Source organism: Pyrgilauda ruficollis, unplaced genomic scaffold (genome assembly GCF_017590135.1).
Source record: "Pyrgilauda ruficollis isolate IOZ18807 unplaced genomic scaffold, ASM1759013v1 scaffold106, whole genome shotgun sequence".
NCBI lineage: Eukaryota > Metazoa > Chordata > Aves > Passeriformes > Passeridae > Pyrgilauda > Pyrgilauda ruficollis.
Genome location: NW_024508766.1, coordinates 1,368,356 through 1,510,824, shown reverse-complemented (window position 1 = coordinate 1,510,824; position 142,469 = coordinate 1,368,356). Strand labels below are relative to the sequence as shown.

The following is a 142,469-nucleotide window of genomic DNA, read 5'->3' as shown; positions in this document are numbered from 1 at the left end:
GCGGAATCAAAGAAATAAGAAGGGAACCATATGGAGAATTAATAGACAATATTGCTTTTTTGGTTCATCCTTAAGTCGTGGAGGAAATTACCCAGTGAAGGCTGAGACCTCTGCATCCCTGGAGATCTCTTAGTGCTGCAGCTAATGGAAACTGGCTCATCTTCCACTTCTTGGTATTGACCACAGTCTACAGCTCTTGCAGGACATTGCTGCTATTTCTGTGAACAAATTAATATCCTCATCAATAATGAACAAGGATCAGAGAGCTGATTTTCCATTGCCTTTCTGTGGAAATCTCCAGGTTCTTGGAGCCACTTTGTTATGACCTCCCTGTCTGAAAGTCCAGAAAAGGAGAGAAAAATTATTCTAGAGTTCAACATGATGAAAATGGAGAGGATTCTCCCTGCTTTTGTAACCAAATACTTTACAATAACATCAGTAGTCTCCAGGTCTTTCTGATGAAAGACAAATTTCCCTTTTTTTTTTTTTTTTTTTTTTTTTTTTTTTTTTGCAAGGACAGTGTACAGATATTAGGTATTGTATTCCAATTACTTGAAAAAGCCAAGTCTTCACTGAGAATTAAATTAGGCCACCTGTACTCATTTGTATGCTAGTACCCACACCACCTAGGGTCCATGGGGTCTTCCATGGGGTCTGTGCCAGCCAAAACCAGCTTGGGCTGCTTCTCAGAGGGAAGGAAAGCTGCTGCACTAAAGGGAAGTGGCTCCTTCATTCTAGACTACTCTCAGATGGGCTGTGCAGGATGGTGAGTGAAGTGAGAGTCAAGTACTCTCCAGAAGTACTGGATTTGAGGTTGCTAGCCTCAAAGGGATGGGTTCCTGGGTCTCACCTGTGTCTGGAGGAGCAGTGCTTGTGGGGATAATTACCTCCCAGCCATGCCTGTCGGGCACCCTCTCTGCAGCTGAGCAGCCTCATAGCAGGTTCTGCCTGCTGTGCTGTGCATGCAGCTGTTGAGGCACATGTGGGGGTGAGGAAAGAGGCTGCTGCTTATGAATGGGAACAGAACTCTGCTGTTTTGTTATAGGAATGGATTGACCACAAGCTGTCCTGGAATCCAGATGAATACGGTGGGATCACTGCTATCCGGGTCCCCTCTGAGTCTCTGTGGCTTCCCGACATAGTTTTGTTTGAAAAGTGAGTAGCGTGGCTCCTTGCTCTGGGCTTGGGCAGAGCTTGGGCAAGGCACGTCAGCTACTGTGAGGCTTGTATGTGCTGTCAGAAGGCTGCTTCTTTAAGCAGTGTGAATGTTGTGCACCTTGTGCTCCAGGTGAGGGATAGAAAGCAGAGCTCAAATGGGGTACGACTGGGGCAAACATAATCCTGAACTTGGTACTGTTTCTTCCTGTCCAACTCCCAGTGCTGATGGACGTTTTGAGGGATCCCTGATGACCAAAGCTATAGTGAAGTACAATGGAGTGGTGAGCTGGACACCACCGGCCAGTTATAAGAGCTCCTGCACAATGGATGTGACCTTCTTCCCCTTCGACAGGCAGAACTGCTCCATGAAGTTTGGGTCGTGGACATATGATGGCAATATGGTGGACTTGATTTTAGTGGATGAAAATGTAGACAGGAAAGACTTCTTTGATAATGGGGAGTGGGAGATCTTAAACGCCAAAGGTATGAAAGGCAACAGGAAGGATGGGCTGTACTCTTACCCATTCGTTACTTACTCCTTTGTATTGAGGCGCCTCCCATTGTTTTACACTCTTTTCTTAATAATCCCTTGCCTGGGATTGTCTTTTCTAACTGTCCTGGTGTTTTACCTGCCTTCAGATGAAGGTGAAAAGCTTTCATTGTCAACTTCAGTTCTAGTCTCCCTCACTGTTTTCCTTTTAGTGATTGAGGAAATAATCCCTTCTTCTTCCAAAGTCATCCCTCTGATCGGTGAGTATCTGCTCTTCATCATGATTTTTGTGACCCTCTCTATCATCGTGACTGTGTTTGTTATCAATGTCCACCACCGATCCTCAGCAACTTACCATCCCATGGCACCCTGGGTTAAAAGGCTCTTTCTCCAGAAGTTGCCTCGTCTGCTCTGCATGAAGGCCCATGTAGATCGCTACTCGTTCTCAGACACTGAAGAAAAGGGAGCCACCTCGAAATCAAAGTTTCTGGGGAAGCAGAGATACAAGCAAGCGAAAGATGGAGAAAAAATTATTATTGCCTTTCTGGAAAAGGCAGCTGACTCCATTCGGTACATTTCCAGGCATGTTAAAAAGGAGCATTTCATCAGACAGGTAGGTGAAGGGAGGGCAAGGAGGGAATCACACTTTCCTTGACAGCAGTGGCTTCCAAGCTCTTTCCTTTTCTGCATGCTTTTCCCTTTGCCTCTTCCTCCTGCTCTCCTGTGAGACATATTCGTCCTCAGACCTTGATAAATAATATGTTTATTGAGACAACACATAGCTTCAAGGAGAAGCGTATTGTTCTGTGAGAGTCCCTGCTCTTTACAGAAGCAAGAGACTCTAGTAGCTTCTCCTGGAGGAATTCCTGGTTTGGGTTTATTTGAATAACCTTGTCCTGTGTAAGTTTGGAATACACACAAATCTGGAAGCCTCTAAACTCATATGCTCAAAAATGTAACTTTTGCACTTACAGGCAATCTCTATGGCATTTGCCAGGTGTCAGTCCTGGCCTCCCAGCACATACTGTGCACTGCATAGTTGCTCTATTTTGAGTGAAGGTATTCTAGATTTTCAGTAACACCTGTTTAGATTAGCTCCCTACTGCTATCCTTCCCCTCTCAATGAACCTCCTGGCTTTTAAAATAGCAAGTTACATGTTTGCAAACAATGAATCTCATGCAAGGGTAGGACAGTAGAGCAATGCAGCTGGCAGCATTTGGAAAGACTTCTGTTAGCATCCTGCTAGCAAGAGCTAGGGCTTTGTTTAAACTGTGCAGAGAGGACTACAGTGGAAAGAAGAGCAGTAACATGTAGTATGTGAGCACATACTGTCCATGACTAATACCTGTTTGAAGCTGAAATAATTTTTAAAAAAAGGTCCCTTGAATCACCTTAATAAATTGCACTTTTCTGTATGCATAGTTGTGCCAGCACTCACCATTCAAAATTCCCCTCCTGAGTGTACCCAATCTGAGTCAACAAATCACTTCAGCAAACACAAATAAATGGAACTGCTTGTACTGGAATCAATGCTTGTGTCCAAGTGCTGTGTCAGAGCCTCATCCTGGCATTTACAGGGAGATGCAGGTCTGTAAAAAGAAGTCCAGTTCACTGGAAAGCCATCCTCAAAGCTAAGTCTGTAAATTTTCATATATGCACTTAACTAAAAGCTTTTGTGCAGGCTGAGGAAGTCTCATCACCATGTGCATAGAACTATGGAATTGCTTTGCGGGTTTGAGTGATTTGCAGCTATGAGTGCTGAAAAGGGGATCTCTATTAGTTTTAGGCTACCACATACTACAAACATCTAATTTTAAAACCAGATTTGGGGAGCTGAAATGTATGTAGCAGTATCAACACAGTACCAAGCTTGTTACTATTTATGTTCCCTCTATCCTTCGCAGGTTGTACAAGACTGGAAGTTTGTAGCTCAAGTCCTGGATCGGATCTTCCTGTGGTTATTTCTGGTGGTGTCAGTGACGGGTTCAGTTCTCATCTTTACCCCTGCATTACGGATGTGGTTGAACAACACTTTGTAGAAAACACTCCCTCAATAACATACAAGTACGGTGCCAAGGGACAGTGGTGCCTTGTAGCTTGGTCTCTGCTGTACAACAGGGGAAGCAGCAGCAAGAATGAGGGAAAGTGATGATGACAGTGGGCATTTATTAGTGTTTTCAATCTTAATAATAACTCTACCAGTTACAGATTTTGCTGAAATCAGAGAAGAGCTTGGTACACAGCCAAGGTCTAAAGTGAACTGGGGTTGCACAACTGAGTTATCATTATTTTATTGTTAGTTTGGTTATATTACTATAAAAGCCAAGATTATTAGTTAAAATTGGAAATAGAAGGTGTTGCAGAATCATTATATTTAAAAGGCAGATCTGCCAGTTAAAATGCTACATTGTAAAAGAAGTTACAGTAGGAACACAAATCTCTACTTGGTTTATCTCTGTTTCCAATTAAAAAGCAGTGTAAGTGTCTACAGACTGCTTTATGCATGTGTCAGAACTGGCAATTGCATAGCATGTGTCTCAGAAAAAATATAAATACTTCTTAGATGGGATGTTCAAAACCTTGACTGTTTAGCCTCACCTTGCTGTAGGATCAGCTCCACAGCAGCGGAGCCTACCACTGCCCACCCACTACTAGCCTTTATGGCATGCACACTTCATCTCTCACCTCAGCCATCAGGAAGCTACAAGGTATTGCCCACTTTGCAGTATTATTTGCAACTTTGTTTGCTGCTCTGTAGCATACCAGAAGGCTGACAAAATGAGGATTTTTCTCCATGCTCCACATTTAACTATTATTCCTTCACTTGCTTGTTCACAAGTGGAAGATCACCTAAGTGAAGGTGGCTGTGCTATTCCATAAGGCAACAGTGATACTTCTGAAATATTCAGCTGGAGGGAAGCTGCAGACATCTCTTTTGGCAGATGAAATTTTGGTTGTTGCCGGAGTAGGGTTTCTCTTGAGAGCTATGTGGTGGGCTGGTCACCAGGAAGATACATTTTTAGATGTTGGCTTGTCCATGTTTCCTAGGCGATTCAGAATTTCATTCCTTTGATTAATTTATCCTTTTGCATGATTAGAAACAGCTCTTAAAAGTGTTAAATAAGTGAGATGTGACAGAAAACACCCAGGTGAAACTCTTCAACACAGGAATGAAGCTGTCACTACTTTTGCTGGGGCAGTGTTTTCCAACATGGGGTGCTTTAGAAAATCCCATTCAGACCTTGCAAATATTTTCAGGGTTAGCAAAGGATTTGGAGATCCAATTTTTGACAATCTAAATATGTGTTAAAGTTTTAGCTAGCCTTGATCCTGTCTCTCTACAGATGGACGTTAGAAACTGTTAAAAATACATAGAAGTGTTGTGCTTGGATTGTGCATGCACACCAGACCTCCATGAGTTAATGTAATCCTGTCATGTTGTGTTAATGCAGAAACTTCTGTTCAATTGTAGAAATTATTATTAATATTATTAATAATAATATTATTAATAAAGATGTATTTAGTAAATGATTCCTGGGGTGTCCATACACTGGGGTTTGCTGTTCGTTTGTTGTCAACAAATCTAGACTGTAGCCCATTTTAAAAGTTTTGTCCCAAATGTATTCAAACAGAGGGGTTTTCAGGTTCTTGGAAAGTCCTTATTACTTTTTAGCTTTCTCAGTGAGTTTGAGCAAGAAGCATTCAGACATGGTTATTATATTGCTGGAATAAACTCATTTAGTTTGGCATATAGAGAGAGATCTCTTAGCATAAGATACTGCCATAAAACTTGACCATTAAACCATAAAACTCATACACATTGACCATTCTATCAGTTGCTCCTTTCCTCTTGCATAAAGTGCATTTGTGCCCCTAGACAGTACTGTGAAATAGCTGTAGAGCCAGGAAGCTTTTCTTTCCAGCGTTTCCAGTCTTTTGAGGTCCACTATTGATAGGTATTCCCTATGAGCACTGCATCCAGGAGGCTGCCCGTTAGCCATGACAGATGACAACCTCCTCTCCTCAGGTGTCCATCTGACAGATGGTCCTGTCTCCACCATGCAACACTTCCGGTTGCCCACCCGCAGGCAGCACATGGCTCTGTCTCACACGTCTGTGTCTGATGCCAAGATGCTTTTTCTGGCTTATGCTGGTGAACATAGCAGAGCTCATGTGTTGGAGATGTATGAAAATTGCAAAGGTATGGCTTCTGGCCTTGAGTCTTCCTAGCATTGCATCTGGTACTGCTACATCTGTAGTTTCACTACTCATTCCCTTGTGCTCCCTGATCCTGAGCTTCTCTAAATCTCTTTGCTGCTGGCCCACAAAAGCATTCACCATGTTCCCCACAAAGGTCTGCCACTAAAAACACAACTAGGGAGCACATTTGGGCTGACAGTCCTGCAGTGGGGCCTTCCCTCTGCTCTACCTACTTGGCCTGTGGATGACAATATTGCAAATCACAAGTCTTAACAAAAAACCAGTAACCTTCTGCCTTAATATTGCCTCAACCTGTGCGGCCTCACTTTCTGGGAACTGGTTTGCTGAGACATTGGCACTGCTTTTGGCACTCACATATATGACCCACTCACCAAAAGATAAATATGAAAAACTCTTCTGGGCCTTTTAGCGGAGGTAAACTGGAAGAATGGTCTCCCTTGGGAAGAGAATGTAAAGAGATGTTGAGCTGTTTAATTGCTTCTGTGCTTTTAAAGTTAATTCATAGATGCCGTCACTCCCAAGGAGAGGAGAATTCTTGCTGCCAGTGGTACACTCATCACTGAGGCATATTAATAAGGGATGTTGCTGATGTGACTTTGGAGCTGATGGGGTGAGAATAGACCTTTTCTGTGGCTGTGCACAATGTGTGACCCAAGTCAACATCTGGGATGGCACCAGCTCTAGTTGTAACTTTTCTTGTTATTTAATTTAGAAGGTCCCCAACCTTCAACAAGAGTTGGGCAAGCAAAATTGTCATTTTTGTGTGGGCTCTTCCATGTCTTCTTGCAGGGACACACCTACTGCAGCCTTCTTCAAGGTGACAAGCTGAGATGCCTCTTGTATTCCCCATCTCCCCTCTCAAGTACTTTCACAAAGCTGGCAACAGTACATTGGGTTCCCAGTAGTGAATGTGTCAAACATGGCTGAGAATTGCAAAATATTGCTCCAAAAGTTACTGAGTTGGAGAAAGGAAGGGTAAATAGTGCACTAAGAAGAGACAGAAGATGACTTTGTAAATCAGGGATTTTGCTGAAGTCAGATTATTCACTGTGGGGTTGTAGCTGTCATGTGTAAGAGACCAATGCAATGCACCTTCAGCCACAATATTTTCATGGTTTGGATAGTCATAGAGTGTAACAGGGAATGCTGGCAGTCAGATGTTTTTTCTGTAGAAATGAAGTTTTTAGGTTCAGAATTCAGCTCTCCTCTTCAAATTTCCTTTATTTTCCCTCACCTTCTTTCTGATTAAAGACCCAGTAGTAGCATCTATAAACACATTTACAACAGGAAAATCTAAAAAAAACCCCCAATTCTTCAAGAAGGTGTATCTCAGGAGTGACATTTAATTGACAGACTGACAAAATAAACCATGCTTTTTCATACATCTGTCTGTCAGTTGCTACATCATTGAACAACATTCAGAGGATTACAGAAAATAATAGTTTTCTTCTACTTGTTGTTCTACAATAATGACTGGGTGAATTAAGACAGTTATATTCTTGTCATTCTGCCTTTATCTCTAATATACACACACTAATTCATTCCTATTCTCTTTATTATGAAACATCACAAAAGAGTAAAAGGCCAGTCAGTGACTTCAGAAACAGGGAGTCTTACTTTCCAAGGATTGGTGATGTTCAGAGCAGAGACTGATGCATGGCAGACACTGAAAGCACTGCACTGACACTGTACAGTTAAATTTAGAGGCTCTTATAAGAGAGAAGGGCTTTGTATTCTTGGAGCCACTTGGTTTAATTGTAGTGGTGCCTTTTAAAGAAAAACCATTCACCACAAAACTTACAGGAATCTAAACAAATGAGGGACTTAAGGGTAAACCACCCACATTTTATAGAAACCACATCAAGAACACATCTACTAAGTGTTTCAGGAGGAAGCACACTAGGATTGAGACCTGGTTACAGAGCAGCAGCCTCAGCCCCACAGGACATGGCCCTAAATTTCAGGTTTGCACACACAGCACAGACCCATGAGCAGTCAGGAAACAGAACACCGCTGCACAGCTGTTTGAAACAGGGTGCTCAGCTTTGCAGAGGATTCATGGTATCCATCCTTCTCCTGCTGGGATATGCATAATTTAGGTTGGCCATGGGTTTTAAAAACACAAAACCTCAGATCAATACAGTGCTGTCAAACCAATTCTGTCTATGACAAGTAGCTAAGCAGGGACAAACTCTTCTCTGTTGGGTTTATGTCTGAGCCTGAGCAAGCAAGAGTTTTCAGAGCAGAACCTGTGGACTAGGACCACTGTTCACCTGATGACATATGTGGCTTGGAAATCCTACTGAAGCTCATCAAGGTCTTGGTACTCACTATCAGGAAGTAAAGGGAACTTTGGTCACATGGAAAAGTAAGTGGCAGATCAAACTAATTTTAAAAGATTTTAGAAGCACAAAGTTTTCAAATGTGTATGACTCACACGGTAACCACATTCTAACATTAAGTCCATTTGTCATCAAATATGATTAAATGCTTAAGATCTGTCTGATTTCAAACATAAATGTAAACACATACTTTATTGTTCTGGGAACCTCGTGGCTGGGTGCTGATGAGGTGGTGAGCAGAGGCATTATGTTAGAGGAGAGAAATAGAAGGTAAATTTCTGAACTGAAAATGAAACAAGAGCAAAAGTGGATAAAAAGCAGTGGATTGTTATGTTTCGGCTATTAGTGGCTGGATAAAGAGCCCTACAGTCCCAAACACACAAAGGATTATAAATACCCAGAGAAATACTCTGTCTATCACCATAGCTATGTATTTCCAATCATCTTCCACCTGCAAGAGAATAAAAAAAGAGAATGATAAACTACATGTAATGTTATATACAATCGTGAGTTGACATTATGCAATAGAAATGCCCTTTGTGCCTTTGAATGTAAGGAAGAGAACACATGCAAGTCAGGAATGTTACTTGTCATGCTTATAGTAGCTGCAGTTTTCACTTCTCTTCAGAGGGGGCTGATTTTCTAATGGTATTTTACCACTTTTGAGAACATACAACACTGTTCTAATCTGCTGAATTGTTCTAAATATTCGAGTCTGAGGGCAGCCCATCCATGGTTGTGATGCTGATATTAACAAATAGGACCTGACCATGTGGTGGGTGCAGAGTGGGATGGTTTAACAGCAGGCACAGCCACCATAGCTGCACATCACTGAACCCTGTTGAAGGATTTATCCTGACAGCCCACACAAGACACACTTTGCTATTCTGCTCTGATTTGAAACACTGTTTTGCCAATCAAGCCCTACTGATTTCAGCAAACTGGACACATGGATACATGGACTATGGCAAAGCAAGGGTTCCAGCTGAGCAAACTGCAGTGTCATGTGCTAAGCAGGACAGAGTGGATTTTGCACGGCTGAGAGACAGACCTTAGAATCACATTCAATGGAGTTGCTGTCCTTTAAACTGTACCTTCAAACTTATACTGCACAAGAAACACTGCATCAGAACATTCTCACATACAAACTAGTGACTAGTTAAGAGCTCTCTGCTGAGGGATCTTCCACTTGATTTCCTAATTTTATTATATTTGCCTCCAAGAAAATACTGGCTTTAGGATTTTGATCATGTTGAGGGTGAGGAATACAGCAGCAGGTATTGGGGAGTATAAGTAAAATTTAAGTAGGGTAAGTTTGAAGTTGTAGACTCTCATAATGGCAATTCAGCTCAGGTGAGAAAGAGATAAATAAGGTACGACTTTTCAGGTTTGTATTTAGTTTAATCCTATCCAACCTCCCAAGGCTACTGAGAGGATAGCTATGATAGTCATTAGTGTTGGGTTAAGTGATAGAGATATTATGAAAAAGAGGGTGGCCATGATAGTAACATAACCATGGATAGAAACAGGCTGGTAGTCAGGGAAGAACCTTGGAGGACTTCTGAAAATCAGACATGGAAGCTGTCCTTTGCATGAAAGAACACTCAGGAAGAACTCCCACCGCTATAAATGTTTCTGCAATTTTTAAAAGGCTTTTATTTATATAGGACTAACACATAACGCCACCCATATTGCTTTGTATATCTGGCTGAAGCAGAAGCAGTCTCCAGAATCACTTTTTCTCAGGGCTTGCCTGAGAACAAATCCTGATTTTTCTCTGAAAAGGGAATTTTTTGTAAATTAAAAATTATGCTTCCCATCTCTTGTATGGTCTGAAAGGTAAGATACAAAGCTGCTCATGAACACACTGGACTAAGAATAAAATTTTATGTGGCAGGAGAGATTTGCAAAATGGAAATCAGTGAAACTAGAGAAGGAGGATTTCTTCTGAGCTGTATAATCAAGACAGTAAGTTATTTGGATGACTTAATGGAAAACTTCTTTTTGGGAGACCATCAGAGAAAGCAGCTGAATCAGTACATGAATATGTTTTATGCAGCTGGTGTGATAATGAAAGTAGGGCTGAAATGTGTGGGTTAAGCAAAGCACTAAGGCCATTGGTACTAAGCAGGGCTCAATCCCCATCCTCCTCTACGGTCAAAGATTCCTGTCTTTTGCTTCAGGCTGGCATGTGCTGCATTCTCACTATGAATTCAGTCACTGGTTTAACTCTACTCCTTTATTCAAAACTTTATAGGTTTTGCTTTCAGATGAAACTTCTTCTGCAGGGCATAAAGAATGGGGGAAATAAAGCTGATCTTTAGGTTTCATTGAAGTTGTATGATTTTCAACAAAATATTCTGATAGAAATAATGCATATCAACATTTTCCTTGTAAAGGTGTTGGAATTTTCAATATAAATACAGCAGTATTTAGCTTTGAAATGGATTTTACCATCATAGAGCATCTAAAAAACTTCAAAACCAAAAGAAAAAATTCCATGACAGATCAAAGATATATGTTTCATTAGGTTCTAAACACTTTTATAAATATCTTGAAGTGTCAGAGAATTTCTGCTCCTTATGCGTTCTTGGTGTCAGAAAATCCTTTTGCAGCTTTAGTTTGTGTTTACACAGGATGATATGGCCCCAGAATCCTTTAAATTCCAATGTGCACCATTTTCTATGATAGTAATCCCAAATAAGAAAAACATTTATGACCTCACACAAACAACTCATTTAGATGGTCTTCTTCCCAGGAACTTGTCTTACTGCTTCTGTACCTTTAGGATTTCCTTTTTAGACCACGTCCAGCCCTTTGACCTTCAGGACTCACTCCAAAGGGACTCTGGCAATCAACTTCCTAAACAGGCCAAAGTCTAGCTGCTGAAGGTCCAGTTCTGCTGTCTCCCCTCATAACTTAACCCCAAATTGAAAACTCTTATCATTCTGTGGTCGCTGTGCCCATGGCCTCCAACCGTCACATCTCCCTTCACTAGTCCTAGTGAAGTGTCACTAGTGTCACTAGTGTCACTAATGTCACTAGTGTCACTAGTCCTTCTCTGTTCACAAATGATGAGTCCAGTGGGGCACCTTCCCTATGTTGGCTTGCTTCCTGTGTCAGGAAATTATCTGCCACACAATTCAGGAACCTCCTAGACTGATTCTTCTCTGCTGCATTACACTTCCAGCAGCTTCCTGGCAAGCTCAAGTCCCTCATAAAAACAAGGCCTGGTGATCATGATACTTCTTCCAGCCTCCTGTAGAATTCATCATCTGCCTGTTCATCCTGCCTAGGTGGTCTGTAACAGACTCCTACGAGGACATGAGCCCTGCTGACCTAGCCCCGGATCTTTACACACAGGCACTCCACCCTGTCATCACCACTGATTTCAATACAATCAAAACAAGGCCTAAAGGGGTGGTTACCTCCCTTACCTCTTTGGTTTCGTTTTGAGATCTCATGTTCTCTGCGATGAACTGGACGTTGCTAATGACATCCTTCACCTCTGGAGAGTACTCCATGTGCTCCGCCATCCATCTCAGTGACTGATGGCTCAGCTGTCTTTTGGTGGTAGGGAGTTCAGTTGCCTGATCACAGTGACTGCACCGCTGCTCCTTGTGCAATTTGGTATCTTTGTGTTTGCTGTGCTTTGACTTGCCCAACTTACTGTCTGATACTTTCTTGTTTTTTCTGGAGGTGTTTTTTTTCTGCTGTTCTAGTGGCCTCTGCATCAACAGGACTCTAGGGAGCAGGCTAAGAAAGACAGTTTTTACCCATTTGGGCATTGTGTGTGTCATCGGAGTCCTGTAATGTATATTGAGGACAAACACTGTGATGACAATTGACAGAGTCACAAATATCATTGTGAAGAGTAAATATTCACCAACTAGGGGAATTACTAAAGAGGTGGATGGGATTGTTTCTGTGATCACCAGTAAAAATACAGTCAAAGAAAGAAGCACTGAGATGCAAAGATTAACTTTCTCACCACAATCAGATGGCAGGTAAAAAACCAGCACAGTCAGGAATGAGATGAAAAGACAGGGAATGATCAGATTTATGGTGTAGAACATTGGCAACCTTCGAATATAAAAAGAATATGTTATGTCTGTGTAGATCTCTTCACAGCAGTTATATTTGATATCATGTTTGTAGCCAGAAGCATCAACTATTTCCCACTCACTATTTTCCCAAAAGTCATTCATATCTACTTTGGATCCAATGATCAGAAGATCAATTTTGGCTTTGTCATAGGTCCATGAGCCAAATTTGAGTGAACAGTTCTGGTGATCAAATGGGAAAAAAGTAATATCCATAGGACAGGAGCTTTTAAATATAGCTGGTGGGGTCCAGGTGATCATTCCATCATAGCGAAGGAGGGCTTTGGTCTTGCTTTCAACTTGAAAATCTCCCACAGCACTGGAAAGACAAATGAGGCAAAACCAAAAAAATTACCATGAAAGTAAAATGTAGTGGATGTTTTTATAGGTGCTGCAAGGGGATATTTTTGAGAGAAAGATTCCAATGAATCAATGGATAAAATGAGTCATCATACTTATTATACAAGACAATATCTGGTTTCCAAATTTTATCTGCTGGTACCCGAACAAATTCAATGCCATCATATTGTCTGGGATCCCATCGCAGTTTGTAGTCATTCCAAATCTGAAAGAAGAATGGACAAGGATTATAAAACTTTAAATTATCAACAAATATCTGTTTCTCAGATCTTCCTGTAAAACAGACTATAATAAAGTGTAGCATGTGGAGAAAGGGACAATGGTCCATAAGACAGGAAGGCCATGACCTGGAGAAACACTGGACATGTGTGAATACTGCTCCCATTGATTGCTACTGTCTTCACTGTGATGGGATGGGGTGCCGTCCCATCACAGAGAAGTTGTCATGAACTGCTGGCATGCTGAGATCTCTCCTCTATCGTGTGACATCAGTAGAGAGCCTTGTCTGTGAAAGGTTACCTCCCCACTGCCAAGAGAAAATAGGGACCTTGCTGCAGCACCCCACAGGTGGGAGGAGGACAGCACCAGAGGAGACCAGCACCCCCATGTTTGGCCCACCTGCACAGGAACAGGCAGCTGCTGCCAGAAGACAGTATTGGTTCCACAGGAGCACTGACATACCAGGTCAGGGCAGCAAGGGATGCACAGCAGCTCTCTTGCATTGCTGTCTATTGCCCTATCATGGGGCCATGCTCCATGGTCTCTCACCTATCCTAAGTATGGTATCTTTTACAGAAAACTTTATATGGTGCACAATCAGTGCCTGAAAAAAAATGGTGCAAGTTAGCTATATTTTCTCAGCAGTTTAGGTCCCCTAAGGATCCTTACCTATATAAAAACTATCAGGAACAGTGGAGGTGTGTTCCTTTTTCTAATAAATATTTTGGTGGGGATGACCTAGGACTGCAGAGTGGCATATTTAATCACTCTTTAAGGAATACATCCAGCTCAATTTTCCAGATGAAAACAAACCATCATGAAGTTGGAGAAGAATATATCCCACAGGAAAGAAAGAAGATGTAACTTCTAGGTAAAAAGAATGAAGAAATTACTTTTTCAACTGTGGACCTTCTCCTTATTAATTTTTAAACATTCTTGTTACAAAACAAAAACTTACTCTATAGATGTGACTTACAAATAACAAACATTTAATCATTTCAATGCAAAATACATGAGAAATGCAAGATAGCCACTTACGTGTCTCAGCCACAAATTTGTTTCCATAATCTGATTGACTTCATCCTATAAAGAAACACGGGCATAAATGGTTTTAGTATCCTGAGGTGGCCAAAAACTTAGCCCATGAAACTGGAAAATAGAATTTCACATTTACTGATAGCAGATTTTTTCTAGCATCTTTCAAGAGGTTTACACATTGTACATTGTTGTGTGCAATAAATAATAATAATAAATTAAATAAAACTTTACTGAAAAAATCATGCTCCATAAATATCAGATATACAGAAAGCTGCACTGTTTTGCCAGGCATTTGACTATCTGGAGAGCACACAACCTAGAATTGCTCTGACCTGTACCAAAAGAAAAAGGTTCTTCTTGTGGCTGTGTATTTTGTTGGATTCAGTATTTTAAAAACTCTGATTACACAGTACAGAATTGGTCAAGATTCAAGGAAAAAGACATCTGTATCACAGTATTTTGAATTTTTATGCAAACTCTAGAGAAGATGCACTTGACCAGCACTAAATTAGGTAACTGTTATACAGAGACCTTTTTTTTTACAGTCACTTACTGCAATTGCCAATCAGTCATGAATCAGAAAGGTGATGCTTTGCTTCTTCCACATTGCCTCTGTCCTGCCCAGCATGTTTGCCCCACATCCATTTGCATTCCAAAACATGCAACATTCATCCCCACCTCCATGCTTTAAAACACCAATCTTCCACTTGCCACACTTTTCCCTTACATCATTTTGAAATAAATAGATTGAAAAAAAAGAATGCAAAAAAAGGAGAAGATTTTTCCCCTTAGGGCTACTGGGAAATGGCAGCAGCCCCAGAGGAGAACTGGTCATGTGCTACGCATAACGTGGACACACTAGGTGTCTCTGGAGTGGGCTAGCCCTGTGAACAGTGGGCTTGAACATTTGGTGCTCTGCCCTGGGCTCCACCTGAAGCAGAGGGGTTTGATGCTACAGAGTAAGGAAATGAATCTGTGTCATTCAAACCACTTCTTCAAGCAACTGGAAGAACTCATCAGACTGAAAGAACAGCAAAGGTTTCAGCACGTGCACGTGGACACACATGAAATGAAAGCTAGGAGAGTTGTGTGCAGCCATCACAGTTACATCTCCTGCTTCAGTGATTTGCATGTGTTTACAACCATCCCCAAAGCTCAGCAGTATTGTGTAGTGAGTCTTACCACATTTGTAAGCTGGGTAATGGCCAGTTCAAAATACACTGTGACAGGATCAGATACATTTTCCACCGGCCTAATGAACTGGTTGTACTGGGAGAAGAGTTTGTGAAATAACCGTTCCTCTGATTCGCAGGCTGTGGTATCTGTATTGGTAAAGATAAAGAACAGCTAAGCCAGAGAAAAGAAAAAGGGGGAAAAAGGTGCTGGATAACGTACTAGTCTGTGCTATATTTCTGGACCTTGTGCTTGTGACCATGTTTAAAGCCACCAGAGCACAGAGAGGAGAGGTTGCCAGTACGGTGTCAGTTTATAGCATCCTCCTGCAGAATGCTGGCTACTCCTTGTTTCCTCAAATAGTAAGGTAATGGCTTCAGTGCTTTTGTCTCCTAAGCTGGATTTAGCCTATGACCCTCCATTTGGCCCACCCTGGTATCACACCAAAGTAAGGTGGTGTGAAATACAAGTAGAAATGTGGTTAGTAGTGGTTTAATCTTTGTGCGTCTTCCTGGTAAAACAGGGTGTTTATGAAAAGCATAGCTACTTAGAAATTAAAAGCTTGAGGCTGCAACTATTGTATCAAAATCTCTATCAGGTGATTAGGTGACTACAACGATGCCTCCTAATCTTAAACATTATGACTGCATTTTATCTTAGAAATTGATATTTCGACTCTTTAGATAGCACTATTTTTCTTTGCAGAAAGTTCATTTATTAAGTTTTATGAACAAGAAAAAAATGGAAATATTAATATTTCTTATAGTATAGCATGCATCTATGTAATACAGAACTGTTCTTTGGGAACAAGCAGATCACATCTGTAACCCCTCATTAATGAAGAAAAGACCAGATGGCTTAGAAGAAACAAGGTATGTGACAGGCACTAAGAGGACTCACTGCAGAGTTACGACAAATCCTCCTAACCTGTTACACATAGTCCAAACCTGAAACAGTTATTTTCACAGTGTTAAAGGCTATACACTTTGATTTCAAAAGGAAAATATTAAATTTTATTGGCGCTGGTAACAACAGCTCAGAAGAACAATTTTCTTTAATAACTTTGCTATTGCAATACATTACTGTAATTCAGCACCTAAAATAAAAACACTTTATAAGCTCAAGATTTAGAATTTCTGTCTCATGCTGTGCACAACTGTGTTATCAAAGCTATATGATGATCCCAAAGATATTACTGATACAACTGAGGAAAAATTTGTTTTCAGACTCATTGTAACAAGTTTTTTGCATTAGTCCCAGATTGCACTAGAACACACCAGACAAGTAACCATGATAAGCCTTTATGATTGCAAATATTAAACACAGAAGGGGTTTGTGCCAGGCAGCATGATCTCTGGCACATAAATTTGCAATTTACAAAATTTGCAAAATATCCTCCAGTGAACACAAGGGCCTGTGGATGTGCAGATGTCCTGCAGGGAGACATCTGGTCTCAGTACGCTGCACTTTCATGATTAGATGGTCCTTCCACTGTTCTTGAAAAAGAGATTTCACCTCTAAGGTGATACAAAGCATCCTGAAATTGCAGGGGATTATTGTGACTGCAAGATGAAATGCTGGCTACTGGTCACTTATATGTATGGAAAGAAAATTCTAGTAAAAATTAAAAAAACTTGATGTTTTATTTCGTCCTTTCCACATCATTCAGAGAAGACACATGAATATGTCATGAAGTTTGGATTCTTCTAGATCATGTATTGTTTCCTTCAAAAAAGAACTAAAATTTTTCTTTTCAGATTTCATCATCATCACCCATAGCACTGTGATTAGAAGTACATTACTGTGGGAACATGAAGTCTCATGACTAAAGCAAATGTGTCTAAAATCATGTTTCATTTGAAATTTTCCCACTAGGTTCTTAATAGACACTTGCTTTAAAATAAAGTAAGAAAACCAAACAACTATTTAGGTTTTATCCCATGGTGCTGCTTTAAAAGAGTTTCTTATGCCTTGCTAAGACAAGCAGTATATTTAATGCACACCTTGGTCATCTGCAGAAGTGAAACTTTCAAAATAAATGTGTCCTAAAAGCAAAAAATCCTGCTAAACTCTGTGAGAGTTGTGAACAGAAATGACTGCAACATATCTAAAACACAGATCACAAACAATAGTGAAGAACAATAGATATAGTTCTCACTTTTGAAAGTGTGAGCACTGACCATGCACATCCATACTGTGCATTTTTTTAAGCACTTACAAATTCAAGCACCAAATGAAACTACTAAGAGCCCTAATCCATTTCCATTGTTTTCTAGAAACAGTTTTTCCATTAGTTATGAAACAAAAATTGAGGAGTTTTATATCGGAAAATTAGTATTGTTTTAGCTCTTTTCAAATACTGTTGAAATGTTACAGATTTCAGGTTAGAAATAGCTGGTGGAATCTTTACATTTAATTAATTCAAAAAAACAGAAGCAGAGACAGTAACTAGAAAACATTCTAGAAACTGGTATCAAAGAGAGCCTACCTTTAATCAAGGATGTGAACACGAATGCCCACACACAGAAAGCTGGGCAACACCAACACAGCCGCGTCTCAGGATGCATTGCTAGCAGCAGAACAGAGCTTCCTTTTGAGAACAGAGGTTTGGGGGAAGGAGCGAGAGCCAAGAAGACATATAACCCTCCTGATGGTAGGTAGGCAGTAGAAGGATGGATTTCTGTTTTGCATCTGCAGCAAACTCTGCAGCCTGCTGAGCAGAGCAAAGCCTTGCAGAGTTGCTTTCAGTACCACTAGGCAAGGAGAGCTTATGCCGTGCAGAGCGAAGGGAGTCAGGCAGCATCCGATCAGGTGACTTCACATTCCCAGTCACCCGCACCTCTGCCCCGGGGAGTGTGTAAGAGTGCAGGAGAGAGGAAAGGCAAGACACAGGACAGCCATTATGGAGCAGGGGGAGCATTCACTCAGCCCCTCACCCAAGGGTTAAGAATTCTCATCGTGCTGAAGCAGCTGCTTTAGCTATTGCCCGATAATCACCTGAGTGAGTCTGTCACAATATGCAGAGGTGAAACAGCTTCAGTTTCTTAGCTGAGGACTGATTCTTCAGGTGATAGAAATGGATGTTACATGGTTTTAACATGTCTACCAGAAGCCATACGAACCTTGAAATAAGCACAGCATCAAGTGGTAGAATTGCTTGACAGTATTCTCAGCAAAAAAATCCAAGGCAAGTAGACTTATTATTGCCATCTGACAGGAGCAACTAAGCATACTAAGTTCTTTCCTGACAGTCCAGTCAGCTTGCAACATCAATTCTTCTAACTTTTCTTTTCCCTCGTGCACGCAGTCTCCTGTGCCAGTAATCACAGTGTGAAAATGGAGGAGCAGAATTAAGAATAAAAACCCTACCAGCTGCTGTTACAGGCCAAGTTCTCTGCAACATAGTGTTATTCTTAATCACAGAAGTTAAAAAAACCTGATCTCATTATCCTTTAGAGGTTGATGCATGTTCCCTCCTCAGGTGTTCAGTACAACATGTCCTTGCAACAGGAATGCCTGAAAAGAATCTGTAGGAAAAGGATTTGAGAAACTGAGGGTCCTGTTTAGCTGCAGTGAGGTGGAAGGCACCACAGGTTACTTGGTGCCATCCAGCCTCCCAGAAAGCAGCTCGGACAGGGAATCTCCTTTATGTGTGCTCAACCCAGCATGAACAGATCTGAGTGACTGGATGAATTATTTGATCAAAACAGAAATGCTGCTGCAGTTTCAGCCACTTACATTGTTGTATGAGTGTAGAGAGAAAAAAAAAAAAACACAGAAAATGAAAAAAGGATGCCCTTCATACTACAAAATACAGAGGTCAAGCTGCAGTGCAGAATAAGAAAGTAGTTTGTCATTTATACAAATTGTTGAAGTATGGATAGAAAGGAAGAGGACTGTCTGGAATAAAAAGACTTAGGAATTAGTTGATTGCATATAGAAGATCCCTGAAGTGGACCCATGACAAGGTTTGAGGGATGAAAAGTAAATCTTTAAAGATTACAGTCACCAGCCTTACTCCAGAGCTCATTAGGGAGAGGGAGCCTCCTGCAGAGAGATGAGAAAGCAAAAGAAACAAACCTATGGGTGTTTGGAAGTCTGGGAGTAATTTTCCCTCTCAAAAGCAACAATGTAAGGGTAGACAACAATGCACGGCTATGAGGCATCTCTAAGCTGACGTTAGATATAAATTCTCCTTGCAAATAATTTAAAGATGAAAAAGTGGGTTTCAGCATGGTGATTTGCGTTTTAAGTTTCCATTTTGCAAACATTTTCCTAGGAAAAAAGTAAAAACCACAAAAAAATTCTGCTTTATGCCAAATTTTCCCAAGTTGCAAAGTTTATTAGAATGATGTTAACAGTCCTGGTCCATAAACTTGCAGTTTCCTCACCTTACCAAATGAAGATCACAGTTTCTTCTTGAATTGATATGCCTGTGGTGCACTGTGGCTAACAGAATTACACAGCCATGTGGCATCACAGGATGCCTGTGTCTGGCTGTGGTCATGGCATATGCACTCCTGTTAAAGTCCAGTGCTTCTAAAAGGATGACATATAGTAAGATAGATACAATTTGAAAACAAATTCATTCCAACTTAAAATGTTTTGACATTTTCAAACTTTTTGCTCTTTCCAAAAATGTAACAGGCCAGGAAAACAGGTGGGAGAAGTTAACAGATCAGCACACGCATGTGTGCAGACTGAAAGGTCTTCAGAGGTGAGGGTAATGAGTGCTTCCCCTCCAGAGAGAAGGACAGCAGTGCAAGGCCAGCTGGCAAAGATGATCCTTGCTGCCACACTTGAGGGAAAGAATTGCTTTGTTATGGGGAGCAAGGGACTGGGGAAGCAGGCTGAATTTGGAGGCAATGCCAGTTATCCAGGGAGCAGATGCCAGGAGGGATTGTGCTGCTGAGACCCTGCTGGAGTGGGTGCAGCCTTTAGGAAAAACTGAAGAGGAAGGCAAAGTTCAAACCAAGCCATGACAAGCAGCCGATGAGGCATCCAGATGGAGAATGCAGAGAGACCAGCTGACGTACTGCCTCAGCACAAGGATGCCAGCTGGAAGCAGAGCAAAAAGTTGTGAACCATTGCTGCTTGGGAAGGTACCTAATTTAATCTAACACGAACTGGCCAAAAGAAGCATCAAAATGACAGGCTCAAACAGAAAGCATATATTGACAGGCTTCCATTTTTCTTTTGCCCTCTAGGTGTGGAAGAAGAGGCTGATTTAGTCCTTTCACATGTACTTTTACCCCCAAGCATACATTCACTCAGAAAAAAATCTCTGGTTTCTTTTCTTCAGGTAAGGTGGCTCAGGAAAAAGAGGGTAAGCAGCATGCAGGGATGTACAAAATCTGCACACCAAAAAGGTATCTAGGACATAGATGCACTTCTTAACTGGAACTTGATGTTGTAAAAGCTGCATGGTATTGATAGTGAAAAAAACCAACAATGAGAGGACCCATTTGGAGGGTTGCCTATGCTCCCTGGTGCTATTTGCAATCCTAATGACAGATCCATTTGGAGTCAGGCTCAGGTTTGAATGGCTGATTTCCTCCTCTAGAGCCAAGCAGTCCTTTGTTGGAGAGATGTATCTGTTTGTGAGGATTTGACAATGCAATGGATTAACCAGCAATGGGACAGTTACTAACAGCTCTGTCACAAACACCTTTTGCATCATGAGATACTCATGTTCTGATAATCTGCTGAGAAGCCCCTGTATCCAGTGGAGAAGTTCACAGTCTGTCAACTCTTTGCTAACTACCACCGGCCAAGTGAGTTTGCACTAGGGGCACTTTTCAACCTTTGCTGCTCTGGAAGCACTGTGGGGATCTGAGCCACTTCTCACTGGCTTCTTGCTCAGGTCTACCTATTCATTTGCTTGTGATAACTGCCCTGAAACAGCTGAGTGGGATCTCAGCAGCATTTAATTTTATGTCTACTCTGGTACTTACTGCTTTTGCAAGCAGACAGCTATTAGGGAATCAACCAACTCATCTAGAGCTTGGTCCTCTTTGCATATTCACACAGTGCTTCCTCGGGCTGGGGACACCTACTGCTAGTAAAAAGGGATGCCAGCAGAAGAAAACTGTAATGGATAGTGAAAGAATCAGTCAAGTCCTGCCATCTGACTGACAGTTCTGTAATCAGCCTTGGATATCTTGTGCATTAGCTAAATTAAGGTAAACAGGAAACTTGCTAAAGCTCACAGAAGGGAGATTTCTGAGACAGGAAGGTACTTAAATTGAGCAGGCAATTGAAGGACAATCTCTAAAGGCTGGAACATGAAGCTTCTTAGGTTCTGAGTGATGAAGGAATTGTTTAGCTTGAAAAGTTTATATGGCTTTTTCCATGTCTGTGTTGCATGGGCAATTCATCAGCATGTGAACACTGATATTTCACCTTAAAATGCTCTGTTCTGTTTCATGATATTTGGATACCATCACTTTCCAGACCTTTCAAGACAGTTGACTGTAGAAATAAAGCAGACTTTTCAACCATTCAAGGCTTTGCAGACATTAGGCAGGGAGGCAGAGGCCACCTGTGACAAACCTCTGCGCGAAGTATTTGATCTCAGCAAGCACTGGGCTCAAAGTAGAACTCCCCATGAAACATTTTTCACGCAAGTAGTTGGGCAAAAAGGGTCACAAAGATTTACACCGGCTGGAGGCAAAGCCAGAATTCTATTATTTTGTGTTGTCAGAGTTATCCTTCACCAACAAGTGTGCATCTATTACTAAGGCAGAGAAAATTGTTGCTCTCTATGTTCTCCCATCTGATATCACCCAGATGCTTTCTCAGTTGTTTCTCTTTGGTTACTCCTGCTCTGTTTCTGAAATGCATTCTCCCAGCCCTATCCCTTCTCCCCCACTTCAATAGACAATTGATTGACTGATGGTCTCTCGGTCTGTGTTCTGCCTCTCACCTCCCTCACACTGTATAATTTCCTACAGCTTCACAGAAGCAATACTGACAGCAGTTGTACCTGCCTTATATGTGACAACTCTAGTCTCACAGAGCTAAAAGATTACTATTAACCTGTGTAAGCCTTGAGTGCTGTTGGGATCCACTGTTTTGTTTCAGCTCCTGGTATTACTACAATAAATCAGACTAATAAAGCATTTATCAGAAGAATATTAGGAATCCAACTTTCACTGCCTTGTTGGAAGTCATTCAACTGTCACAGAAGCCCTTCCAGGACACTAATCTCTGCTAAAGTGTTAGTACAGTCCAGTTTGCCAAGTGTCACACCCTGAGCGATATGTTCACACTCCCTGCAGCAAAGCCTGCATCTCACCCATGTGTAATTCCTGGCCTTTGGCCTCTCTCATGCTCTGGAACCTCATATTCCAACAATGTTTGCTCTCTGATCCACCAGACACTGACTAGTGGCTTCCAGTGTGCAGGAGATGTGAAGCATGAGTGGAGATGGAGCTTCAACAACTACTGTACACAGAATACTGTGCTCATGCTGCAGGCATGATCTTTTATACTATACTTTTTTTTTTTTTTTTTTTGGTTAGTCAAATTTTAAGTGATATGTGGGAAGAGGTCTTGAAGCTTGTGTTGATTAGGGTATTTCCACAAACTGAGCACAGAATTTCTTCAGTTCAGTAGCTTGCTTTGTGATAAAGTCCTTCCTTAATTTTTCTTTTGTATTGAAGAGAATTGATTGAACCACAGCACCTCTATGATTGAACCACAGCACCTCTATGAGTCTGCCCCTGCTGCCCCCGCTATGAACTGGGCAGTCAGTAAGTCAGGCAGTCAATATACCCTGAGTAGCCAAGCACATGAATGGGGATGCCTATTCCCATGATCCTGTCTGCTAAGGAGATGCAGTAACCAGAGTACAGCACAAAGATCCAAGCTGAAGTGTCACTGATGGCAACATCCCCAAAGCACCTTCCACTCTACTAACAGCATCACTTCTTTTTTACCTTCATTGACCTTCAGCTTGGACCAACTCTTCTTGTAACTTGATGGAGATTATATATAGGCTGATAAAATCTAATCCATTTCAAGGAACTAAACTTCAAACCAATCACCTCTGTTCAGTTTTTTAAAAATTCTCTACTAAAGCAACAGTTCATGGGAGTAGGTTTTGAACATGTAATATATATGTTTCTACACTTCCCTAATGTAAATACCTTTCTTTGCCACAAGCATACTTTGACACTTACAGGGAGGGTGCATTGGATATTTCTGCACCCTCTTTTGAGCTCCTCACCATGGATGCCATTTCTCCTTAATCTCAAAATGGAAATCACAAAATGTTTTGAAACAACTCTAAAGAGCCATAACAGAGAGAGGCCAGCAGAAATCTCTAGCTTTATGCACACAGTTGTGATAGAGAAATAACATGAAGACCACACACGTTTGAATAGGATCTTGTGGAAGCAACCAAATTGTATACTGACATATGCATTGCCTCCAGGGATGCCAGTATAGCCAACATGTTATTTCTAAGAAATTTAGCATTTCTTAAGTAGGGAAAAAACCAAATCAAGCAGAAGTGTAAATGGGAATGCTCAAAGGGATGCTATGATGTAACATCCTGAAAATGTTGGATTCAGTGACTGTAGGGGGCGGGTCTCCTTATGTTTTTTCCCTGTAGTGAAGTTAATGGATATAGTAGCAATATTGTTAGAGAAAATACAATAGCAGTGAGTGTGATGAGTGGAAAGGGTAGGGGTCTTTAACAAAAGGGCAGATTGAGCTAGTGAATGATGGGAATATGACTGCAGTAAAGAGTTCCTGACTGAACGTCTGAAATTATCTAGCCTAAAAGGGATTAAGATACAAATGCCCAGTTTTAGCCCTTACAAATTCATGGAATAATAGACCACTGGAAAGAGCAATAACTCAAGCACCATGTGAACAGAGTACACCTAACAGTGCTCTTGTTGATCCAGCAATTCATGGTTGTGGTCATACGCTGGCTGAATAACTACTCTGAGGCTGTGTTATAGTGCATGGAGACTTGTGGGTGTATTCCAAAGAAAAATAAAATTAATGGAGAACTTGGTGGTTGGGGAAAGAAAAAAAAGGGGTGGGGGTGGGGGATGGAAAGAGTCTTTAAACTAATCAGTGTGGAAAAAAATCCCCAAACAATTAAAAAAGAAGAACCAAGTTGTCATTAGGGAAATGGGCTAGTCAGTGAGCTGGAGGAGTGATGGAACATTATTTTTTGTGTATGCATCTTTTCCCTCCAAACTTCCAGTATCTCAACAGCCGTAACCATTCCTCTTCCTCACTTTTAGATCCCTAAGGGGTACAAAGGAGCACGTGTAGAAGCTAGGTAGGAGCTATGTATATGTATGGTGATTAGTGAACTAACATATACATGCTGACTAACCATGTGACTTCCAAATGAGATATATAGTCTGTCTGTTGTTTCTTCAGATGGGAAAAATCTCATATGAGTTGTTCCCTTAATGCAGTTTTGGATTCACAAAAAAAATTGCAAAATCTTACTTTTCTTTAAAATTCATTAAAAATTTACTTTTGGAAGGGTCAGTGAGTAGACAGAAAAATGTGTGATGAAAAAATACTGTTTGAACAGGGAGTGAGGTGAAATAAAGTTTTTTTTCTTGCTTCAACCATTAGCAACATATATAGAAAACAAAATCATAAAACCATAAGATGGGAAATAAATTAAGTACCTGTCCTATTTTTCATCCAAAATCTGGAGTAGAAAGAACACCAGCTTGAGGACAAAGGACAAATCTTCCCATATAAGGTTTATCTCCTGGAATATTTGGGCCCCAACATATCCAAGTGCAGCAGAAATAACAGATGTTTTACTGCATGGTGATGAACACTGCATCCATTTATATAATTAAATGCCAGATTCTACCTGTGAAAAAACCTCAGAAACACACTATGTCTATACCAGGCAACTTGACATTCCTCTGTCACTAACCTTCTGTCAGAGGACAGAAGTTAGGAAAAGCTAAGTAAGGGGAAAGGTTTTGTCAGGTTGAATAATGAAGTAAACCCCTTTACCTTGCTGATGCTGGAGGAAAACCTTAGCAAAAAGTTGAGCTCAGAGCAGGCACCCCATCCAATTAAAAAAAAAAAAAAAAAAAGAAAAAAAAAAAGGTGTAATTTGAGAGACCCTGTAAATATATGCAAATATATGTAAATAATCCATGTCTGTAGGAACTCTTCCATTCACTTTTCAGATTTCCCCTGTAATGATACTAATGAATGTCCTTTTGAAAATATCTATGGTACCTTGGCCTGAAATATGAAACACTTTCCCAGGTCACAAAAAAGTTGAAGGACACAGCTTCAAGACTTCAGTCCTCACTCCTTATTTTGGAACATTGAAATGATATATTAGTGTTTCTCTTAAAAATGCTTCCTGTCCAACTCTCCAACATTTCCCAGGATACAACAACATTTTATGGACATTTGCACATGGCAAAAAGGGCTCAATATGTTCAAGACATACTCAACATTTTGTGGGGGAACTTGCCTTATTAAATGCAAATGAATGGAAAAAAAATCTGAACTGGGGCTGGAAGTTTAAGCAATCCTGGTAATTTCAGAGTCTGTGAGATGCTTTTATCTGTAGTGTCCTGTAGATTTTGAAGAAACAGTCTTGTTTGGCATTATCTGTGCTTGGTTTTGTGAGCAATGTTGATCCCTTGTGATTGGTGAGAATGTTATTCTTACTAACTTAGCTTATTCCATTTTTGCTCCTAAAGACCATATCACCACTCTGGAACAACAAAAGTAGTAGTGAAAAAGTTTCTGTCTGAGAGAATCCAGTATTTCCCTCTCTGCCTGTTTTCCCAACCCATCACTAAAAGTATCTGGAGTTCCTTAATGCTGGTGGGAAATGAGGATGCAGTCATGTAATCCATGGGCAGCCAAATTTCAGTGTCAAAAATGTTCAAATGTCAAAAAGATTTACTTTGCAAGAGCTCTGCACAAACACACTGACAGGCAGACCATCTTCAGAGGTGTCAATTTCTAAACTGGCACAGGAGGCAAGGCAAGGAGGAAAAGGAGGAACTCAGTGGTCCCATGAACAACTGCAACAGCCAAAGCACTGAGCAATCAAGACAGTCAACAAAAATTGAACACGAAAATGTGGGCTTCAATGCACTAACCACTAAGAGATACTTTCTGGAAAATGAGACATACTCACAACCATCATTTCATCTGCAAATAAGCCTCTTTTTTTCTTTTTCATCAGACTTCAGTGGAAATTTTTCAGGAGGAGCCCTTCTGGCAAAAATTATAGATACAAATTCATGAAAAATTTTACAGGAAAATCAACAACAGAAACAGGCAGGAACTTAGTCAGATCTTAATAGTCCTGTAAAGATTCCATGCAGAACTGAGAAACTCTGTAACTGTTTTGATGAAAACCAGTCAAAACACAAAGATTAGAGTAGCACTGATGTCCTTAACAAGCAATAAAGCACATTAAGTGTGCTTGGATTTCCCACCAGGTGAGACTTTCATTAGTATTCTTCACAGAGGACATTTTTCCCTCCAGAAGGAACTGGTGCAAGTGTCTGAAGAATTCTGATTTTTTGAAAGAGAAACTTATCTCAGTGCTAAAACTAAGTCTGCACTGTGCTATAGAACTTGCACTCAGGTTGTGCTGACATGCCTTAGTAGTGCTGTCCTAAATAGCCCAAAACTATTAACCTGAACCATTTAGGTTTATCAGAAAATCACACAGATTCTCACAGGAAATTTTAATTTCCTTTAAGGCAAATTGCAAAAAATGAACTAAAGAAGTATTTGGCCAAACCTAAACTTCCCTAACAGAGCTCCTGGTGAGGGGAAGCATGCTATGACTGCAGTGACATACAACACTCTCAGAAGAGCAAGCAGCCAAGTGACATCTCCCCTGAAATCTCATAATGACATATCTCCTCTGCAAAATATTTCAACTGCCAGTTGATCTATATGAGGGACAGAGAGAGGACTCTTTTATCCTTAGAAAATGCTGCCATCCTTCTATAAGCAGAACCACTCAGACAAAAATCCATTTTCTTAGCAGAAAATATTTTTAATCCTTTTAAAAATCAATTTCTGAAGTCCTTAATTCTTACTTAATTGATGGCTCTCAAATGAAGTGTGCTGAGAAAAAGACGGCTGTGGGACTGACAGAATTTAAATCAGCAGCAGCATAAATAACGAAGACACTGCAGTGTAAGTGACCAAAGCTACAGAGGTCCTGAGAGTTTTTAACCTTTTCGGCACTGGATTAAGTTTGTGTCTGAAAGGAGAGCACTTCAAGTCTGCCAAAGGAGACTAGCAGCCCATTCCAGTTAAATGGATAATGAATTAATGAATCTTCTGGTAATTCAGAAAGAAAAAAGTAACACCTATTCCTTGTTATATGAAGAGCAATCCTGCTAAGAAAACAGTCATTTTGTAACTGAAGGCACAAATGGAAGCATTTAGGTGAGCAAGAACAGAGTGGCAAGATCCTGTTTCTGGTAGGTCAGTAGACTTGTCCATCTCTCCTTATGGATAACTTTGTATTAGTAGAGGAGGCAGGAGGCCATCAGCAAAGTTGATTGACTCTTCTTCATATAGCAAAGCTTTATTTTTGTTAAATTACTGTCTGACAGCTACAGAGTCCTGCACACTTCATTTAATGCATGGCTTTGTGAACCTCATGTGTTCTGACATTTCTAGGACAGGCTGAGCCATCAATACCTCTTGTGCCTCTGGGCAAAAAGTCTAAGAGAAAGCCTGATGTCATTATGGTCAGAAACCATCTTTTCTTTTGTGCTCTGTTTGAAAAAGCTTTGGAAAGGAATATCAGCAACCTCATAATGGGCATTGTGACTGAGAGAGGGAGGAAGTGGAAAAATTAATTTAAAACATCATCTGCTTTAGTTACAAAAATATTGCCAATGGCTATTATCCCAGAAGGCAGTGTCTAAAGGGGAAAGGCTTCAAGTTTTATACACAGCCTTAGGATTTGACCAGGAGTGTTTGGTGATCTGTTGCCAGTGCCACAGTCTTTGTGATGAAATTTTAGGTTTAGGCAGAGCTGAGATATTCCTGTCTTTGCTTTAGGCAGAAGTAGATAATCTGATTAACGGGGATTCATTCCATCTAGCTCTAGCTATACAGAAATACGGCATCCCTTTCAGGGCTTTCTCTGCTATCAGTAGAAGATTTGCTGCTGCAGAGACTTTAGACAGAGACATCTCAGAGCCCTGTTCTGCAGGGACAAGCTAACACTGCCTTCTGGGTGGTTTAGGTTGGTCTACCTAGATCACATCCTTTTACCTCCCATTGTTTCAATTGGCACAATAAGATAACAAAGCTTTGCATCTCAGATCTTCTCTAGGCTCTGAGACTGGCACAGAATCCATTCGCTGTATGCTTATACCACTGATCATCCTCTAAAATTTGAAATGGAGGCAGTAACAAGGAAGACATTCAGACGGATAATAATCAGGGTAGACTTACATGAATAATGAGAATAATTTGCTGGTTTTTGTGGACAAAATTGACTGACAGAAGAGGGGGAAAAAAATGACAATTCCTTTGCATGCTTCCAGAGGCTGTTCAGCAAGTCCTGTGCCAACTTTATATGACAGACACTTTAAGGCATTGTAAAAGTAATATTGTACATCTATGGTATTTGAGGTCAGGACTCAGCTATACTAGTATCTAATCAAGTAAAAATTGGTGCAAAATATATGAAAACAATCACTAATAGAGTTGGGCAGCTGAGTGCTGATAAAGTATTGTGCTTTGTTTTTTGTCAGAGCATCCAGTAACACATTATTAAAAGCTTCTTAAATCATCCTGCATTACCTGCTTAAGGAGGCATGTAAATATAAAGATATAATCAAAGTCAGAGCATGTGTTGAGATGGAATGTGCATAAAAGGGCAAATTTCAACTCTCATTCATTTATACTACAGAAGATGCAGCAGTTTTGAATCAAAGGTGAAGAAGATAAATATAAATTGACAGAACACCCCCTGGATTCAGGGTGCAAATTCAGTTAAAGTGTTCCAGGACCACAAATGCAAACAATAGGGGGAAGACATGATGAAGAGGAAAAACTGACACACAGGGCATCACAGTGCCATGTCAAACAGCAGCACCAAGACAAGCAAGAATGTGTCAGTGATTGTCTGACATATTTTATCTTGTCAGTGAGCTACAGCTTGACAAGGAAGAGCAAAAGGTGAAATTCCCTGAGCAGACCCATGAGGACAGCTAACATCTGCTGGAACTAAAGTGTTGCTGGCTCAGCCAACAGGATCCCCTTGTTTAGAGATGGCTAGAAGCCTTGTAATTCAGAAAAGGTCAAAGTTTGCAAGAAGGCAAAAAATTAAATTAACCACATTTTTTGCAAAGAGCACCTCATTTTTCTTGGTCACCTCTCTGGCCAGCAGAAATTTTTTAGGTAAAATAATTTGTGTTTAAATTCTAATTTGTGGGGTTTTTTTGAAGATAGATCTCTTGAAAAGAAAATTGTTAGTTTTAGGAAAGGTAAATTATTAAAATTCAAAGCCAGTCTCATAAACACCTCTAGATTTTACTCCCTTGCTACCCTGCACCCACAGAATACTTTGTAACTTCTTACATAAGTAGTTATCAAAGATATTTCTCAGTTCTATTTTGTTTCTCTTATACTATAGTTCGTTTCATCCTTCCACCTTCAACCAAAAAAGTCCAACAACTGTGAAGAAATTTTTATCAGTATGGTTGAAGTTTGCAAAATACAAGCCAAAGAAGAGGATCTAGTTTGGAAAATACAAGGTTTAGTCAGATGGAAATCTGGGAGCAGCAAAATATGCCCCATGAAGAAAAAGGAAGCCACTGTGTAGAAAAAGGATAATTTTGGATGTCATCATTCTAAGGAGACCCATTTACAGACAGTAACCACTGGCTGACAAGAAATTGAGAGTTGACTCTCTTGGTAAGAGGAGTATCTATCCGTGTGTTTGTGTCTGTGCATGCATATACATTTTTACTAAATCATGTCGATAGATAGGGAAGGATGAGTGCAAGGACTACTTGAAACGGATGCACTGTGTTAACCTCATCCCTCCAATAGTGCTGCTCTGCCCAGATTAGGCTGCACCTCAGAATGTAATGGTACAGATGCACATTTCCATAAAATCCCAAATGAGTGTGCAATGCTCATATCTGCTGAGCTGCTAAATGTGTTTTGGGATCTAGAGGAAAGCAGTTATGCTTCAGTTCAATGAGTTTACTAGTCCATTTTCAGAAGGAGGTAAAGCTGGGAATTCTAACTTGTGCAGAAATATTCATATGTTCTGTGTGGGAAGCAGAATTGTTGCAATTGTTCAGAGGTTGCAAACCTCTGAAGCTGAATGACCTTGTGCTCTCTTTTAATATGTTGTGTGATCTTTAAAACCAGCCCATTTTCACATGCATTTTAAGTGTTCTTTTCCCTGAAAAAGAGTACTCAGTTAAACTTGAGCACACCCACTTCTCCACAGTGCAAATGAGAAAACCTTACATCAGAAGATTTCCCATTCATTTCTACCCACAATTGTAACCTACACCTTCTCCTTGAAAGGAAACCTGTGGGCAAGCACAGCAACTATCTTTCAAGCCATGCAAAAAGTCCATCTTACTTTAGCTTGGGTACCACTGTGCCCACATAATTTCAGGATTACCTGTTTTCTCACTGTGCATCAGGCTGAGCATGGTCATAAGGTTGAGGTGCAAACCCTGGCATTTTCACTTGACAGTGCTGTGTGGTTTAGCAGATACCTGCCATTACAAAAAGCCTGCAGAGAGCACTGTATAAAATGGTGAAGTGGCTGGCAGGAGGCTGTTGCCCTGAGACTGGTCATTACTCCTGTAGAAGAATGGGCTTCATGGAGAAGCTGCATGAAATGTTATCCATGAATATTCTGCACTATCATTTGGAATCGCAATGAAATGGGAATGTTATCACAAACTATCAACATTTATTAATGGCTCGTGTACAACTGTGACCACAGGTAAATCTATCAAGATACAAGGTCTTTTATGAGTCTAAGACAGGTAGTGCAGGGGACGATATATGCCAAGGACTTATATGCAAGTACCTAAAGAAGATGCACAGCCATACCACAGACAGTTTGAGATTGCCCAACTCTGGAGGGCTTAGGGCATAGATTTGTTCTGGTCCTGCAAGGCAATGCACCTGCAGAGTTGCCCAACAGCTGAAGTTGTTGACATCTCTTTCTTCCTCCCTTCTTATCAAATGATGCTGAAACACTGGGAAAGCACGGAAAGGCTTCTACCAGCCTTTCACAGTGCACTGCCAAGGCCATGCTAAGACAGCAGAGGTATCTGTCATCCCCTCTACAGCTTCAGAGAACTGACAGTTAGTGTGACTTCTTGATGGAGACAACTGTGTAAACCCATGAAACAAAAATATTGCAAGTCCTGCACTACTGAGAAGATATCTCTGAAGCATAGCTCCTCTTCTAATGTCCTTGGAAAACAACTAAAACAACTTAATAAATTATTAGGCAAAGTATTTCCAGTGGCTTTTCTGAACTTTGTTCCTTCAGTTTCTAAGTATCACTTAGTGGCCTGTTACTCTGCTCTGTTCTGCAGTTCATGACTAAAATAGAAAGGCTGCAAAGCTACGGGGAAGATACTGATGGACAGCTTTGCAAATTGTTCCAGCTGAACCATAAAACTGTCAAACAAATGATACATGTTAGTTGTGATGGCCCTGTACTGCCTAGAAATAAAGCGAATCCTTAATGGAAGACTTTAGTAAGGAATTAAACATTAATTAGGACTTACATGAGATAGACATAAAAGCTATTAGATACAAACCACAGGTTTGCTATAACAATGGTAGAATGAAAGAGCATTTCTTTTTGAACTTTGGTTGACTGGTTAAAAGCAATAAAGCTGAGAAGGCAGAGGAAAACATCTTTATTCCTTATTTTGAAAGGGGTAGTGGCCCAATGTCTTTAGTTTTCTTTACTTGCTTCACAAGCACAGTGCTGTGAGAGTACTTATGTTCTCAGCTATTGACATGGTTAATAACTGGAAGAGCTGCTAATAGGTTGACTCACAAGCTCATGTGATAGCCTAAGGAAATCTAACACAGAAATTATGGCTACACTTGGTGTCAAAGCAGTAAATAGCTTTGTAAAGGAGATATATTTTTAACTGAGTACATCTGGGTTGATTTGTTTAGGCAAAAGTACCAATGTAAGCTTTCCAGAGGACTCACAGAGTGGCTATCCTGATTTTTCTAGAGGACTCTTTGATTTGTTATTATTTTTGCCTCTGCCTCTCTACAGCCCACACAAAACATCAGTTACAATCCATGTCCTGTGGAACAAACAAGTGAGGATGTGTACATCCTTGCCTTTCCATTTTGGGGGCAGACTTCCAAATGTGTATTTATTAATTGTTTAACTGGCATCTAACATGAACCTAAAGTTCCATACATGAGTCATCCTTTGTACTAGCACAACCAGCATCACAGATTTCCAAAACTTGCTTTCAGACCAAATAAAGAGGATTTTAATTCTAATCACAAAAAAGAAAAACAAGTCTCTTGGATTCTCTTTACAGAAGAACTCTGCTTTACAGAGCATTATGGCAAATGGTAAGTTAACTGATCAATTAAACCCAGATATATAAATAATAAATATTCCCATCTGGATCAGCTGCAAAATAAAAGCTGCATGGCTTGCATGACTTGTAGCATTTGGGAGTACCTGGAAACTGTTACCACAGATGTGGAGCTATCACTTGTTTATTACTGTGAAGTGTAATCCAGTGCTGAGAAAGGTCCACTTGCTAATAATGTTCTTTGCATGGTAGCACACAGCACTGCTGCTGCTGAACTACAGAATTAGAAACTTTCTCTTCTGGTCTTCAGCTATTCCAAATCATGCAGAAGAAAGGTGCTGACAGTGGATGAAATAGATTCACCTCCCCTTCTCATTCAGACCCAGTGCACACAAGGTATCAGAGAGTTGCATCATGATCCTCTCCTACAACTATACTCTAGGTCTTTGAAAAGTCATGGTGGTCAGGAGAGGTGCCTAAGGACTGGAAGACAGAAAATCTCACCCCAGTCTTCAAAAAGAGCAAGAATAAGGACCCAGGGAACTACTAGCCAGTCAGCCTTACTTCAGTCCCTGGAAAGGGGATGGAGCACCTCATTCTGAAATGAGGCTATCCACATGGACGACAAGAAGGTAGTCAGAAGTAGTCAGCGTGGACTCACTAAAGGGAAACCATGCTTGACAAACCTGACTGCCTTCAACAATGAAACAAAGACCTGAATGAACAAAGGAAAAGCAGTTGATGTTGTCTACCCTGACTTCTTTTCAAATGAGCTTGGCGGAGCAAGCTGTGGAAATCAATTCCCCATGCTCTGTCCACCCTGTGTACTGATGGCAGCTCTAGGAGCAAAGACAGTACCAAAGACTGTTGGGGTTTGAGAGATAAATCTGTTCTTTCCTCCACACTCAGCCTCTCTATCTCAAAGCAAGTGGTGGAACATGCTCTGGCCATACATAAATATATGCAAATCCTCATTTCACCAAGGGACCTAAAGGAGTTGTATAAGAAATTACTGTGTGGGGTGTCACACAAATACATGGTAATTTTTACCCTGAGGAGCTAATGCAGCCAAAGAGTGAACTAAGGAGAAAAGGTGGCTTGTTAGAAGGATGCAAGGCAGTGTATCATCCTCAGCTAACCAGCACAGTGCTGCCTCTCTTCTACCTGACTCCAGTTATAACAGATGTGACTGCCATTAACATCAATGCCATTCTCTCTGGTAGCTCTACAACACTCTTCCTACATTCTAAAATAAATTTTGCTATGGGCAAAAGGGAATACAGATAATATGTGGAGCTGAGAATTTATTGTTAGTCTAATTAGTTAGTCTAACTAAAATACAGGAGGTCACTATCTTTGGTTCAGTTATGGTAAAATCAACACTCTGAAAATAAGAGTGAGACTGATACTTATTAAATTCCTACTATCTATCCCTTTTCTCTGTCCTTAAGTTTAGCCTGCCATTGTCCTTCTGAGTCCTAAGGCTCAGGGAGAACACAAGCTCTCCCCAGGCAGGAAGTGGGTATCACACAGAGTCCTTGGTATGCCAGTTTCTTCATCAAATGTAGGCTCTTGGTCATTGTAGTGTGGTTGCCTGAGACCCATTTTATAACTGGCAGTAAAATATTTCAGATTTATTTCCCCACCAAGTTAAGTGCAGATGGAATACCTACTAGCCTCAGGCCCAACACCCCAGGCCTCCTGACGTGGAGGAACTGGTACTTAACCCAGTATAGGAAGAACACTGCATCTTTACAGTAGTCCTTTCTCTCTATGAGAACTCAATATTGTCATTGTTTGCAACACAACTTTCCCCTTTCAGCCCAGGAGCCCCATTTCAGAGGGGCTTCAATTTATGCAAGCTATTGTGCATTGAGCGTTGATCTCAGCACTGCCTACACCTGGCCACAGACCTTTGATCTAGATCTGATCCATAGACTGACTTGCCAGTTTGGCCCCAAAGCTGTCCTGTCATGATACTTGCCTGGTACAATTTAATGACCTGGACTCTGGGCTGACCACATTTGTCACTCAGCACCTGCCTTGCTCCTCAGTTCAGAAGCAGTGAACAGGGCGAGTGATGAGGATGCCAGTTTCTGCAGGGATAAGCTGGCCCTTGTTGAGGCCTGTCACATTTTACCTGCTATTTACAGAGCTAAGCTGAAAAAATTTGGAAAGCAGTGATACAACTATCAAACAGTGCCCACCACAGCTAAAATGATCTCAGGCCAAGACAAGCCCTGAGACAACACTGTTAGGCTGATGTGAAGCCCTCAGTTCAAGAGTCATAATGACAGAATTAGATATACCAGGTTACATCTGATGACAAAAATAGTTGTACACTAATGAACTACAGAAAAACAGCCCCCTTGAGTCATATTCAATCATGGTGGAATGGAAGGTGACATCTGGGTGATAAGGTCCATGTCCCTGGAACAATGAGAGAGCATTTAAGAAATAACCCTAGGCTACATGCACTGGATGAAATATACTGAGGTATAACAAAGGCAGGGAGATGTCAAATCCTGGCCTTGAATGCAGTCAGCTTTGGGATATTAGAGATATGCACACGGATGGTGTCTAGAATTTCAAGCATTCACATAATACTTGTTAAATTTGTTGTATTCAGCAGAGGTGATATCAAGACTTCCTACTCACCTCTTAGGTAAATTAAGTAATGATGAGGAAAGCACTTGTAAAGGGCTGAGAAGTATTTTCATCACTCTGAATCTGTTTGCATCAACCCAGACTGTGTTGTATACCAGCAGCTGGTCTCCTCAGGGCACAGAACACCTCCACCTTAGCTATGAAGTCCAGAAAGTCCACTGGAAAAGCCACAAAACACTTCTGAACTTGTCAGAATTGTATCTAGACCAAAAGTGGGAGATGGAAAAAAAATTATGGCATCACACCAGGAAAGAAGCAGATACTAAAAATCTTAAGCCCTTGGGAGGAAACAGCACATCCCACCCTACAGCAGAATAACGCACCCTGTTCTCTCCTATACAAATCACCAACCCTCAAAATTCCATACAACTCTAGCATGATATGTCCCAGGCACCTTCAAGCTTTCAAGCTCCCTCAGGAGTGCACCCATGTTCCTTCATCATGCGCAACTTCTGTCTGGGGCTGATCACTGCAAGAAAAGCAAGTCCAGCATAGGCAATCACCACCAGGGAGCAGTTATTACATCTGTCTGCAACCTGCACAGCCTGTGGCAGAAACTTAGTGCTAGAGGTACTGCATGTCTGGAGGCAGTGTAGCACTGTCCCACTGAGGGCAAAGGCAACAGATAGCTGCAGGCCACATCCACTTCAACTATTCATCCCAAAGGCTGGAAATAAACTGAGGAAGAAGGAAATCTTGGGCTTACAAAGCCCACCAGCTCATGGGTAAAAGCTGCGACATCATCAAAGCCGAACTTTGTAAACAAGCTGTCCATAAGAAAAGTGGAACAAAGATCCATGCTGTGCTGCTGATAAGACTCCCAATGTGAGATATGGATGTCTGATACCTTTAGTATGTTGCAGTGGCAGTTTGGTGATTGACATGGGTATATAGAACTGCCAAACTCCTGCAAGAAACAGCATCAGTTCAGAGTTAGATTTTACAAGGCTGACCATGCTATGGAAGCCATCAAGATGCATGAGTTGTAGCACAATTTCAAACTATGCCTTCTCCAGCCTACCAGCAGGCACTTCAGTCAGGGCCGATCTCATTCTCCCCTACCTCCCTGTCCCTGTGCTTCTTCTGTTGTGTACTACCAGGCTACACAGTGTCCTGTCTCTGCAGCTTACCTGTGCACAAGAAAACAAACTGAAACAAAAAAGGAGATGCTTCCCAGGCAGTCAGCTGGACGAATCATCCTCCTTTCACCTTCTGTGGTGTTGGACCTCATACATGGCAAACAGCAGCAACAGGAAAGCAGTGGCAGGGAAGAAGAGCAGTATAGAAGTCCTTGTTAGACTGGATTAGATATAACATGAATCTTGAGACTATTCAGCCAAGTCTATCTGTTCAAAGATCAGCTGCCACCATGTGGCAATGTGAAGTCATCCAAGAAGCAAAGACTGTCATAAACCCTGGAAGGCCTAACCAATAATTAGTTAATTGCAATAATAGTTAGTTATTACAAAAATATCCAGATAACTCCAGATGATTTTCTAGGCTTCAAGTTCCATATGCTACAGCAAAAGTCTTGTTCCTGCCATGTGGTATGAGATGGCTGTGTGACAAAGCCATCTTGGCATTTCCAAGATGGGAATGCTCTTTATAATTCAATTTTATAATTCAATTAAGTACTAAATTAGCTGGAGGCATCTGAACAGAACACATACATACATTCACAACACACGCAGACACACACACATGCCCTCAACACATAAAACCAAATTTCCTGTACATTGTGCAGGTACCTCTTCAAAAAGAAAGAAAATGCAGCAGGAAGTTATCAGCTCCCTGATGAGTCTGAAGCAGCCCGGAATGTCTGTGTTTTCAGAACATCTGCAGATGCTGCCAGGAGAGCTGTTGGGACTAAATGCCTTAAACACTCTTTCTCAGAGGAATGATTCCGTTTAGGAGTAACAGGTTTTACATCTCTTATCTCCCCAGTCTGAGACTTCAGTTCCTGAAGTGAACACTGGAGGATTTTAAGCTGGCCAGACAGCTGGGAAGGCTCAGCTTCAATATTCTGGAAAGGGCACAGTGAACATTGCTGCTCTCCAGTGAACAGTGCTGCTCCCCATTCCCCATGCCTGTGTGCCTGCTCAGGAATGCCTCAGTACAGGCAGAGCTCTCACAGTCTTTGCAGGGAGATGGGAGAAGGCTGTGGTAAAACCCCCAGTGTACTTTGGATGGGAGTGCCAGCTGTGGGAAACATCACTGGTAAAATGCTACATAGAAAAACTGCTGTTGGACACTTCCCAGCCCTTGGAGGAACAGAAAGTCAAAGTGCCTTTTTCACTTGGTCACTTTGACCAAGGTTTTTATCATAGCTCTACCTGATCATCTCTAGAACCATGCTCACAGAAACCTAAGCATATGGGTTTAGCTATGAATCAGATTTTTAAACCTGGCAAACTGTGTTGGAGGTAATCTGAGGTAATCTTGGCATCTGCGCTGCTCCTGGAAGAAGAGGACTGGGAGGATTGCAGACCAGACAACAGAGTCTCACCAGTGTAGCCTGGCATCTGACCTGCAAATGGTGCCAGAACATGTTGATTCAGTCGACTGCTGTGATTAGGAAAATGCAAGCCATATGCTCCCAGCTGCTCCCCCTGCAGCAGCCCTCAGATGTTTTAGGAACAGAGGTGTATTGGGCTCCTTCACAGGGTGCAGATAATTCTGATGGATTTTCTTTCTCTGGCAGGAGGCACCAGAGCATTTGTGGTGAGCAGAAAAGATTTCCTGTGGGCAACTGCAGTTCTTCAGAAGTACCTTAAAAAATCTTGCTAGCTGCTTTGTTAGACATGGAAGAGAAACCTGTGCGTGATGGAGCCTTTAGCAGTGGTTTTACTTCGCTTCTGTCACCCAAGCTCAGGCCTGGTGTGGCCCGTGTGCTACATGTAGCACTTGCCCATGCCTTAAGTTGTAGAAAACAAGGGGGGGTTCTCTTTAGCCCCTACCACAATCTCTGAGAAGGACCTTCCTGGAAATGCTCTGGAGATCATGTTCTTGTCAGACTCCCAGGGAAGAGACTTTCCTGAAGCGCTGAGAGAAACTTCTCTAAAATGTCAACACGGCACCATTTTACATCCATGGTGTTTCAGGAGTTTCTACAACATGCCTGAGGACAGCCAAAGTTTCCTGGCCAAAAAGAGCATAGCATTGGTTTGACATCTTGTCTTCCAGATTGGACTTTGAAATCAGCCAAACTGAACGCAACAGTTCTGTTTTAACAGTCTCTGAGGAAAAGTCAGCTTGGTCTCCAAGCGTCAAGCCTTCCTGATGCCAAAGGAAAGGTCCGTGGTAGAACCTATGGGCTTCAGGGGATTTCTCCCTTGAAAACAACTTTTTGCTTAAATTTTTGTCCAAGTCTGATTGGGAGGGAGCTGTTGGTTCCTCTGCAAGGGATTGTTTCCATGTCTATCACAGATAGGTGCTCAAACCGCTGGCATCTTGTGCTGGCCTCACAATGAACCTTCCCCACTTACAGACAGAGAGGTGCAGGGTTGGTGTTAATAAGCAAAAAATCAGAGTACGGTGTTTGGTTGTCAGGTGTTAATCTCTTCCAGTCTATCCCTCTCAAGGGAAAGCTGACAAAAAAGCCAGCTTAAGTGAGTGCAAGGACCTCCCCTCATGGATCACCCTTTCCAACTGGCAAAATGCCATCAGCCCTCACTGAAGCCCAGATAGCAGCACTCACCCAAAGGCAGCTGTTGTCCCAGCTCAAGGTGCAGCTGGTGGCATAGAACTGGAAGGCTTAACAAGATTCCTGAAGGCACAACAGGTAAAAAAGAATGGTCCTGAAGACAAGAGTCAGGAAAAATGGTATACACCTCAGGTATACATGGTAGCAAATAAGCATTTAGAGAATCAAGCTGCAGGCTGTGTGTGATAAAGCAGAACACTTAAAACTCTTCATAGAATCATGGAATCCTAGAATGTTAAGGGTTGGAAGGGACCTTCAGGATCATCTAGTCCAAACATCCCCCTGCCATGGGTGGGGACGCATCCCACTGGACCGGGTTGCTCAAGACCTTGTCCAGCCTGGCTTTGAACAGTGCCAGGGGGCATACACAATCTCCCTGGGCAACTTGTTCCAGCATCCCAGCACCTCCACAGTAAATAATTTCTTCCCAATAACTAAGCTACATTTCTCCTCTCAGTTTGTATTTGTTATTCTCTACAACTGAACAGCCACGACTTTCTTAGCCTTTGTGAGGGAAGTTCTTCAGTCGCCTTGTAAACTTCACGGCCCTTTTCTGGACTCGCTCCAACAAGTCCACGTCCTTCCTGTAGTGGATGCCAGAGCCGGATGCAGCACGGATCCAGGTGGAGTCTGACCAGAGGGGAGCAAAGGGGCTCAAAATCCCCCCTCTCACTCTGCTGCCCACGCTGATTTGGAGGCAGCCAAGGATGCGGCTGGCTTTCTGGGCTGAGAACGCACACTCCTCTTTGACATACTGAGATCAATAAATTGGTTTACACGTAGCCAGCGGACACAGCTCCCACCCTGTCCCTACGCTTTTCCGGGGAAGGAGGGCGGTTCCGCTCCCGTCACCGCGGCCTTCCCGGGCCTGGCACAGGGAGCGCGGGCGTGGCGGCGCGCACCGCCCCCGTGTGGGGCGCGGGTGAGCCGCAGCCGCCGCCGCCCGTCCCGCGGCACCGCCGGCGGGAGAGTCCCGGGCACCGGCGGCGCCGGGACAGCGGCCACAGCGCTGCGGCTCGGGAGCAGCGCGGAGGGCAGGAGGCCCCCCCGGGCCGCGGGGCTCCGCGGGACGGGGGCCTCGGGGCCCCTGGGCGTGCCCTGGCGCGTCGGCAGCGGGCGGCGGCGGGGCCCCGCTCCCCGGCCCCGCGGCCCTCGCGGCGCCATGGGGCCGCTGCTGTGGCTGCTGCTGGTGCCGCTGGGCGCGGGCTCCGCGGCGTACGAGGTGTACGTGGATGCCCGGCGAGCCGAGCGGCCCCTGCAGCACTTTTGGAGGAGCACTGGCTTCTGGTAAGCGCGCGCCGCCCGGCTCCGGGCCCCGAGCCGCGGGGCAGAGGCTCTTCGGCCCTCGCCTCGGCCGCATCCCGCCCTCTCGAACCCCAGGGCGTGAGGACGCTGGCTTTCCCGAGGCTTGCTGCTGTGGGATCAGAGGGCTGTTGCTGCCCCTTGTTGCTTAGCCTGGTGCTGGACCAGGTCCGCAGTGTAGGGCGGGATGTTGGATGTGGCCAGTTAATGAGAACTGGACAAAAAATAGGCCTCATCTCCCCTTCTCTGACTTGCTTTCTTGCCCCTTCGAACATGTAAAGTCCATCTTCTTCCCCACCGCAGTACATATGTTGATACTCAGAAGTCATTTCCCTTTACTTTTCAGTGTTTCCATTGCCAAAACCCCTAAAGGGCCCCAGGAAAAACTTCTGAGAGTTCTAGTACTACCAAACAAAAGACTGATAGTTCTAGGAGTTTGTTCTTCTTGACAGACGTTTTCCAGATGCACCACCAGATGCAGCCAGTGGGTCAAGTTGACCCAAGCTAGGGGGAAGGCGGTGACCATGCAGAAATTCCTGTATTCTGGTCGTGCTTTGCTTCTGGGAGAAAGCATCGTCTTGCTCAGCTAACTGGGATTGGAACGGCCTTTAAGTTTTGTAAGACTACTAAAAGTTTTTGCAGGCAGGAAAGCAAGAGATGGTATATTCCACTGCTATGCTTGTGTCTTATTCTAAAGTGATTATGATCTACTTCATTTAGGCATACAGTGGGTTAAGTAACACTTACGTGGAAAAGAGTTGCAATAGGGATGGAATGAGCATGTGCTTTGGAAAAAGGACTTCATGCACATTTTTTGTATAATGCATAAAGGTTCCCTAGGAAAAACTTAGAAGATTTTTCTTTAGGTTTCCAAGGGGGGAGGAACAGAACAGGACCTAAAATACGTTCTGGTGAAGAGAAACATTGGGGCTTTCAGGATTTTTTCTTCTTTCTTTTTTTTTTTTTTTTTTTTTTTTGTTTGGTTTTTTGTTTTAAATTTTTCTTGCAATGTTAGGAAACATTAATGAAAATTGCCTTAAAAATAGTATGTTTAGCCAATTTAAACTGTGGCCTATGAAACACTCATGGTTTTAATTGTGTGAAAAACTTTGGAAAGCTGCAAACATGAAAGACGTGTGAAGGACAGACAGAGTAGCAGAGGCAGAGGCTATCCATGGGTCAGCAGTTACTCTTTTATAACACTTGGCCAGCACTAGTATTTCTGAAAATCCCTTAAAAGCTCTTGCAGTGGCACAAGTGAGTTCCAGCTGCTAAAGCTTCTTTTTTGGGCAAGTGTCCAGCTGTGGATCAGCAGCTGAGAAAACCTGGGAGCAAGGCTTGAAGTTCTTTTGGATGTTCACTTTTGGATGTTCACTCAGAACAGGAAAGGACAAATACTGATAGCACCACTAACAAACACGCACTCTGTCAGCTTTCTTTTGTGTCCCATCACAGTTTCTGCAAGATTTCTCTAACAGGGTGTGAATTTCAGAATGTTTATTCAACATGGACTAAGCAAAAAGAATTGTCTTCGCCACTACTGAATGGAAGCCAGTTTGAATTTCAGAGTAGTAGTTAAAGCATTCCATCAGAATCTGATCGTTGACACTGTCCTTATTTACTGGAACAATTAAAAAGACCCAAATGGCTGATACATTGTTAGTAAGAATGGAACTGGTAATTTCTCAGTATTAGAAAGTCTCACTTGTGTGACTTGAAGCTTAGGGAGATGGTTTTCAAGTGCCTTGTGTGCTGGTGAAACTGCAGAGGGGCTCACAGTGTACTGGTTGATTTGTAATAAGCATTATAAATGGATGTGGTTTGTGTAAAGACTTGAACTTTCAGGTAAAGATGCAGGAGATGGGGTAATAGGTCAGCAGTATCTCTGTTGTGTGAAGTTCTTTTCCAGGTGGGATCAGGCGTTTCTTCCTTTGTACACAGACGGTTATACAGTAAGAGATTCATTCATTAGTGCCCTTGGTAGTGGGATGATTATATGGATGGGTACAGACTAGGCAAGGATGACATAAATGACTCTTCCCAGCAGAGTTACAGTTAGCACAAGTCTGGTCGATATCACAGGAGACAGACTACAACAAGCAAGGCATAGGCTACAACAGTTTTTGACTTAAACAGTTTGTGTATAGCGTGTAGTTAGAGCACAGGTCATCTCTTGCTGCAGTGTGAAAATACATGGATGTATTTTACCAAGACTGAGGGACAGTGTTGTTTTATCCTTTTTCTCATAAAAAAAATGCTTTATCATTCAGAATGTGCACAATATGAGGAGGCTTAATTAAAGTCCCTAAGGATGCCCAGACCTAGTGAACCATGCAGCATTCTAAGTTGCTGACTTGTGAAGGGTGGGGTTGAGACCTCCATCTTGCCGTATTTATCTGTGGAGACTGGAATAACAGAAATTTGCCAGTGTAATTTTGATTTCAGTGGAATAAGTGGATATCAAAGTCAAGTTGATATGATTGTTGCTGTATAGCCCTGAGCCTGTTAAACTGCTTGCAGAATCAAACATAGAAACCTCAGATTGCACACTCCTGTGCTTTCTAATGCTTAAGGGTTAGCTGAACATGGCTGAAGAATACGAAGGCTCTGAGCATCTAATTCCACTTCAAAAAAGTGTAATAGCATCCACAGCAGAGAAAGAATTGATGTCATTGCATCAATTTCGTCAAGAAGGTCAAGCCCATATTTTTCTTATGTCAGATGTCAGCATGTCTGACTTCCACTGTAAAGCCTTAAAGACAGTGAGCTCCTTTATGGTTAGTTACTCAGAGACAAGGCAACTATCAATGTATGTTTTCCTCTGGCCATTGTTGCCTGAGATCGCTGGCTGTGCAGCAGTGACTGCAGGCAAGGTTTTCCTTTGGGCAAAGGTGCTCAAAGGTGCTGAGATGCACCCAGGTTGTATTCTACTTTGCCAAACAATGTGTATAGCCAGTTGGTCCCAAATAACCTGCAACTCCGTTTTGCTTTTGTCTCATGTTAGGCAGTGCTTCTCGTGCCATGTAAGGTGGTATAGGTATGTAGCATAGGAATCTTTGCATGCCCAGTGAAGCTGTTATTTAATATTTCAATGTGTTTCTTTTCTGTCCATCTTTTCCTGAAGCCCTCCTTTACCTCACAGCCGTGCTGACCTGTTTGACCTGAGCAAAGACCAAGAGCTGAACCTTGCCTACATTTCTTCTGTTCCACATGGCGGCATTGAACAAGTTCGGATTCACTGGTTACTGGAATTAGTTGCTCTTAGGTAAGCAAATACCTCAAGTCAAAGTCTAGGAAAATGTGACACACTAAAGGGTCCAACAGGTGCTCACTTTGATGTTTATCTTAGCCGAATTGCAAGCTGTGCGTATCTTTGCTTCTGTGGAAGTCAGCTAAGTTCCAACAGATGTGAATAATTCAGGACTTTTAAGAGATGAGGAAAGACAGTTTCTACTGAGAAGCTGAGGGATTAGAAAGATGGCTTACTTTTTAGTCCTTTAATGTAGGAGATGTGATACAGCAAAAAAGTCCAACAGAGGTTGGTATGAGCCTAACTTACTGAGAGGTCCAAATGAAAGCTGCCACTAATCCTTCTGCCTATTTTAGAAGTTACTTTTTGCCTCCTGAAGCCACGTGTGCACTGCATTAATTGACAGGTAGTGAGAATTAAAACAGGCTAGATTCGGGTAATACCAGTAAATACCCTGTTCCAAAAGGTTTTATATACAAAATGGCATTTTTAGTTTTAGGGAAATATATGTCAGACTTTAGGAGAACACTTGGAATTCATTGCCTTTCAAGTCCCTTTTAACTCAGCTTGAACAAACTCCTATCAAGATGCCTAGTAGGAACAGCCAAATAGCCAGATGCCTAGAGCAGGAGCAATTTGGTCTGTGAAGACAGACAAACCATAAAAACCCTATGAAAAATTGTAATAGCTCTTAAAAGTTCTGCCTGGCTCAGACTCTTGCTGTGCTGAGCACATTTACAGTCCACATTGTAGCATCTACTGTCCTAGACAGAGAAGAATGGGAATTTACCACTATGGGGAAGCAACAGGGAAGGAGAGCTCAGACTCTGAAAATGGCATGTGAGCAGAGCAGTAGGGAGTTTCAGAGTGTGCATTAGGAGCAGAATTTTTCTTCCTCGATATTAAGGTGTGCTTATGTATGTTACTTTTTTTAGGAAGGTGGTCATAAGTCCTGCACACAGGTAAGTATTGCATCAGTATCCCAGGGTAGTCTCTGTTTGTTAGTTCATCCGTGAGCGTAGTAGGTAACAGAGCTGCTCGCTCTATTATTTTCCTCTGGAAGTTTCCACTAAACACCCTTTCCTGTGTGTTTCTCCGTCTCTTACTGGACTGTGGAATATGTTCTCTTGGAGTGAACCAGTGTCAAGGACAACCATCACTGCTCACCACTTCTGGAGTCCCTGTCTTAGAGGTTTCTCCTGGGAGGTGGATTGGGTCTTTCAGGTTTCTGTAATCAATTCACTTAAGAAAAATCAATGAGTACCTTTGGAAAGAAAGTAGCCACGTCTACACTTGGAGCCCAGAATCCCTTCTGGCAGCCTCTCTTAGCTATGCCATTGTGTTGAATTGAGCTTTCCACATGACTGAGGGAGAGGAATGCATCTGTTATGGATTCTGCTCAACCTTTGTGGGGATTGAGCCACCAAGCCTTTTAAAAATAGCAGGATACAATCCTTGACACAATTACAATTCTAGGACCATGGAAATGTAGCAATCAGTCAAGAAGTTCTCAAGAAAGCTGTAGTGTCTCAAAGGTAAGAAGATTCTACCTTACCAGCCTCAGTCTTTTGCCCACTTTTGACATGTAGAAATTAGAAACTGCTACGGTTTAGAACCAAGCTAAAACTTCTCATTTTGCAAAAAAATGCGCATTTGTCAGGGACAAGAAGATGTGTAAGTTGTGAGAAGACAACCAGTGGACTAAGTGTCAGCACTTTTAGAAGGGGAAGGAGCATGGAGACTGCAGACAAACATTGGGACTGAAAAAATCAACAGGACCAGGAATGCAATTCTGAGCAGAGAAGTTCAGTGCTGATGTGTAATTTTGTGTATGTGTAAATCTCTTCCTGAACCAGTGATTTCCAGAAGGATGTAAAGAGGCTCTGAGTGCCACCATCTGAGTGTAGAACTGTGTTATGTCATGGGGATCATAAGTAGAGAACACTCCTTGGAATGTAGAGATGGGCACTTGACTGAAGAAGAGCACTTAGAAAAAACTGAGGACCTCTGTGGAAGTCCAGCAGATAGAGGCTTTGGTGGCTTTTCACAGCTGCCACCGTCTGTAAAAAAGGTTCCATAAATGTTTCTGCCAAGAAATACATGTGCTCAAATAAAAGACTGCCACCTTCCCCTTCTCACTTCTGTATGGTCTTTCTCATTATGTTTTTTACTCCCCCGATACCAACTGCATCCCTTTATTTTAACTTTTTTTAGTACAGCAAGCTCCCCTCTTGGTCTTTGTTTGGAGTCAGCCCATTATTTTGCCACTTGTGAAAGGATACCACAAGGCAAACTGTTTTCAAAGAGCTCCTAGTTTTATTTTCCAACCAGTAAAATACATTTGTCTCTTGGTCTTGTGACACAGGAATATTCATGATTGTGGGGAAATCCAGGATGTCTTTCATGGACTGGACAGTTCCCAGGTTGTTGGTTACCAGTGCCAGTAAACAGAGCTCTTTTGACACCTAGCCCACACATTCTGGCCATGCTTCACTAGTCAACAAGACAGGACACTTTGAGCTGAAAACTCCGGCTCTTTGCCCAGTTCCAAGGGACACAGTCCACAATAAGAATCCTTTTCCATTTTTATGTAGCAGTACTAAGATCTGTTGGATACATGATACATGGTAAACCACAAGGCAACACAGTGAACAAAAATACAGTCAACCTATATGAAGCATATAACATTTCTTAAAAGGCATATAATGGTTTTTATTTCAATATTAGTATTAACCTAGTTGGAATTACCAGCCTATCCCCTGCTCCTCTCCAAGACATGATAGCTAATTTCTGGTAAACTAGGAGAGAAGAGAATCAGTAGTTTTTGTTAATTTTCAGTCTTCATATTTTTAATCTTAGTATAACTCAGTATAGCAAACATAGATGTACCAGAAAAAGGCTTGCTTTTTTAGTTTCCTTTTACATACTTCTTAGAAATAATTCACAGTCTGCCAGCATCCCTACATCATAGCACTGAAGCTGTTTCCATGCTGTGTTTGACAATGTCCAGCAGCACAGTTGATTGTGAGCCAGCTCTGCCAGTAAAACCAAAACAGGAAATTGTTCTTACAGTTTCTTGGGACCAATAGTTTCTTTCTTCATATGTAAATTCTAAAGTTTACCTTCTCTTTTATGTGTAGTCAAGTTGCTTTACTTAGGTATCCTTTGGTACCAATGTAAAATAAATATAGTGGAAAAGAGACTTCCCACTCTTACTTTCTTATCCTCTTTATTATTCTCCAGAGACTCTTGCAAGGATGCACCTTCCACTGGAATTTCTCTTTCTGTTTTTTTTTTGTTTGTTTGTTTGTTTTTTTTTTTTTTTTTTTTTTGTTGCGTTTTTTTTTTTTTTTTTTTTTTTTTTTTTTTTTTTTTTTTTTTTTTTTTTTTTTTTTTTTTTTTTTTTTTTTTTTTTTTTTTTGGTTTTTTTTGTCTTTTAAAATGAGGTTAATCTAGAGCTAAGGGTATCTTTGCATTTTTTTTTCTGTGTGTTCTATGTTGATAGCTGGATCCATAAAGCTAAAAAAAGTGTAGATTGGTAGGATGTTTTATTTGACTTCCAATGACAGCTTGTTTTAGCACAGTGTCCTAAGAGTGTCTGTATTGATACTGTCTAGTAGTAACTCTTATAATTTGCCTTGTTAGGCCCAAACAGGACCTTAAAAAGAGGTATTCCCTGATCAAATAATGGTTACAAACAAAATCAGGTACTAAACAGAATTGTCCTTGGGCCTTGCTTACTTTCTTTTAGAACAGAAAGAAGCTAATCATACCAAGTCAGCAATTTAAATAATAATGTGGATTGTTTTATGACAGGAAAATACTGCTAATGATCAATCCTTTAATCTCGTGTCAGATGCTTCTGTCAGGTTTTGCTGCTTTACCAGTACTGTCAGCATGCAGCTGATAGGCTGCCTTCGTAATGAGTGCCTGAAAATGCCAGCATTGAATAACCTGATACTGTGCAAATCATAGTCCTGGTGAAGATAATTTTTGGTCTTTTGGAAGTGCACTGCTTTTCCTCTAAGGAAATACTTGTTTCTGAGAGCCAGACAGGCTCTGGGGCACCTAGAGAGCTTCAGTTTGACTGTTTTTTCATTCAGTGACCTAAAAAGTTGAAATGAGTAAGTCATATGATGTGTTGAATTGACTTTTTTTTTTTTTAATGGGATGGTAAAGAAATGGCTTCTGTATATATGGAACCTATTTCTAGAGTCTGTTAGTTTGGAGAGGCACAGCTGTGATAGAATTTCCTACCATGCTTTGTGGCGTGTGAACCTGACATGAAAAAGGAGAGAGACTGCAGGTAATTATAAACTTGAGTATGAAACAGAATATTCTGCCCATGCCATGGGCCGGAGCACTGCATACTGTGTTACAATCAAAATCCAAGTCTATTCTTATTTGTGAGGAGAGAACGTACATATACAACAATACAACTGATGACATAAAAGCATAATGAACAGCAGTTAATGCAAATTATTATAGAAAGTAACCAGCCCCAGAAAACATGGTCTAGTAGGCCTCAAATCTCAAAGATTAGTATGATAGGAAGAAAACACCAAGGAAACAAAACCCCCACAACATCTATAGTATGTACAAACAGTGGGGACAGTTTTTCAGCATAGCGGGATGCACAAGTTACAAAGCATTGCTCCGTTTACTTGACCCATGTATATTGTAATACTTCATTAGCGTTGCATCAGAGAAGACCAGCCAGGCAGTTCTGACTGATCCATCAATCCCCTTCAAGAAAACTTGCAGAGTTACCTTCCCACCCTACCCTTATTTTCTTTGAACCCAGGCAGGCATTTGTAGGAAGATAGTGATGTGCTGCATCACGGCTCTGAGGTTTTATGTTTGATGGTCCTTATGTATCCCTGAATTATAGTTGCTTCTGTCTACCAAAGGCAACTTATTTTACAGGATGCAAACTAGCTGGGTAGCTGCCAATTAAAGCCATTCATTTTTTTTTAATCCTGTTTATCCTTTTACTAGTTACAAATTTGCACATCAGAGTCATATTTCTTCCAGCATGATTAGGGGTATCACAGCCTTCAGTAACTAATTATGACAGATTTAATCCAATAGAATGGATGAATCCTGTAACTCCAAAGCCAGCAACTTTTGCAAATGGTCATTTTGAGAGTAACCTGTGATGGATTATAATTTCTTCTCCTGTGGCAGATTGTGCTATTAAGCTTGTGTGATCAAGGAGGAGAGATATTCTACATTCCACAATATTTTATACATTTTATTTTTGTGCAAACAGTGGGGACTTGTCTAGGAGTACATGTAGAATGACTGGAAGGAATAGGGCCTTGCAAGCCACAGTTTAAACAATTATGTATCCAGAATGCTCTATTGATTGCACTTTCGTGGAAGTGGCTTAGCCTTGACACAAACCAGCCATTAAATCACTGGGTGAGCAACACTGGGTAGGCCTTCCACCACAGCTGTCCCCTAACATCCATGTTGGGTCATAAATGATCATGGTATGATGGACAAGTCAATCTGAAACTGCCATTGCCTGCATTTTAAAGTGAAGGTGGTGGTCTGACCTTTCCATGCTTGTCCTGGACTGCCTCCCCAGTGGCTGCCCTGTGTAGCATATGACATAATGTGGAACTCTCTGGGGGGAATGGCTTTACACGGCCAACAGTGTGTCTGATAATTTACTTGTTGCAAACTACCCCTGTCTAGCTGTCACTTTGTACTGAATCATCAGGGAAGACACGGGCTTAAACTGAGCAGTCTGCTGGAAGCTTTTGGTCTTTTGCAAACAGCACAGCATTATGTATACTGTAGAATAGCATTTCCTGCATACATCCAAAATCCTTTCCAAAGTAACCCCCTCTTTTCAGAGAGTCTATCACTGAGGGATTGCAGCAAGCCAGGAGAACAGAAATGTTTAAATTCTTGTAGTCTTTCAGGATTTCCTTCAAAGTATTAACTCCAGTTGTGTCCAAAAATGAGATGGAAGAGCAATCGATAACAAGGGCTTGGAAATCAATTTGCTTAGGAACTAGTTGCAAAGTGGTTTCTCCGATGCCCAGTCCATTAGCGGTTCTGTGATTTCCCTTTTTCAGATGCTGCTTTTCCTTCTTCTCATATTTCTTTCTCCTAGCAGCTTCTAGGTTAGGATCTAAATTGGTCAATCTGTACAGAGACTTTAGGAAGTAGTTTCTATTTGCATAGTAAAGTGGCGCCTCAAAGCGAAATATCTTGACCTTTGGAACAGTAGAGAGATTTTCATATTCTAAGTCATCTTCATAAAAGCTTGTGTCTTGAATCTGACCGAGCAGGGCTGTCCGTGGCCGCTGGGTCCGAACAATTATGCATAACATGGAGAAAACAATGCCAACCAACAGCCCTATTTCTGTGCTGACCAAGGCAGAGGCAGCCATGGTAACTACCCAAACAAGTGTGTCCACCTTATTCATACAGTACCGTGCTGGCACATCTCGGAACTTCCTCAGGGCTCCTCGAAGGCTCACAATGATAATACAAGCCAGGACACACTTCTGCAAGGAGTAGAAGAGTGGTGCCAGGAAGAGCAACACCAGCAAAACCACCATTGCACTAATTACTCCAGAGATTTGAGTCTGGCAGCCTGTAGATGTTTTGACGAGTGTTTTTGCCAAAGCTGCACTGGTTGCAAAAGAGTGGAAGAAGGAAGGAATGATGTTGCAGAACCCCACAGCAAACATTTCCTGATTGGCTCGGATGGTGTAAGCATATTTCTTTGCAAACATTTCAGAAAGGGATACAGTGAAGACGAAACTGACTATGGCAAGAGGCAAAGCATCTAGAGCAACTCGGAGCATTAAGTTGAACTCTGGTACCTTCGGAGGGATAAATCCTGTTGGAATAGCTCCAGAAACACTGGATGCATACACTTCATTTAACTTACCGTAGTGTGACACCAGTGTTGCCACAACTATAACTACCAGCTCTGTGGGAAGAGGAAATTTCAGTTTATGCTTATACCGATCTCCGAGTTCCTTAGCAGTGACCAGCACCACGATACAAATGGCACTTGTGATGACATCACAAAGGTTAGCCTGAGAAATATTCCGGAATATGTTAATCCAGGTAATAACCAGCATCCCATGCCCTTGGCTACGTGGAATTTTTATTCCAATAAGATACTTCACTTGAGCTGTTAAAATGGTTAAGGAAGCACCAGTTGCAAAGCCATCTAGTACGGACTCAGATAGGTACATAGATACGAAACCTAGACGGAAGATCCCCATTAGAACCTGAGGAAACAGAAAAAGAAAAAGAAACCATGAGATGTAACCGGTGCTGCAAATAGTTAGGTACAGATCGGGGAGAGCTAGCTGGAGGCCAGTAGTATTTGGCTATTTCATTCTTGAAACAGGAATTATCCTTTTTTGTTTCCAGCCTGCTTTTAAAATGTGATTCCATTTATTGTTGTGGAATGCTACAAACCCAAGAGGTGAATGAGGGGTTTGAGACAGGGTGGTCAGTCACACATTTGTCTGAAGTGACTCCACTGAAATGGCTTGCCTGAATTTTATTCCCTATGCAAAAAAGTAGTGGGTCCAAAATATTTCTCTTATACCAAAGTCAGTTTTCCTTTTTTTCTGTCTTAAAGTGAATAAAGTTAAAATGTATGGCCTTTTCCTTGTAAACAAAACTTGAATAAGATCCCTACTTTAGCTTTTGCATTAAGCAGCTTTTAATTTTAGCCCTGTGGACAGAAGGGAAAATGGAGCACAGATTGCCTTTGTGGCATGCCTAAGATCAGAAGTGTCAGAACAGCTCACAAACTCCATGATTCTGTCCATCCATAGCTAGTTGATTCTACTTAGATGGTTTTAGAAAATACAACTTCACAAGGGCATTTTTTTGTTCATATATGTGACCTGAAGCTTCTTACTACAACAGGAAGATAGCTAGCTCTTTCTGCATTCATACACACACACACACACACACACACACACACACACACACACACAGAGTTAATAGAGAAGTATGTACATGATGCTTCCTTCTGTGCTCTCTTGATATCCTTGTTGACAAGTGTCAAGGAGTCCAGCACAGCCATTGTCGGAAAAATGGGTTAGTCAGTGTATTTCTCCTCTTGTCCTTTCTTTGAATTATCTTTTGGACAGCAGTTTGGTAGAGCACAGCACTCTCCACCAAAACACTGAGCTGCGCATTCTGAACTTGGAGAAGTAGTTGAGTAGGTATACACCTCTATTAAAATATCCAGGGAAAAAGTTATTTCTTCCTTTTTAAGTACACAGCTAGCTGGGCATTTCCTATATCTGTACTGGGCTTCATTATCTCATGAAAACAACAAGGCCAAGGAGCAGAAGAGTATCAAAACAGTGTTAATGGTCTTTCAGAAGACTCTTGTTTTGCCTGTGTTTGCTAGCAACTAAGAAAACTGCCTGCCTCATGTTGTCTCTGAGTTGCCTACCATTAGGCTTCCTGGAGAAACAGCCCAAAGTACATTCAAATGAACTGATGATGTATCTCATTGAAAGACAGTCAAGCCAAAGCTTAGGTCATGTAAAAAACTTCAGGAACTTCATACCTTGCCTCTGGATGTCAGCAACCACTTACCTGATACACTCCAGCCATGAATGTCAAGGCTGTAGCAATGCCAATGGCGTAGCACTCTTTCCCACACTCGGCATTTATCCCCACAATGGTAAGGTTGAAGGCAGTTATGTTGGACAGATTGTCATTCTGCAGAGAGCCATCACCTGAGGCTGGTGGGGCATCATCATTCAAGTCAAACCCAGCCAAGAGAAGTTCTCGGTCCACAACTTGTCCCACCATTAAGCTTATCAAGCTGAAAATACCAACTGAGACGTGACGGGATGTGCCCATTAAGAAGTAGATGATGTTGGCAAAGAAGGATGTGTAAAGGCTATAAATGGGCTTCAGACCTGCCAGCAGTGAGTATGCAATTGCCTGGGGCACCAAAATGATTCCAATCACTAACCCAGACATAATATCCCCCCAAATGTACTCTTTGCATCGGTACTTGGGAAGCCATCGTAAAACAGGAAAGAAGTCCATAAGGAAGTTCTTCAGCTTCTGTGGTGTGCAGGAGCAGCTCTTTCTCAGCTTTGCTAGCATGATTTCTTTCCTGTTAATCTTGACATGAGTCTTTCTTTTCATGAGAAAGCAGGATGAGGTGTTGTTTTCCATTCTGGTAGCCTCAAGTGGTCTTTCCATTTTCCCAGTGTTTACGTCATTTAATGTGTTCCTGCAAAGTGAAGAAAACCTCTGTCAGGTTACAATTCGTGAAGGTTTCTTTAACACAGTCACTTAACACTAAAAGTTTGTCTCTTGATTTTGCTTTTAAGGAAGCATCATCCCAACAAGAACACTCTCATAGGGCTCCAGTGACGCATGAGGCTAAGAAATAAATCATAAAGGTCTTTGTGACCAGAAGTAGGACTTGATGGTGTGAAACAAATATGTGCTAGTGAGGTAGGTTGTAGTGTTTCTGTATAGTGAGTACATCTTGTAATCATTGATTAATAACTCTCATGGGGTATAATGATCTGTCACTGCAGTTGTCATCAATGTAGAGGAGAAAAATGTTGCTGGTAGAGCCTGTAAAGCAAAGTTTTCTGGATAGCAACAGTTTATGTACATATTTTTTCTTACACAAAAAATATGTACATAAACAATTGATAGACGCTTTGTAGCTGCTACATAACATTAACCTGTTGGATTGTAGATTGTTTCAACGTGCAACTTCTGGTAATAAATACCTCCTCACAGATACCACCATATTGGCAACATACAGACCAAGTACCATGATGTTACCACGTTGGAAGAGTGCTACATGTTATTATTTTCATGTTTAAACCCATGGTTACCCAACTTTGTTCTGCCAGTAATGAGATGCAGCAAATAATTATATGTACAGCAGAACAAACACAGCAGTGTTTCCTATGGTTCTCCTGATTGTTTTCTAGTATGTGATGGCTGGGATGATTTGTATTCCCCTGATGGGATGCTTTTGATGTCTCTTGCCTCAATGGACACAACTGTTTTCACCAAACTCTATTTCTGGGTTTTTATTCAATTGTCAAATTAAATTGAAATTAGCTTAGCGCATTCATAAGTAATTTTGGGGTAGATGGGAACATACTAAGAGGCAAAACATGCAAGTGTCCTAACTTACATAACTAAAAATATAAAATAGGAACACACAGGTGGAAAATGTTAAACAGGCTATGCCAAGTGGCAAATCTTTTCTGGTTATCAGTAGAGAGAAACAAGAGACTTCTGTGTGAGGATGCCCATGTAAGAGTAGTGGGAGATAAGGAGTGACTCGTACTGATCTAGATGAAACAGTATGTGCTAATACAACAATATGCAGAACTTTTAGGAAAGCAGACCTTCTCTAGGCTCAGCCTCTCACAATGTCATTAATAGCCAGGATCTCTGCATCAGAGCTGTTTGGTGCCAGGAGTGACATTGCCATAGTGTCAAAGCTTGTCTTCACTTAAAAGTGAAAGCTGTTTCTTTCTTCTTTCAGTGTTTAGTGACAGACTCTGTACCCATCAGTTTCATAAAACTTGAAGTAAACCTACTGGCAGAGTATTCTCTTGGTAAATTTTAATGGTTTAAACAATTTGTACATAGTTTAGATGCAACTGACAGAATTCTCTGTAAATTTCCTGGGGTTTTTTTGGTGTTAATAAGAACATTTTGATTGTTAGGTAACAGCCTGTTGAGGTGTAGAATTCTGAATTTAGAAAAAGTGTTAATGAGTCCAACTGGAAACATAATTGAAAAGCAAAAGAACAGATTTTCGATAGCCTGTAGGCTTTTGTCCTGGAGCAGTCCAAACTGAGAGTAGCTTATTAGAAAGTCTTTTGTCTATCCTGCTTAGAAATAGTTTTCAAGATTTTAATAATTACATTTTGCCACCAGATTTCAAATAATAATAAGATTATGATACGTCTTTTACTAGAGTAGAAATTTTAAACAAGTTCCCAGGTATTATGATACAGCATACAGATAAGTGATACAGCATGATTTCTAAGGCTTTTCTGATTTCTAGAGCAAAGTTTAACCACAATTCAAAGCAGGATGTTCAGGTGTTATAGCTGATTTATAACTTAGTAAAAGGCAGAGTAGAGATTCTTGCTAGAAATATGTGGACTGATTGTCCAAGTTGAAAAGAACCTGCATAGAAGTCTAAACATATGTTTAAAAATTATCAGAGTTTTATCCATCCCAATTACATAAATCCATTTTAGCTCCCATTGCATACATTTCTTTGTGTTTGTAAGTAAGGTTTATTTCCATCATAAGGGAACACTAATTACAATTTAATATAATTATAAAGATCCATGTCCATTCTTTATCAGTGCTAAGTTTACTTTAGACTCTAATGTACTGCACAGTTTTGCTAGCCAAGATCTGCTTGGACAGGAAAATAGTTTGGATCTAGTCTTTGTTAGAATGCAAAGGTGACAGAAAAGATAAATGAAGTTGCAACACCAGGTGAAGTACTTAGGAGCATATGAATAAAGTTAACATATACAGAATGCTAACAAGTATAATAAAGGCACTCATTTTTAAAAGGCAAAATCCCAATACTTCCTGTCTTACCTAAATTAGTTTGGAGAATGAGAGGCTTGTGCATCAGGACAGCAAGTCCTTATTTAAATGCCACTCACTTCTTACAGCCAAGTGAATTCAGCCAGCCAGGAAATACTATTGTGCCCTTGCTTGACATACTTAAAAGCTAGTGGGCAGTTCAATATCCAGTGAGTGCTTTTTATAGGCCACATAAAAAAGATTGCATCAGCTTCTGTACACTAGGCTCATATATTTAATTGAATAGTTTCCTCTCTCTAATCTCATACAATTTACCTGGAAGTAATTTGGTATTTACAAAAGAAACCCATTACAATTCAGATGTGTGTGTTGTTTGAGCAGCTCCCTGAGGGATAAAAGTGATTTTTATTACATAAGATAATTTGCACATAATTTCTTTGGAAATCTATTATATATATTTGCTATACTGCCATACTGGATAATCAGAATAATAGCTTTTTGTAAAAAACAACCAAGCCTCCCCCACCTGCCACAAAAAAAAAAAAAAAAGTATTACAGTAAACTGTGTATCGTCTGTGTTCAAGCTGACAGTAAGTAATTTTCTTCAGTTTTTTCCCTGAAAATAAAGGTTTCCTTCCTGTAAGTAACTGTTTATTCTATTCTATATGCTTTCAAATTCCATGTCAAGTGAATGTGGTAGCTGTTAAGCAGTCAGCTCTCAACCTAGATTGGTAACCAGAAACTGTTAATGTTTAAAGTTTCCTTGTTGCTTTTGGAATGCAGTAAAGCCACACCAAATAAGGGCAGGAGCATTGTTATCAGCAACCCATTTTTTCAGCTGTGTAATCCAATAATTGCCAGGCTGTGATGCCTATAACTCATTGCTACACCTGGAGGAAGTGAGATTCCACCACAGATGTGTGCTATACCCTGTACACTTATGCAGCCTAGCAGAGCTTACAGCTTCCAATGTTCTTGCCATCTCCAAAGACAGAATGGAGGAGAGGAGATCTGTCTGCTGTTGAGCAGACTCCAGCCTTCTGATTCTGGCACTGGGATCCAGCACATTCTTCCAAAGTGGTAATACTTTGGAAGATACAAGCCCTAGTGGAGTCAGTAAGTGGATTCCTTTACTGGTTCACCCAATGACCCATTTTCAGCTTAGGCTACACTAAGAAATGGAAACCCAGTATTCTTTTTCTTCCTCCAGAACTCCACAGAACACAATGTTTGCATGTTATTAAAATCATCATTTGCTGAAAGAGCTGTTCTTAACAGGGCTGCACAGATGAAACAGCACATAGCATAAGACATCTTAGTTCCTTGCACTTGACTTCAAAATTGGAACAACTGTTTAAACAAGTGAAAGTTGACTTGTGTGCACATTCATGTATATGTGTTACATTCATATAATTACAACAGAAAGTAGTCTTGGTTATTTTTAATTGTACTTTTATGTTTGGAATCTTCACAGTGAAGTTTTTTCAAGTTTCCCTTGACCATATGAGCAAAAGCAATTGAGCAGAGCCTTGTCTGAACGACTCATTCTTTCAGGTTAAATACATTGACTCAATTTATTTTGTTAAAGAGAGAAACAAGGGAAAGAACCATTCAAGACAAACTGCTGACTTTCCAACTGGCCTTAGTTTCGTCTTTCTTCCTGTCTTTTCATCATGCCTGTAACCTGACAAAATCTCTCTGCAGGGGAAGAAACATTCATCACAGTATGTTCATGTGAGATTTTTCTTTGCAGCTTCTTTGGCAGGCAGTTTCTCCTACTACATGTATAACCATTCTGAATGGATAAGTTGTTCTTTGGGAAACAGCACAACCCCTAAAAACTTCATTCTTTTGCATCCTTTTGCTTCCCCATCCTGGATTGTCCACCAAAAAATCTGAAGCTGTGTCTCTGTAAAGCCCTGGAGGGAGTAGCAAGGGTGAGCCTGTCTCCCTATGTAGAGATATTTTAAATGCTTTATTTAGAACAGAAGTCAGATGGTATCACAGCTCTATAGTATAATTGCTCACTTGCTGAAATAGTGATTTCAAGTGTAGGTGAGGATAGAGCCATTTAAAGAGTTTAAGCCAAGTGACGTTTGCTGTTTTCTCCGTGTTTGAACTATGAAAAATCCACTAAAAACGAATGTGGTTAGGGTGGGTTTTGTATTTATTTGTTGCATAACTCACTGAAAAATGAGAGACATCAGTCTAGTTAAACATTTGATTGGAAACACAGGTGTTGAGTTGTTCATGTTGCTTATCTTTGGTATCAGAAACCTTTTCTGTCTCATAGAAATCTTTCTTGGCTGTAATGGCTATGATTACATTACTGTTCTGGTTTTGAGCAATGACACAATTTTGAAAAAGCTCCTTGGTTAGGCTCATTTATGGTGCGTAGATTCAATGTACAGGGGTGTGTTATTCTTGCAAACTGGATTTTTTTTTCAGAGGAAGGCATCTAGAAACTATGTCCCAGTGCACTTTGACCCTTTATGGTGGCATAAAAACCTAAGCCAGCAATTGGTGCTTTGGACATATTTGAGCAGATGCGAGGAATACATTTAGTTTGTGAGAACTGACTAGTCTGAAATAAAGTCTGCTGAGCTACATATAATATAAGACAATATGGCTTTAGCACCTATTGCTTTGATTTATTAATCTTTTGTTCTGCAGGGTTACTTAGATATGTCAGCATAACCTAAAAGTTTTAGGAGTCATCAGGTGCTAAAACAGAACAAGTGAGAGGAATGTTTCTCTCTGCCTTGCGTTAGCTATTGTATTTTCATCTTTAGAACTAAGATGTACTTGGAAGCAAACTTAAGCAAGGTGCCAGCAATCAAAACCATTTATTTATGGAGTGACCCAGCAAGCTGTCAGACTACAGGCACAGAACATGGCAATGCCTTGTGGAAAAATCATATCAAACTTGTTAGGTTTCATTAGTTTTTTCACTATATAGGGGTAAAATATTATTGCTTCAAAGCATTTTTGTGTTGAGTTTCAATGTTATGCTAATTCAAATGTCAAAGAGGAAATAGCATTCCAGCTTAGTGGTCTCTACAAGTCAGGAAAGCCAGATCATATCCTCTACGAATTAAACTACTATACTAAGGAGAGATTTATTCTGAGAGTTTTTCAGATTTCTAATTAAAATCTCCAATTCAGAATTTTTATTTTCAACTGTAAATTGGTTTAGGGTTTTCCAGGCAAGTCTTTGTTAAATGCCTGCATTCACCAGCAGCTGTGATTCAAGTCTTGTTTTCCCAAGAATTCTCAGTTCCATATCCCAGTGGGTAAGGTGACAGCCACTGACAGGTAACAATCCCAGAGCTGCTGAGAAGAGGCTACAGTGGAACTCGTGCAGTTGGCCAGCACCTGTTGTTAAGGCTGGCCCATCAAGATCATCTCTGAGAATGGTCATACATGCAGATACATGGTCAAATAGTTTCACTCATTCTGCAGAGACAGTTTTTGTGCAAGGATTCCAGAAAATACTGATCTAATTATTGACATGCTCTTGAAGGCAAGACAGCATTATTCTTCTGGAAAGTCTTAGAACATGAACACTAAAAAGGCATTTCCTGTGGATTCAAAAAACATTCCTAAAAATCAGATTTTTTGCTTTTGGGAAAGTAGCTGTTTCAAAGTGAAAGTCTGTTATTTAAAAAAAAAAAGAAGTCTTTCAAGATGGCTTTTCAAGACCCTGGTCATCATTGATGAAGTTAAATACTAAGCTCTGTGTTCTGCCCTGTGGTTTTGCTGCATATTGTTTCACCATACTAAGCTGTCACAGAGAAAACCAAGTTGATAGTCCATTCTCATGGTTTTTCTGTTGTTTTCTGTGGCATCTTGTGTTTACTACATGCAATAAGGACAGTGTTTTGGAAACACTTTTTTGTACTTAAGCACTAAGAAAATGGCCTCAGTTTCAATATCAATGTAGTACTTTGAGAAAAAAAGATAAGCCTAGTATATGCAATTTTCTTAAAAAGAATAAAAACTAACCAAATGGTTGAACTCTTGGATGAGGGTTGCAGGAAAAATAATTGCTGTACCATTTACAACTGACTGTATGCTTTACAAACTTTTGCCCAGTGTCTACCTTATAAGCAATATTTATGAACAACAACATAATAATAAACAAAAAACACCAACGGCACAAAGTAAAGCAAGTGAAAAGAAGCAAAGAACAAATTGACCTGAATTCAGAGGCACTGGAAGGGAGACAATCTCTTACCTGGATAGCTTTTTGACAGGAATGTAGCAGCTCTGTTTTTGCACATTGGAATGAATGGAAGTCTTCAGCCAGACATCACTCTATTTGCATAAAGGATAATTATTAGCTAAATATTCCTTAATGTAAGAATGTGTTGTTGTGGAATCTTGATCTTGGTGTTTGGTAGCGTGTTGTCACTTGTATCACTTTGTAAAGCTGGATATATATGTATCGCTAGGTGAGGATTTGAGTTTAAATAATGCATAAGATTATTAATTAACTAGCACTGATCCAAAAGTTGTGCTGAGTTCAGGCTAGCACATCTCTGACCTTTGAAGCTGCTTCTCGTCTGAAATTTGATCTGGTTTATGCATCCTCATGTAGCATTAGCTTTTGATTTTACATGTTCAAGGTGTATGAATAGAACTTCCGTCTTACTTGAGATTTGTGTCCTTTGCAGGCTGGAATAAGTCCTGTTCTGCTCAGTGCATAGGATGGGAGAACTGGAGGTCAGAGTTCTTTTTCTACATGTCAGCACATTCAGATCACAATATTTTTTGCTTCTCTGTAAACCAAAGACTTCATAATGTAGGCAGATCAGAAGGACAAAGATGGACTTCTGTTGAAAGTCTACTTCATTCTTGTGAGGTATATAAATCACCAAGTTCCCTCTCAGTTATCTTAGATCTTTGTGCAAGTGCAGACCTATCCAAGTGATAAATGACATCCATCTCCTCCCCTTGACAAAGGTGATTGGTAATGTTTAATGGTTGCTAAGCAGTGTGGATTAACAGGTTGGGCACAAGGCCACGACCTGTAGGGACTGTATTCAGCTGGCCTACAAGCTAAGGGGTGAGCAGATGGGTCTATTTCTCAGCCAAGCAAGAAGACGAACTGGCATGCATGGTAAGTATCTGAGATGGGAATTGAAAGGTCACAAAAAGACTGTGTTGTTGGCACACAAGCATGACTAGAGCAGGCCAGGTTTCAACGTTGTCTTTTATCCCCGCGCAAAAAGTTGTTTGCTGCTCTTTAGAAGTAAGAAGGAAACATAAAAATTTTGTAAATGAAAAGTCAAAACTTAGGCAAGGGATGAGTAGAAATAGCTGTGATGTTAAAGTGGTCATGGATTCTTAAAACTACTGGCTACTACCAGGAGCTTAGAATTGGTGGTAGTAGTTGTGATGTTCTAAATCCAAAATTTAAAGAAGGTAATTTCACTCTTACCAAAATCCTGTTGCTTGCTTCTTTGTTATGGAAGATCTTGTCAACCACTCCTTCACTTTCCCCTTTGCTAAAGTACCTCCTAGAAAAAAGGGGATGCAGTAGTACACCTTACGAATTTTGCACGCTGATCACAAAGATAGTGTGTTCCTTTGGTTTTGTGCTCTACAGAATAGAAGATTTCACTGCTTCTGTTAATTTAATTTTAGCCTTGAGGTATTTCTTCATTAAAAATAAAGTGACTTAAACTCAAGTTTCTCAAATTCATCCTTTTGTCCATTTTACTGTCTAAATCTTAGAACCAAGAGTTACCATGTTTGGTGACCTCCTAAAATGTGTTTGCCATCTGCTTCAGTACCTAAATAAATTTTTTCTCCTTTTCAACTCCTGTCCAATATTTGGAAATTCTGTTACTTTTGGTATTTGCAGTATTGGAATTTGCAGAATAATTGGGGTTTGCCCACTTCACGATTTTTTTGACAGAGACCCCTCTGCATTTCTCTCCAACAGCACTTTTCCCAATATCAGGCTCCTAGGAGAAAGGAGGATATTACTGTATCATTATCACTTGACCCCTTCCATATAAAGTTGCTTATAACTTTGTTTTGCCTCAAGCTAGCCTAAAAATAGCGCTTTGAAATCTAAAAGAAAGAATGAAACTTCAAATACTAATTCTGAACATTTTTTTGGTACAGTACAGTGCCAATGAGGCTGAATGTCTCTGGACAGGACAGTTCCACATGGGAAAAAAATTGACAAAATAAAGCAATCTCTCATTCTATCTGTATACATTTTGAAAATTATATAGTTTTGACAGAGCTGTGTTTTATGATGAACAAGATTTACAAAAATACTGACAGCAGAAGTTTCATTAATGGATTGTGGAGATGAGGGTTCATACTTCATTACGTGAAGTCATTCATCAAGGCTTCAGTCCAGCAATAATTCTGAGTGGGCTGGTCCCGCCATCCTGGTTGAATTCCACTGACACTAACACCCAGTTCTAAAAGTGCTGTCTTTCCTTGTCAGCTGCTGAGTAGTGAAACAGTGGTATCTGGCCAAAACAGCTGAAAGAGGTACTGCAGTGAAACACCTATCTCTAAGAATAGAAACTACAGTAGAAAAGAATGACAAACATTGACCATTAATTTTGAGTTTACAGATGATTTTTGTTTGTATGACTTACTATTTATCTTTATGAACAGATGCACAGTTTCAGTTGCTTAAAAAACTGTAAAGATTTAAAAGCAGAATTGAACAAAAGTATTTATGAAATAAATTATGTAAAGACATAAAATATATTTGACATTGTTAACACATTTACTTGAGGATTTTCAGATGATCTCAGAAAAATTCGTGGCATTGCTGCATACAATTCAAATCCAGTAACCTAACTGTTAAAAAATTAATGCTAAATTAGTCACATACAGACAGTTAATCTCAGAATCATAGTTAAAAGTGTTTGTTTACTGGGTCACAGTCAATAATACCAAATCTTCAAAAGTACATAGTCCAAATGGAATAGGCATGTGCTTCCTTCTGTGCAAATGTCGGAAGTTCAGAAATTCAGTGAATTAAAAAAACTCTTAAACCCAATGCCTGCATTGTTTAAAATGCTCTCAGGCATTTAAGCACATCAAGTAGGTGATGTGCCTAAAAAGCACGCATTTGGTTGCATTTTAATAGGAAAGATGGGAGAACTGAAAGTAAGCATCCACTCCCTTCCAATCCACTATGCGCTGCATTCCGCATACCTTTTCTAGCTGTGACAAGTGCCTGGTGCAGTTGAAAGTGATGTATATATGTGGAGAGTCATGTTACTGATTTTTTTTTTAATGAAAAACTGTTGCACAGTTTCCAGGAGAAACTGAGATCTTCACGATTCAGTGCAGATGTGTATGTTCAAAATCGAGGAAGGCTGTCATTCAGCATGCATGCCCTTTCTATTTCCCACTACAAACGCAGAACCAATGGATTAGCACTTACCAAAGGCACAAAGTAGATGCAGTAGTTCCACAGCCGTTCTCGTATCAGCACCCAGTAGCACAGTACCTCAGGATCACAGCTTTCTATAAGAATAGATTAGAAATTTTATCATTATATAGTGCAGGCCTTTCCAATTGGGTATTGTTCTCATTATGTTTACAGTGAGATAATATAAATAAACACTAGCACTTGAAAAATCTTTGTCCTGTAGAGTGTAACCACAGATAAAAGATTAAAATCATTACATTACAGAAGCTGGTAACCTCTGACTTCTTACTAATCTCTGCTATTCTGCTTTAATAGAGCTGTTTACACTGTGTGGAGTTCAAATAGAATTGCAGTCCTGATATAGCTTTCTACAGTCTTTTTAACTGGGGTTTTCAGGGACTTTATATACTAACTTTAATTAGATGAAAAAAATACTCTTAATGTGTTAAATGAGATTAGGGCAGGAGGTATGTGGAACTGTCCTTACACTTAGTGCTTAGTTGTCAATGGTCACTAATTGAGGTTTGGCCTTTGAAAAAGCATTTTTATTGAAATAAATCATGAAGGGGGTCTAGCTGAGAAATCTTACATATAGGAAGAATTTACATATATCAGCTGACATTGAGTGTAAAATGTCTGAGCTTTCCTGCCTTCTAAGGAAAACTCCTGTTGTTTCATCTCCAGACAGCCAGGACTGTAGCACCAAAGCCTGCTTATTGATGAAGATGAATATTACTACTGATATTTGTATATCATAGAGGCAAATTTAATATAGCAAGGATAGTCTCTGTGGAATTCTGAAGCTTGTTCACACATTCCTTGAAACTGTATGTAATCTTAACTGGATATTGACAACCAGTTTCTGGATGCAAAGAAAATAGATTATTTCTTCCTGCATTGTGAAGTAAATTTTCATTTTTCATAAACACAGAATGTAATGCATCTTTATATTGAAAGGGGAGATATTTTTCATATGAGTGGAAGTTTTTCAGGATGGGAGAGGAAAAAGGGTAATACATGAACATGAAGATCATGGAATGTAAGAGCTATCCATACTGTATTTAATAATACACCACTAGTCTAAATTGTAATGCCAAACCCAGGTTCAAAATATAATTATCAGATCTCACTTTGTAGAGACTTTTAGGTTTGTATCTCATCTAAAACTATCTATAAATGCAGCTGGCTAGTTTTGCCTCCTTAATTGTAAGAAGTTTAATGTTTTATACTTGAGAATGAAGAGCAGACACTGGCATGCCATTTAAAAAGCTGCACCCTCAAGATTATCTTCTAGTGGTCATTTGTCAGTTCTGTAGTACTCAGAAACCACTCATCACAAAAATTCTTCATGATTAAGAGCAAGACATGGAAGGCATGTTCATTTTGCCTTTTTACCATCAGAAGCTATTAAACATTAGTATGTTAGAAAATAAACTTGGTATCATTTTGCAAACAAGTGACATATTCAAGTTAGTCATAAAGTTGCACATGGGGAATCCAGGATTGATAGAGAAAGACAGACCTGAAACTACATCTGATGTGCAAAATAGATCCAGCAGCTGTCGGACTTTATCAGACTGTCTGTATTTTAGATGTAAAAGAAGTACATCAGCTGAGAAATCTAGCTGCAAATCTTCACACCTTCAGAATTTACCTCCATGTTTTTCTTTTCTTAGACTGTTGGTCTGTCCATTTACATGCTCCTTAGTACACATCTTGACAAGTGAAAAAAAGTTTTGAGAATGGAAAAAGTTAAAATACCTGGTAAAAGTAGTATATTGTGCATTATTGCAAAATTTCGGGTCCAGTTACAGTATGTGCATGAGCAAGCAAAGTGCTTCTAAGAGCACACTAAGTAAAGCATTGCTGAACTTGTTCATAGGTTCTTGTTGCATATTTAGCAGCAGGGAGGGCAATAATTTCTTCTCAATGTTATGATTTACACAACAGTAAATAAGCTATTTTCAGTGATATAGATGGAATCACATACTTTTGGACTGTATTTCCTTGTATAGTTAGCAGCAAAATAATAGATGGAGCATAAACAGCAAATAAAGATGTGAACATAAAGAGGTGATAATAACAGAACTGTGAAACGAAAATGGTAAGTCAAATATGTACCATGGAGGCTGATTTCAGAAGGTGCAGTATTGTGTGTACTTGGATTAGAATGCTGGATGCATACAGAGAACTGTTCTGTCACTGCTTGGGAAGAAAAGTTCAGTGACAACTTTCCCAGGCAGTGCCAAAAGGAGTTATGTGCTTAAAGTAAGCTAGTTTTAGCATTTGGTCATGTTTTCTCTTCCTTGTGCATTTTTAGTCTTCATTATTGATTTAGTCTCCCTGTCACTTCATGTCAAAACTTTTGCTTATAGGTGACTTTATTTGGACTTCGATCATCAAGGGCAGCATCAAACCATGGTGAACATTTTACTTGTAGCCAAGTGTTATGCAGAAGGAAATCAATCAGTTTCATACATCAAACTCAATCAGAAAGGTATCCTCTAGCAGTCAGCGCACATACAGTGACTGAACCTTTCAGTCACTTGCAAAGCCTTTAAATTTGTAGTGAAGAATCAGCTGAAAAGCATTTTCTGCTATTTCACTTTATTATTTAATAGTTCCCTTTGCAAATGAATGTGAACATAGCAAACCTGAACAAGGGATCACAGGGACACTGAATTGTCCATGCCTAAGTGATCTGATTGGCTATGTTCACATGTCTAGAGAGGTCAGATACTAAAATAGCATGTACCTTTGCCTAAATTGCTTCTACAGACTGTTTCCCTTTTTACGTCTGGAATTTGTTTTAAAGGGGAAGGGGGATGTGGGGGGGAGTAGAGACACAACAGTCTTAACAATATTTTCCGAGGCTAACTCACCTCGGCACAGGAAGCTGTTGGTGCTTTGTCTGTCTCTCTCTTCCCCTCACACACAGCACGCTCACTGCTGAAAGGACTGAGGCTATGCTCACAAAAGCAGGCTGAGTAAGAAATGGAAAATCATAGGCCGTGATTAGCATCAGCTTGAAAACATCCATTGTTTGCTTGCAATTCTGTGCCTGTGAATTTCAGCCAGATCACAGCAAGGATTTTGTGAGTTGCTTTGCAAGGTGAAGCTCAAACACTGCTGATTTCAAAGAGCAGAGATGCTTATTAAGATGCTGCATAAATCAAAGTCAGTTCTATTTTTATGTTTTTAAAAAAATAGAAAGATTCAGCTGAATGCACAGCCTCTTGGCTGGCTTGTAGAAGAGGCAGTGATTTCCAGTAAATAACAGCTGATGTATTCTCCATTTTTTGAAGCAGTTTATTCCTAAGTCACACGGATTCATACCCATCCTTCTTTTTGTGCGTGTTCCACACTGGTTGGTTGTGTGGATGGATTAACTGTGACAAGCTGTGACATCAGCAAAGGCTGGATGCTGCCTGGCTTTCTGATTTTGTAATGCATCCTCCTCTTTCTGCTGGGCTGACTCATTCCCGCTATAGGGTGACTGAATTGTGCAAAGCGTGGGCCAGCACCGACTGAAGTGGTGGGCATTATGCTTCTGTGCAGAGGCTGTGCCTTAATTGTAAAGCAAGCAGATTTTCCAACCCCGCTTACAAAAATGTTTGAGCTGAGAAGCAAATGCAGAAAAATATTAATGCTAATAAATAGACACAGAAGTGGTGAAATATACAGGTTATTTAGTGTGGATGTGATAGTCTCTGGCCTTTGAAAAAGCCTCTGTTTTAGGTTTTTAGTCAGCAAGGTATGTGAAAAACACAGGCAGTATTTTGTTTGGGGACCACCAGGGAGGAGGAATCAGTGTTCATCAGCCTGAAAACTATCAAGTTATCATGGTTATTTTGGATTATGGGGATTTTGTGAACAGGAGCCAATTTACTTTACCTGTGATGATCATGGGAAGTGAAAGCAGGTGGAACAAGAACAGGGTGGAAGCAGTTCTAGTGTGAATGAGTACTATATTGTTAGTTTCCACTCAGTTCAGGAGGGGGAAGTGTTGTTTAATTAATAACCCAGGAGTCTACTGATTTCTTAGTTATTAATGATCTTGTACTTAAACCTGAAATACCAGACTGGTAGGTTTTTTGGTTGACACTGATGAGACCTGAAGAGAACTGCTGAGAATTCAGCTTCTGGGTTATTCAGCCCTTTGTATGCTCTGAGGTAACATTTCAGTAGTGCTCACAGTTCCTTAGGATCCGCTTTTAAGGTCCAGAGGTTTCTTAAGTACTCAGCAGAACAAGAAGCTTATGTAGACAGTTGGTGGGTTTGGAGCAAACAAAGTCTTTGTAAAAACCTGATCTTTAAACTGGCTTCATTTCATTCCTCATATTTTCTGTCCAAAGCTTTTGACCTTCATCTTGTAAATGCTCTCCTCTTAAGCTTACATGCTTCCTTGTCCATTTAACAGCCTGTTCTGGCTAAAAGCAGGACAGGTACTTCTGAAGACCATTCCTTCTGGGGCACCTTGTAGCAGAAAGAATTTGAAATGGCATAGATTACTGTTGTTTGTTCCCCCAACAGTAACTGTTGAGGGAACCTTTGGAAGTTTGTTGTTTGCTTGCAGTGAACACCTTGACTTTAGGCACTAATGTCCTTTCCAGGGTAGATGGACACTTGTGTGTTCTGGAGTTTTATGATCCATAAAATGACATCATGGATTCCAGAAAGGTGGTAAGCAATTGCTTGGGACACTGTATCTACGGATCCTCCTTATTGTAATAACTTACTTCAAGAACTGTTTTCATTTCATTTAGTCTTGAGAGGGGGAATTTAATTATCATGCATATTTACATTCATCAAGAACAATGGTGATGGTGTTACCATTGGTCCACATCCTGGACCTGGACACTGGACAAGAGTGATTGCAGGAACCCCCTTACAAGGGTGGGCAAAGATGGTCTGGCACACAGCTAAGGATCTTTATCAGATGAATAATGGTATGTAATATGATCATTATCTCAGCAGAAGTACTAGATACTGCCACAGCAAGGTGGTCTCTTACACTGCACTGTTGCTTCTCTAAGATTGTAATACAGAAAAACTTCATTGGAGAAAGGGGATTTTTAGGTGACTCCTTCATGGAGTCCACCTTCCAAGTGTGAGGTTAGCCAACAGCCTGCTGAAAAATTTTACAGATGTGAGTTGCATCTCTCCTCTGCTACCACCTTGTGCCAGTTTTCTGTCCCTGCTTCTTGACTACATTTGGAACTAGGTGAGCAATCTTTCCAAGCAGAAGCTCCCAATGAGGATGGCAGCAGGCTGTGCTGCTGTGGGAGTGGTGTTAGCCAGCCACTAAGACCAATCTGCCCAAAGAGAGGCTGTTCTCAGATACTGATGAAAACAAGCCAGATTATGTCAGCTTTTGGTGTGTGTAGTAGCTGTGTTTACCAGAAACACTAAAGGGAGACCACACTAGCTGAATGAGAATGTCAGGATGAGGATGAGTGCTATTCTAGTATATTGGTATTTCCCAGCCATCCTTAATCCTAGGCTCTCTTCAACAGAGTATCTCTGTTGATGGTTACCCTACATGGTACATTTTTATTCCTGAACAGGGTGTGACCTACTGACAGGGGTCAGCCACAAGGCTTCCTGTCCCAGGAGATTTAATTCAGTACGTTACAATAAAGTCTGATAAAGTTAGCTTGACGTGTTATCAGAGATTCAGTACTTGACTGAAGATCACCTGGAATGGAAACACTCCCTGCCTGTGGTTTTTGTTCTCTCTTTTCTGTAGATAAGATATTTGGTCCAATGTCTGTGTGTGCACGTGCTTTCCAGGGCATGTACTATGCTCCTGGACAGGATCAATGCAGGGCAGAAGAGAAGCAACAGATGCTGGCACAGGAGGGAAGCAATAGCTGTAGGCTAAGGAGTAGTATCTGCTAGCTGGAGCAGATCTGGCTGTGATGCAAGGTATCAGCAGCTAAAGCTGTTTTACCTCTGCCCTCCCAAGAGACTGAGTTTGTGAATGAGCGTGGGCTGAAAGTGGCGTGGATAAGAAGCACAGCATGAGTATCTTATAACACTCTGGCAAGCTGTCTAGTGCTACCTATACATCTGAAAAGAATTTCCCCCTATACTTGAAAAAACTTTACTTCAGTAAAAAGAGGTAGTGGAAAGTTGTTAAGATGGGCCTGTAACCTTGGATTCAGCAAAGGATTGCCCATGAAGCAAACCTTTCCTAGGAAGGGAGCAACCAGATTTTGTGACAACCAGCAGACACCCTTCTGTACTCCTCACTGCTCTTCATATTCACAGCATGATTGTTGTTCCCAAGAGGCAGCACATGAGTCTGGAACTAAGACCATGATACAGATTGGAAAGGTTCCTCACCAGCAGACAACAGTCTCTGGAATATAGAAATCTCAGACCTGGTGCTTCTATGGGTGTTGGTGCCAGGATGCCAGTAAATGTGCTTTAGTGTAGTTGTTTATAATGACTGAAGATGAGAAGGTCTATCTGGCAAGCTTCCTGGAAAAACCCCAGCTGAGGAACAGTTGAAAGCCAGGCACAGACAGGACAGTGACTGCTGCTTGACATTCAAAATACCTGACGGCAAACAATGCACAACCATAGTCTTGCAAGCATTCAAATGAAATGATGAGTACATAACCTTCTGAGTGCTTGTAAATGAAGGCAGTGGTGTCTAGAAACCATGACAGAAATATTGGAAGAGGAGCAGGCAAAAAATAGATTGTGAAATTCTGTGGGCTTGCAACCAAGAGCCTAATCACAGGTACATGATGTTCCACCAACAGTTTAGATGTAGAAAGATGTTTTGAACAGCTTTGGCCATGAATTTATCCTCTGCCACGGATTAATCCTCTGCCACGGATTTACCTTATCATGTGTCTGTATAACAGTTTTGATCTGGTCTTCAGTGTCGTAAAATTGTTGTCAGAGCACTCCTGGCAAGGCCCTGGCAGTTGAGCCCATGTTGTCCATGCAGAACATTTGTAAATAGTACCAGTTTCTGTGCCTCAAGTACAACAGTCAGCATGGCTTCCAGTCACTACATGGCAGGCAACCATGCAACCCAGATTCTAGCGGTACTGTATGTGCCGTAAAATAATGCATCGATCTCACATCAGGAATGTAGTATAGGTAAGGATAAGATCAAAATCTGAGCAAGTGTCAATCCTGTCAGTCAAGTAATCATTTTATTAATGGGAGCATATTGTCTGGTTCACTTGGTGGGAAGAAGAGATTCTTATAAAGTGACAGGTCAGCCAAAGAGCTTAAGAAGTGCCTCTACACCTACGTGCATAACAAAAGATCTCGTGTACCGTCACTCAGTCATGGTTGGCAATGGCATTCTGTTTTAAATGTGTTACATAATTGGTGCAGTCAGAAAAATGTAAATGTCCTGGAATCTTAAGTGTACAGGCATCAAATAGAAGGTTTTATTTGTGGCTATATTTTATATGCTTATTTATGGTTATATTTTCAAATAATACTGTGTAGACCTTGGACTGAAGCCAGGAAGACCCTAGTTCCTTTGCTTTTATCTGTATGGCATTATTAGCTTTTTACAAGGCAGTGTAGTTAATAATTCTTACGCACACACTGTAAGTGTGCATGTAAGCAAATTATTCAATAGAACACAGGGTACAACTGGAAATAGTTAATGGATGTGAGGGAGCAGACTAGTTTTAGCAAAAAAAAATTGTCTTTGAACTTTGGAATAGGACTTTTTTTTAAAAACCTCTGTCTAAGCAAAAAAAACCCCAGGTTCCAAATGGCCATTCTTTAGTTCAACAGCGACTTTTAAAATACTTTTAAGTATACTAAAACAAATATCTTTTTGCTATTTGCTTCTTTTACAGCTGCACCATTTGATTTGGGCAGGAACCCTAAGCCCATCAGTTTCTGTCATGGTGGTGAGACATACTTTAGAAAGAAAAAACCTGCTTCAGGTCTTTGGTAAAAGAGTGCGACCAGGCTGGGGCTAAGACTGTGTGCTTTGTTACGTAACATGTGGAGCTGGCATAGTGGATATGGCCTATGTTACACTTTGCCTGCCTTGTCTTCTTCTTCTAGATCCTGGTCAGAGATTTGTCCTCTTCATATTACATAATTCCCTTATTTTTTCACTAGGCAATTCTGTCAGCCCTTCTTACTTCTCTGAGAATTTGGAACTACTGTTACAGATTCTTCACTAAAACCTTTCTTTGACAAGAAAGCACAAAGAGCCTCCATTAAAGAGGCTCAGAAATGCACAGAGAAGTACAGAAAGAAGCAAGTTGTCACTCTGAGCACAGAACCCAGCAATGATTTAAGAGCTCTGCTGATGGCCCCCTTCTCATGTTTGATCCTGTTTGCTTGCCATGCTATGCTAGCACTGATCAGTTGCAAGAACTGTGGTTGTCTCTCCCCCTTCCATCATACTGGCAGCATTGCATCTGTAGTTTACTTGTATAGCTTTCCACCCAAGCAAAGGCAAAGTGCCTAGGAAATAGCAGGCAGGACTTCACAAGAAGTGGTCAGGCTGCACTGTACCAGATAACAAATTAGTTGTAGTGCCCCGGCATGGTTGGAGAAATCAGCTTTGAGAGGGGATGCCAAGGCTTCATGCAGTGCCACTGTGACTGGGGCTGGACTTATGTCAAGGGTGCTTAAAAAGCCTTTTGCTCAGGTCATACTGAGGCCAGAATTTGGCCACCAGGCCAAGGCTGTTTCTTGGGCCAAACAGCAGTAAATCACACTAACAGAATGTTCTTAACAGAAGTTCATTGTAAATTCTTATTTGGCACTTCATACTGGCAAAACTTCTCCATCCCTTTCAGATTTCGGTTAAATCAGGCCACAAGTTCAGAAGTTGTGGGAAATTGACCTGCACAGTACCTTGTATTTATTTCTACTGGAAAAAGAAAAGCCTTTCAGCAATTTAAAGCAAATCTTCTAGTGAATCACATATAAATTGCAAATGCCATTTTTCATCCCCTGGATAAAAGAATTCCAGTGTTCCCATCCATGTGCATGTCCACATTTTGGTACCTGTGTTCCTGCAAGATTCTTTGACACAAGGGAATGCATCATAGGGTGCTAAGTCTTTGAATGCATTTATTCAAAGCTGGATGGAAGATTTGCAGCCCAAGATCCTGGGAGTACAGGAGAAATATTAAGCAGATGCTTACAATGAGGTAAAAATTACAGACATTTTGTGCATAAATTCAGCATTCTTTGAAAGATATAAAGTTATTTTTCATCTGGACCTAAATCCATAAGGAGTGCTACTAAGTAATCTATATTACATACTGCAGTTTAGGAGTACATTAAGAAAGACTGCATATGAGGCAGTGTGAAAAGAGCTGGCTTAGCAGTGGGTGATCCGATGGAAACTGAAAAAACAGCTTAAGCCAAAAAAAGAAAATCTATGTAAATTTTACTTCAGCACAGAGTTAAAAATCTTAATATTCTGTGAAAAAACAGAATTCAGCAAGCAGACCCATATATTAAATTGCTTCTATTGCTGCTGAAATCAGTAAAGGGCATGGATTAGTCAAGAGACATGACTTGCTTATAGTGAACACCTATTGCTTTAGAGGAAGGAAGTTTGTGTACAGTTCCAAGAACCCAAGTCTTAGGCAAATTTTGAGAAGGAAGCCATCTGACTCATTATCTACTAATCTAAGTCCTATCTTTGTCATAATATTTAAACTTGTGGTTTTTATTGCCTTTTTTCTTCAGAGTGGTGAATGGCAAACTTAATTACGATTTTACTGCCCTGGATAACCTTATGGATTGGCTGTGGGAAAATAAGCTGATTCCAGGTAAGGGCAGCTCCCTGCTTCCACAGCTTGGTAAATCTGTTCGTCCATATTGTACAATCATTAGAATATTCTTAGAAAGCTTCTCCAAAGCTGGTTTTGATAAAATATTCATTATTTACCTATTTGCCTTTACATCATGTCCCAGTGTGAGCAAAAGGATGTTATAGCAATTAAGACAACACAATTTGTTTTACATTGCCTTTTAAGGCAGTTTCAGATGGTTGTACTTGTAAATGAGATCTCTTGAAGAGAATATTGTACCCATTGACATATACCTAAAAGGGCCAGAGAAGCAGGTACTCCAGGTATAACTTCCCAAAAATTCATGCAAACATCCACTCTTTCAAGTTTCCTCTGAGCCCTGCATTTATGTTGACAACTACTAGCTTTGGCTATTATAGTCACTGACAAGTAACAAGTAAACAACCTCAAATCTGAAGTATTTCTGGTGGGAACATGTGGAAACAGAAAAGAGAACCCATTTAGTGGTGCTTCTTCATTAACAAGTTTGTTTCAGATGGTGTGATAACCCTTCATTAATAAAAATGAGATAGCATTCACAAAAAAAAGGAGACCAATTTCTTACATCTTTTTTTAGGATTTGAATTAATGGGGAATCCATCAGGATATTTTTTAGATTTTGAAGATAAAGAACGTGTAGTACAGTGGAGAAACTTAATTACTGTTCTGGCCAGGAGATACATAGGTAAGTTAAAGAAAGAAAAGCCTTGTTATTTGTTCTGTTGTAATCCTTTCTACCTACTTCAAAAAGTTCTGTGTATTGTGATCAATTTCAAGACCCTGGATTTCAACACAAAACCAGAAAACAAACATGCCAGAACAGACCATGGAGACCATGGGATAATAGTCCCTCTTTTTACTGATCTGTGGCCAACATCCAGAATGAATAGAGTGTTCTGGGTAGCACATTTGGCCTGCCTCAAAGGACTGACTTTGAACCTTGTTATATTGTTGTGGTTGTAAACTACCAGCTTTCACTGGAGCATGATAACCTGAGCACTTCTTGTGTGCCAGCTTCAAATATTTCTAATAAGGCAGAAGGCTCAATCTGAATTGAGGGAAGGTGAGTGCCCTAATCCCAAAACTGTAAGTCATCTCCCTCTCACCTTTCATCTTTTTCAAATATTGCTTCATTTCATCAAGAATGAGAGATCATTTTGAAACTCACAAATTACATTTCCCTCATTATTAAAAATGAAGGAAGTGATCTAGTGATAGTTCTGGGTGCTGAGCCTCACCTGCAGCCTGAGCTAATAGTATTGTCTGTATAAGTCACTTATTGATAGTATTGTCTGGATATGCAGCTCACTGATAAATGAGGCCTCTCCTACAGATAGGTATGGATTGGAGCATGTTGCTAAATGGAATTTTGAGACATGGAATGAACCAGACCATCACGACTTTGACAATGTGTCTATGACAGTAAAAGGTGAGCATGTTTTGGAACACTTCTGAGTGTGGTAAAGTGAGACAGGTGTATGGGGTGAGCAGAGGGGCGACAGTGAGGTGTAAGTTGTACTGACAAAGAAGTAAGGTAGACAGTAGTGATAAGGAATGTGGCAGGTACATCAAATCTTTGCTAAGGTCATGTTACTGGCTACACTTTATTCCCTACTTGGGTATCAGAGATTGTGGCACAGAAAAAACAAAACACAAGTTACACTAAGAAGATGCAGTTCATTAATTGCATATAAAGTACAGTTAGTAGCAGTAAGGGGGAGAAGAGTGGAATAAGAGGAAAACTCCTCACTGAAGCTGCCTGCTTTGGGAACATGCCCATATGCAAGACCTTTAGAAGAACCTTGTGAAGGCAGATGAAGTTTTGATGTCTTCCTGTGTTGTCAGTGCATAGGAAAGGGTAGTCCCAGTTTGTGAGGCCTTGCAAATAAATCAAATAACAGGGTTATAATATCTCCTTGTAGTTTTAGATCTAGTTTCTGTTTTGAGTTATCATCTTTGATACATCTGTCTGCTTGGACTTCAGGGTTTCTCAACTATTATGATGCTTGTTCAGAAGGATTAAAAGCAGCCAGTCCTTTTCTAAAATTTGGAGGGCCTGGGGATTCCTTCCATCCCTTACCCAAGTCACCCATGTGTTGGAGTCTTCTGTGTCATTGCTACAATGGGACCAACTTCTTCACAGGGGAGACCGGTGTAAGGCTGGATTACATCTCTGTCCATAAGAAGGTTAGTCCAAGATTTCAGTTTAAAGCCATTTTTTTCAATCAATTCAACCAAAGTTATATTTTATTCTGATTTACAAAGTTGATGATGATGAGTGTCCAGCCTATAGCAGGAAGCACAGCTACCTATTCTTGCAAAACTTTGAAGATGTTCAGTTACAAAACTTCAACTGAAAGCGAATTTGTCTTTGCCTAATTCCCAAAGGGAAACAGCTCTTCTACTCCTTTTCCATTTTATATTCTAGGAGGAGCTCATGCAAGTAGCACATGCAGTAGTAGATGAGGTAAAAATACTAATTTTGTTGGTCCACAGCAGCTTGGTGACCAAGGAATATGTTTTCAGAATGTGTTTCATGTTTATGACTTTAGATTATGTCTGTATGTTTACCACTTTTTTCTCATTACCACTAAGCAGATATGAAATATTGTTGCAGGGAGATGGGAATTCTCTCTACATCTTGCAACAAGAAGTAGAAGCAGTTCAGCAAATTCAGAAGCTGTTTCCAGGTTTTTCTTCTGTTGCCATATATAACGATGAAGCAGATCCAATGGTTGGATGGTCCATTCCACAGCTCTGGCGAGCTGATGTGACCTATGCAGCTATGGTTGTAAAGGTAATAGTTCATTGGTAGTTTTGGCACAGTAGTGTCCCCTGATGTGTTTTTGCAGTTGAAAAAGTAGACTGAATAGTTAATTTTTAAGCAGCTACTCAGACTAATAGATCCTAAAAAAGGAGATCTCCCTACTGGTACAGTGGGGGTTTCCCTGAATAGTCTGGTTTTAGTAGCTTGATTTATTTTATAAATGTAATTTAATTTTAGTTTTCTTCATCTTTCCTTAAAAAAAAAAAAAAAAAAAAAGGTCCAACCCAGAACTAAACTGGGAACTTGACAGAGAAGTGCTAGAGAACTGAGTTGCAGAATGTATACAACAGTGCCCCAGTTAGATCCATCTGATAAGATTAGTCCCACACATGCCCTCTCCATGTAATACTACTGCACTGGTGTCAGTACTGATGGCTGTCACCTCATATATGTGAGAATTATTTCCCAGCTCCTTCAGAATTTTATCTCATCAAGAGACATCAGGTATAATAAAGTGCCTTGAGCTCTCAGCATAGTCCATTCTTTGGTTTGGGATACTGGCTGTACACATGATCTTATTAATTACTGCTAGTAATTACTGATGTTGACCAGAAAAGCAAAAGGAGAAGAGAGTACTCAACATTCCTGCCTCTGCAGTAATTGCAGCCTCACCCCAGAGCAAGCTCAGCTGTTCCCCTGTTTAGCAATAACTTCCACTGCAGGCCTGGTGCTTTGTGAGCCCACTACCTTAAACAACACATAGAGTCCAAGTGCTCCTGTGCAAAGGAATAATTCCCAAACACAGGAGCATGTATGTCACCCAGAAAAAAGATGCATCTTATCAGCTGCTCCTGAGGAGACAGAGGCTCCCAGTTCCCTGAGACTGCATATACAAGCTGTCTTCACTAAGGTAACAAGTCATTGACTGCATCACAGAGAGTTTGCAAGACAAAATAGTAGTGTTTGTGATGATGTGATGATATGAAGGGTAAAAGAAAGACACATCTCCACATTTCCAGTGGAAAATTAACACTTGGTTATATAGAAGCTGAAGCACTGTTCCTTCAGAAACACAATTGTGGGACTCTTCAGTTGTCACCCTTCTGAAGTTCTGCTTAATTCTGATACTCAGGCACAATTTAATAAGCAGAGAACTTGGGAACCCTAGTGTTTTTTGGGAGAGCAGCATAGCACCCAGTGAATGACCAGCAGAATTAATTCCAAGTTAGCTCCAACTGGGAGAAATTACTAATTGAGAAACAGAATCCAGGACCAGCTCACAGATACTGATGTAGTGGGTACAAAGTAACTCCAGATTTGGAGAACCATTTAGATTTAATTCAGATGGTAAATCCTGATTACTAATTAAGTATTCAAGACAGAGGGACATCTTTTGTAGTGAAATAGACAAGGAGATGTGTTCATTATCTATGAAGAGTTCTAGTATTAATTATTTCAGAGACTTACTACTGCAAAACTATGCAGGTACTTCAGATTTTACAGTCATTAATATATTACCTAAAGTAAAGTTGTTCAAGACTTATGATAAACAGTTATTTTCTTCAGTATTTTCTAAAAGGCAAAGTGACAGTTCTTTACAGAATGCTGTAAAATTAAAAAAAAATATACAGGGACTACTGCATGTTTGTTAGTTTTTCTCCAAGGTGAAGGTTAATTTTCTTTATGACTCTGCAGATAATCATCCAGCACCAAAACCTGCTCATTTCCAAAGCCAACAACACCATCAACTACTCATTGCTGAGCAATGACAATGCCTTCTTGAGCTACTACCCCCATTACTTCACGCAGCGGACTCTGACAGCACGTTTTCAGATGAACAACACAAAGCCACCTCATGTCCAGATGGTGCGGAAGCCAGTGCTGACTGCCATGGGCTTGCTGGCACTGCTAGGTATAGTAAAGAGCACATCAATAACCCCTCCTCCCTGAAAGCTTCCAGCCTAAGAAAGATAGTTCCAGATATCTCGCTATTCATAAAAGCATGAGTTCCCCTACTTACTGTTTACTAGCTGTTTTAAGAAAATGAAGCTTCATTTTCTCAGACAGATTTATAGCTCAGAAAATATTCCTGAGAGTCTGTTATCTGTTTTATTTAAATTACTGCTTTGTTTTTACCCTCTGTGTGCCAACCACTCATTTTTTGTTGACTGGTACTTCCTTCTTGTGATGCAAGGGGTACATCCCATCAGGCTGCAACTGTCTTTAAGAAATCCCTGTAGCTGGAAGACTCATACAGCATATTACAGGGAGAACTTCATTCACTGTCACCTGTTGCTAGCTGAACTGCTAAGCATAAGAACTGCTGTAGTATGTACATACTCTGCTGTTGTGAAATAAATCTGACTGAAGGCTGTAACTGGTAAAATAAGGCAGAACATAGCTCAGCCTATGCTCAATCTATTTGCATGCTTTGACCCTGCAGTTTCTGACGCAGGACTGACTAACAGCGATGCTTACAGTTGTCACATTTTTTAAAGGGGAAAAGCAGATTTTTGCTGAAGTGAAGATCAGTGGAGATGAAAGCGCTCAAAACAGCACAGTTGGTGTGCTGGCATCTGTGCACACCCCAAGTGAGACACAGCCCTCAGACAGCTGGCAAGCTACAGTACTGATGTATTCAAGTGAGGATAACAGGACTTCATCCAACATCAGCAGTGTCATAGTGAATGCCACCCACTTCCCTAAACATAGAGGTAAACAAATATCATGTAGACAGCTCATGTTAAGTGATCTTTAAGACAGAATATCAGCTGGAAAACGTCTACTGAATTGCCTTTCATTGCAAGAGTGAATTTAATTTCCTAGCTTCCTCTGTCATCTTTTGTGCACTCCTAGATTTTCTGAGATATAATGGTGTCCTTCTTTGAAAGGATCATTCCTAAAGCCCACACTTTGACCCTGCCTTTAATGACAACTTCCAAGTGCTACCTTTTTGGAAAACTACTGATCTCAGTGTACTTGGCGGGATATTGTCAGGCAGCAATTTCCTTAATGAGATGACTCCAAGACAGCTAACATGAACACACAATTGCACAGCTGATGCAGTTACCCAACAAATACATACAAAAAGAGGATTTTGGTACTAGTTGTGGAAGTAATAGTTTGAAGTGTTAATTTGGCAAATGTAAATTGTACAGCCTCGTGAGATTGCTAGCCATGGGACTTCCAGTGGAAGTCAGGCTCCAAAGTGCTGAAATCACTTTTGAAAAGGTAGACTTACACACCTGCTAAATTTATTCTTGTTAATCTTTAAATCCAAGTAAAGAGTTTACTTCTTTTGTTTGTCTCATCTCCTACAGAGATGGTGTATGTGACATATTACATGGATAACAACCAAACCAATCCCTATCTGAAGTGGAAGAACCTAGGAAGCCCTGACTTTCCTTCTCCAGAACAGTTCCAGCAAATAAGGGATGCCGAGGTATGATTATGTGTTTGTTTGAAGTGTTGTATGGGTAAAGTGCTTGTGAAAAAGACAACAAATCAGGCCTGCAACAAAAATTTCCTTAGCCCACAGTAACTCACTTTTTGTATACACACAAAAATTCACTTGTGGTCCTGCAGAAAAATGCACAACTTATGCCTTTGTGTTTGTGTTATACAACCTCTTCGCTCTGGGCCTACCCATAAAATAAGGAGGCACAGTTGCTCTTGGGGAAGTTCTGCCTTCTCTCTGAATCTTCATTGGGCTTTGAGAGTCTTTCTGTTCCATCTCCCCAGGTAAGTCACATGGCCCTGTGTATATTATGGCCATTATAGAATGGCCAAATTGCTGCATTAGAAAGTTAAAATGAACCCCCTTAATAATAGAAAACAAGCCTCACCTCCCTGAGGTGAAAACTGCCCAGTGCAAGTTCAGAAAACTGAGGGGCTCACGGGGAGACTGACAGTTTGCCCTCATCTTCACTAGTGCTGAATGCACCATAGAGATAATTAAGGAGTTAGTCTTCTCTGAGAAGTCCTCTTCTCCCTATGGATGAAAGCCAAGTAGAGATTACTTACTGTATGTGAGCAGCCTGTCACTTCAGCTCCCCCTCCCATAGTTTGCCCTATGCATTCAGACTTCCAGGTTAAAAACGGAGGTCATCTTCATCCCCTTCAGGGCCCACAGACAGTACTCACTTTCTGAATTCGGTATACAGTACTGTGTCTTCTCTTCCCAGTCACCACAACTGACTATTGGTAAGGCATGTTGGGATACTGTAGGAGACATCAGCTCTTCCTTAAAAAGGGCAGCAGCAAGATTTTAGATTGGCTGTCTGGTACAGCCTCATCCCCAGAGACCAGCTGTGTAGCTGTTGTAGCTAGCAGTAGCTTGCTCTGTACACTGGGGAGAGATGGGGCCATGGTTTGTAAAGACCTCTAGCCTGAAAAGCATGCATGAGAGGTTACAGAAGTGGCAGATTGTGCCTAAGGGCATTTGTGATCAACCCAGCTTGTGAGATGGACAAACCCTCTCTTTCCTGAAGAGCTGGAAAACAGGTGAGTATAAAGTCTCCCAGTGTGGAGAGCTTTGATGCCTGTAAGCATTAGCAGTACCAGCTCTATTGGAAATTTAGAGTCTTAAAGTAAATACACAAGCACTTTACACTGGTTTAACAGTTGGTCTTTAGGTGTAATGAAAGATTGTTCACAACACTATTCTTTGGCTCTGCAGGACCCACTGGTAACAGGTCCATTCCCATTTCCTGAAGCTGGCATCCTGACACTGAAGCAAGACTTTCCTGTTCCCTCAGTCTTTCTTATCCACATCTGTGCAAGACCCAGATCAGCTCCTGATCAAGTATGTGTTGTATTCTACCATTAGACACATCAAAACTGGAACTGCTTCCTGCCTTAAATCTTAGAAGACCATTTGAGCTTATTTATTGTTAAAAGTGTAAGAATTAGTAAATAAAAAATTCTTCTCTCTTTTGATTAGAAGACTCTTAAAGATAAAATTCAAGATCAAGTACTACATAGCAACTGATAGGAACCATCACTAAGATGAATGGAAGTTCCCATGGTCGGAAATTCATAAAACAGTACTGAAAAGTGCAGTATCTCTTTAAAAATCACCTGGTATGCTACCAGGATTGATCAGTTAATTGACAGCTAAAGCTAAAATGGAATCATGGCTGCCATATTAGACATCTGTATCTGCTCATTCAGTCTCACCCATGTTCATAGTGGTACCCAGAGCCTCTGAAGGTCCTCTGCAGGGTTGATGAGTGGGAGACATAGGCTGCAAAAAGCTACAGAGCCAAGAATTTTGTTTTTACATCTGATCTCAATGGAAAAAAAATCAAAGCAAATAATTAGTAATGAAGGATGAACACAGAAATTTGACCTGGCTGATCGGTTTGTACAGATTTTTTACATGGGCTTGTGTCTTTGGACAGGTGACTGGTGTTCGTTTGATCCCTCTCACAAAGGGGCAGGTCATTGTGCTGTGGGATGACGACTGTGTTAAGTCAAAGTAAGTAGCTTTAAAATAAAATTGATACAAATGAGTTACCAACATACTACTACCAACATACCTGAGTTTCCACAGGCTCTACAGAGTTCAAAAATTAATGAATTGATGCTTCTTGATAGATGATACAGTGCACATATCATGAATTTTGTATGAAAAAATGAACTGTAGGACCTGTGTGCACAAACTGTGAAGAGCAACCCTGCCTAATTTGCTGCCTGATCAAAGGGATCTGCCTGTTGGTCACCAGCATTCCGGGGCGTTTCTGAGGGGATTCTATTCAGCATACCAGACAGGAAGATGCATGGTAATAGTTATGTTATCAGCAGATGCCTAAGTGGGATCTTACACATCTCTGTAAGGGATGTGAACTGGAAGAGAAAACCTCCAGTTGGTTTCTTCAGCAAGCTGGATTCAACTGGAAACCCTCTGTAGGTGAACTCTGAAAGGTGATCCAGTGTACAAACAGATTGCCTCAGGAAGCAGTGACTTAGATCCTTTTCAAGCCAGTCTCCCTAGATTCTTCATTCTTGATAAACCTGGTGTCCGAGTGAAAGATGCGTGACATTTTGTGATGCTGCATATATCCAAAGCAGCAAGTCAGTCCAGGTGTTTTTCTGAGGGTTGTTGGGGTCCTGGTTCTTCCTAATAATGCTGGTTCATTCCATCCTACATTTGGTAGGCATGAATCAACTGAACATTTCTTATTTTTGTCCTTCTTGTTGAAATAGCCCTGATTTTTCATAGTATTTGATAGTTCACACATTATCATCATTATCACACATTACAAACCTCTCTGGTTCTCTTTTCTAGATGTATAAAGACATTTGAAGTGGAATTCTCATCAGATGGAAAAGTGTACCAGCGGATTAATGCCAAAGACACAATATTCACTCTCTGGGTCTACAGTCCAGGTATGGCAAGAGTACTCACATTAGGTAATCTGTCATATGATATTGCCACTTATGAGTGTGTGAACCATTGTTTAGTAACTAGTGAAGGTAGGTAACTTGCTAGTAACACAGAGTCCCTCACAAATAAGGGTGCATCCCCTCCTTTAGGATCATATTCTCAGTAAGAGACTTATTCTCAAGGACAAGCAGAGATCAACAAGTAGTTATGAGGACATTATTAGTAGTATGCCATGGGTAATTACTTTTCACAAAAGCCAGTCACTGAGCTGCAGGCCTGGCAAGGTCCTGGAGAAGTTAAGGAGCACTTTTGTAGCTGATGTAAAAAACGCAAAAATGATAACAAAAAATCCCACAAAAAACCATGACCAGCCCTTGCAATAAACGCTTACTTAGATGAAACATCCAAGTGAAGGAAGATACTGATGTTTTATTTGGGTATTTTTTTGTTTATCTGCAGGTGGAGGGTGGTGGTGGTTGGTTTTTTGTTGTTTGTTTTGTTTTTTTCTTTTTTAATCAAGTATTGTTTAGTCTGCAATATGACCATCCAACAAACATTGATAATAAGCACTGATGAGAGCTGAGTGAAACACAGATAAACCTTGCCTTACAGTGATGCTATTAAAGAGTGGTTGAGAGATGTTTTTACCAGAAACAAGAGCTTAAAGACTCTTACCCTGCAGAAGTCTTTAACATCAGCAGTGGTGGCATAATAAAAGTTCAGAGCTACAATTGCAATGTTAGGGTTGCACAAGCATGCAAAGACTGTAAATCATGGCTATGACAAATGTCTGAGATTATTATTCATTATCATATTATAATATTATCTACCAGTTTTAATAGTTTGTTTCAAAACCAACAGCAATAAAAAAGACTGCTTGAAAAAATATCAGGTATCAGCAGTCCTTATTGCTAGGAACTTCCTCCTTACGCATTATTTCTAGCATTCTTTTTTTTCTAGAATAAAACCACTAAAACACATATAAAAATCAATTAATTTGATAAAATACCCCCAAATTTATACTGCTTGTGTGTTCAAAGATTCTGCTAGGGAAAGCTGTGTTCTTTGAACTGGATCAAGGATAAAAAGCAGCAGAACCACAGAAGATCAGCTCACATACCTTTAAAGTAAGCAGTGCTGCTTCCTGAGTAGAGCCGAGGGTTTTCAGTCAGCCTGCGTGCTTCTTGTTCTGCTTCTTTGTTGAACCTGTCCCCACGTAACCTGTTCCAAAGGCAAAATTCAGGCAGAAAAGTAAGTCGGAGAAAAAAGGAAATTAGTAATTGTGTGTTGCAGATGTCACAGCCTTCTTCCAAAGGAACTGGTGGGAAAGCAGTCCTGTAGTTGTACTTGCTAATCCTAGTAAGTAGAGAGGACATCCTTGGTGAAACAAGATAAAAAAGTCAGTACTTGGCCATGAGGAAGTTGTTATCATTTTTAATCAGACAGGCACAGACACACTTACCTAGGGTGCAGAACTGATTTCCCCAGCCTGTTCCACGAATCTGCATTTTACAGGAGTAGTGCCTGCTTCACATCCTCCCAGTACCACAGGTGTCAGAGTTTCACAGTGACCATTTCTAACCTTTTCATTTGCAGGAAGATCAGTCTCCGGCTTTTACAGAGTGCGTGCCATTGACTACTGGGGGAAGGCAGGCCTGTCCTCTCTTCCTGTGGGGTACATTGAAGCTTTCAAGTGATGCTGAAGAGTGGTGCCTGGCTTGGTGTCAGGGTGGTGTATGTTCCTTGCAAATGACAACTCCCCAGAAAAATAAACTCCTCCCAGGCTGAGGAGGGTGTATGGAAACGGCCCGATGAAGTTAGAAACGCAAGTTAGAAGCAACTGCCCCTGTTAACTCTTCACAGCACAAAAGACAGCATTATCAAACAAGCACAACTGCCAACACAACTGGTAAGAGGCTGCTATAGAACGGGGATTCAGCCTGGTAACTAGGAATTATGGGAATGCATATTTATTATTCCCCTTTTTTCACTGAGCTAATGGTCAGGGCAAGTTAAGATTTATAGAGGTCACAAACTGTAGCAGGAACAGAACATGGCTTCACTGTGTGGGTGAGGATGGTAGCAAAGGCACATGGAGGACCTGTCTGAGAGTGAACTGGCTGCCTTAGCTGCCAGCCTGTCTTGACTTAACGGTTTGATGGAAAAGTGCACAGCAACAAGATACATTCAGAGCATGAAGTAAAGGATCCCTTAGTTCCTTTGGTTGGTTAGTTACAGTGGTTTATTTCAGAATGCTTCCGTGTCTTCAGTTTTATGAGGTTTTTCACTCTCTCACAGAGGGGTTTCCACCCAGCTCTCTCAGTATTTGTGACCATTACACGGATGCCAGAGCTGTTTCTCGTAGGCAGAGACAGGGGTATCAGCTCATTCTCAGAGGGGAGAAGGCACAGAAAACCCTAGCCTCCAGACTTCCGTGCCTTTTCTCTTTTGTACTTTTGCCCAAGTCACCTGTTTGCACTTTGGCCATCAGCTACTGCCTCTTTGTGATAGAGGCTCTAACCCTGAAAGTCCCTCTTTCTCTCCATTGCTGTCACCTAGCCTGGTGTCCTTCAGCCCTTACAGCTAACACCTCCCCTCACAGACTGTAAGTGGTCTCTCAGCTCTGCATGGCCAGGGGAAAGCTGAAACACTAGTTAGAGCCTTCTGTGTTTTCATCTGACAGGACAGCACACTCTTGAATGTAGCAGGGCTACTAATTAGGACACTTAGGAAATTAACAAAGAACAGTTTGAGCTCCTGTGCTTTGCAAAGCATGTGCACAAGCGTGTGATAGCCCTAGATCACAGGCTACAGATCACCACTGGCTGTGCTTGCAGGTGCCAAACACTTTATGTAAACAGCAAAGTTCCCTGAAATTGCAGGGGTGCTGCTTTATTCTTCCCTTTTCACAAATGGCACAGTTTGAGCTGTGCCTTTAACAGGCTTGCAGAGAGAAGGATAATGCCAGTGAAAACAGCTGGAGTGTTTTCCATAAGAGGAGTGACTTTGTCACACAAACAATCCCCTACTGCTCTCTTTGCTGACATCAGCCACCTCACCAACATAACAACAAAAACTGCATATTTGATGAAACATTCAGGTCTCAGAAAAAAAGAAGTGCCCAAGTTTGCACAGTAGGAGAGAGCTGAACTACCTCAAATACCCTCAACGCTTACAGCACAGAAAAGAAACATGCAAAAAGTCAGTGCATGTGAAAAGTGGCCTTGTATCTCCTTACTTGCTGGTTACTTGTTCAAGTGCTTTTACTGAAAATTAGCCTTAAAAGATTTATTCTATCACAGAATTCAGATGAAATATTTCTTGCCTTATTTGAGGTTTAGTAAGGGGCACTTGTCACATCCTAGTCCTCCAATTCCTTGTCCGTACAGGCAGAACAGAAAAGGGCCATGGGTCCTACTGAATTGAAAACCCTCTCAATTTAAGGAAAGTTACTGAGACATTCTACTTGGATGGAGGTAGTAAAAATAAATTTTAAACTTGTGATAATTGCCCCTGAGTGAAGAACCAGTGTACACAGTTAAGTAAAATCTAGCGGTTAGCATGTTGTTTTGCTAGTATGAGGTGGAAAAACAAATAAAATGATTTAGAGAAATACTAAGTATAGGGTCTTGAGAGATTTTAGTGTGTCTGGAGCAAGGGAAGATGTAGGAACTTGAGTGGACAGTTTAGTGTGTTAGGATGTCCTACCTGAGTAGCCCTTCTGCTTTAAAATGTTCCCACCCTGGCAATCAGAATATAGCAGTGTTTATCAAACTAAGGACTATGTACCAGTTACAGTTGTATTAAAAAAAAAAAAAAAAAAAAAAAAAAAAAAAAAAAAAAAAAAAAAAAAAAAAAAAAAAAAAAAACCTCCTAGCTGTAGTGAATAGTATTGATTTTGTTATGCAGGGATGAAAATATATAGATGTGCAAACCATGAAAAATAGAAGATTTCTTCTGAAAATCTTCTTTGCTGCTATGATATAAACTCATTCCTTTAAGAAATGAGCATGTTTTACAGAGAGAAGAGAAGTTGGTATTTCCAGGTATGAGTTTATTCTAACAAATTATAAAAATTTTTGAAATGGCGTTTTCTTTTTTTATCATTTAATGTCTACAGAAAAACGCTATTTAGTACTTGAAACTTGAGATTTCTGTAACCATCTGTTGCTGACTCTGATAGTGTTTCCAAAATTGCATGTTTAACTAATCTCCTCTGTTACATGTAGTGATCAGCCTCTATTACAGTTAGAGTTTTCAGAAGTGCCAAGTATCCATAGCACCAGGTGTGATAGCAGGTGCTTAGTAGTTCTGTAGTATCATAACCATAGCAAGGCTGCAGAGTGCTCATGTATGTCTTTTGCTGTTCATTAATCCAAATAAATATATGTAACTGCAACTGCAACAGGGGATTGTTTGCCTGCGCTTCAAGCAAAAGCTTGTGAGGCTAATATAACCATTTTGCAACTGAAAGAACCTTTCAACTGAGTATTTTACATTGTTTAATTGTGTATATGCTACATTTGTTACCATCTTTTGTGAGAGCAAATAAAACTGGTTATTAATCTTTCACATGAACCCTGTGAAAACAAGATCTGATCATTGTGTTGTAGAAACTGCTTACAGCTCAACTTAATCTTGCAAAGTAAAGACTATTCTCAAGGACTGTCATGTTTTAACTCCAGCCGGCAACCAAGTACCACGCAGCTGCTTGCTGTGGCTACCAGCACAAGGGGTAAATAGCTCGACTTGTGGAAATTCCAGCATTACATATAACTGAAGCATAAAAAAAATCAAGGCTGAAGTAGAAACTCAAATGCACAGATTGCTTCAGTTACTACAACCCAGGGAAAACTGGTCAATTTCAAGGTGGTATTATAGTGTCTGATCTCAGGACTTGCTGTGTCCTTGCTGGAGGAGGTTCACTGGTGTGTGAAGGGCAATATCCTTGCAGGGTCCCTCCTGCTGTTGTGCAGTCATAATCTTTCTGCCAGCACTAAAGGACCTTCTGAGGACAAAACAACAGTCCTTTTAATGAATAAACAATTTTTTTATTTTGTCTTGTTAGTGGAAAGTTTGTGCAGGACAGAGATTATGACTTGGGACCTATACTCACACTTAAAACCCAGGAATAATAGACTGCTTTTCATCAACCAGCTCAAACAGCAGACAGAAGATGTCTGCCTCTAGATAATACCTGTGATGTTTCATGTTGAACTCAACAGAATTTCAAGAGAAGTGTAAGTCTCATCAGCATACACTCATGACTGCCTGCCCTAGCCTACCATGTCTTTCACATTTCCTGCAGTCACCACAGAGAAATATGTATGATGTAACTACCATCTGTTCCTTAACTTACCACATCATACAATGAGGACTTGCTCGTGGTCCTGATGGAGACATGCTCCCCCAAGTACAATTCCTGGGGCATGTGAACTCTATGGTGTATTCAACCAGAATCACCTCTATGTTTCTATGATCCTGCAGGCTTTGCCTCATGTGACTAAGGAGGAATTTCACTGCCTATCTTGTCCGGACAGACTACACCAAACACAATGAGGATGCACTGGGTCCTGCATATTGATTGTATTTTCTTGCCACAACTCTCATCTGCTGTGGTTATACAGTTCGTATAACCACAGACATTAAAAATCCCACTTCTCTAAGACTGGTAGTATTGGTCTGACAGTTTTGGCCAAAGGCTATGCTCCTTCAGCTAAGGGTTAGTGCTGTCTAATCAGTTGTTATACAAGTCCTAAGGTCACAGATTCCACCCCAATACTTCCTGCTGGGAGAAGGCTGGAAGTGGAGAACATTCAATCAGTGCACTGACCTTGCACTTAGTCCAGCAGAAAAGGCCGATATTTTTTCAACACTGAGTAGCTCTCTATCTGTTTGGGGTTTTGTTAGCATTGCCTGCTAGTGTTCCTCTGTTGCTGTCCTTAGCTTTAGGTGGTAGCTCCCAATCTTGTTCTCTGTCAAGGTAGCTTTCTCTAAACCTGAAGAGCAAGGACACATTTGTTCAAGCAGGTTGACAGCCTTACGAGTATTGCCAGGAAATCCTGGTAAATACAAGTTTGAGAGACTTCACTGCATCCCTGGGATAATGTCTCTGGTCCTGGAGAGTGTCTCTGGTCTTTGGTTTCTATACTCTTTCTGGTCACTGTGGATAAGATTGTGCAAGCATCTTGTAGAAGCTGTTTAACAGTGCAGTGCTCTGAAGGTCTTCAGTCAAGATCAGCTTTGTTCCACACACCTTTTGGAGCCCTCAGGAGTAGGGGCTGTTCAGTTTGGACTTACCTCTGTGTTTGGTAATTATAACTTGTAAAAATTTGTGTAGTTGATAAACTGCAGGGTTCAGCAGGATACTGGGGTCTTCTAGACTGGTATTTTTATTATTAGGAAACACAAAGTGAATGTGATTTTACTAAAAGCAGTGGGAAATACATGTCAATAATGCTGACTCCATTTTTCTCCATGGAGATTTCCAGGTACTCTTCTTTTGGTTTTCTCTGTCTGTGAAATTCTTTGCCATAAACCCAGTTCTATTCTATATCTTTCAGTTCTATACCTTTCAGATACCAAAACCTGGATTATGAAGGCAGAGAGGAGCAAATTACTGTTAATGCCATTAGAAATGCAAGCACCTGCTTATTTAAAGCATTGTCCAGTGTTATTGGAAGTAGCATCTGTTTTATTGCATTTGTGGTTCTCCCCTTGGGAACTTTGCTGCAGGTAGCTCTGCCTCAGACATTCTCTTGAGTCCTGGAGCCGTCTCGCTGATGTGCCTGCATACTGTCCTGTGCCTTGCTGCCCTTGCTGGCTGGACTTTCTAGGGGAATCCCAGACTTACCATCACTATGCTGCTGTCTGACAATCAGCCCTGCCAGGGGGTGTGCCCCTCTCACCATCCTTGCCCTGCCCACCCTGTTCAGTGCTGGGGAGTGATGCCGCCCCACCTGTGCTGGGAGCACTCTTGGCTGCTCTCTCACTCCTCCTCAGTGAGCATCCTCTGTGCTTCTGCACCCCAACAGACAGGACAATAGGCAATAAAAACCAGTTTCAGAGGTGCCTTTTTTTCAAAAACATTTATTGACAAATGCCACATTAGGTATTCCCTTGAAAATTCAAATATCACTATTATATTGCACACTGTTTAAAGATCCCCCAATATTTTCATGTGTTTTTCAGGAAAAACACACTATTCCATACTATGATTTTTTTTTATTATTAGTTGAGTGGCAACTTCAAGACCAAGAGGTCTGGCTTCTGTGCTTAAGGATAGGATCAGAAGCGTACTTTTAGCAGGCCCCTGGAAAGAAAGAAAAGTAAACTTTAGTCTGTGTAAGTAAATTTGCAAAGTGCTTTAACAGCCATTAGGTCTGCACTGGAAGCTATAACTACAACCTTCCTAGGATACTTCTGAATCACAGTACAAGACTAGGATGCAGGGTGCAAAAGTTGCTGTTTGTATTTCTCTCTGTCTATTGGCACAGACATAGGCAGCCTTTCCTAGCTAGCCATGGGATTTCAGCTTTCCTGAGGACCCAGCCATGCCCCTGCAAACCAGCTGCCTTCCCTCTGCTACAGGGAGCAGTCCAGAGTGGGATGGGGCAGGGATGCCCACACCGTGACCATGGCCTTGGTTGATGCCAGTACCTGCTCTGTAGTGGAGCACTGGCTGACAACAGTGCTGTTCAGGAGGTTTTAGCTGCCATTCCTTGTCCCACAGTGCGGAACATGTGTTACATGGCTTAGTAAAGGCTCAACTTCCAGGCCAGGTAGTGAGGTTGTGAAGAGTGTGAGTGCTCAGCTGCCAACAAAGAAGAATTTCTGCCTTCTGCAGAGCCCTAAAAATGTGTCTGCCTATTTCATGGGCAACATTTGAACTAGAAGATCAACTCCTGTACCTCCAGAAAACTGTTCCGAAAATGGGCTTTAGACATGGTCTGTTTGCATGTATGTGGAGCAACTGCTGACTCCCACTGCCAGCTGACGCAGTCAGACAAGCTGCTTAGAGCCCCTCATCCCTGTACTCAGACTATACAGGACACAAGTCGTGATGGAACGGAGTGTGAGAGTGGTCCTTCCTGGAGGCACCTTTTCATCTTTTCCTGGAGGATACTGCATGGACCCAAGGTAAGATGCTATTATGCAAGTGGCCAAGACAAGCATTTCCAAGTGCAGAAACACCAGCTTGTTGCATCCGTCCCTGGACTGTCTACTACAGTAACAAGGCTGATCTTCATCTGGTAGTGTACCAGGTTCAACACAGAGGATGCCAGTAAAGTAGCAGTCTTAAGGCTGCAGAACCAGCCTGTAGCAGGCTTGTGTTCTTGTTTGGATTTCCCTTTGTAGCTCTTTTCCTATTAGATCTAACATGAGGAAAAGGTTGCTAAAAAAGAACAGCTGCCTTTGCTGTAGTTCTGTCACATTAACAGCAAATGTAATCACCTACTGTGCAACTCAGTAAGTTTTATAATTAGCCTGAAGTACCTGACTGGAGCACAGGCTGGAACTGGCCAGACATGCAGATTTCCTCCTGCTTTTGGCGCACAATGCGCTGGATGGCTGGGGGGAGGCCGCGGGGGTTGCGCGAGAAGATCAGGGAGTAGCCATCATCACAGGAGCCATCCTCCTTCAGGCTGCGGCAGGCGTAGGTGATGGCATAGTTATCATAGTCAGTGTCAATCACCCAGTAGTTATCCCCTGAAACAACAGAACACACAGGCTTGTCACAGCGGGCACAACAGAGCAGAGGTGGATCCTTCAGCAGGGAGGTGGCAAACTTCACATGGCGGGAATAGCTTTCCAAAGGATCTCTAATCATGTCACACATCCAACTTATCTCCATACCATGAGGGAAAGAACTGGGACAAACACAGGGCATCTTGAGACAATAATTTTCCCCACAATGCTCAGTGCATTTTCACCTTTTGTTTCTTAGGCTAAAAGTATTAGGAGGACTAGGACTTTCTAGGTTTTCAATGACAAAATACCTCTTTATGTTGCTTGCTCAAGCATGGTGGAAGGAAGGACATAGAGTATAGATTACATTTCCCATACAGGAAGCCTCAGTAGAACATTCCTCCTGTTTTCTAGCCTTGCTCTACTTAGTTCTTTTTGGTGTGGCTTATGTGCCAGTACTAAGGGAATATACTTCTTTCTTACACCTTAAAAGTCCTCCCCAATTTCCACAGCTGAGGAACTGCAGCTATGGGAGGCTTGGATGCAAAGGATGGGCTTTGAAGGGTGTGTAAGGTACAGCATGAGCAGTTTCTGAAAGGTGCACTTGACTTAACATCTCGATTTCTTTGAGTCCAGCTGTGTCTATCTGAGGAGAAATGTGTCTTGTTGCTGGGGTGCAGTATGAGTCTACATGTCTCCTCTGTTTAGCTACGAGTACAAGGGCAACTGACCTCAGCACTTCCATAATGCCCACAGTGGGCCCCAGGAAGTATGGCTTCCCTAGGTTAAACACCACAATTGGCTGTACAGAGCCCATTGTGTGTGGCCTGGTGCCTGTAAACCTCCTTGTTAACATATATCGTGTATAAGAAGGATCTGTGGGGAGTCTCTGGATGCTGCCCTTTCTGTGGAGATAAAATGCACTGCTTGGATAAAGCATGCCCCCTCCAAGAGGGTATTTCAGGGGAACTTGGAGCAATCTGAGCTGAGCTGTTTTTCCTGCTTATATGTGGAAACGCACATCTGGACAGCTATAAGCAATTGACAAGCATCAAAGGGCTGGGGAATTTAACTCACCACCACTGGAGAGGTAGCTGGCCAGTCCCTGGTAGGTCATATACATTTTTGCTGGAGTGGTTGGGTCAGGTACCGTGTACTGAGCAGCCATGTCAGCACAGATCACCCAGAAACTGCAACGAGATCCGTAAGATTCACGCTAAAACCTGGCAGCGTGAGAACTTCAGATGGGTGTCCTTCACTCAGGGCTTGGGCACAGCTGCCTCAGGCATGGGCATGGCCTTTTGTCCCCAACTCTGCTGTACAGCTATGGGGCAGTGCCCTGACCCTCCTTCAGTTCAGTAAGCTTCTTGCCACCCATTTCTGTACAAGTAGACAGCCACCAAGCACAATAATGAACATTGTTTCTTGGCTCCCTGCTAGCAGTCTGCAGAGTGAGCTCATCTGCATTTGGGCTCTTTTGGGGTCAGTAGCTGTGCCCCAGGAAGAGGCAGGGAGTTGGCTCTCCCCTGTCTATCCCTTCCTGCCAATATGGGCACAGGAAGGTTTGTTACACACAAAGTAATAGTTACAGCTCCTCTGCCAAGCTGGTGAAAAGCTGTCACAGAGCATTTGAGAAGCCTGTGGGTGTCCATTTGTTCCAATGCCCTTCTCTGTTTGGTATCTGTTTTCTTTGAATGCCATCCACATTTCAACACCATTTGTCAAGCATTACCTGGATTAGTGAGACAGTGGAAGGGTCTTCATTCCCTTCCTTGCTCAGCCTGGACTTCCTCTTATCCTACCTTTGCAGAAATAAAATTTGCAGCAGCCCTGATACCCCACTTGTTTTCTTAAGAGTCCTTTCAGGCATCTTCCCCCTTGCGCAGCATGGCATGCCTGCAAAACCTCATTTGCCCATTCCCAAATTTTCTTGGAGTGCTGCACTGTTAAGATGTTCAAGGTTCATAGCCACCTGCTACTGCTAGCATATTGGAAGCCACAGATTTTCTCTTTTGCAGTCAGAAAGCTATTTAATCTCTTTATATGCTGTAATTCCTTGTAGTAATCATGACCAACAGGCAAAACTCTTAAGCTTCCTGCCATCTGTCCATTCAGGCATTGCAATTACATCTAAGAGTTAACCATAGGTTTTCCTTAGAAATCTTGGATCTTGACAGCCTCATTAGCTCCTTTACTTGATTGCAATTAATTTATCTAACCATTCCATCAATCAAGATTTGACTTAATTGTTAACTTTATGCAGTAGTTTTGTGACAGACCCAAACCTGATCCAGGCTGTGAAGAGTCTCAGGGCTCAAAGGTGTCTAACCTCTAGCTTCTAATCTAATACTTTGGCTAAGCTTCCCTTTTTGATGAAGGCTTTTCCCCAGCCATGTTGTGTGTTCAGGGTAGGTCATCATCCATGCCCCCCTCATCCAGTACCTCATGCCAGCAGCTAGAGCTGAAAGTCAAAAGAGCTCACCCAAAAAGCTTCACTCGGCCTTTGGAGGACGCCGTCATTGTGCCATCTTCCTCCACGGTGTATTCAGCAGAGATGTTGTCCTGAAGGAAAAGGCCTTCTGGATCCTTCTTGGCCAGGGCATACCATTTCCCTGCATACTGTCATGAAAGTGTATTGATATCTGCATTAGCCACCATGGCAAGATTAGCACAAAAACAATTTTGTGATCAAAGTGCCTTTCTAACTCCCCACTGCCTGATAAATGCCAGTCTGAGTTTGGGAGGGAATGTAGCACACAGATGCTGCAGTGCTGCCTGATGAACCCTTGCCTCTGTGCCAGAAGAAGTGGGTCTAGCAGCTCTGCACTGCTCTGTGTGTGCAGTCCTTGTGAAGTGAGACATTCACCAAAAGCACCTCCCATCCTAACACATCTTCTGAGTCAGACTGGTTCTTCCCTGTTCCTATTCAAGCCCCTTCTCTTCCATGGAATACCATACCAAGTTCAATAATATCAAATTGCAGGTACAAAGACTGTAGCAAGCTGGCTGGAGAGAATCTTTGTGGCTGCCACGGGCCACAGTTGATCTCTGATGAGGAAAAGGGTCCACCCAGCAAAGAAGAAAGTGATGACTACATGCTCAAAACAAGGAGAAGGTGTTTTGGGGAGAGTAATAGCAGAGAAAAATGGAGTGAGAGTAAGGGAAAGAATACATCCATGCAAAAAATGGGCCCCTGAAATTGTACAAGAAATATCTAGTAAAATGAAAACAAGATCTTAACAGGTGACTGACAGAGAGGAAGACCCTTAAAAGTTAACATTATTGGTAAAAATGCTGAGAAGACCAGAGCTAGCTGTGTTAAAGTTGATTCTACAGTGAAGCTAATGACATCTGTTAGGCAAGTTATGTGCTTAAGCCTGCAAGGCCGTGATTCCCAAATACAGGAGTCCAAGCAAAAGCTTTGACTTTTTAAAACTAGGATATTCCCAAAGCTCTCCCTGGATGTGATTTCTTACAAAGCAAAGCTAGTCTTGTATAGACAAAGTGCTCGCCACCTCCCAGCTACACCTGGAATTGTGGTGTTTGCTGACCATTAGTTAACATAAATACTGACACACACCTGGACCTTTCCAACAGCAGGTTAGCCCTCATTTTCTCCTCAGAAGCCCAAATTATGTGTTTAAACAGGAGTCAGTGTTCAGCATACCAGACTAGGTAAGATTTCCATTTGCTATGACTCCCAAGTACCCTAGGGCTTGGGCTTGAGCTTCCTCTCTGATGTGGGTCTAAATTGTTCTTTTCATGGAACTGCTTGAAGCTCAAAGTTGTGCCAAGCTCACAGAATATGAACTCTAGTAACATCCCTAGCTTTCAAGGCCAGTTTTACTGTAATGTTCAGAAGGTTAAACAGTACTGAGAAGACTACAGGAACAGCATCAGCAACATAGAATATAAAAGAAGTTAGCTTTTTGGTGAAGAACCCCATTAGATGAACAAAGCACATAATCTGGAAAAACATTTTATATGTAAATCTTCTTCACATGTACTATTGAAGTAACTGTAATTACCCTTTTTGGATCAAAATTGTCTTTCACAGAGAAAGACTCCACTGCACAGGTCTGAGCTAGGCTATATTCAACAGTGTAGCAGACCGAGGCCAGGAAAACATACTGTGCGTATTTCATTCTGCAAGACAAAAGCAAACATGGGAGTTTATTTCATGCAGTAGATGGAGGCAGCTAGTGCTACAGATGCATTTCCATCACTTTAAGACTAGTTTCTTTCCATACTAAGTAGATAACCAGCTCTTCCACTGATACTAAGTCATTGTGGTGCCTAAATTCAGCCAAAACTGACCACCAATGGCAATTACTTTGGAGGAGTATTTTGCTTGCCATTAGTGGTAATGCAATTCATTCTATTTTTGTATTATAAATCAAGCCAGACTATGAATAAGGTCAGTAAGAATTGGTAAAAAACTGAAATGTTTTGAATTTTGTTTTCACAGGAAGAAAAAAGTTCTGATGAGTTCTGGTAAAGCACTGTATATTGTAAAGACGTTGTTTCTAATTATTTCACAGTGAGTGTCCACTTTGCTTTCAAGCCAGCAAAGCCGTCTTCTTTACAACCACTTCTGCTCACCAAAACAGGCCTTTCCTAGGTGCCTACTCTAATGGCATAGTACACCTTGGTATTGGCCGCCCTCTGATCATTCCTTCATGACATGACAAATAATATTAATTTTCTAGAGGCTTAATCTGTCATTGCATCACAACAACTAGATGCCCATGGCTGTTTTTCTCCTTGGGTATCCCACCTCATCCATATCCCAGCATATTTCTCAGACTTCAGGAAGAGAGAACTTTCATGATATATTCTTGCAGAGTATTTGACACTGAATACCTGTCCTGCTAAAATAAAACAGTTATCTAACACTTGTCAGCACCATCCAAGCTGAGCTACCAACCCAGAGTCCCAACACCCATGCAGCTACACTAGGCTGTTCCTTGGTGCTGCCATGCAAGCTGCATTTCCCTGCTGCAAGATATGCCAGTCTGATCCACCTCTGCTGAAGAGAGACCTACCTGCTGAGTAGAGGTGTTGGAGATCCTTGAGACTACTCTGCTTCAGTCTTTGAACTGCAGGTAGCAGAAGGGTTTTGTGTCAATTGCCCTCCAGCTCCCTTTAAATAAGGAATCTGCAAAGTCACTAATTGGTTATTTTTGCTCGTGTGCCTGAATAAAACACTTAATCTTGGATAATCCATTATGTAAAAACCAACTGTAATCCTCACACTGGTGGGTCTGACTGCTATACTAATACAAACACAGCTTTTACATAATGGAAAAAGCTGCCCAGAAAGCTAATAAATCTGATGATTTGATTGTACCAGTGCTTTGTCTCATTGAAGTCTTTCTGCCTCTAGCACATGTTAGGAGAATAAGCACAGAGCATTAATTAGAGAAACACTTGGGCTGTACACATGCATCTGCATAGGCACGTGTTTTGACAACTTGCATGGAACAGGTACATAATCAGCTTTTCTCATACCTGCATCATCAAATTAAGGTGATCCTTTCAAGAGTGGGAAGACATTATGCATTACCTACACGGGGGAGGGGATAAAAAAGTGCAAAAATGCAGTTTAGCCTTCATGTTCATATCAGTCCTCAGTTCTCCTGTGCAATGAAACAATTTCATGTAAATTCTTCCTAGCTAATTTTGTCAACACTTCCAGTTACATAAATACTACAACTCTCTCCTTCCCAAAATATTTCTTCTGCTAGCCTTTCATGGCAGAGATCACTAGAAGAGTACTTTTGGCAGCAAACCATGCCTGCCATTCTCAAGTGCCCAAATAATTTCCCTAACTGCAAAGGTTGCTCCTGTACTCTTTTTCCCAGGCTCACCTGGGAGATCTAAGACTTCAGACATTCAAGTAGGAGTTGATGGTACTAGCAGTTATTCCTCATACCGTGTGCTGAGTGCTGGGGAGCCTTGGACAAAACCACCAGGGACAACCATATAATTCCTTTGGAGTCAGCCCAGGAAGTCCTGAAGCTTTTGATTCTGATCCAACACTCTGGACTTCCAGAGTGAGGCTAAAGACTTCTGGATGTTTCAAGCTTGCTCCAGTGATCACTTACTGCCTCTTGCCCAGGACTTCTTGAATAGAAGCACACAACTTTGCCTGTAGCTGGTGTGAACTCTGTTGTTTTCCAGGCAGCTTGTCTAAGGCTGCCCATTGCCTGGAAAAAGCTGTCCTTGCTTGCTGCCAGAGGCAACTTTGATTTGGCCTTTGTGCAGCCTCCATTTCCACACTGGAGGGAGGCAGCGGTACTTTTCACGCAGCGCAGTGACTGAACCTGTCCCGTTCATGCCATCTGTGTGTCTTCAGAGGCAGCCTGGGCAAGTCCACACAGGAATGAGCTCATGGCAACTGGGACTGCTTGGCCACTTAAAGAATCACATAAAAAGTAACTTCTTCAACTGCACTTCAGAGCTAGATGCCCATTAGGTTTTAAAGGGACTGACACAGAATATAAAATACGCTCTTTCAACCTGACATGGGGATTTGACAGAGAACAAACTGCAGTGTTTTCTGTAAATTAGAAGGATTCCAAACACTTACCACTTCATCTGGTTCCAACAAAAGAGATTAGTTTATGTCCATGTGAGACATAGGTGACACTTGAAACCATGCTTAGATGAACCTCTTAATCTCCTGGGGATTAGACACATGCTAATAATAGCTAATCACAGCACAAGATTTTGGTTGGTGAGCATAACATCTGTCACTACATTATTTGATGTTTAGAGCAAGAAGAAAACAAAATCAAATTTGCCTTCATTTTTTGCAGTGTTATGGACATTTGTACTGGGCATAGGGGCAAAAAAGGGAGGAATAAAAGCATTGAAACATATTCCTGAGTTTGTTGAATTTGATGTAACACAAAACAGATTTTATAAAACAAAGATGTCAAAGGATGTGTTTGGTTGTCAAAGAAGAAACCCAAGAGCCTGTTCCAGACTTGCTCACCAAAACTGGCTGGTTTTTAGTAGAAGAGATGGCCTGACTGTTCAGTGTACTGAACTCAGCACAAGAGTAACTGGTAGTTTTAATGAAATGCAGCTAAACAGGTATGCAGATGAAATGGTTAATCTTATCTTCTTCCCTATCCTTTGAAATACATCACCAGCAGTTTCAGATTTCCTGCACCCAGCAGATCCTCCTTTTGCCTTATTATTGGAATAAGCATTGGGTAAACTATCTGGGAATTTCTGCAATTGCACTGCTATCTCAGATTTAGTAATTGTGCTGCTAGCTCAGCAGCCGATGCCACAGGATGAGAGCTCCAAATATGCTCCTGCAACAGGCACTAAGTTCCCTGCTGTCCAGTGGGTGATCACATTGCGGGTTTGTTTGCCAGGGCACTGGAGAGCAGCTACAGGCAAGTGCATTCTGAGTCGCCCCTGATGGCTTCTGCAGTGATTATTGCACCATGACTTGTGGGCACTTGAACCTCCCGCTTTCAATCTAATTCGTGCTGCTGACGTGGGGCTATTTTTCGGGGGTGTCACACGGCAGTGCCTGCATTGCTGGAGAACACACATCCCAGTCCCAGGTTTGCCAAGGGCTGAGAGGGCAGTGATAGTCTGCTCCACTTCTTTGTAGGGGCAGGATGCAGGAGAAATAAGGCTGCCCCTCAGTGGGACACCACATTTAGGCTGCGGACATAGAGGTTTTCAGTTTCTGTGACTTCTGCTCAGAAACGTGGATCTTTTCCAAGGAAGTGAGTGGTGCAATACAGATGAAGAGGAAATTGTTTGAAGTTCGTTGTTCTGTGGTTCAAGGGTAAGATTCTTGGGTGTGTTATCTAATTAGGTTAAAAAGGCATCATGAATCACTGCCTTAGGACTTTGAAGGCAATATTCAAATACCCCACAGTTTTAGATGATAGGAACTGAGATACACCTTTCTCTTCTGAAAAATGACAGTGTAATTTTTGCTGAATGTATTGACTGACAATTGGCAGAGCAGGGCCTCACACGCTTTTGTGCACACAACAAATCTCAGAAAAAGGCACACATTTTTCACACTGTTTTTAAGTGAAACAGAGGGGCTGCTCAAAGCAAGAGAAGTCAAGAAGCCTCAACCTCTCTGTCATGATGGGCAGTCAGCCTGGAGGGAATGGTTTTCTCAGAGTCTTGACAAGAGCTTGCCAGAAAAATTAAGTTCCAGCCTCTCTTCCAAACCCTTCCATATTTTGCTGCTTTGGTAGAACAGGGTGAATGCAGAGCTGGCTAAAATATCTCCTCCAGTGGGATTTTAACACACAATGATCTGCTGGCCAAAGTAAATTTAAGGTTTTGTGCCATCTGCTGGTTTCTGCACAACTGTGCAGATGGTTGTTGCTTGATCAGTGAGCTGCTGGATTTCCTCCCCAGCCATGGCAGCTTCCCAAATGGCCTGAGACATCTAATCTCTACCAAAAGACAATTCAGGCCTGAGACAACTTCATGAAAAAGACTGTTTGGGGCCATCAGATAAAAATATAAACTTTTTATTTGCAATTTTCTAGTACTTACTATAAGGCATATGGTTGACATATCTCTATACCTATCTAATATTTACTACTGCTGAACTGATCCATTTCCAGACACTGGCAGGTGTATTCATTTGAATTGCAACATTTGTTTAAAGATAGAATATTTGCCTTTTTCATGCCAAGCTGCCAGGTCCTGGAGGGCAAAGACCAACCCTTTCAGCCCAAGAAGACTGGAGAGCCTGCCATTTCATCATGGACAAGGAGCGAGGCGTCTGCAAGCAGGAAAGGAGCTCATTTGTCTGGAGATAAGGTCTTTGCACTTGAAAAGACATCTGATATACCTCTATGGCGTGATCCTATTCTGCTCTTGGGGGAAGGCAAGGAGAAGGAGATTGTTTCCTTCAGGCAGCACTAGCCTCTCCCACATGTCGAAATGAGGTAACAGACCAGAGTTAATTTAATCCCTGGTGTTATTCCCAGGATGCCTTCCAAAAAGAAGGAGGCACAGAGGTCATGTGAATATCCCTGAAGGTACAAACCATGTGTGTAGTATTCTCTTTCCTTTCCTGTTCCTGCAACAGAAACAGTTTAACACAGAAAAATGCAGGAATAAATCTATAGCTCTAACTGGTTGCAAAGCATGATATAACAAGAGACCATGTGTCCACATGTTTCAGACAGTAAATTCTGCTTCCAGATCATTGCTTCAGATTACTCCAATGGGATATATACAGCTCCTTACATAGCATGCACCTCAAGGTGCTTTACAAAAGTGATACTGCTGGCACAGGGCTTGAGTAGTTATGGGTAAGCCAGGATGTCCATGCCAGTCCTGATGATGGATTTAAAAGCTAAAACTAGAAGCACAAATTACAAAAGCCAAGGAAATCTGTATGGGCACGCAGTCAAAAGCCATTGGCTGGGCACCTGGCCTTAGTAGGTGTTAGAGGACACAGTTTCCATGTGCAACAGAAGGTGCAAAGAGGGAAGGTTTAGGTCACAGCACCTTTCTGCACTCCAAAGGGAGCATAGCTGTGAACACAAGGCTGATTAGTGACTCACAGAGCTAAGAGAATAAGCAAAGGCTTTCACATACAACTGCACTTCAGATTTATATATCTGCTTCTTCTGCAGGAGAAATGGATGGAAGTATGGAGCGTGGGAAAGAGAGGAGTTCTCTAAACTGTTGAAAATGATACAATGGTTTATCTTCATGGAGGATTTGTTTGTTTGTTTTATGTTTTAAGCAGCTGTCTTTAAAGCTGAAAGACCTCAGAGAGCCCAAGCCTTCCAAGGACATGTTTTCACCGTGTCACACTTCTTATCACCTACACACAAAAATTATTTATTTTACAGACAAGCCCAGAAGTTCCAGTCAAATCTCAGAGTCCCATGGTGTTACCATCTCTGTAAACTTACAACTGGAATACCCAACCTGAAGAACAAACTTATATCTGCTTCAGACAGAGCAACAAGCTGGAAACACTGAAAATTTCAGGGTTGCCTCAAAGAGAGAAGCCCATTAAAATACCACCACAGCAGCCACCTCTGCTGTAGGAACTGGACACTAAGCATCCCTCTACCCATAAGAAGAGAAGGAAGAGGAGGCAGCCCACAGTGTGGCCCAACATCACCAAAACCTCTGCAGGACTCCCTGCAATCCTGTGCCTGGAGGCCTAGCATGGGGAGCTATGGCCACTCCTGTGAGGACCAGTGAAACTCCTGTATGACCAGTCCTGCTGCTGGTCACTGGAATATGAGTACTTGCTTCCTCTTTGCTGCAGCATTGTGTCTGCCAGTGCTGCAAACCTCTTTATACTGATGGGTGCATGGAGATTGCACAGACACTTCCAGCTTCTTCTTGTGATTTTTTGGCTTGATTTCTTCTTACCCATGGTGGCTGTGATTGCTCCCACCCTTCTGGTTCCGCAACTTTTTATAGACTCAGTAGCCCTTTTTAATGCCTCATTAGTCTTGAAGTTAGAGTAATTTTCCACGCTTCCTTCCTTTTCTCCTGACCATCCTGCTGTCTGTCTTTTTCCCCCCACTGTGGCCCTGTTTCCCACAAATAATTTCTCTCATCTGTCATGCTGTACTCTTGTTCTGCAAACTTCTGCAAATCTTTCCTTAGAGCGTCTTCTCTTTTCTTCATTGTTTCTTCATGAGACTGCATAAGCAAGCTTACTTCTGGGTAATCTGAGCACATATTTTGTGTCATTAGTGTTCCTTCTAAGAACACCACAGTCCTACACCACTGTGCCTTCCTTAATTCCATGCCCAGAGCATTTTGGGAAGAAACTTAGGAAGGAAGTATTTTGTGCACGTGGTTTAATTTGAGAAGAGTTTAAAGATCATTTCAGTGCTTCATCTTCATAGAACATTTGATGAATGAAGTAATCTTCTTATTCAAGGTCCAGTGATTTGTGCTAAGAGCTTTAGATACAATCTGTCAATTGAAACACAATCAACTCATGTACACTTAGGGCAGAAATTGCCCCTGCTATGGTACTGTTATGTTTTTTAACAGAGACATTTCTCCATCAAATTGAGATTAAGAGAATCTGTGCATATTTACAACATATAGAAGGAGGAGAAAATCAAGAAGGCACATTCAGCCTGTGGTGACTTACAGGCTCAGGTACATTTCCAGTCTTCTGGCATGGCAGAGATACATTTCCTCATAAATATCTCTCAGAATAGTAACAATCACACTTGACAAACACCAAACTGACCTGTGTGCTCTCATGTCCCTTCTACAAGAACCATTCAGATGGAAATCTCTAATTCCTGCAATTCATCAGAGTAATACAAAAAGTTGTATGCTACTTTTAAGTTAATTCTCCAAAGGAGTTAATAAATTGAGCGCTGATGTTCCTTTGTCATGAGAAGGTGGAGGCAACATTCTGGCCAAAATGCAAGCATATGACAAAGTGCTTCTTCCCCTTTGCAACTGGGCTGCCAGCAGCACACTTTCTCCTGTACACAAAAGTGCAAGGGATTTATAGGTTATTGCAAACATTTCATGATCTGGCTACAACGCAGCGATCAACTGTCCTGCCAGCAAGGAAGTACAGCTCTAGCATAACCAGCTACTGCTCAGCTGCATTTCCTGCAGAGCTAGAGTCTGCTGCTCTGCTCCTGTGTGTGAGTCAGATTGCTGTGCTTCTGTGCGATAGTCAGGTTGTGCTACAACAAATACATCTCAAGGTGTGCTCATGCTCGTGCCCCAGCTGATGCTTGTCCCCGTGGCTGCCAACCTGCACCTCTGCCGGACTCCAAGCAGTGCCAGGGGCAGGACTTAGTGCTTGCTCAGGCTGGAGGAGGTTCTCCAGCCCCTGAGCTTGTGATGAAGGGTGGCCCTGATCTCTGCACCCCCAGCCTGGAGCCATCCCCATGACCCAGGTGCACTTTGTTCCCTTCCAGCCCCAACCAGCTTGACCACGTGTGTAGACAGGGAAGCTGTGGCAGTATCCCACCCACTGGTGGCTGTGCTGGCTGGGACCACAGACCAGGACTGGGGCCCAGCAGAGTCTAGGGTGAGATCCCAGATGGCAAGGTTGGGCTGTGGTGGCATCTAAAGGTCCTTGGAGAGCCACAGAGGGGAAGAACAGGGGGAGGATGCTGAGCAAGAGCCATGAGGTTTTGCATGCCAGCCTTCCATGTGACAAGTGACAATCCATGTGCAGCTGAAGGAGGGGGCCAGACTTTGGGGGACAGAAGAAGACCCTGGCCCAGGAGGGGCGAGGGACACGGCTCTGATCCTCACTGGGCTCCCATGGCTGCAGGCAGGAAAGCTTATTCTTGTATAGAAGCAGGTGGCATGAGAATATTACGTGGTAAATCAGATAAGCTGCAATCTCGTTATGCCAACAGATGAGTGGGTAAGAAAGGTTTGAGTATAGCTGTCAATACATCACCCTGTAAGGATAAAGTCTAATCAAATTAGATTAGACACTTGCAGCTCCCATCCCCACAGGCTTCTTGTTTAGGGGAAAAAACAATGCTCCCACTTGGAAGGAACACAAAACATCTTAGCAGCCTGAACACCCTCAGCATGTCCCACCCCTCTTTTTGCTTTCCAGGCAGTGTTTGCCCCCACTGCTTTGGACACAGTCCTATAAATGGCCCGAACATTACTGCTTTTTCTGGACAGTATGTTTTGCACCACATCAGCCAGATGATTTTACTCCACAAATTTTCATGCTTCATGCTAGGACTAGGGAGACACTGTCATATGAGTTGTTGGGAGGGGAGGAATTTTAGTCCCAGAAACTCCACCTTGTTTTCCCAGCTACCAGCCAAGCCTTTGGGACAGTTTACATATTTGAGGTTTCTATTTGGAACACTCTTTCAATGACATGTACCAACATGTGACATAGCAGGGGTCTTATGCCAATTCTGCAATTTGTGTTTAAAGCTATTGGAAACAAACCTGTGCAACCACATGTGTTCAGATGTTATTATGCTGTGTGACAGTCTAGTGCAAGTTTCCTAAAATAGCAGCCTCATCCTCCTCCAAAATCCTCCATTGTCTGCCTAAGGCCATTCAAAGAACATTATCCTATTGCAAGCTTAGACTGTACCTACCTCAGTTATCATTGTTATGCCAGCAATGGCTGTCATGGTGTCGCTTGAATATCCCTGAAAGCTTAGGGAACACTTTTGCCTCTTTGCGTCATGCTTTTAGTTCTGAGTACATCAGCCCACCAAAGAGTTGCTCTGGGCCTGCTGGCTCCATTTGCAAAGGTCATTTAGATTTCCACCTGCCATTCCTGCATAGTTTCATTTGCACGGCAATGACACGGCCCTGGCTTGCCTCCAGAAGCAGTGCCTGAGTTTCTCCACTTTTGCAGCTATGAACATCAGTATGTTAGGACCTTCATTCTTCCTCCTTTTTAAGAGGAAATTTTCTTGCTAGATTTCAAACGCTGAGTGCAGAAGCAGGAACTGATCTTGGATCTTTCATATTTGGAGCCTGGAGTATCACTATTGAACACTCTTTTTCTTATTAATGTTTTGAAACAAAAGCACTTACCTTGAACTGAACATAAACTTTCATACCAAATGAAGTATGAATATCTGGAAGGTTTGGATCCAAAAGAGTGCCAATTTTGATTCAATATGAATGGCTCATGCTTTTGCAATTTTTCAGCTCCCAAATCACTGCCGGAAAGCACATACAACAATTTTCATAACCCTTAGTGCATCCACAAAACCCTTTTTTTTTAATCAGGAAAACACGACATGTTACCAAGCCCAAAGGACCTTCTGTTCAGACATAGGCATCCTGAGGACATCCTCTTACTGCATAGCTCTGTCCTGTGACATCCACTTCGTATCATTCCTGGACATTTAATCATTCCTATGATTCCTGGACTTCTAATAATTTCTGAGAAGTGGCTATGAGCTCCCAGCAGACTTTATCTCCTATAAATTTTACCTGGCACAAGGAGGATCCAATGGATCATAAAGACTGTCAGACAACAGTATGCTGGGCTGTAAGAAGAGCTAAACTTCGCTTCAGACTTTCTTTAAAGACCTGGTGAGAGGAAAATTCATTCCTTTGGGATACCAGAATCCAAAATGTGTTAGTCTCCTTGAAAGATATTTAATTGGTTTTACTTTAACCTTTTTTCCTCCCTGCCACTGTGGGATGAAACAAGGCTTGTATTTTACCATGTATTGGAAGGGCCCAGATTGCTGCTGGAGGAGAAATATTGAAAGGCAGAAGGCAGCCTCCAGCTTTCCTTGTGTTAGTCATAAATAAAATTGCTCCCACATGGGAGGTTTACACAGCTCCAAATGCGTTTTTACTGGTGAACAAGTTTCCTTATATATAACTGTCCTGACAGACCATGGGCAGGAAGACTTGACCCACAGAAAAACATGTTTCCCTCCAGCTTTAAGAAGATGTTTGTCTATATCAGTTCCAGCTGGCTCACGTGCATCTCTTCTGACTAGAAATGCTTCCCGGGAAAAAGGATGATACCCCTGTTTCTAAGGTGGGAGCAATCTCTTCCCACTGTTTCAGAAGGCTTTTCTCTGCAGGTCTAAAATCTACTGTCCTATACGATTGTGGAGGACTGACTGTTCCTTTTTTCTTATCCATAGCCTTTTATACAATTGGGGACTGTCTGTTAGAAAAGAGATGACTCAAAAACGGACTTGAGAAACCTCAGTCTTTCCTCAAAGGTCATATTTTCCCAGTGTATTCCAGGTGAGACATCTGTTTAGAACAACATGGCATAATCTGTTATGCAAGAGAGGGCTCATCCTAATGGATGTACATCTCCTTCTGCCTGGAAGTCTTGACACATTGTGCAGCCTTCGTTAAGCTGAGGTAGTGGCTCATCCCCGTGAATTCACCAGGTGCCTGCTCTCCACGTAAGTAGGACTTTCCACGCCTCCTTGGTGAATTCTAGTCCTCTCATCCTGAACACAAATGTCTTTAGTTTTAAGATGGTGCTCAAACACATTTACAGACACCTGACCATGGCTTACTCACTGGTTTAATATTTTCACACCTATCAGTGGAAATACTGACATGTTCTACATCTGTTGAAGCCTACACAGAGAATCCTATTCAAGAAATTATACATTTCATTAGTGAGCTACTAAGACAAACTACTAATCTTTCAAATACATTTGCCACCCAGCTTCTCACTATCTCATCTAAGCCCTCACTGTAAGACAAAAAATATCTATTGTGTTATTTTCTCATCAGTGAAGAGCTGTGACAAAAATTACTTTCCTTCTGTCCAGACACTTCTGGCTCTGCCACAGAGGAAACTATGCAGTATGACACAATTTGCTCTTGACAAAGTCACATTGGCTGCTATTTGTCTCCTCTAGATCTGTAGATAAACAGGTTTGTTTCTGTATTTTCTTAGAAACCAAACTTTCAAAACTATCTATTGTAGAATTCTCCAGTTCTTTATTTTTTCCTATTTTGCTGAAAGCATCATTACATCTACCTTTTCCCAGACTTTCAAAACCTCAGAAGATCCTCCATTAGTTGTCAAAAAAAGTAATTAAGAGTTTAGAGGTTACTTTACACAACCCTCTAAAAACTCCATTTCTTCAGTACTTTTCTTGATGTTCTTGTTCTTCCCTATATGATAAACAGAAAATATTAATTGCTTTTCATGTTCCTAATTTAACCTCATGCTTGATTTTGAGTACTGTGACTTTCTATTTTTACTTGTTCATGATATTTTTATACACATCTTCAATAACTTCACCACACTTACACATTTTCTGCCTGTTTTTCTCTTGTTTAAGATTAACAGGAACACATAATTTACAAAATGGCCTGTTTTATTCAGTTCGAAACTTTCATTTCACTGTCTCATTCACTGGAGCTGTTTTCCACCTTCATTTCTCTGCTGGTTCTTGCTGTTGTGTCCAGTCAAAATCAAAGAAAGTTGCCTCTTGCTCTTTCTGCCACCCTTGGTACACAGAAAATTGCTGCAACACATGAAACCTTGCTGAGCAGCCTGCAATCTGAAGCACTGCCGTCCCTACCAAAATTCCCTGTTGCCACCAAACCCTGTGCTTGGGACACTCCTGCCTGTTGCTCACAAAAAGGCTTCATGCACCCCATTCTGGAGGCCTGGAGCAGCCCCCACCATGCCAGATCTGAGTGGGTCCTGGTTCCTCTGCTAGAGCATCGGTGTGGAAGGCAGTGTGGCACACATCACCTCCCCCAAGTCTTCCTGAGCAATAATTATATTTTAATATCCTGACTGAGAATTACCACAAGAAGCCACCTGCCTCCCAGGCTGGACTGAACCACTCCTGGGAGAAGTGACAATATTAATAGACACAGGCAGCCTGGGCCCTTAGACCCTTCCTCCTTGAGCAGGTGAGGCTTGCTTATTTTCCAGAAATGCAGGAGATGGGATTCACCCTTGTTGTCCAGTAACGAAATCTCCTGTGCATTGTTTAATTCTTCTGAAGCAGCACTTTGCCTCCCAGCATCACACTGACCCAAACCTGCTGTTTGCAGTGTTGTGGCTTCATTGATGTGAAACAACTCCTGTTCCTCACAGCCATAATTCTCCCCCTTTCTCCACTGATAGTAATGAGGGAAATATTTCTACCTTCCCACATTGCTTGGGTTTTGGTTGGTGTTTGTTTTTCATTTTGTCTGCAGGGTTTCCCACATTTCCTCAGAGTGCTTCAGTTCAGCAACCCCCAACAGAAGCTCTCCAGATTCCTACCTATATGGATGCCACTAAGAGGCATGTTTTCCTGTCGTGGCTCTTACTAGCAAGAAGCAAAGACCACAGACCTTGCCAATTCAGTTCAAACCCTGGACTAAAGCATTCAGGGCTGGTGCTTCCCTGAGAGAACAACCCTTACAGGAGCTGCTATAAAGCTATGCAGTAGTAGAGAGAGTCCTAAAAGAGCAGTGTTACTTCACTATTTTTATTTTGGCCACTGAGTTCTTTTGTGAAGAATGCTCTTCCTACTATTGCTGGGAGCTGGGAGAGCAGAAATAATAAGATGGTCACCTTGTTAGCCAAGGATTAGGCCCAAGCAGTATATATTTAATTAGACTTTAAAGAGCTTATTTCAATGTTAGGAGATGCACTCCTTCCCTGTTGCTGCTGCCTCAACAGAATTGTTTCAGTAAGTGTTCTGTTTATCAAGAGACAGGATAGTGTTTTCAGACATTGTGAGCACTCAATTTTTGTTTGCAGTTAGATTAAGAAGAGGAAAGTTGACCCAAAGCTCCTGTAGAGCTCATCTAATCTCTTTGATTGAGAAGATCTGTCCTCCCACAGACCCACCTTCAGCATTATAAAGGAATACATGTTCCTGATGACAAGCTCTCCTTGCAGGGATACCTCAAGCTTGGTTACACCAGAAGCGGCATCTTCTGTTACAAAAATTTAAGAGACGCATGAGAAATTAGAGTGCTACTTGCACATCTTTGGACTACCACTTACCCACAAGATTCAGGGCATTCACAATGAGCATTAGTGAAGATGACGTGGAGAAGTTTCTTGATGGCAACCCTGCTTTTGCCAAGCAGTATTTTGAGAAGAAACTAAAAACAGAGTCCTGGGACAACAATGAGAGTGAAATACTTTTTGAGTTGATCCAAGACATGCAAGAAAGCATCAACATGGAGAAAGTTGTTTTCAAGACCTTGAGAAGAATCAGGTCCCTTATTCATGCTGACCGCTGTAGTCTCTTCATGTACAGGCAGAGAAATGGCACTCCGGAGCTGGCAACAAGGCTTTTCAACATCCAAGAGGGAAGTACCCTGGAGGAATGCCTGGTCGCCCCAGACTGCGAGATTGTCTATCCACTGGACATAGGCATTGTGGGCCATGTTGCTCAGACCAAGAAAACCATGAACATCAAGGATGTCCGTGAGGTATGTTTGCTATTTATTTATTATCTGGGTAGGAGAGGCTCACAGGGGTCAAGAGGCAGCAGCACTCCACAGTGCTTGGTCAAAGCCCTCGTGGTCTAATAGCTGTGTACTGGAAACAAGTACCAAGTCAGAAAGTTCCTTCCAATTTCATTTATGGGGTGAGGTGAAACTAAGCACGTTGATTACGCTAGGTCTTCATGCCTGCAAACAGTGCACTGCTATACCTTGCCTGTCTCATTAAAAAAAAAAAAAAAAATCACGTCTAGTCCAGCAGAAGAGAGTGAAGTAGTCAGATCTGCACTGAATGCACACGGAATTTTACACACAATTTTATATTCTATGAGTAAGTAGCAGAGACTGAAATTCTTTACAGTGAGGGTTTTCCACGAGAAAATAACTTTGAAAATGTTTGCTGTAATGAAGATTTAGCTATGAGCCTTTAGAGGAATCATTATCAAAGAGAGGGAGTGGACCCCAGAGCAGGTAGGTTAACTGCAAGCTGTGTACGGGTGATCTTCATCAAAAACAGAAAAGACAATCTTAGACTAAAAAAACTCTTCCAGCAAAAATTTCAATCTACAATATCAGGAGGGACCTGAAGGAGTTTAATGTTTTATGTTTATGCTTTCATGACAGTATTTATTCTCCATACTTCTGGTTCAATCATGTAAACCTGGATGGCAGGAATAACAATCTGCTTGTTCTAATCATAGGTATATGATTAATAAAATCCATGTGACCCAAAGATGACATTTGGGATTACTCCATCTATTGTTTGCTAGTTACAAAGGACCATCTGTTTATTCATTCGTTTGTTGCTCAGTGCAGGCATATCTCAACCCTTCAGCAAATCTTTCCTTGTCTTCCACAGAACACACTGAGACACTGTTTTGGTTCTGCAACCTGGGTTCTTTTGTGCTGGGCATATTGTTGGTGTTGAGGGAAGCATCAGAATGTGACTTAAATTTTAAAGTTTTTTGGTTTCTGATGTTTCTCCAAATAGAGGGGAGGATTTCAGATCTGTGAGCCGAGTGCTGTGGTCCAATTCTGGTGCTCTTAGACATCACTGTAATGCAATTCCTTTGAAGAAGACCCAGAGACTAAATACTTGGTCTAGCCCATTTGGCAGAAAACGCCAACAGTGGGGAAGGTATGGGGAGAAGATTCATTAGGGAGTGATCACTCTTTCTGGTACAGCCTTCCGAATATGATCAGAGTTGTGTGGCTTTTTCTAACCCAAATAGAATAACTTATAGATGACAATTTATTCACCTGAGCAGGGAGAATATCTTTGGTCAGCAAGACCATCCCTGCACTCCCCCATGGCAGGTATCAATAAGGCCCTGTGCAGGTGAAATCATTGGCCATCTGCTTTCCCCGGACTATTCTTTCTCCACTTTTTAAGAGAAACTAAGGGTAGATGCTGCAAGCTGACAACAAACTCCATGGTAAAAGTAGAAGAAAAATGTGTGTGAACATTGCCAGTGACTGCACTGGTTTATACCCCGTTCCTGTGCAGTGCTACCTGGCTCTACCCACTCTGCAGTGCTACTAAGAAATCAGAGGAAAGGATGGAGGAGGTACCATGGGGAATGTCATTGATCTGAGAATAACCAGTGGAGAGCCCCCTTGTTCTGAGAGAGTTTGACATGTTAAATCTTATGATTGGCAAGATCTTCACAGAATGTTAAAAGCGCATGTGTTGCAGTTAAAAGCCACACCTTCTGCTCTTGATATTAGCTTTATCATCTGTACATGGTCCAATTTTCTGCTAACTCATTTCTTTCCCTCAGTAATTTTTAAGCAAAACTTTCTTTAGGCAGCTTACTTTAAGGGGCTGTGCTTGGACTTGGTTTCAAGACACGTTGTGAAAAATACTTATTTGTAAATTCTCTGTTAAACAGTGTGCCCAGTTCAGCCCATTTGTGGATGAACTCACCGACTACACTACAAAAAACATCCTTGCAACACCCATCTTGAATGGCAAAGACTTGGTTGCTGTCATTGTGGCTATAAATAAGCTGAATGGCCCACACTTCACCAGCTCTGATGAAACAGTAAGTGGTCAGTAGCTGAATTCCTATCAAAGAGCTTAATTTTTGTTGTGTAACAGAGATCCTTTTACCCTAGTGATGCCTGCTTTAGTGAAGCTCCATTGGTGTGAGTTTCTCTTAAGGGCACTCACACTCTCATAGAAGAGGCTTATAATGAGAATGTTTATCTCAGATTTTTCAGGGAAGGTACAGTGGGATAAGCCTCATGTCATGGCAGTGCAAAGCAAAGCATTTATCCTGGGAAATTACCTTGATGCTTGTAGAGCAGTGTTATGAAATACAGTACACATGAAGTTGCTACTGCATTCAATTCAATCTCACAATTTGCCTTTCCAGCTTTTTCTGAAGTATCTGAATTTTGCATCCTTGAACTTGAAAATTTATCACTTGAGTTATCTTCACAACTGTGAGACTCGAAGAGGGCAGGTAAGAGTGAAAATGCAGATTGGATTGGCTATCTCAAAATCAAATTAATACATTCTTCTGATTTAAAGGGTAAATCTGATCTTCTTCAGAGATTTGTCCCTGAAGAGCAGAAAAAAAGAGATGCCCTCAACTGCTTTCAGATACTGCTTCTTTCCCAGAGTCCTTAATTACTCTCTCTATTTCTCTATTATTTCTTCTGCTATTGGCAAAACCACCAGACCTCATGCAGTGGCACCAGTTTCAGCAGGACTGAACTCTAGGTGTTTTGTTGACTTGAGGCTGTGAAGCAGTCTTGGATCATTTCATCATTTCAGACAGCAGCACCAAGAGACGTTCTGAAACACTTAAGAATGTGGTATTTTTCCCCCATCTGCTCATTAAAAGTGCTACTGAATTTCCTCTTAGAGCCAGTAAAATTGTTGTCATATGAATGTTTTATTGGCCTCCATCAGTAGAAAAAAACATATATTAGGGGTTTAGGATAGTCTGGATTGAAATTCTGGCACCATACTTTCCCATTTTCCCACCAGTTGAGTTCCAGTAGTACTGTCAGATTTATCGGGATGGGTGTGAATCCTTGCAATCACTTTCTGCAGCAGGCGGTAATTGTCACTCAAGACAACAGGGAATTTCATTTGTGCTTCATGGCAGCCATGCTCTATTCTCCAATGGGACTGCCATGGAGAATAAATGCCTGTTTTAGTGAAATGAACACAGAATGAAAGTTTATTTTGGAGCTTTGGAACGGCATTTATACTTTCTAATTAATTTATTATGCTTTGCCTAATTTTTTCATTTATCAAAAACATGAATGGTGGTCCAGTAATACCAGCAATGATGAATAGTCAACTAAAGTAGAACTAGCAAAGGTTTTTTTCTGCTGAGAGCTTAGCAGTAGGACTAGCCAGGGTAAGAAAGGGGCTACAAGGTGAAGTGGAGGTCCATAAATTGGAAGGCCTAATGCTTCTGGTCTGGGACTGGACCCAGAAGTCCTGTGTTCATGTGTTACTGCTGTCTGAGCAGGTCCCACACAAAGGGAGGAAAGCAAGAAGGAGATACCGGGCACACTGCTCTTGTTCTGCCAATAGCTCAGTTGTCAAACCCCTGACTAAAACAGGTTTTTAAGCTGTATGAAAGTTATTGTAGCTCATTGTGTTAGAATTTAAAGTACTGAAGTACAGAGTGAGCAAATTACATTCTCAAGAGTGGTCTAGGATTTTAATATTGCAAATCCCAACAGCAAAGACTGGGTGATAATGTGGGTAAAATGGCTTATGCAAAGACAGGTCAGTCTGCTTGTGCTCAACACTGTGTAAAAGTCTTATTAGAAGACTATATAATAAACTTTACCAACTTCTTTACATCAGTCCTTAGGTATATTTCGGCTGTTTCTCTCAGTCCTTCTTACCGGGCTTGTGGCTTTCAGTACTTATTGCACGCTGTAAGTGCCAAAAAGCTAAACTGCTGCTCATGTTTATCTAATGGTTTGTATGATAACACCACTATCCTATTTGAGGGATGCTGACACTGAACAACTCAGACTTCATACAAGAGGCAGAGTTGTCCCAGTTTATGGATCACAGAGACCAGTGCAGCTCAGAATTGCTCAAAAAACATCTGCTAGTGCCCAGCGAAGAGGTGAGATGCACTTTTTCCAGTAGTGGCCATGTAACAGTATTTTTTGTGCAAAGCACAGGTCCAGTCTGCTTCAAGTTGCAGCTTCAGTGCTTCAGAAGCACGGCTCCTCATGTGTCCTGGGCTCAGAAAGCCAGGCACACACCTGGGATACAGGCACTCATGCATTAACTAAGATAAGCAGGAATGTAGATGACTTCCTAACCATTTCAGAGCAGTATTTGTGTAACCTCTGCTTTTATAAATGAAAGAGCCTAATGGCAACAGCTTTCTTAAAGGTACATCTGTTGGATGCAGCAGATGGGGAAAAGCATAATAGGCTGATGCACACACGAAACAGCTGCTCAAACACTTTGAGGAAAGTGTGAACTCAGACATTTCAAATACCAGCCTCTGGAAGTTGCAGTGCTTTTTGGTGTTAACTGATTTTGGATACAACATTTTACTAATGGATATAAAATATAAGTGGGGACAGCTCTTTGCTTGACACTACTACTTTTTTTGTGCTGTATTGGTAACGTTTGACTCTTCCATAACACTGTGATTACCTGACTCTTTCTCCCTAGTAATTCCCAGTGAGAACAAGCGGTGTAGGTTTCCTGCACTTTTCAGGAACTGTAACCCAGCATTTGGGAAGTCCATCTCTCCAAGAAAGGCTGTGCTTACATTTTGATTTTATCCTGCAGGTGCTGTTGTGGTCAGCTAATAAGGTTTTTGAGGAACTGACGGACATTGAGAGGCAGTTCCACAAGGCTTTTTATACGGTGAGGGCATACCTGAACTGTGACCGATACTCAGTTGGTCTCCTGGACATGACAAAGCAGAAGGTGAGTGTTCACATGTGCGCTGTGCATCTTTCTGCTTGCTGTTACCCACTGAGGGGCGATGCATGCAGATAAGATTTACTGAGGCAGTGAAAGTGCAAGCTAACATTCAGCCACTATTTCTACTTTGCTTGGCATTTTTTAATGTGCAAAGATTAAGATAATGGGTTAATGAAATCAAAGGAAAGGGGAAGAGCTTATCACTGAAATGGGACTGTTGGAGGCTGGGAAGACAGAGGAGGGGAAGAGGTGTCTGTCTTTGGCAGTCCTGGTGATAGTCTGCAGCACAAACAAAACCTCACAAAGTCTGTGGGTATCAGAAGTATAGTGAGACACCTGTGGAACCATCAGCACACAAGGGTCTATTTATACAAAATACACCCTTGCCTGGAATGACATGAGGTCTGGAGAAATCTGAGGTTTCAATATTAGCAAAGAAAAGACTTCGGCCATATCACAAAGTGACTTGTGACCAAACAGCCACCTTCCTCAAGAATCACTCATGCTCACGATATCCAGATTTTTAGATGAAATTTGGCTTCATGAAAACAAGCTGACAGAATCAAAGTTACCTCTGATTTGGTCTGATGATTTGCACTTTTGGCAAATTTTATGTGGAGGTTACACAGCATCCTTGCCAGTGGAGCCCTCTTTGTTCCATGGCCAGGCTGACTGTCTTGTTGACAGAGCTCTTGCAGCATGTTTTCTTGTGAAGAGGTATATTAAAAGATCATTAGTGTAAGCTAAAGACAATTTGATCAACATTATAATGTAGCATAAGAAAAAAGAGCAAAATAAATATTTCGCTTCTTCAGTCTGGCAAGTAGTAGGTCAGGCAATAGTCACACTTTGGAAAATTAAGAACACAAAAACATTGTCATAGCTGTTTGCTCTGAGCGCAGCCAGTGCTCACTGTTCACTGAATGAATCAGCACTCTGTGTATAGGCAGTATATGGAAATATGCAGCCATACAAATGCACCTGACACGTCCCATTTTGGATATCTGGGTATCATTCTGTTGCGTAGTATTGAATTAGTTTTATTATTTCATGCCTTGTTTACACAACACCAAAACCAGCAAGGCAGAGCAGTGGTTACATTGAGGCTTGAGACAGAATGCACTTTTCTACTCTAAACATATGTTTTTGATTTTAAAACCAGGAGTTTTTTGACCTGTGGCCAGTCCTGTTGGGAGAAGTACCTCCCTACTCAGGACCTCGAACCCCGGATGGCAGGGTACGTGAAAACAAGATTTAACTTTCTCCTCCCTAGATAGACTGCCTCACCACTCTTCTTTTAACACCACTCTTTTTTTTCACTTGTAGGAAATAGTCTTTTACAAGGTCATTGATTACATATTACATGGAAAAGAAGACATTAAAGTCATCCCGTAAGTGCCCAGTCCCTGAATGCTAGGTACTGACACAGGGTGTAGCTAAAAACAAGGTTTCCCAGGTTTTAAAGACATCCATGTGGAGAAATCTAAAGGACTGGTAGAGGATCAAGAGTCAGAATGTAAGTTGGTGCTTCAGCTCACATTTCTACAAGAAAGATTTTCTCAAGGGCATTGGGATCCTGACTTAGAAGTCAGGCTCCAAAATTCACTTCAACAAGTGATTCTTTTCAGATGGAGAAGTGAGCTGCCTTGATTGCCTGCAGTTTTCTGCTGTCCTTGCCAGGCAGAGCATCACTCTCCTCCACATCTTTTCTGCGTCAGTAGCTGAGCCTCATCCAGAATGCTCTTTTGCTGAGGTTTCCTTGCTTTTCTCCACTCCTTCTATCACTGACCCCACCTTTAGGCTACCTCTGGCCTTTTCTCCCATCCTGACACATTTGAACTCCCTCTTCCTAAGAACTGCCCTCTCTTCTGCCACTAAATTTTTCAGAGGAGCCTTGGGCAGCTTAGGCAAATCTGACATAAGAGAGGTTTCTCCCAGTTCTGGTAACACTGCTTTACCCTAGAGTATGTGCTGCAAAAGAGGTCCCCGTATGTTGGATACAGCAGTGTTCAAAGTTCAGGCTGGCAGGCATCCTCAGCCAGGAATCTCCTTTTATCTTTCTCTGTGTTGATGGTCTGAGACATGGCCTTCACTTCTAGGAATGAATTTTTATAAAGTGTCTGCAAACCAATATTTTATCAGTTGTTTTGTTTTGAATCCTTGAAGGGAAAGTATTTACTTATGTGGAAAATTTTTGCTTGTGCACATGGATCCTTTGAAAGTAACACAACTATTTATGGACTGGGGGTTCCAGGTCTAAACCTGGATTATACAATCAGCTGAAAGCACGTCAGCTCCATGATCTTTTTTCAGTAAACATATACCTTTAATTTCCCTTATACATTTTTCTTTCATTAGAAATCCTACCCCGGATCACTGGGCACTAGTTACTGGACTGCCAGCCTATGTGGCTGAAAGTGGATTTGTAAGTACTTAACCTGAGATTCCTCAAGTCTTTCTGAGATTAATAATACTCAGGCTGCTTTCTCAGCTATTCAGTCCTTTGTTTTGGAAGTTAAACTTCTCATTGCCCATCTTGTAATACCTTTTCTTCTGTGTGATCCCCTAGATTTGCAACATTATGAATGCTGCTGCAGATGAGATGTTTAACTTTCAGGTACTGTGAAAACTTCCAATTCAATCAAGGATTCAACTTTTTTTTTTTTTTTTTTTTTTTTTTTTTTTTTGTAAAATTTATTGATGGTTTAATTTTTTTATAAAAATTTTTTTTTTCAGAAATGTAATGTAGAGTCAATATTTGTATAGAAATACTTCTTTTTGCCTGTAGTCTGAATGTAAAATTGGAGCGCTCATGTATTTACATGAGCATAATACGTAAAACATATTAAGTTCATGATGTCTTTCTGCTTGCCGTTGTTTTAAGGAAGGTCCTCTAGATGAATCGGGATGGATTATCAAAAACGTTCTCTCCATGCCAATAGTGAATAAAAGGGAAGAAATTGTTGGTGTTGTCACATTTTATAACAGAAAAGATGGGAAACCGTTTGATGAACAGGATGAAACCCTCATGGAGGTACAGTTTCTTGCTGGAAGAAATTAATATAGTTGAAGAGGTCACTATTTTTCCTTGTACACCTGCAAAACATCCCGTGTGTTATGCAGCTAAATGCGTATCTTTGTTGCTTAGAGAGGTGTTATACATCAGCTTGAACATTTTGAAAGCAACTGTTTGACATACTGGGGGAGTTTGGTATGAGAAACACAACTATGTTCTTGTGATTTTTTTTAGCATTCTTGGATTGTACTCCTAGCCATGAGCATATACTGTGTGCCTACATAACCATTCTGACCTGTATTCACATACCTGCCAGCTGCCTCTCACTAGCTGTGGAACTCCCATGAAAAATGACACAGAAATTATCTCTGTAGCTGGGATAAAAAGGGAGGCCAGCTATTAAATCTACCAACAGTAGCTGTGATTAAAGATCTTGCTCCTTGGAAATGTTCCTATGATAGTTTCAATGAAATATAAATATTTAGCTCTTGGCACCTGTTATCAGTGAGGACTTTTCCTGAAACAGACATTTCTTATCAAAAAAGACCATGGGGGGGAAAAAATCAGTTTGAATCGGCCACTGGACAGCAAATAAGTTGAAAGCAAGCACAGGATGTGAGTAAATACATGTGAAAGGTGATGAGGCCCCCTTGCTCTCCTTTGATATGAGAGCTTCTGATCTGCTGTCACCATTGTGACAGAAACCTTTCCACAGGTGCGAAGACACCTGCAGAAACACAGAAATAATTTTCTGTACTCTGAACTGGACAGAGGGTCCTTCAACCTCCACAGAATCAGTGCTGTCAAGGCCTGGGCAGATTCAACAGCAGGGGAGCTGCTTTGCTGAGGAGCAAGCCACAGTTGGGAGCAAAGATGTGGTTGCTCATTGCTAGAATTTTGGACAAAGTCGAGCTTGTGTTTCTTTAAATATGTATATACAGTGTCATATTTCTGTGTCCTTGAGGAGCAGATGTTATGGCTATTTCTCTGTTTCCTTCTCTTTCCCTTACCAAGTCCTTGACACAGTTCCTGGGTTGGTCTGTACTCAACACAGACACATATGATAAGATGAACAAGTTGGAGAACCGTAAGGACATTGCTCAGGACATGGTGCTGTACCACGTGAAATGTGACAAGGATGAAATCCAGGAAATTCTGGTAATGCCTCGCAATGTGGAGCACACACCCAAGTGTACTGGCCTGGCCCAGGACTTATATGGCACAGACAGAGATCTCCCATTTCACAGAGATGCTTCCAGCCACCATGACGTGGCGGCAGCACCTGGGCCCTAGTAGCTGCACAGGGGCAGAACGAGTCTTTCTTTTGGTTCTGTGGTCTGCCCTCCACCTTGGCACTCTGCACCACCATGTTCTTTCTAACTTCCTCAACAAAGCCAGCCTTGGAGGTGCTACTCAGAGCAGGGCTGTAGGAACAGAAAATTATTTATTCCTCAAAACCTCCTTTGTGCTGAGGATGTGAAGTTAGAGGACCCAGCTGCGACACTGGCTCTAGGGGGACATCTGCAAGTGAGGGAAACACAAAACAAAATCAAGGAGGGAGAGAACACTGCCAGGGAAAATGTATTGAAAGACAAGAGATTGAAGTAAGGAGCAGGAAAGAAGCACAATTTGCACATGGCAGCTGCCCTAGATTGCCCCAAAGCCTCCCAGTGAAAAGTCCAGGGAGGTTCAGTTGTCTCCTTAACACACCCATGCTTTTTGCAGCCAACACGAGAAAAGTTGGGGAAGGAGCCAAGTGAGTGTGATGAAGAGGAACTGGCAAGCATTCTGGTAAGAACAATGCACTGCCAGAAAGAACAGCCCTGGCAAGCAAATAGATGCATAGATGTAGGGAAGAGTTCCCAGTGTTGGCATGTTGTTACCTGGCAAAGGGTGAAGGCAAAGCATACCCTGCCCTCCTTTTCTGCCCGAGTTTGAGATTACCATTAGTATGTGTCAGCACGTGCCTTCCACAGCTCCTGGGGAGTCCCTGCTCTCTGCCTCTTTATCTCAAGGGCTTCAAAGTCCATCTGGAAACACGTCAGCCACCCTGGCTTGTTTTTCAGAGTAATTAAGAAGGGCTGTAAATCTTCCCCCATTTTGAGTCTTCACACTATATAAAATCAAATGCTTAAGAGGAAACAAACATTATTTCCTGCACAAAACTGCCCTCCCCCTTCCTCCACTAATGGGGCTGTCATGAAAAGCTTCATTTCGGTCTATTTATGTGCTATATTCCAAAAGAAAAGCAGCATCAGAGTGATATATTTTTATTCAGCAAAACTTAGGAATGACATAAGCCGCACAGCAATAAACCAGCCCACCTCTCTTACAGAAAGAAGAGCTCCCGGGGCCCACTAAGTTCGAAATCTATGAGTTCAGGTTCTCCGACTTTGACTGCACTGAGCTAGAGCTGGTGAAGTGTGGCATTCAGATGTACTACGAGCTTGGCGTGGTGAAAAAGTTCCAGATCCCACAGGAGGTATGAGCTGGCAAAAGCTAGGGTCTCCTGTCTTGGATGTACAGCAGGCTCGCCCATGCTGCAGCTGGCACCGAGGTGTCCGCGCCTGCCCAGCAGAGCCCACAGAACAGCCACAGGGCCGGAATCACGGGGATTGTGTCGTGTGTCCTGAGCCCCTCACCCCGCCGAGGGCAGGGAACAGTCTCTCATGTGGGATTGAGCATGACTTCTGCTCTCTTCTGCTCCTCGCAGCTGTGGGTTTGCCGTGAGGTCTGTGCGGATGGGCGGCGGGCTCTGCACAAGGCGGCCTGCGCGGCCTGTGTCCTCCGCCGCCCGCAGCCTGCCGGGAAAACCGGGAGCGCCTGCCCGCTTCCTTTGCTAGAGCCTGTAACCTGCAGCTTTCAGCCAAGACGTGCTGAAACACACTCCGAAAGCAAGCCCCTTTGTTTCTCATCCGCATGCAAACATGGATGTGCCTTCGTTTGGCGCAGCTGGCACCAACCTGCGGGCAGGAATGGTGTGACCTTGTGGGAACGAGGACCCCATAAGCCCAGACTTGCGAACTCCCGACTTTTGCAGCTCAAAACCTTGCAGGAATTGTGAAAGTGGCATTCCAGCAGCTCTGCTGCTCCCGAAGGCATTTCTCCGCGCATCATGTGAAGTCTATTTCCATCTAGTGGGATCTGGGGGTAACTGCAGGAACAGTTTTCACCCTGGAAAGGCACGATGGCAATCAGGAGGGAAGTAAATGGGAATTACCTCTGTGCTTCTTCCACGCAAAATGTCAGTGTCAAAAATATTAAATATGTCTGCTCCGGAACAACTTACCCCTGGAGGAGGTGTGAATAGCAGTGATTCTTATAATTGAGATTTTAAGAAATGATTCATAGAAAATAAATAAATAATTAATAGATAATTGGCTCTTTAATGAGAAAACTGCATAGCTATAAGAGAAGTAGACATAGCTACATGGAGAAGTAGACTGCAGAGGAAAAAACAATTTTCTATTTAATGCCCTGTATTGTAGTTCTTTAGGTGATATAAATGTCATTCTCCTCTACATCTGTGGATCCATATCTCTTGAAGAGAGACATGAGTATTAATAAATCACAAGGGACAAATCTTATAAGTGATAACCTAGATAAACAGAAAAAAAGCAATAAATTCACAAACAGTAAATGAAAGTGCTTTTCCTCCAGGCTGTGCTGATTCTTGTTTACCCCAGAGGCACCTCTGTGATTTTATATTTTTACCAAAAAAAAAAAAAAAATTTTGTTTTCACAAAAAAAAAAAAAAAAAAAAAGAGAGAAATATTAGAAAACAGCTATATTTTAGTGTCCACTTTTTGCTCTCTACTAGGCTTTACTCTATCAGCATTGTCAGGGTAGCCTGATGATATTACACCTTCTGATCCCTTTCTGGGCCTACCTCTGCAGAGCTGGTTTGAACCTCATCTGTGATTTCTGTAAATGACCCTTATTGCAAGATGAACACGCAGCAGCTTCCTCGCCCACACTAACATCCTCTTCCCCACTGGCAGGTTCTGGTGAGGTTTGTGTACTCTGTCAGCAAAGGCTACCGGAAGATAACTTACCACAACTGGCGTCACGGCTTCAACGTCGCACAGACCATGTTCACGCTCCTGATGGTAAGGCAGCACCACCCTGCATAATTCTGTGGCACAGCTTTATTTACAGCAGGTCTTCTGTCACACCAGGGCTCCCTTCGAACCCTGGTGCAGGAAAAAGTTTTGTCACTCCTGGCAGATCCTGCTAAATGAGGTCTCCATTTGCCTGAAGTGACAGTCGCTGCATTGTACATGAAGGAAGCTTTGGTCAATATTGGCCAATGAACTGGAGAGCTTAAATTCTCATGGACAGGGATGTGCATAGTGTTAAATAGATTCCAGATTAAATCCTTCCGCAGGGTAGAGGAGAGAGACTACAGGACTTTCACTCTTCCAGTCCATTCTGACAGTAAGAGCCAGACTGAGGTCAGCTGGCCAGGATGGACACAAACTCATGCTTTCCATTTCCACCCAGAACAGACACAGGTGTGGACAATCTGTTGGATGATTCAGCTTGACAACCACATTGCCCAGAAAGATGCAGAGCCTTTTCACAGAGTACTTTTTGTCCAGTGACTGGGAGGGATGCTTATGAAAGCCTGGGTGAATCCTGGGGCCACGGCTTCTGTAGCAGTGGGTAGCCAACCCTGCACATGTTCATCAAACACATAAACACTACAGATGCCTGGGTCTGAAACATTTTGTTTCCAGCTGATTCCTTGTTTTAACCTAAGTCAGCTGTGCACTGTGTTTCAGTTCACAGATATTTTCAGTTCTCCCGGACTGTCCCAGAACATCCCCAGCACAGAGCAGTCACCGCTCAGTACCTTTTCCTGTCGGAGATGTTAACATATGGAATATAAATTCTCTCCCTCCAGACTGGCAAACTGAAGCGTTACTACACCGACCTCGAAGCCCTTGCAATGGTAACTGCAGCTCTGTGCCACGATATTGATCACAGGGGAACCAACAACCTCTACCAAATGAAGTAAGTATTCTCTTACCACTTCAAACCATTTTCTGTTGCTCCTGCTTGGAGTGGAATCAGGCTGTGATCACAACAAACTCCAGTACAGCTCTGTTTAACACACAGGGGTGACAACCTTCTTTTACAAGTTGCTGTGCTTTTCAGCTTGCTGCAGTGTTTGGCCAGTGGGGACAATTTGCTGTGCTCTCTGAGGCTTTCTTTTCCTCCTAGCAAACCTCCCTTAGTTAAAGCAGAACTCTACAGTACCATTACAGTATGGAACAGGTGCAGAGCAGGCACTCAGTATCCTGAGCATTACAGGAGACTTAGGATGCCAACAGAAGCATCTTGGATATAAGATATACTTTTTGCTGTATCCATGGAGAAAGCACCATGCTTGGCATTGCCCTCACCACCTACAGAAACAAAGCACCTATTAGAATGTTGCTCTCAGTAGGCAGACATTAGCTGCAGATAAATGATTGCACAATTTCGCTGCCTAGTCAAGGCTCTGTTGCTCACTTAAAGTAGTCAGATCAGCTCTTCTTGCTGCCTTTATCTTCTTATATATCCTGGAGCTTTGGAAAAGTATTAAATAAAGTTGGTTTGGGTTTTGATAGAAGAGGGCCTTGCTTTTCAGTAAGGTGTCCAAGGATTGCATGTGTCCTTGCTTTTTAGAAGGTGTTTGAGGATTGCAGGTTTTTCTGTTCCTATTACCAGATATCAATATGTAGTTATTTAGGAATTAAATGCTTGCTAAGTTTGAGTAATTACACTGCAGTCATAAACAATATTTGAAGTGAAATTTGTAGTTGGAAGACTATTTTTCATAGTGTCTAAAGAGTTATAAGCAATGTTACAAGAGTCTTTTATTAGACTGAAGTCATTACTTATTAAAAAGTTCTACTCACAAGCCTTTTTTAAAAAAATAGAACTTATATGTGTGACAAAAATTAAATACAAAATTAGACACTTCTTTTTATTTTTTAAGTTCTGCACTAATGTCTTCAATTTTTCCTTTATACAAACAGATCTCAAAATCCTTTAGCTAAACTTCATGGATCCTCTATTTTAGAGAGACATCACCTGGAATTCGGAAAATTCTTGCTCTCTGAGGAGGTTAGTAATGAACTGCAGTATACGGGCATGAATAATTTCCTTTTAGGGAAGTTTTTGATTAACAACAGAATTGTCAGCACAAGACCTTTCTCTGGCTTGGATGCCAAGAAACTGCAGCTGCCTCATTTCCAAAGGACTCTATGCTCACCCAGGACCAATGCACATAGGCTTCCTAAATGCATGTCTTGGTTTCTTCAGAAGCCACATTTTTATCCCAATAGGAATATGTTAAATACAGTGTTGCTCTCCTGTAGCCCCTCTGATAGGGCCAAGGCTGAAATATTCCCCCAGCTAACTTTTAATTTCAGGCAAATTTGCATTGGAGTCAGGGTATGGGGTTTGGGTAGGCACTGTGTAACAACCTTCCCCTGTTCAGTGCATTAAAGGGGAAACAGCACTACACCTTGTGTGTGGGCTCACACCCCTTGCACGCGAGAGGAGCAAGCCGAACTATTGAAAGAAAAAAACATGAACACATTTGGGAAAGGTGACCAGGAACTCATAACAACATAGAGCTTGGATTTTTCAGTGCCCTGTCCTTTGTTTTTCAGTCACTGAATATATGTCAGAACCTCAACCGCAGGCAGCATGAGCATGTGATTCACCTGATGGAAATTGCCATTATAGCAACAGACCTGGCGCTCTACTTCAAGTAAGTCAGTCACACACACTGTGTGGGAAAGGCAGATAGCAGCTGGCACTTTACAAAGGCCAAATGTGATGCTTTACTCTGAAAGCCCCCACCAGTGCAGCAGTTCTCTTCACAGACACTGGCTCTGGGAGGCTGCCTTTAATACTCACCTCAGACCTGGAGGGAGAACTTAAATAATTCAAAATAATTTTGAACTTCTACTCAATTAAGTCATATACATGACTTTTTAACCCTCTATTGTCAACAAAGCAGGGCTATACGATCCCCTATGGGAAGAAATGCCAGGATTTGGTTTGGTTTTATTTACCAAGCATTTCAGATCTGAAAATACTCATAAATGGCAAATGGACTGGCCAGGATTATACTAACTTCTCTGTGAGAGCAGAACGACACAAGTAACAAGTAGTTCATTGTAGATGAATGTCCAGCTCATAGTCTATTCCACACACAAGGGCCAAAAAAGCCAAAATCTCGGAGCAGTGCCTACTTTCTGGGACATGAGGCTGAAAGTCAATGACATATAACTTCCTAGTTAGCAAGGAGCTTTCAAAATGTGCTTTCAAAATACTGTGTCAAGACCAGAGACTGCTTCTGCATTTTGCACTGCAGTATAATTACACAAAACTTAAACAGTCCAAAAAGAGGAATTTGAAGGAGATTGGAATGCCCAGAACACTTACTCTGGAGATACAATATCTATATGGCACCATCTATTTATGTACCACCACTTCCTCACCAGTTGGGAACAAACTGGTCCTTGCCCTCCTTGGTCCATGAACTGCAAGTAAAGGCTTTGCTGAGCTAAGACACAGGATTATTGATGGTAGAACACATACACAAGTCACTTTGTGGCATGGCCTAACTCTTTTCTCTGCTAATATTGAAACCTCAGACTTCTCCAGATCTCATGCCACTCCAGACAAGGGTGTATTGTGTATAAACCATTCATCAGAATTCCCTGTATACATTTAGATTATATGAATAAGGTTAACAATGACTGACTAAGTATATTTAAAAATACTCCAGGTAGCTCTAGATTTCTGCAGTTTGCTTAACATTTAAGGAAAAAGATTTCTTGTACTGCAAACAAAGGTGTAAGCATTTCTCAGCTGACATAACTTACAAAGACCTGCTCATACCATATCACTATATGCATTTTAAAGGCATTTACAATAGTTAAGGGAGCAGATGATGATGCTTGGTTGTGTTGGGACATAAGTGTCAGGACAGCAACTACTGGGAATCCTTCTGTCAGAGTTACCAATAGTAGGATAAGCCCCCTGGTTTTGACATATTTGTATCCTTGTTTCATAGATTTTCACAGATTTGGTTTTGGGTTTTTTCTTTTTTTTTTTTTTTTTTTTTTTTGTTTGGTGGTTTGTTTTTTTTTTATCCTTCCTCCCCACCCCCAAAGAAAGCGAACAATGTTTCAAAAGATCGTTGATGAGTGTAAGACCTATGACAGTGTGACTGCCTGGACTGAGTATCTGTCTCTGGAGACAACAAAGAAAGAAGTTGTCATGTGAGTAATTTGTTCTGGGGAAAGGTTAGTGATGTGGACACCTGGTGAGAGCTTCAGGACATGCTTTGTGCTGCAAAGTCAGCAAGTGATACATTACTGGCTGCTCAGATTTGATCTTCTGGAGAAGCAGGGGAAAAAAGCCCAAAAAACAGGGGGAAAAAAAAGCTTAAAGTACTTCCTCATGCAAATAAGTGTCCTGTTGGTCAGATACTCCCAAGAAGATGCAGGATCCCTTCTGGTTATATACTCCTACCAGATCACCCTGTAGGCCACAAACAGGGGCATTAAGTGCGTTAGCTGTTCTTCCCAGTGGCAAATAACCTGAGGTGCACGATGCTGCTGCTGTGACCAGACAGAAACTTGGCGGGATGCCCTGCGCTGGTGATGAAGTGCTCTCACCACCTCGCTGTAGACTGCACTGCTACACACCATGGGGGAGCCAAAGGTGTTACTCCAAAGTCAAGGAGTTCAGCCCAGCAATCACTAAAGCAGCAAACATCTTAGCACCAGAAGCAAGTAGTTCCCCATCATAATTCCATTTTAATCAAGAGAACAGCCTTTGATGAATGTCCCAGTCAGAACCAAGGCTGTTACAGCAACACATCTCTCAGTTCAGAAGGGGCCATGGGATAACTGATACAGTACTGGGGTGTGAGGGTCCTGAGCCTGAAAAAATAGGGAATAAATTAATTTCTGTCCTGTTTTTAGGGCCATGATGATGACTGCCTGTGACTTGTCAGCTATCACAAAGCCTTGGGAAGTCCAGAGTAAGGTAAGGTGCTTGATATCCTGATGGATTTCTGTAGCTTACACTTCAAAGTAATGCAATGTCTAAGCTGCCTAGAAGCTAAATCAAAGTCTCCTAACAAAATTACGAAAAGGAATAGCTGTGGATTTTATTTGTTAACCAATCTTTCAGAATGTAGTTGTGAGTTCTGTTCAAAATTCATGTTTACAAAAAAACCCAAAAAACCAACAAGACAAACCCCCCAGTTACATAGATTTTTAGGTCACAGTGAGTTTTTTTTACATGTGACATATGCATTGGCTTTATTATAGCAATACCTACCTGCAGTTTGCTCAGTTGTTTAATTTCCTTTAGGAGTTAATTCCTGAACTGTACTTGAGCAATTGCTAAATAATAAACTCTAGAATTTGAAGGAGGGTAAAGGAGATAAAACCTATCTTCCTGTTCAGAACGAAGAAAGGACAACAGAAAAAAACATAGACACCCACAAGGTGACCAGTAGGCAAATCCTCAAGGGGAATACATTGGAAATATTTCTCAATAGATGAGCAGTGGCCTAATGAGATTCAGTGCACAACTGTTGAGCTGTCACTAGACAGGTGAAATCCTATTGTCACAGCTGCCCTTCCCAGGAGAAAAAGTGAGGCTATGGTTGGACAAGAAGCAACAGAAGGATAAGAAGTGAGACTTGATTCAGAATGGAGAGATGAAGTGAATCAAGTTATGGGGCTGAAGTTGGTGCTAACTTTTTCTCTCTGTGTCAATGTAGGTAGCTCTCCTGGTAGCAGCTGAGTTCTGGGAGCAAGGAGATTTGGAAATAAGCGTCCTTCAGCAACAGCCCATTGTAAGTATCATGTGAGAACCAGGCAATTCAGCCCAGACAGCAAGTCTCAGCAGAGACTTACTACAAGCCGTACTGCCCTGGGTGCTCTTTGTCTGCCTGGAATCACAGTGCTTGCCAAAATCCTTTAGAAAACTATGTTCTGAGCATCCCTGAAAGTGACAAGTGACTCTTGTCCAGCTGTCCATACAGTTAGATGGGTTCAGTGGCTGTGAACCATCAAGGGTGATTCACCCTGGAGATTTTGTGTAGATCCCTTACAGAAAAAAATTAAAAACTAAATAGATAAGTTACAGAAGAAATAAGAGTTTTTAATAAAGGAAAAACTGCAAACACAGACTTCATAGAGTCATAGAATTATTGGTAAATGGAAGGGCATTTCTAACATTGTTTTTAATATATAAATTTGACATTGAAAGAGGCAGGAGTCATTCCTTTAAGTGTCCTCCACCTGTGTGGTTTGGGGATTTTTAAAGCAGACTTTCATGCACTCCCTCTACCCACAGTGGCATCACAAATTATATAGTAATCAACAAGATCTTGTAAAAATATGATTTCTTCTTCAGTCATATTTTAGACAATTTAAAACCTCTTCAACACTTTATAGCATGAACCTTTTCTGGTATCTGTTTGAGAGGCACAAGGGAAAAACTTGTTCTCCCCACCCATGGACACTTGAAATGCAGTCTAAAATTTCTGCTAATATGACAGTGGAAACGAGCTCTCTTCACTCCTCTGCAGCTGAGGCAGAGGGCTGTGATGGACAGTCTTTAGGACAGCATAACAGAACTGCCAGGCTGACACAGCAAGGCAGTTTTGGGGAGAAAAATAGAGGAGTGTTTTTCTATTAAGTGTTCTCATAAATCGTGGTGAATTTGTGTCCTCCCACAGCCGATGATGGACCGAAGGAAAGCTGCTGAGCTTCCAAAGCTTCAAGTGGGCTTCATTGACTTTGTGTGCACATTTGTCTATAAGGTAAGCAAAGTGAACCCTTACACACCCCACCCTTATCAACAGGGGCTCAAATCCCAGCTGACTGAGTCCTGGTGCAGCAGCACCCCTCTTGGGGAGAGGGACAGGTAGAAAAGTGAAAATCTGCCCTTTTCATTGCAACAAACTGCCTATTTCTGCCATTGATGCTTTCTGCAAAGCATCAGCTTTGGATGTGAGGTGTCAGGGTCTGTCCTGGGGTATGATGGACAAGCATTCCTTCTGCACTGCATTGCACTGAGAGGTGTGTTTTCATTAGGAGTTTTCCCGTTTCCATGAGGAAATTCAGCCCATGCTTGATGGGCTGCTGAACAACAGAAATGAGTGGAAGACCCGTGCTGATGAGTACGATGCAAAAATTAAAGCACTGGAGGAAGAGAAGAAAAAAGAGGAAGAGAGAATGGCTGCAAAGCAAGGTCAGAAAAAGTAATTAGCTTTTCATTCCTAACTCAAAAACTTAGTGCTTATGAATGCTCTCACAGGTTACAGCAAGCTCTGCTGACACAGCAGAGTAAGATTGGCTCTACTGGCAAGGCTGAAGGCACCTTGCCTTTAAACCTGACACCATGACAGGTTGTCAAGAAGGCCACCAGCTTAAAATCCCAAACACTATTATCTGAGAAACTAGTGAGAATGCATTCAGCACAAATTCCCATGGAGCTGGGGAAAGCAGAATATCATGTGCTGTCCCTGGAAAACAGCAGGTAAACATCCCTTTGGCTGATCTGCTGTCCCACAGGTCATGAAGCAGAAGCTAAGAAAAGTTAAAACAAGGTCCTAAAGTCCTAGAAGAACGTTTAAGAAATAACGGTTCATCTCATTTCTAGGAAATTTACGACTGTGTGTCTAATTCTATGTTTCTTTTTATATGACAGGTGAAATAACCTGTAATGGAGGAACAGCTCCAGCTTCCAAAACCTGTAGCATACTTTAGACATATTTTCACTGAAATATATGCCATACAAAATGAGAACACCTGTATAAAAACAACAACAAAAACAAAGAAAAAACCACCACCAACCAAACCAAACCAAAATGCAAAAAAAAACCAAAAAACCCAAAACCAAACCAAACCAAACCAAACCAAAAACAAAACCAAAAACAAACACCAAAAAACCCACCCCAAAATATCACGGCATACAAATTCCTGATTGGACTATTCTGATAATTTATTAGGCTTGTGACCAACAAGGGAAGGGCTAGATCTTGTTTGCCTTAATTGCAACTCTTCCTGATGGTAGGGAGCCAGTTCCGTCCTGTCTCCTGTCCTCTATTTAATGCATCTGATGTCAGATGGCATATGACAAGTCAGGACAACATTTGGCCCAAGAAATCAGGTTGTAAGATTATGAAAGAGCATTCTTCCTGCACTGAAACACTTCTTATCTCAAAGCTGATGGGGATAGTCCTGCTCCATACAACCTCATGAGACTGACAGTGAATGCAACCATAGCCTGCACAATGGGAAAAATGAAGAAGAAATAAAGTTATCATGTCTAAGTCTGTGTCTCTCAGGATATCAGAAGGAAAACTGAGGGTAAGGATAAAGCATGAAAACTGACCATAGTAAACTTTTGAACTGCTCTAAAAGATTATGATTCCTTTTAAATCCAAGAAACACTCTGACAGATAATACATCTGCATTCACTTCAAGAATCTGAATCCCAAAGCATGGAGCTATTCATGCAACATACAGTAGCTGCCTTCTCCAGGAGCAGGATCCACACTGTGTACTAATTGAAGCTTCATTCTTTCATGCATCATTTTAAGAAAACAGTGTTATCATTACCCATTACAGTTCCTCTTACAATTAACCAAGCCACCTGAGTTGTGAGATCTCATAAATTTGTTCTGTTTTGCCTCATAATGCTGTTATTTAACACAATTGATCAGAACTAATTGTCCTTCCTTTCCTCCTCCTGCTCTGAGGTGTCTGGATTTTAGATTACACTCCAGACTTGTGACTCTTATTTCAGATGAAAGTTATTTTTCATGTTTATTCATGCAAAAATAGAACATTCAATTACATTCTTGTAGTAGTAGACACACCCTCATGTCCTGCTCCCTCCCCCGCCCCCTCTTTCTTTTTTAAAATTGTTTGGAGATCTGTTTTGCTGGGGATTTTCTTCTTCTATTACTCCTGTTACCTTCAGGATTCTTACCTTTCAGTATATTGTTTTGCATTACAAAAATACTGCAAATAAAAGGAAAACTAGAGCTGTGGTGGTACCTGGTGGTCATTTATCTGTTTCAATGCAGTAAGCAAGATCTAATCCTCAATCTCTATGCAGCAATTCTGTGAGAAACAATGTGTTTTTCAAGAAACTTGTCCACTTGCATGAAAGTTAATACACAACAGGTAGTCTCCATGTTGTATATCTCAGTTTTATTAAGAATCATAGAATGTCAAGGGTTGGAAGGGGCCTTCAGGATCCTCTAGTCCCAACCTCAGTGCCAGGGCAGAGACATCTCTCACTACACTAGCTTGCTCAAGACCTTGTCCAGCCTGGCTTTGAACAGTGCCAGGGTTGGGGCACCCACAGCTCCCTGGGCAACCTGTTCCAGTGTCTCACCATCCTCACAGTAAAGATATTTGATATAAATTTCCCTTCTTGCAGTTGTACCCATTACACCTTGTCCTATCACTGCAGTTGCTGATGAAGAGTCCCTCTCCAGCTTCCCTGTAGAACACTTCAGATACTGCAGGGATGCCAGGACGTCTCTCTTTTCCAGGCTGAACAGCCCCAGCTCTCTCAGCCTGTCTGGGGGAGTTGCTCCAGCCCTCTTATCAATATCATGGTCTCCTCTGCACTTGCTCCAACAGTTCCATGTCCTTCTTACGTTTGGGGCACTGGAACTGCTCACAGTACTGCAGGTGGGGTCTCACAAGAGCAGACGACCATGTGGGAAGCTTTTATCATAAAACAGAAGAAGACAAATAAGTTCTGTTTGGTTTTGGTTGGTTTTTTTTTTTTTTTTTTTTTTTTTTTTTTTTTTTTTTTTTTTTTTTTTTTTTTTTTTTTTTTTTTTTTTTTTTTTTTTTTTTTTTTTTTTTTTTAAAGCAGAAAAAATGCCACAGGGTTATTGTATGGCATAGTGATAAGCAGCGGGATTTTGATTATCATCACAAGACACCATACACTTAAATACTGAGAAAACCTCCCTATATTCTCAAATGTTTTCTGGGAAACAAAACCTGGAGGCTAACCTTCCTGCTCCCTGTAACCAGCATGAAACACTCAGAGGACTGGAGGGTGCTCCAGCAGGGCTGCTCACAGAAGGAGCATGGTGTGCCTGTCCATCCATCACACGCTGTGAGTTGTGGGTGGCTCTGCCCTGTCTGCCCACATACACTCAGGAGCACAGCTCGTCCTCACAGCATCAGGGTGGGCATGCTGCCAGGTGCTTCCAAAGGGACTATGCATGCATAGGGGGTGTCCATGGACACTCAAGAGTGGGGTGCCAGTGGAGGAGGCTGTTTCTCAGGGGTGGAGCCTTTCCATAGGAGCAGTGACTGTTTCTCAGTGAAGGTATTGGTCAGTTAGATGCAGGTGAAATTTGGCATAGTTCCTCCTGCAGTGGTCTCCCTTTGCCAGCTGGGAGCTGGCTGCCTGGATATGTTAGACATGGAGAAAGCGAAGGGCCAAGAAAGAGATTTGTCCACTGTTTTCCCAGGTGTGATAGAGCAAACTTTGCTTGGGTGGGCTGGTTGAGCCAGTTTCCATGATAACCTGGGATTGATGTCTTAAACAAAGTGTTTTCACATCAAATTGGGAAAAAGGCATATCAGAAGCAGATGCTGCAGAGGTATGGTAATGCTTTTTATCATGACAATCTCCTTCCTTCTGGTGATGCACAACTGCATCTAACAAGGCAAAACTCTCCCTCCAGGGCAAATCTGGGAACAGACTTCTAAAGAGGTTCCTCTAGAAAGCAGATTCAAGTGGCCCCTCCCCCAACTGGTTCAGGAAAATATTTCCTCAGAGAAAAGTGGAAAAAAACCTGTTTATTTCACAGGCAAAGTATTCACCAGAAAAAAAAAAAAAAAAAAAAAAAAATTAGCAGTATTAAATAATAAAACCTCTTGCCATCTGAAGAGATGTCAAACTCAGAAAGTGCCCTTGGTGGGCTGTAGATCAGATCACTCAGTTTGTTATCAGTCTCTCCAGCACTGGAAATGCCACAGACCTGGCCTGGCCTGGTGGGCCACAGGTGCGAGCTGCCAGTGCTCTTCTGGGTTTTCAGTTCAGAGCAGGTTTAAACAGTTCCAAGAAAAAGAAAAACCACAGTTCAGGGAACTTCTCTGCCTCAACTAGGTAAAAAATAACTAAAAAGCAAAGGAGAGCTCTCTCTGTCTATGCTGCAGATAGCACAGTCTAGAAGAATGCGGGGGAGCAAGTGAAGTTTCTGATAATAAACTGCATACTTTTTCTCTCTCCCCCTTTGCTCTCAGAACCAGTCTTAAAGGTGCAAAACTTATTTCTGGGCTGAACAGATGAATGGGGATACAAGCATTATAAAATCACCCCAGGACAGGAGGCATGGGGGTGCTCACACATAGGCCTGAGGGTATTCCTTCTTTCTGATAAGGCACAACTGGCAAAACTATGCAGCTGCCAGAAGCAGGGCCAAACAGCAGTTGTGCCATTAGAAGGCAACATAAGCCATCGAAGATCCCTGAAGAACCACCCTGGCTCATTTCCACAGTGTTGCAAATGATAATGTAAAACCCCTCTCCAGGAGAGCTGTTGGGTTGTTCCCATGTAGGCTTGAACATACAATAAACCCATGGAACTCTTTGTTGCATGGGCCTCCACCCCCAACAGATTGGGGGTCACAGACTGTGACCATCAGAGTGATGAACATGGAATCAAAATTGAAACAACAATCAGGTCTTGTCACTGGATCTTTCCTCTCCACTATCCACTCTTGTCCTTCTGTTTCTTTCTTTACCTTATGTACCTTATGTATTTTCCTTGTGATATTTTCACTTGTTGTTGTTGTTGTTGTTGTTGTTGTTGTTGTGGAAATGAACCAAAACAGCTACATACCTTCTTTCCACTGCAACCAAATTGTTTAAAAATAAACCTGACTCATGTATACATAGTAGTCATTCAATGTTGCTTCACTCTAATCCACCCAAGGGCTCTCTTAACAAGAACTCAGTTACCCTGCTTCAAAGGCAGGTCAGAGCACCAGGCCTGAAAAAAGATGTATGTAATTGCAACACAGTTTCAGGAAAAGTCGGTTGAGGGCTGTAGAGAACTCAAGTCTGCTCCTGGCACATTTGCCTACAACCCAGTTAAGTATTTTCACTTTTGGCTTGATGCAGCTCTCAAGTGCAGTGGGAGACCAGAGGGGACCTGTTTTGTCAGTGCCTCACTGAAGCAGGTAATGCATACAGACCTCCATTCTTGATTATGAAAGTGGTGGTTGAGGGGTAGAAAAATGAATATCCCTGTGAGACTGGCAGGTGAGGTTTCTGAAAGAGATGCTCTGTGCTGGAATGTAAATCTTCCATCCATGCAAGAGAAGAGGCTTTCCTGAGAAACTGTCAAGGGATTTTTAATCCTGCATCTTGGCCATCATCTGCTGTTCCTGATGGAAGGGGTAGGACAAGCTGACACAAGATAGGAGCTCTTTTCTACTGAAAAAGAGCACGTGTACGCCCTTCAGCCATTTTTTCTGCTGGAGCCTGGACTGCTGCTGGGTTGTGAGTGGAGACCTGGAACAGTCAGAGATGTGGGAGCATGTACAAGGCCTCTGCTGCTGGCAGAGCCATGAGGCAGTCCTGGCAGAACGGCAGGGAAAAATGGACAAGGAGATTGCAGAATGTAGTCTTCAGCCATGGCTTGTATATCTGAGAGAAATGCTTACTGTCATCTTTTCTGAGCTGGCCACAGCCTGACTTGAACTAAGCCTGGGAAGTGCTCGTCTCCTCCCAGACAGGAGGAACAGGAACAACTCAACATTCAATCAGTTCTTCAAACACAGAGATGGTATTGAATGCCACAGGGAGGGTATGGATCCCAGCTCCACCTTTCAGGCAGATGGATTGCATGTCTTGATGCTCGGTAAAGGGGCTTTGTCCCACCAGCATATCCAGATCCTGTACAAGGAAACCTCCATGAAAGCTCAGAGAGTACTAGATCCAAGATTTTAGATCCACTCAGTCTAGGCTGAGTGTTGTTTGCATCATCTATCATAAAACTTGCAAGAGGAAGATCTTTTTTCCCTGTACCTCTTCCTCTACTCCTTCCATGAAACTATAGGATTAGAAAAAACATTCACTAGATTCAGTAGACAACCATTCAACTCCCTTTCAAGAAGCAGCAGAGTACTCAGAAGTCACAAAAAAGTAGTTCTAGCAGAAGAACAGGTGGATGTAGTGTTTTCCAGCATACAAGAACAAACATGAAGGGCCTTCGCTCTCAAACCCTTTGAGAGGAAATACTTCTTTTCATTGTTTCTTTCCTTTTCTTGGCCTTTTTTTTTTTTTTTTTTTTTTTTTTTGCTTGAACCTAGACAGATAATCGTCTAATGTCTGGCCAGAATGGGGTGGCAGAGAACTAATTTGGTCCCTGTGGGATGGCTGTAAAGAGATACACAGTACCTTTCCCACCCCACTTCAGAATTCTTCCCAATCTAGGAATTACAAGGACAGCTTTCTTGCCTGAAGCCAGTTTTTGAAGATGCTATGGAAAGTGTGGTAGACCTCTCCTGCGTAATCAGGATGTGTAGCATTTCTCCTTATGAAAGAGACACATTACAATTTGTCTGTAACTTAGTTTTGAGGAACATCTGCCTAATGAGTCAGCACCAATTACTCAGAACACAACATAGCTTGACAAGCCAGAATCAAACCTGACTGCTCTGCCACATGAAAGAATTGAGCAGTAATCCACTGTGATAACAAAGCTGAGAAAATGTGACAGAAATGCAGAATTGTGATCAACAGCTCATTGTCCTTGCAGACCAGTGACAGGTGGTTCCCTCTGGGGTCAGTACTGGGGCCAATACTCTTCAACACTTTTGTCAGTGGCATGTACAGGGGGATCAAGGGCACCCTCTGCAAGTTTGGCACCAACACCAAGAGGTGTGGAGCAGTCAATAAGCTGGCAGGCAGCAGTGCCATCCAGAGGGGCCTGGACAGGCTGGAGGGGTGGTGAGTCAAGGGGTTAAGTTAGAAACATAGTTAGCAAAGAACAAAGAAATTAATCGATACCAGGTGGGGATAACTGAAACAAGGTTGGGAATGACAGGTGATATATGAAGTATTGTAAAAGTGCAGGAGCCATAAATACCACTGGCTTCTAAGAATGCAAGGTCTGGACTGTGACCAGCAGGCCAAGGAGCCCTGCCAACTGGACACAGGTGAAGAGTTTATTGTGAGGAAGACATCTTACTTCCTCCCCAGAAGCCCACCCACCCAATTAAAAAGGACAATTGAGCACCCATAATGGATATTCAGCTACTTATAATATTAGCCAAGTGCCAATGTTTATGTAATAAGCAATGTAGAAACCGTCCTGGAAACTATTTGAATATGTAAAATAAAAATTTTTTTGAAAGATAGCAGTTTGTGACTTTTTTACACATGCATTTGGAAATGATTCTGCATGTGTCCAGCGCTGTAATAAATGCACCCTCTTTTCAACTTTAATTAATTGAAGAGTTGTCTGTCCATGCTTCAATGGGCCTGTGCAAACTCTATGAAATTCAACACGGGAAAGTGCAGGGTCCTGTACCTGGGTTGTGGCAATCCTAGACACAGCTAGAGGTTGAGTGGAGAACTTACAGCAGCAGCCCTGAGGAGAAGGAATTTTGGGTGATGGTTGATGAAAACCTTAACATGACCCAGCCATGAGCACCCACAGCCCAGAAAGGCAATGGGATCCTGGGCTGAATCCAGAGCAGCGAGGGGAGCAGGGCGAGGGAGGGGATGCTGCCCCCCTGCTCTTGTGAGATCCCACCTGGAGTACTGAGAACAGTTCTGGTGCCTCCAGCCATAAAGAACATGGAATTGCTTGCAGCAAGTGAAGAGGAGGCCACAACAATAAGACGGCTGGAGCACCTCCCCCAGACAGGCTGAGAGAGGTGGGGCTGTTCAGCCTGGAAAAGAGAGACCTCCTGGCATCCCCACAGTATCTGAAGTGTTCTACAGGGAAGCTGGAGAGGGACTCTTCATCAGCAACTGCAGTGATAGGACAAGGTGTAATGGGTACAAACTGAAAGGAAATTTATATTAAATATTGGGAAGAAATTCTTTCCTGGGAGGGTGGTGAGACACTGGAACAGGTTGCCCAGGGAGCTGTGGGTGCCCCAACCCTGGCACTGTTCAAAGCCAGGCTGGACAAGGTCTTGAGCAAGCTAATGTAGTGAGAGATGTCTCTGCCCCGGCAGTGAGGCTGGGACTAGAGGATCCTGAAGGTCCCTTCCAACCCTTGACATTCTATGATTCCATGAAACTCCCCAGTCAAGCCATTTAAGTAACAGATTCAAGCAGTCAGTGCCTTGCCAGACTCCCCCACCTGCCCATATATACAAAATTTTATGTATTTCTGATCACAATCATTACCAGTGGATAATGGGGGTAGCGACTGGCTATTGCTGGGGGAATACAGTAGAGTATTTCAGTTGCAACAATAGCTAGAATGTGACAGCTGCTTCTTGTCACATTTTTCCCTGACTTTGCTGATGTTCTGTACAATTCACTCCAAAAATACCAACTGAAGTGTAGTAAGTACTTTATTGATAGAGTATCACACAGAGTTCAAAAACCACTGAACAGCTCAGAGCCTAGCCATGTATTTCCATGTGCGAAATTCAGATGAAATCTGTTGTTTATTTCAGTATGGAATCTTCACTTGCTAAAAGGGAAGAAAACGCAAACATGGTTAGAACTATAAGCCGCTCTGCGCAGAACTAAAACATGGAAAGCACAGTGGAATTAAAGCCTATCTTTATGTAATTTCCTTCTGGCCAGCATTTAAGATTCCCACTTCTGTTTATTCAAGAGAATTGTAATTCACAGCTCTGGGGTGATGGCAAATTTTTAAGTTTACCCAGTAGTAAAAGACAGTTTTCTGAACTGACAAGTCAAATGAGCCAGAAAAAGCTACCACTGCAGGTATGTCCACCTTTAAGCAACAGTCTTCAGGAACTGCACTGCACATAATGAGAGCTTAACAACTGCTTTTCTGAAAAAAACAGACCAAACCCATTGCTGGGAACAACAGACCCGTCACCTATGTGTCCCTTTTAAACAGACTAAACATTCTAAAGCAATAATCAAGAAAATTTCCTTACTAGGTGCCCTAGCAACATTACAGCACAGCTTCCACCTCCAAAAATACACGAAGTTTAATCTATCTAGAGAACATCTAAAAGACCCATTTATTTAGTCCATGAGCAATACAGATGATGTATTTGAGAAGGCAAAATTTTTATCTCCAGTAAGTCATACACAAAACATTTTAATTTCTGTACGTGTTTAATTAGTGTTTTGTTCAACACTAGTTGTTTAGAACAATGCAAATGTCACTCTCGCATGGAAAGAGTTACTGAATGTGTATCTGCACCAAGAACAGCCTGAGTTGTTAATTGGTTTTCTTAAAATTCTTCTTAGTCTTCCTAAAAACCCTAGGTGAAACAAAGCTAGAGAGTATATTCCTCTGTATGGAAGTGGGGAAGGAATCCTCTGTTAGACCCGTACAGGGAACACAAGAAATAATTCCAAGGACAAGGGAAACAATGCTGCAGCAGGAATACTGCAGCAGCAATTCTACAGGTGGAAGGGAATGAGAACAAAGCAGCAGTATTAGTTGCAAGTGATGCCCTCCAGCACACCCTCTTCATGTGAGAGATATAACGAATGAAGCTCTAACACGGCAAAATACAAAAACACCAAGCTGACCTCTAATACACGTGTGATGCCCCTTAGAAATCTCAAGTAGCAATTCCGTACTGTTGCCTATGCCCTATATTCAGTCATATTTGTGAGGTTCCTACACTTCATGGAGCAAAGGGCTTGCACATCCAGACAAAAAAGGGACATGCCACCACAGCTGATATACAGATTCAGTTATTCCTCACAGAATAACCAGCGTCTTTTGGCAGTTTGTTTCCTTGGCAGAAATTCAGCCATCTAACAAGTCCTGACTGTTGCAAAAGTGTTAAGTCTTGCTCTAACAAGCTTTTCCAAATGCAGGCACAATGAAACAGCAGTACTATTTACCCCCCACACGGCCCTCACCCCTGCCCCCAGGGATTAGCTGCAGGCCCCAGTTTCTCCTAAGAGCGCTGCGGTGGAACACCAGTCCTGCAGCCTAACACCTGCAACACAGTGTGGGATGAATACACTAAACTGAGGAACTACCTTCTGCAAGCTCTTTTGCAATTCGCTCCAGTTCTTCACGTTTCTTTTTCTCCTCCGCCTCTATTCTTCTCTCTTCTTCAGCAATCGGCTTCAGGTAGTCTGCCATCAAGACAATCCCTTTAAAACACAACTTCTCCAACCCCCGGCGGAAAGCTCCGCTCCTGCGGGCTCGGTCAAAAAGGAGGGAAAGACAGTTTTTCTGGCAGAAAGGCACATTTCATAGGGATCTGTGGCTTCACGCCGGCAGGGCCATGCCCGGGTCGGGGGAGGGAAATGGCGGCCGGGACACTTCAAGGTGCCCTTGCGGGGCGGGCGCGGGGGAGCGGCGGCCCGGGACGCCGCACTCACCGTATCGCTTCTTGCCGTAGATCATCCCCACGAGCAGCGCCGAGTACCGGGTGAACTGCGGGAGGCAGAGACAAGGACGCGCCCTTCGCTCAGCCCACAGGCACGGCCGACCCCCGCCGCCCGCCGCCCCCCGCCCCGGCCCGAGCGGCGCTCCCCGCGGCCCCGCGCCCCCGGGACAGCCCGGGCGGTCCCCCCAGCGCCCTCACCTTGATGAGCGGGGACACCTGCACCGGCGGGATCATCCTGGCGGCGGCGGCGGCGGCGGCCGGAACTGAGCGCGGCGGCAGGAAGGGGCGGGGAGCAGCCGTGACCGGGAAGCCAAATGCTGCGCTGTTGTCTGCTTCCCGAGGGTCGGCGAGTCCGTCACTCACAGAGCGCCGGCGGCGCAGGGCCCGCTGCGTCTCCGCCACAGGGAGGGGCTGGCGGAGATTGGCTATGCAGCCTGTGGGAAGGATCGAGGGGATCTCGTCCATGTTTTTCAGTGATAAATGCGCACAGACTGAAGTGCAGGAAAGTTCTTTTAAATGGAACAAAATATACCCTCTTTTTTTTTTTTTTTTTGACATTAAAACCTGTGAGCCCTTTTAAAACAGATACTGGAAATCTTTTTTCACTGTCAGCGTGGTCAGGTATTGGCACAGGTTGGGCAGGGAGGTGGTGGAGTCACCATCCCTGGAGGTTCAGGAGGCATGAGGATCTGGTGCAGGGGATGTGGTTTAGTGCTCTGGGGGTTACAGTGCACTGCTGGGCAAAGTGCAGATTCACGGCTGGACTGGGTGATCTCAAAGGTCTCTTACAAGCTTAATGATTCCATCATTAAATGGTTATGGTGTCTCTGTGCAGCTGCTGAGTCTGACTGGACACAGACCTCCACAACCAACCCATCTAGCCAGCCCTACCTTAAACTGGAGGGTTGGACTAGATGGTCTTCAGAGGCCCCTTCCAATGACATCCGTTCCGTGGTTCTGGGATTGTAATTACTGTATGTCACTTTAATTTTCATAGATACAAAACCCTGTGGTCATTAGCAATTCTATCAAGAACAGCTAGTTACAGTTATATTTGGGATGATCTTCCTACTTGAGAATGACAGAATTCAAATTAATGAAGTTTGTTTCTCAATAACTTAAAATGATGCTAAATGAGCTCTCTTTGTATAAAGTCTCATACCATGTTTGTCCTCAGGTTTAGGTTCTGAGATATTACCAAATTTGGATTGAATAATGCTATCTTGACTGCAAACAAAAATAAAATGATTCGTTCTGCAGAACAAATTACTTATTTGTAAGTGGATTAAACAAAAAACCCAGAAACAAACCAACCCAAAAAACCAAACCAAACCAACCAACCAATGAACCAAACACACACACATACACACCCCAAAAAAAACAAACAAAACCCCAAAAACCATTACTGAGCCAATACAGTGCCTTGTAATATTTATATATTGCTTTATACAAAGCATCCTTATAAACACTGAAATGAAACTCCTTGGCTAGATTCACTTTTTGGGTTTCATTCTCTTCAGGTACTATGAGAAGTAGAATCAACATTTCTTTACACTACATTATAAACATTTTAATATTTTGTAAAAAAAAATCACAAAACTGCTGAAGTTGGAAGGGATCTTGGTGATCTTGTAGGAAAAACCCATCTAACATAATTTTAGTTACAGATATCAACCTTAAAGTTCACCTACAGAGAAGAAATAAATGGCTTGAAGTTTTGTTTTTTTCACTGATTGCAATTTATTACAAATACACATATTCACTACTTACTATGTGTCTGCTGCACATTAGAAACAAAACCATACAGAACCAAAAGTGCTTTTATTAAGTATCAGAAAAACTGCTATACACAACACAATGGAAGTAATTTAACCACAACTAGGTATAAATCCCCTTGAACAGCTGAACATACCCTTCACGAGAAGTATGTAATATTCACAATGACATATTCGGTATCAAGGTGCTTCAAAACAAAAGCACAAGTGCTTTCAAGACTGATCTCAACTGAAACGAGATATTTGTTTTTCACCTACAATTTCTTCAGGCATATTTTGCCAATTATTTTTTTTAATCATGAACAACAAAATTCCCCAAATGCCTTAATTATGGCATTAAAGTTGTCAGGCACTAACATAATTCAAGATACAAATTAATCACTCTGCCAAAAGGAAATGTAATGGCTTCTAGGGCAGCCAGAGTTTAGATGATTCGAAAAGCACAATACTTATCCAGCTGCATGAAAAAAAAAAAACAAAAACAAAATCAATCAACATTATCATGGACACATGATACCCTTAGCTGTCCACAACTCAGGAGAAAGCTCAACTCCCTCAACTCCCTTACCTGATTGTGGAACTCTCACACACTGCAGTCTCATACTCTCCTTGAATATGACACCATGCCTTCTGAATAACAGAAGGATGTTCCATTGCCAGACAAAAAACAGACACAAAAAGCCTGAGAAATTAAAACACTTCAGATGAGAAGTGCAGAACAGAAAAAACCTTACGTGTAATCACAGAGCTCTTTTCCCTCAGAAAATATCAAAGCTAGTTAAAACTTCGATGCAAAGCCACATGAATCTTCATTTGTTAGACTCTTTTTTAAAAAAAGATAGATATGGCCAAAGAACTTGTGTTCAGATGGCTTGGAAGACTGCTATCACAATTGCAACTCCCATCTAAACTCACACAGAGCCACTCAAACACAGTTAGATTTCCAACTGCTACCCCCTGTTTGTGGCTAAGCAGAACAGACCATTGAAAAAAACTATTAAAAAATTTAACTTTTAAAAAAATTTAAAAAAACTCCCAAAAACAGTAACTTGTACACACATATGTTCTACTATGATGTAACATCCAGAAATCCAGATGTCTCCCTGTTTTCCATGCCTCACATTCTCTTACATAGAAGTTCAACCAGCTTCTGTATTTGGCTGCCATTTTCCTGGGTATCTGCGTACTTCTTAATTGATCATTGCTGCAGTTACATGTCAAGCAGCATTTTTTTTCTATAAGGCAATCCTAAAAGAAGGGGAACATGCTTTTCTTTGCATCCCCTCTTTATCCAATATTTTCAATAGCAGATTTTGGAGAAAGGGTCTTGAGCATGGCCAGCTTAAACATAAATATGCCCCAGTTATGGTCAATACAGGCTTTGGTTTACATCAGTATAATCCACACACAAACATAATGCGAGTCAGAGGAGCTGAAGTTGATCTCATAACTTCACATGCACTGTGCGGAAATTTAGGACAGTGTTTCATTTGGAGACAAACATGCCTCCTCTTCTTCTAACAACACAACCTTCCGTCTGGAGAGAGACATCACAGACTTTAGGGCAGTTAAAGAAATTCTAACAAAAATGCGCAAGGCAAGAAAAGCGAACGGGATTACAATCTGCATAAGATGGAAAATTGCTGTGCTAAATTCACTTAACAAGCAAGTTAGAAAGAAGGCCCCCAGGCTTACGCACGGGTAAAGAGCCAGCTTGGCAAACATGAAGGCATGCTCCTTACCACCATATCGAGCAAAGGCATGCAAAGTTTCCTCTTCATTGAGAAGGGCTGTAGTCCATATTGCAAACTGAAATATGCTGGCAAAGAAAGTGATAACACAGCTGACCTGAATGGCTTCTATTTCATTATGAGACTTTTCTGCAAATTCACTGGTCAGCTGGTATGCTAGAGGAAGCCCACCAATGAAAGCCAAGGAAAGTATGTTAAGCAGTCCCATTAACCGGGTAGCTTTTGTTACATAAAGGAAAAGAGAGTGATGGACAAACCACAGGAGACCAATTGTCACAAATGAGCCAAAGTAAGCAAGGTAGTTTGGCCCATATTCACTTAAAGCTTCAAGAAGACTGCCATGGAACTTCTCCTCAACTTCTCTGGGATCAGGAACATTGTCTTCACTGTGGAGCGAAAAATTACTGTTACAAAAAACACATCTGGAGCAAGACAATTATGCTTCTTTGAGAAAGCAGTGAACAACAGGAATCCACTCTGTACTTCTCTTATTATAATTTCGAAACAGTGTTTCAAATAACAGCTCTGCAAAGAAATTATATATAAAAGGAAATCTGAATGCAGGCTGGCATTCCTTTGGGTTAATAAAGTTGCTACAGTGACTAAACAGCTTTTATTGATAAAAAGCTTTCATCTGAAAAAGTAAATAAGCAAAAAAGGAAGCTTTGTTCTTCAAGACTCAACACCTCAACATGTATTACACACACTGATGATCATTACTGCTGGAATGTGGGTGTTAGAAGTATCTTTGGTTTGTGCTCCGTGTCTTTCCAGAAAATCATACTTTAAAGTAACCACTGCAGATTTTGGGAGTCAAACACAACATTTGATTAATTTTATTTCCTCAAATATTACATACAGAGAAAAGTTTATATATTTAACAAGATGAAGTGTAAGAACCAGCACAAAGCCTTACCATATATCCAAAATGAGCAGGGTTGCTACAATGGCATAGACTCCATCACTGAATGCTTCTACTCGTTCCTTACTCAGAGGCTCACTGAGGTAAAATGTGAAGGTTTCTAAGCTATGATGTTCCTCCTCTTCACCTCTCTGACCTGGAAACAAATCCAGAGGTTTAATCATGAAAATAAGTATAAAATAAGGTAGTTTAACAACTACTGTGACCTCCTTTTTCCCCCATCTGCCTAAATTTTTCTTTAGACAAAAGGATGCCAGTCATCCACGCATGTCAGTCACACAATTTTTTCTGGCATACGTGCCTGTCCCTGAAATTTATGTTTCTTTCAAGACAAGTGCT

General features: G+C 41.7%; 8 protein-coding genes across 13 annotated transcripts in view; 3 read left to right on the top strand and 5 right to left on the bottom strand.

The window, feature by feature from the left end:
* Positions 1–4,082, top strand: part of CHRNB3 (cholinergic receptor nicotinic beta 3 subunit) — an 11,696-nt gene extending 7,614 nt beyond the window's left edge. Inside the window, exons 4-6 of the mRNA XM_041470747.1 lie at positions 1,046–1,155; positions 1,379–2,261; positions 3,554–4,082. Coding sequence (XP_041326681.1) covers positions 1,046–1,155; positions 1,379–2,261; positions 3,554–3,688 — 1,128 coding nt within the window. The 3' untranslated portion in view covers positions 3,689–4,082. The remainder of the gene's footprint in view (positions 1–1,045; positions 1,156–1,378; positions 2,262–3,553) is intronic.
* A 4,369-nt stretch (positions 4,083–8,451) lies between these two features.
* CHRNA6 (cholinergic receptor nicotinic alpha 6 subunit) lies at positions 8,452–17,843 on the bottom strand. The gene is made up of 6 exons (XM_041470735.1): positions 17,594–17,843; positions 15,115–15,254; positions 13,933–13,977; positions 12,771–12,880; positions 11,650–12,634; positions 8,452–8,663 (listed from the first exon to the last, which is right to left on the bottom strand). Exons 1-6 carry the CDS (start codon positions 17,670–17,672, stop codon positions 8,541–8,543), a joined length of 1,482 nt encoding a protein of 493 aa, XP_041326669.1. The 5' UTR covers positions 17,673–17,843; the 3' UTR covers positions 8,452–8,540.
* Positions 17,844–39,922: 22,079 nt separating this feature from the next.
* On the top strand, positions 39,923–86,110 carry IDUA (alpha-L-iduronidase). 2 transcript variants are annotated; one of them, XM_041470780.1, is made up of 14 exons: positions 39,923–40,329; positions 43,487–43,609; positions 72,282–72,364; positions 72,963–73,070; positions 73,719–73,814; positions 74,370–74,572; positions 75,003–75,182; positions 76,848–77,064; positions 77,651–77,866; positions 78,473–78,594; positions 79,831–79,956; positions 80,555–80,631; positions 81,442–81,542; positions 83,137–86,110. In XM_041470780.1, exons 1-14 carry the CDS (start codon positions 40,205–40,207, stop codon positions 83,235–83,237), a joined length of 1,878 nt encoding a protein of 625 aa, XP_041326714.1. In that variant the 5' UTR covers positions 39,923–40,204; the 3' UTR covers positions 83,238–86,110. The 2 variants fall into 2 exon arrangements, with proteins under 2 accessions (XP_041326714.1, XP_041326703.1); XM_041470769.1 differs by having other exon boundaries at positions 43,469–43,609.
* On the bottom strand, positions 49,336–59,489 carry SLC26A1 (solute carrier family 26 member 1). The gene is given in 4 exon segments (XM_041470759.1): positions 49,336–50,856; positions 52,193–52,834; positions 52,836–52,844; positions 59,400–59,489. Coding segments are annotated over 4 exon segments (2,262 nt in total).
* Positions 86,111–88,617: 2,507 nt separating the features above from the next.
* Positions 88,618–95,520, bottom strand: LOC121355509 (purpurin). 2 transcript variants are annotated; one of them, XM_041471000.1, is made up of 6 exons: positions 95,274–95,520; positions 94,257–94,374; positions 92,711–92,847; positions 91,306–91,418; positions 90,037–90,249; positions 88,618–88,852 (listed from the first exon to the last, which is right to left on the bottom strand). In XM_041471000.1, exons 2-6 carry the CDS (start codon positions 94,371–94,373, stop codon positions 88,842–88,844), a joined length of 591 nt encoding a protein of 196 aa, XP_041326934.1. In that variant the 5' UTR covers position 94,374; positions 95,274–95,520; the 3' UTR covers positions 88,618–88,841. The 2 variants fall into 2 exon arrangements, with proteins under 2 accessions (XP_041326934.1, XP_041326927.1); XM_041470993.1 differs by having other exon boundaries at positions 94,257–95,520.
* Positions 95,521–107,563: 12,043 nt separating this feature from the next.
* Positions 107,564–127,882, top strand: PDE6B (phosphodiesterase 6B). Its single transcript, XM_041471027.1, has 22 exons — positions 107,564–108,126; positions 110,031–110,183; positions 110,517–110,606; positions 112,928–113,068; positions 114,228–114,302; positions 114,392–114,456; positions 115,424–115,490; positions 115,635–115,682; positions 115,950–116,099; positions 117,096–117,239; positions 117,807–117,872; positions 118,417–118,563; positions 120,083–120,190; positions 120,988–121,097; positions 122,108–122,195; positions 122,747–122,847; positions 124,262–124,369; positions 125,078–125,141; positions 125,887–125,961; positions 126,850–126,933; positions 127,208–127,364; positions 127,824–127,882. The coding sequence occupies exons 1-22, from the start codon at positions 107,716–107,718 to the stop codon at positions 127,880–127,882; spliced, it is 2,511 nt and encodes an 836-aa protein (XP_041326961.1). The 5' UTR covers positions 107,564–107,715.
* A 7,796-nt stretch (positions 127,883–135,678) lies between these two features.
* Positions 135,679–138,043, bottom strand: ATP5ME (ATP synthase membrane subunit e). The gene is made up of 4 exons (XM_041471420.1): positions 137,881–138,043; positions 137,675–137,729; positions 137,327–137,425; positions 135,679–135,818 (listed from the first exon to the last, which is right to left on the bottom strand). Exons 1-4 carry the CDS (start codon positions 137,914–137,916, stop codon positions 135,793–135,795), a joined length of 216 nt encoding a protein of 71 aa, XP_041327354.1. The 5' UTR covers positions 137,917–138,043; the 3' UTR covers positions 135,679–135,792.
* Positions 138,044–139,397: 1,354 nt separating this feature from the next.
* The window catches only part of TMEM175 (transmembrane protein 175), an 11,745-nt gene continuing 8,673 nt past the window's right edge, over positions 139,398–142,469 (bottom strand). The window contains exons 9-12 of one of the 4 annotated variants that reach the window (XM_041471259.1): positions 142,125–142,266; positions 141,200–141,594; positions 140,026–140,139; positions 139,398–139,914 (exon numbers count right to left, since the gene is read on the bottom strand). In XM_041471259.1, the coding sequence (XP_041327193.1) occupies positions 139,907–139,914; positions 140,026–140,139; positions 141,200–141,594; positions 142,125–142,266 (659 nt within the window). In that variant the 3' untranslated portion in view covers positions 139,398–139,906. Of the gene's footprint in view, positions 141,595–142,124; positions 142,267–142,469 lie in introns of all 4 variants that reach the window. The other 3 variants (XM_041471266.1, XM_041471251.1, XM_041471242.1) reach the window with 3 other exon arrangements.

Coding starts and splice junctions, on each gene's coding strand:
- IDUA (XM_041470769.1), top strand. CDS start 40,205: ATGGGGCCGCTGCTGTGGCTGCTGCTGGTGCCGCTGGGCGCGGGCTCC. Junction 72,365..72,962: donor GGAAAATAAGCTGATTCCAG/GTAAGGGCAGCT, acceptor ATCTTTTTTTAG/GATTTGAATTAATGGGGAAT. Junction 80,632..81,441: donor GACGACTGTGTTAAGTCAAA/GTAAGTAGCTTT, acceptor TCTCTTTTCTAG/ATGTATAAAGACATTTGAAG.
- CHRNA6 (XM_041470735.1), bottom strand. CDS start 17,672: ATGCATCCTGAGACGCGGCTGTGTTGGTGTTGCCCAGCTTTCTGTGTG. Junction 12,881..13,932: donor CAAATTTGTGGCTGAGACAC/GTAAGTGGCTAT, acceptor TTCTTCTTTCAG/ATTTGGAATGACTACAAACT. Junction 8,664..11,649: donor CTCAAAACGAAACCAAAGAG/GTAAGGGAGGTA, acceptor ATTCTCTTGCAG/GTGGAAGATGATTGGAAATA.
- ATP5ME (XM_041471420.1), bottom strand. CDS start 137,916: ATGATCCCGCCGGTGCAGGTGTCCCCGCTCATCAAG. Junction 137,730..137,880: donor AGGTGTCCCCGCTCATCAAG/GTGAGGGCGCTG, acceptor TGCCTCCCGCAG/TTCACCCGGTACTCGGCGCT. Junction 137,426..137,674: donor CTACGGCAAGAAGCGATACG/GTGAGTGCGGCG, acceptor TCTTGATGGCAG/ACTACCTGAAGCCGATTGCT.
- PDE6B (XM_041471027.1), top strand. CDS start 107,716: ATGAGCATTAGTGAAGATGACGTGGAGAAGTTTCTTGATGGCAACCCT. Junction 110,184..110,516: donor TCACCAGCTCTGATGAAACA/GTAAGTGGTCAG, acceptor TTGCCTTTCCAG/CTTTTTCTGAAGTATCTGAA. Junction 114,457..115,423: donor GAAGACATTAAAGTCATCCC/GTAAGTGCCCAG, acceptor TTCTTTCATTAG/AAATCCTACCCCGGATCACT.
- LOC121355509 (XM_041470993.1), bottom strand. CDS start 94,373: ATGAAATACGCACAGTATGTTTTCCTGGCCTCGGTCTGCTACACTGTT. Junction 92,848..94,256: donor ACAATTTTGATCCAAAAAGG/GTAATTACAGTT, acceptor CTTTCATGACAG/TATGCAGGGAAATGGTATGC. Junction 90,250..91,305: donor CAGCTACCTCTCCAGTGGTG/GTGAGTTAAATT, acceptor CTGTTGTTTCAG/GGGATAACTACTGGGTGATT.